Source organism: Festucalex cinctus, chromosome 1 (assembly GCF_051991245.1).
Source record: "Festucalex cinctus isolate MCC-2025b chromosome 1, RoL_Fcin_1.0, whole genome shotgun sequence".
Classification (NCBI taxonomy): Eukaryota; Metazoa; Chordata; class Actinopteri; order Syngnathiformes; family Syngnathidae; genus Festucalex; species Festucalex cinctus.
The window spans coordinates 27,241,793-27,357,205 of NC_135411.1; the positions used below are offsets into that span (position 1 = coordinate 27,241,793).

Here is a 115,413-nt window from a genome sequence, read left to right on the forward strand (position 1 = left end):
GTTTCATTAATGAAACAAAAATAAAAACGAATGTTTCCAAAAAAAAAAAAAAAACTAACTGAACCTTATATATGATCATAACAATAACTAAAATCAACTACAATCATACCAAAAATGTCCTTTGTTTTACTCTTTGTCAATTGTTTCTATACAAAAGTGTTAAAGCAGGGATGGGTTTGTCCAGGTATCAATATTTGTGAGGAGGCCAATACCAGCATCGGTCACCCTCTTGTGGCCGTTTTACAATCAGGTACTAGAAATTAGAATAATAATTTTTAAAAATCCTTTTCATTTCATGCAATTTTATGAGAAAATGATGTATTGGAAATTTCTTTAAAATTATCTTTCATTGGTTTTTTGGGGGGAAATTTTATGTATCAAAAGTACTAGTGGTATCAGTATCGGCTAACTGAGCGCTGATACAGATATCAGTCTGTAAAAGAAGTGATATTGAACTTCCATACTTTTAAGGTTCATATTAAATGTATTTTTTATGATATTACTGCATGGTCCATACAGAAGAAGGAAAGTCAAACAGTTATTTGGGAATTTCAGTTTACTTAAACTTCATTAGACAATACTTAGTGACATTTTTTTCATCTTGCACTTACCAAATACTTCATGTATGTAAATAAAAGGGGAAAAAATCTAAAACTAATACTAACACTAATAAAACTCATCCAAAACTAGGGATGGGTGAGCAGAGTATCGGTACTCGCAATAGTGACATAGACCAATATCGGCCGCCCTCTTGTGAGTGATGCCATTCATTTCATGCAATTTTAATTTTAATTTTAAAAATGCTATATTGGGATATACTGTATAGGTCTTTCTTTAAAATGATCTGTCATTGTTTTTTGCGGGAAAATTGTAACATATCAAAAGTACTAGTGGTACTGGTATTGGGGACTACCCAAGAGTTGAGTACTCATATTGGTATCAGTCTGAACAAAGTGGTATCGAGCATCTTTATCTAAAACAGTGGTGGGCAAACTCGGTCCTCGAGGGGCGGAGTCCTGCAGGTTTTGGATGTTTCCCTGCTCCAATGCACCTGTTCCAATGAACAGGATCGTTATCAAGCTTGTGCAGAGCTTGCTGATGAGCTGATCATATATCAGTTGTGTTGGAGAAGGGAAACATCCAAAACCTGCAAGACTCCTCCCCTCGAGGACCGAGTTTGCCCACCCTTGATCTAAAACCAATAATTTTTGAAAAACAATTATACCTAAATAAACTTTAACTAACCCAATTTAAAGCCAAGTGAATACCAAAAATAAAAACAAAATAAAATCCTAGTAATGAAAAACAAGGTCACCATCATATCAGAGCTCTTAACTGGCCCAAAGCTAGGAAAGGCAGGAGTAATGGTTTTATGATGTTTAGCCCCCATATGTACTGTTATGTTAGTTATGCACATTTGTTATGTTATGTTTGCACTGTTAGTTATGCACTTTTTAAAACGATATAACATTATCATTGATTCCATTTTTCTTTGACGGCCCCCCAAGCTCAGGCTCCGAAACCTCTTGGGATCTCGTTTGGAGTATAAACAATGGCTCTTGAAATAAAGCTGTGTTTAAAATAACAATTCTCTTGTTTGTGAGAGATCCCATCAGCGAGCACTTCCCAAAATGTCAAACCCTTAACGCAGACGCAGGGCGACGGGTATCGAGGGAAAGATGGCGGTGTTTATTTTCCCGTCTCTAAGTGAGCGGCGCTTGATCTGCAAAAAGGTGCGCTCGGAGATAGACGCCCTCCAAGTTTAGCAACTGACGCTGGCGGGCCCTCAAGGAAACGTGAGGCTATTGCTCACTCGACAATCGCAGGTTCTCATCAAGGGAGGCACGGTGCGGGGAGAGAGGTGAGATTGAGCCAGATAGAAGAAGACTGCAATCCGCTCTGACAAAGACAGATGGAGAGAGGAGACAAAGCCACAAAGGGGAGTAATGGAGAAGGGCTAGATGGCATATAAGGATATAAGGAAGACGGACTGGTGCCCATTTGGGCTGAGGCGGGAGGGGTGGGGGCCAGATTGTTGTCATTCCCCCGTGGGGGGAGGCGGCGCGTGGCGTCAAGAGAGATTAGCTGGCGTGAAGCTGGAGCAGCTTGGATTGGACAAGCGTCAAGGACTGGACATTCTTCAGGACTGCCAGGGATTGGAACTGACACGGCTCGGCAATATTCGGCTCTTAAGGGAAGCCAATCGCTCGCTGGCTGGATTATTTCGTCCACTTCTCTCTACGCTTCTATCCTGTGTGTGCTAATTGTGTAGACGGTGCCACCAAAAACATCACCTGCCCACAGGGTGCACCAAATATACCCTCGGAAGTCACTTGAGGCAAGGCAGCAGCTGCATGCCAAGGCCAAAATGGCAACCAGTCAGTATCCAAAAAGTGGTGCCTAGGAAAGCATTGGATAGAATGGACATGTCATTAAAATAGGTTATAGCCTCCCTAAAAAAAAATAACAAAAACTATGTCAAGTGTTTTAAATAAGTAAAATAACACTTGACAATATTGCATGCAAGCAAATGAAGCTGGACTACTTGAAGTACTCTGTCAACCGTATCTCAAGGAACCCACTGTATTTGATAGGCAGATATTACAAAATATTTATTTTCTAAAAAACAAAAAGCACATTCTTCAATTATTATATTATGCAATCGAGTAAATCTTTTGGTTAGCTGACTATTTACAAATAAACACACAATAGTGCCCCCATACCATTGTTTCCTTCCACTTTCCAAAAACATAAACATTAGATTTAAAAGACTTTTAATCTTTTATGGATGCAAATGTGTGTCCACGTGAATCCTCGCCCAGGCTTGGGATAGGCTCCTGCTCACCTGTCCCCCATGATGACAAGCACTAAACAAAATACAGGTGGATGTCGACAAACAAAATGTATCCACCCACAACTTTGCAGCTAGGCTTGGTGAAGATCTGCCATTTTCAAGTGATGGCTGGACAACACAAAAACAATATCATGTTAAAGACAAACATTAAGACATCTCCTAAAGCTGGTCCATCATTGGGTATTTTTGTCACAAACACGTCAGTAAGACTGGGAACTGTTTCAATTTGTGTTTTTCAATACAGCACCGGACTTCAGCGCAAAAAGGTAACAAAGCCAACGAGTTAATGATGCACACAATAGCAGCCAAGCAGAAGGAAGAGGATGAGTCAGAATGTGCCAATGGTAAAGTGGGAGTCTGGAGTTTGTGGACAGATGAGCTAAATGCAATTAAGAGTCTAACACTTGCTTTTTTTTTTTCTTCTTTTCACCAAGTAAAACACTTCCTGTGCTCAATGCGTGGAAAAAATTATCTTGGTACAGCTGCTCTGCGGTGAAATAAAACAGATAATCAGTCCCAGTGGAGGCATATCGTGGTGTGTTTAAATATAAACATTTAAAGGCTTTTCAATTGGCACCTTTTTTTTTCTTCTTACACATAAAGATGTTTTCATTTGACTTGTTGTAAAGCATAGCTCCTTGTCTCCACATTATGTTCCTTTAGGGAAGTTAGCAGGATTTTGTACAAAAGTCAATAAATAGCATAAAAAAATTAATTAAAAAAAAACTCTCTAAATTTGATCTGCCGTGTGACGAATACCGTAACGTAAACTTTTAGATATTGACCGCAGTCTGTTCCAGAAGATCTGTCAACTTTGAATTTGATTGGACTGACTGTAATTTCCCTTTTAATAATAATAGAAAAGAAACTTACCAATTCCAAGAGTGGGGCCGTCATAAAATGTTATGCAATATTACAGCCATGTTAGCATTTTAGCGTAGTTAGTGGTTATTACTGGTGAAAAAGAAGAAATTGTCATTCGTTTAAAAAAAAAAAATAAAAAATTCAAAACAAATTAGATGGGTTTTTTTAAGTAATAAGTAGTAGTACTAGTAGTAGTAGTAATTCTATCTAACGTCGTTAACATGTTTTTTTTTTTTTTTAAGTACGACTTTGAACGTACCCAACAACATGGAGAAAGCTTGGTTATGTTCTGGTGCTGCTTTGCTCCATCCAGCATTGGGCCCATCTTAAATCTACGCAGGTTACAATGAAATCCACGACTAACACAAAAGGTGGAGGCTCCAAATGCAAGTCCGCCATCTTGTAATACGGCCACAACACAGCACAACCGACTCACTCAGACACCTCGGACCTCCAACCTTTCAACTCTACATGTGTCTTTCCGACTCTGCCGCAATGACGCCAAGTATAACAAGCTGTGGACACAAACAGCATGAAATGCACTGAGTGTTTCTCACCTCCCACTTCCTGTCTTCCGCCCTCGCAAAAAAAACACGCCAACCACCACGCGATTCTCACATGTTGCAGCGCTGCATCTCTGGAGAAGAAAACTGTAAGGCGAGATAAAAACGCGCCAAACAAACATGCACTGCGCCTTTCTCCTTCAGCAGGCTGAGTGCATTAGTGACCTTTTTTTTTTTTTTTTTTTATAGCGTGTCCCCACAGAAAGAAGCTCCGAACTGGGCTAAAAGGTTTACACCTTTAACAAATATTAACCCTTTTGTTTGAGTGGGAGGCAGCACTATCGCCTATGTAGCACAGAAACGGAATGTACATGCTTATATTGCATCTTGAGGCCAAACATGTTGATGGTGACCAAATGTCCTCCTTTATGGATGATTAAAAAATAATAATAATAATCATCTAAGTCAACCTGCATTTTTTCCCACTGGGCTCTGACTAGCATTTCTCTTCAAGTCCAGTTTTTGTTTTGAATGGATGGATGGTAACATCTTGAAAAGAAAATGTCAATATGATTCTGTGGTTGTGTTGAACATGAGAATTCCACGTATTCAATACAGTATATTTATTTAGTCTTGGCTTAAAGGTTGTTGAGTAGGTCTCCAACTTGAAAGCAATGGAGGTTATTTGCTGTCTTCATCTGCAAATTGACCTCCTCGGTTTGAGCCGTGGGAGGTATTGAGCTGACGATGTCTAACTCTGACTGCAGCCAAGCGTATGCAAGTATACGCGTGAGGCGCGCACTGGCGTACGTGAAGGGGAGATGACCGAGAGCGGCATGGTGAGGCTCACAAAGAAAAAAAACCTGAAATGTTCAAGGGGGGGCTCCCACTCCAATAAAGGAGCTTGCTTCCCCGCAGAGCAGTGACAATATACCGTAGACCTGTTAATATTGTTCTACGCTCTGTTTGCATGTGTTGATGATCAATAAGTGTTAAAGTAGCAGCTGTTTGAATGTTTATAATTACATCTATGCTAATTTACATTAGCCTGATTCAAGCTAGCATCTCGCATAGTTTGCGTGAACGTTAAACACATGTATAAATTTCATTTGTTTTGTGTCAATATAGTAAAATTCAACTTCGACTCTTATTTTGAGAGCAGAGCAAGCGAGAACAGCTGCTAAGGAACACCTTTAAAAGTGTGACTTCAAGTATATTTTTATAAAAACGAATGTTTCCAAAAAAAAAAATAACTAACTGAACCTTATATATGATCATAACAATAACTAAAATCAACTACAATCATACCAAAAATGTCCTTTGTTTTACTCTTTGTCAATTGTTTCTATACAAAAGTGTTAAAGCAGGGATGGGTTTGTCCAGGTATCAATATTTGTGAGGAGGCCAATACCAGCATCGGTCACCCTCTTGTGGCCGTTTTACAATCAGGTACTAGAAATTAGAATAATAATTTTTAAAAATCCTTTTCATTTCATGCAATTTTATGAGAAAATGATGTATTGGAAATTTCTTTAAAATTATCTTTCATTGTTTTTTTGGGGGGAAATTTTATGTATCAAAAGTACTAGTGGTATCAGTATCGGCTAACTGAGCGCTCATACAGATATCAGTCTGTAAAAAAAGTGATATTGAACTTCCATACTTTTAAGGTTCATATTAAATGTATTTTTTATGATATTACTGCATGGTCCATACAGAAGAAGGAAAGTCAAACAGTTATTTGGGAATTTCAGTTTACTTAAACTTCATTAGACAATACTTAGTGACATTTTTTTCATCTTGCACTTACCAAATACTTCATGTATGTAAATAAAAGGAAAAAAAATCTAAAACTAATACTAACACTAATAAAACTCATCCAAAACTAGGGATGGGTGAGCAGAGTATCGGTACTCGCAATAGTGACATAGACCAATATCGGCCGCCCTCTTGTGAGTGATGCCATTCATTTCATGCAATTTTAATTTTAATTTTAAAAATGCTATATTGGGATATACTGTATAGGTCTTTCTTTAAAATGATCTGTCATTGTTTTTTGCGGGAAAATTGTAACATATCAAAAGTACTAGTGGTACTGGTATTGAGGACTACCCAAGAGTTGAGTACTCATATTGGTATCAGTCTGAACAAAGTGGTATCGAGCATCTTTATCTAAAACAGTGGTGGGCAAACTCGGTCCTCGAGGGGCGGAGTCCTGCAGGTTTTGGATGTTTCCCTGCTCCAATGCACCTGTTCCAATGAACAGAATCGTTATCAAGCTTGTGCAGAGCTTGCTGATGAGCTGATCATATATCAGTTGTGTTGGAGAAGGGAAACATCCAAAACCTGCAAGACTCCTCCCCTCGAGGACCGAGTTTGCCCACCCTTGATCTAAAACCAATAATTTTTGAAAAACAATTATACCTAAATAAACTTTAACTAACCCAATTTAAAGCCAAGTGAATACCAAAAATAAAAACAAAATAAAATCCTAGTAATGAAAAACAAGGTCACCATCATATCAGAGCTCTTAACTGGCCCAAAGCTAGGAAAGGCAGGAGTAATGGTTTTATGATGTTTAGCCCCCATATGTACTGTTATGTTAGTTATGCAGTTAATATGCAGTATTTAAAGCACATGAGAAAGGGAAACGTTTTTTTTTTTTTTATAGCCTATGTTATATTCTCACCTATCACAGGTGGGTCTGGAATGTATCACCTGCAATAACAGAAGAAGACCCCCCCCACCCCCCCACCCCCCACCCCACCCCACACACACACAAGATTTCAGATCAAAGTTTTAAATCAGAACTGGGCAAAAGGTCCGTCAGTGTTAATCCAGCCCAAGACACCAAAATCATTTTTTATGTGCGAATCAACAGATGAACAAAATCTAAATACAATTTTCGCACCAAAAAGAGCAGCCTGCATGCGTCACGTAGGAATTCTCCAAATTTAGCCAGCTCGCTCCCGCTGTTTCTCAGCGGTCGTGTGGCGGGGGCTCGTCATCACTGCCTCATCTCACCTGCTCCGGGCGGGAGAGCGCCACCATGGGAGGTGTGGAGGAGGCGGCACCAATGGGGCAATAGGCATGTATGATATACGCATGCAGGCACGTGTATTGCCATGCAGAATCGAGGAAATACAGTAGTCTCCCAAGACTCACCCGAGTCACCCGAATTTCACTGTAACAGCAGCACACAACAGATTGTTTAAAAAATGAAAATAACAACTAATAAAAAGAATGACGAATCATAGAAAGAAACTGTTACGTAGAACAGTTTTTTGTTTTGTTTTATGGGGTATATGCCACGGCGGGGCGTGATTTTGCACATCAGTTTATTTCCGGTCCGGGTTGCGAACGAGCAACCGAGGGGTACAAAGTCGGAAGCACAAGTATTTTTGACGCAGCCCACACGTCGCAAACCCAACCGGAAACAAACAAAAAACAGTCCCGCCTCTTCCGTGGCATATACCACATTATGAAGTGGCTTTTTTAATGTTAGATGCTGAAGATAAACGCACAGCAGCAGATAGCAGAGAAGCAATTCAGATGCAAGTCACAATTAGTCTCAAGTCATAACCTTCAAGTCTCAAGCACATCCCGAGTTACTGTGGAAAAAAAATATTATCGAGCAAGTCAAGCTGAATCACCACCAAATTTCAAGCAAGTCGAGTCAAGTCAAGTCAAGTCATTATCGTATGCTTAATGTGAGAGATTGGGAGTAAACATGTACAATCATCGGATTTAAAACTACATAGCACATATGCTGTTTTTGGTGCCAAACTGTTTCCAAAATCTACTTGCATGTGTAATGGGTAAATGAGACATATTAACTTTGTGTACTTTGTGGTGGGTTGCCACTTTTTGATGTTGAAGTGCAAGAGTTTACAGAGGCTTTGCCACGTCAAGTATGGCAACTCTCATGACAAGAGGACTACCCCAAATGGAATGTATAGATGTCTAGGGTTAAATAGCAATTGCTTTATTTAATTGAAAAGCTTTTAAGATTAAAGTTCAATTAAACGCATAACCAACATGAAGTTAAGTGCAATATTTGACCAGCAATTGGTGAGCTAAAGGCTCACAGTAATGCCTCAGACAGATGAAACATCATAGAGATTGTGTTGTATAGGTGTTAATATGAAAGTGCACATTGCTTCATCTCCACCCAGATGCCAACCAAACCACAACAGCCCAAATGAATGGTTCAGACAGTTTTCATAAACCATCCTTATTTTTATTACTTAGCTGGACGAATGTCTTCACAATCACATAGTTTTATTGTTCCGATACCATTCTTAATCAATTGCTAGCTAAACTGTGATGTTAGCTTACCTGTCTGTGGGTTTTATAGTGACAAATGAAGTTCGTTGTCATCGTTGTGTCTTCATCCTGTGAGTTGCAAACCATGTGTTATATCATCCTATTTTTGCCAACACCATCAACAAGATAGCCCATTAATTTAAATTCATGATCTTTATAGCAGATTCTATCACTGTTGGTGTTTACGTAGCCACTTGCCACCAACAAGCGACAACACCAACAAGTAATCACACAAAAAAAATGATGCAGACTGGGTTGCCAAGCTGGCATGAGTGAAACAAAAAACGATTTTCTTCTTTCTTTCATTCCAAAAAAGGCAGATTGTGTTAAAATGCAGTTTTCCAACTATAAACAAGATGACTTGTTGAGTTATGTTGTTCAAGTCTAAGTCAAGTAGAGTTTCTTGGAAACCTAGTTGAAGTCTGCCAATTTTTTTGCAAGCAAGTTGCAAGTCCTTAAATAAAGATTACTTGACTTGACTTAAAATGGCATCTGGAGTCTGACTCGAGTCAAGTCATATGACTCCGTCTCTGGCAGATAGAGAAGAATATTGGTACTGCACAAACACAACTTAATTAATATCAGTGGTGAAATATACATCCCGGTTGGGGGGAATTTCTGGAAAGTGAAAACCACAGAGAAAAGTGTTATTAACAAGTCAACCCTGCCAAATTTGATTGACTGAAAGAAAAAAAAATCACCAAGCATATAAAGTGAGGTTATAAAATTGCAAAAAAAAACAAACAAAATAAATATCAACCCTAAATGAAGCTCATGTGTGGATCTTCTCACTCCATTCTTGTTTTTTGCTGTAATACTTTTTTCAGGCGCTGTATTATTATTTTTTTAAACTGTGTATAAATGCACACAGCTGCAGATATTTATGTGAACACACATACGATTCGACGCACGCACGTGTGCACAGCCCATATGCTGTAGTGTCATACATGAACATCCACACGACCTCTGGAGACGTGCCAAGTGCAAGAAGACAACTTCATTATTCCCCTGTCGTGCCATATGTTCCCATGGCCTGTCACACACTTGTGCACACACCCCACACATACTGGCACACACACGTTGGATACTCCCATTAGGCCCTTTTACACAGAGGTTGACTACTATTATCATAAAAGTATGTCTATTATTGTATCGCATGTCTTGTTTACACATAACGGGCATGATGGCAACACCCACCAGCGGGGCAGTTTTAAGTGGCAGTTAACATACCAATTCTCCTTACATGTTGCCAGAAACATTCTGTTACACATGGAAGTAAAAGTAATGGAGTAGCATGATACATCCCACCAGGAATTTTTTTCCTCGGGATTTAAGGTCAACTATGAAGTTTCTTTTCTTTTCTTTTTTTTTTTAAAGCTGCATTAAGCAACTTTAAATGTTAAAATTACAGATTTTTACACATCTATATATGCAGAAGCAATGTCCTGATTTGTAGAGCATGCCCTAACATGTTTACAACAACTGTGGTGATAAGCCTATAAAGCTCTTCTAATCAGAGGTATTCGGGGCAAATACTCTAAGCATGTGATGTCATGTGCACTCCCGTCAATTCCTTTTTTTTTTCTTTCTTTCTTTAACTTCTACATTGCTGTTTTAATTTTTTTTGTGTGATTTGAATGTATTGCTGGAATGCTCAAAAAATAAAATGAAATAAAGTTAAAATAAAAGTTTCCACTTCTGCGCCATAATAAGTAGAAGAAGTTCTTACCCTGAGACACTTGGCTTAAACACACGACTGCAAGCTTTTACATGGATTGGTATGGAATCTTGACCTCGCAAGTTGAATTCTCGCAGTATTTGTGAGTTCACAAACTCCCACGAATACATTTTGTACCGAGCACGGTGGTTGCATGGTGGTCCGGACCAATCACAGAACGACATTGTGTTTGGGGGTGGGACATGCAGCTGTGACGAAACCAGGAACCCAGCGCCGACGCCAAGGTTAACAAACAAACCTAACACGGATGAATGGACGCTGCAATTAATTTTGTTCTTGCCGAATTACTCACCATTTCCTTGTTGAATGTTGAACAGCGAGAGGCCCTTCATGAATTTCTACTGGTAAGATGTTTGTGCTTCTTCGTCCCTTCGACGAGAACGAAAACAACATTTTCATCCGTGGCAGTGATTGGTCAAAAACAAATGTTCACAATGCCGCATTGTCCAATTTAAGTATTGTACAGAATGTCAAGCTTTTCCCGAGCAAATTACTGTGGAGCAGTCCCAGATGGATATTTTGGAGAACTCCCTTGAGTGATGTGCAATATCAATCTAGCTATTGCCAGGAATTTGCCGGGAGTTAGAAAAGGACACGTTCGAGCACAGATGGAACTCCGGCAAAAAAACAACAGCAAAAACGTGACAAACTGATGTTGGGTCACATAAACTCAACCGCGGCTCATTTTCTTTAAAAAGGAGGACAAACCAGCGTCCTGCTTAAGGTAGCGCAGGACGCAGGACACATCACTGAAAATTAGGACTGTCCTGCCTAAATCAGGACACCTGGCCACCCTACTTGCAAACCGTGACGCTCAAGCTGTCCTCCATTGCTATGCTACACGTTCTGCACACAACTGCTTCCTGTGTTTTGTCTGCTGTGTGACATATTTGGTCACGTGGACTATCTCAACACCGATTGGCTGTCGCTGATGCGATGACGCCAAAAGTTCAATTCAGCCAACGCCAACGAAATGGGCAAAGTAGCCAAATGCTCGGCAGAAACGTCCGCCATCTATAAAGGACTTTGTAAACCAGTAAGCAAATTATTTATTACAAAAACACACACACACATACACACACATAGCATATATACTGTTACCGTGAAGGGATACAATTTATAACGTGATCTGATTTTTTGGGGGCCATATTGCCCAGCCGCACTTGATCCTTAACCTCAACATGGTCTCAAAAAGTCAAGTAGACAAGACAAAGAAGAAGAAAAAAACAATTAGCCAGGGTGAAGTGTACAAAGTGAAATCATTAACCTGCTGACAGGCTAAGAAAAAGAAGTGCTGAGCGTGTGAAGGTGAAGTCATGCAAAGAGGTAAAAGAGGGCCTGAGAGGGACAAAAAAAAAAACAAAAAAAAAAACAAGAGGAACAAATATCAATAGATGACCCAACATGAGCTTCCTGTGCTGATCCTCATCTAACCACAAATCGTTAAGAGGACACTTGGAAGAGTCTTTGTCTTGATTTAAACACGCACGCACACGCGCGCACACACATTGTAGGAACTGGTTCCATGGAGACGTTCAGTGAGCCATCTGCCAAATTAGGCCATGAGCCCGCAACTTCACTCTTCTATTCAATTTTCAATTACTCGGCTGCAGGCGTAAACGTTTGTGTGTCTGCAACACATACACACACGTGAATTTTTACGCATGCACTCAATGTGGCATAAATATTGCTATGATTTATTCATTTTCATAGTTATACCCGTTATGCTTCCATAATGGATAACTCACCAGCACATGCTACTGTCCAACTGATGCAACACATGACCGATCTACATGTGCATAACAACATAACCTCGCTTCCTTATGCTTGTGTTCCATTGTGAACAAAATCAAAAAATAAACAAAGTGGCGCCAGGAGAGGCGCCTGAGCCAAAAGTGGCACCCGCCGCCAACTCCAACCCGTTTCCAAAATGTCAGAGGCAAACACAGCGGGGAGTGTGTGAGGTGATAAACGCCGCCGGCTGAAAATGTCACCGTGTCACGCGGTTGCCATGGTGCCCGGCAAATTTTGGCAACAGGGTGAGCGCCGCCGCCGTAGCCAAAAGGCCAGATGATTTGCTGAAGCTAATTGAGCTTGAAAGTTGCATTGGAAATAAGTTAGGGTAAGGTGGACGCAAGAAAGCAACCTGCAAGCTCTGCCGGGGGCAAAACTCTCACAAAACCATTTTTATTATATTGTTAGTCAGACAACAAATGGTCCACAAACATGTCAAAGAAACAATTCAATAAAAAGACAGAGATGGAAGGATAGGTGGGCATGATTTGAGTGGTTGCTTTGGTGTGCAAAGTTGGGGGGGCCGACAGGGCAGTTCCGACGGGCAAAATTATTTTATTTATATTAAATTATTTTCACATCAAGTACCACCTCAAAAAAATACATGGCTCAACAAGTACCATCCTATTGACCAATATTAAAATATACCAGGTTAAGTGTTCATGTGCAACATGACTAAAGCACTCCTGGATGTACTCAAATACTTTCTAAAAGTTATCTATACACTCCTACATGTACGAAATACTCATACAAGTAGCCTAAATCTTTTAAATCTACTGCATAAAAGTTAACAAAATATTCTTACATCTATGAAAATCTTGATAAAAGTTACCTAAATACTCTCAAATCTTCTAAAGTATTCAGTAAAGGTTATTTAAATACTCCTAGATGTACTCAAATATTGTTAAATTTTACTGACATAAAAAATAAAACAAAATAACGATTTAAAAAGTATTCCACATAAAGATTAATCAAAAATTGTATTCGAATAATTTTACCCAATTTTTTGGGGGGAAAAGGTTAATTAAAGATATATTGAACTTTAAAGTTAAATATAACTAAAATGTACTGCATTGGATGGAAATACATTGAAGCTACTTGTTCACGGTTTCACAATTTTATTACATTGATTTCTTTGTGTACCACTTTGATAATAATGGGGAACACAATTTTTGCTGCGTTAGGTCTGACAGCTCTTCTTTACTCATTTTTGTGTTCAGAATCCAAAACTGGCCTCAGTTTTTCTCTATCACATCAAGGTGTTTTTTTTTTTTTTACTTGTTTGCTTAAAGAATATGAATTAAATGTGTATCTATGTTAATAAAGTAAAGCACTGAGATGAATTAGTTGCAATCTTTGAAAACTTAAAAAACAGCACTTAAAACAGTTTCCCCAAAAGCCAGAAATATTCACTACTGACTTATTGGAAGCTGAACACACCTCTCAATTGTGACGGCACAAACAAGTCGCCATGAAACTGTAGATGAGTCCAAATCAGCTCTTCTTACTACAGTCTTACTACAGCTACTCAGTAGGATTTTGCTTACCTGGTGGGTAAAAAAAAAGAAGAAGAAGAAAATGATGTGTTAGGGGAAAAAAACCTGACTACAATAGCCTGGTTTACATGGAGCCATGTATTCCGATTCGAATTAATCCGAACGACCAAATGGAATGAAATTACTCTATATAAACAACTCAATCAAAATGAAAAGGCTGAATCCGAATGGAATTTCATTCGGAATCACAATCAATCTGAATGAGCGTCATGAACAGTATACACTTGAATGGCGAGGCGCCGTGTGGATGCTCTGTCTTGACGTAAATGTAGCATGACGTCGTTTCCACCCACTAAAATGGCGGCGTCTCCCCAGAACTTGTCTGCGAGGGGACAACTTGTTCTTAAGTGCTGTATTTTCCGCACTATAAGGCGCACCTAAGAGCCTTCAATTTTTTCAAAAGCTGACCATGCGCCTTATAATCCAGTGCGCCTTATATATGGATCAATATTGAGCCGCAACAGGTCTCGCTGTCAAGACGCTATCGGTGACCCTGCATGATCGGTGACGCGCAGGTGCAGAAGATCCCGCCATCTTGGATCGCTAGCTAATATAATACTTTACCTCAGAGAAAATAATAAAACAGCTGTTTATTCATTTTGGAGTTGTCAGAAAGCTGGTTTGTAATCTATTAATAAAGTTTGACTGACCTATCTGACTGTTTTGTTGACATTCCCTTTCGCGCAGCACCATCTAATGGATGCATAACGTAACCCCAGCCTCTACTGTAGCGCCTTATATATGGAAAAAGTTTTAAAATATGTAATTCATTGAAGGTGCGCCTTATAGTGCGGTTCGCCTTATAGTGCGGAAAATACGGTACACGAAACTTGATTTTATCAAGATGTCGCTTCAATAAAAGTGTTAACACTATCACAACTGCTGTGCTAAATGACGAATGAACTCAATTTTGATAAATCACTTGATCTATGTCCGTGCGTGATCCGATTCAAGAAGAGGAGTATTTAAACTGCAGATCAGAATGGATCACGTAACATGTAAACAAGTAACCAGAGATCTTCATTTGGAATGATTTCAATCGGAATGACTAAAAAGTCTCCATGTAAACCCGGTTATTTTTGGAATCAGTATGCCCATTTTAATTTTAATCAACAACAACAGATTTTTTTTTGTCAAATAGTTCCCCAGACAGTGGAATCACTGCTTTGCAGGATCAAGAAAGTAAGTTCAAAATTGTGCTTACAGTACATGTCAAGAAAGACAGTGGCATGTTAACCAAACTGCGGATTGAAGGAAAAAGAAGGGTGGAATAATTCATGTGGACTGAAAGTGAAGTCTTGCAACAGCACAACAACTGGAAATAAACAATAAAATCAGTTGATATAGAGGAGAGAACAGTTTGACAAGCCAAAACTTGGATAAACAAAACAAACGCATTGACATTTATGCCAACATGCAGGCGGAACGTTGACTTAAATGTCACTAAATATTTTGGAACCTTTTGGGAACATCATAAAAAAAAAGAAGTTTTTATCTGTGTATATTTAACAGCTCTTGGCACACCAACACTTCATTTTTCAAAAATATAACATACTCGTTTATCTAAATTTTTGTGAGTTGACTTTTTTCCCAATAAGTGTAAAATTAAACAACCAAGTAAACTAACATAACAGTGGAGCTAATATACAAAATAACTACCCATAACTTGCTCAGTTAAGCTGGACAAGATCCAGAGTCACTTTCAAGCAACAGCCAACTTGTCGGATTCATGTTGAAACATTTCCATGGGTGTGACACCAAGCCAAACGGTAAGCAGAGCTGCAAATGGTTGACTGCCCAGTTTCGCACAACTGCAATGTCTACTTTTTTCTCCATCATTTGTCTATTTCGACAAAAGCATGACACCGACATTCTACCCATTGACACAGACTACGAAGCTAAATTAAACTGTGAAAAAAAATGCTGTACTTTAGGATACGTGTTTGGAGAGTTTGTTTGGTCCTCTACAAAAAGCCCATCGTAGGTCACTAGCGTGTCTCCTTGTTGACTCATTATGTGAAAATGATGGGGACTCCAATGCAGTGGAAGGGATTTGTCGTCTTTGTTCTGGCCCGGAACGCTCACAGGAAGAACAAACACTCAAAGCTTTGCCTAATATGGGTCAGGCCATCTGCGCTAAATCCCCCAAAGCATTCCGCCGCACGTATTGTACACACCCCGTATGCGACGAGCGCAACACAATCACCTGCACCAATGCGAAAAGGTCGAGTGTTGACTTTGACAAAGGCCAGAGTCACTTTTCACTCTCCTCCAATTTACAATTCTGTCTTCATCGTTGCACTCAGAGCAACCCGTTTCATCGCCTCACCAAGTATTTCTTTGGTTCAAGTCTCACTTTCGGGATCCATGTTTTTTGTTTGTTTTGTTTTTTTGCCATATCACTGATTATTAAGCTCTGCTATCTGTGCTCACTTACACTTGAAAGTATTGTAAGTACTATTAATAGTGCAGGATATTGTACAAAAAAAAATGCTCAGGCAGTTAAAAAGAGACGTGTTTAGAGTTATTTGGAAAACAAAAACATATAATTGGTCTGATGGAAACAGTCTTGTTTGGGGATTTTTTTTCCTTATAAAATGGTACAATCTGATGTTGAATAACACTTCGACTTGGTATTAAAAAACATTTCACAAATTAGATGACAATGACATGCTTGGAGTTAGCTATGAGTAAAACAGTAACACATTTGTCGTTGTCGCACTATAAGGCGCACCACATTATAAGGTGCACCTTCAATGAATGATATATTTTAAAACTTTTTCCATAACTAAGGCGCTACAGTCGAGGCTGGGGTTACGTTATGCATCCATTAGATGGTGCTGCGCTAAAGGGAATGTCAACAAAACAGTCAGATAGGTCAGTCAAACTTTATTAATAGATTACAAACCAGCTTTCTGACAACTCCATTCACTCCCAAAATGAATAAATAGCAGTTTTATTATTTTCTCTGAGGTAAAGTATTAGTATTAGCTAGCGATCCAAGATGGCGGGATCTTCTGCGCATGCGCGTCACCGATCGTGCAGGGTCACCGATAGCGTCTTGACAGCGAGACCTGTTGCGGCTCAATAGTGATCCATATATAAGACGCACTGGATTATAAGGCGCATGGTCAGCTTTTGAAAAAATTGAAGGCTTTTAGGTGCGCCTTATAGTGCGGAAAATACGGGACATTAAAAAGATTAGAAATGGGAGGAATGTGACCGAATGGGCCAATCCGATATGCCTATTTGGATCTTAAAGAATTTTTTACGAAGATGATCAGAAGTTACGAGGACAGTCACATGCCAAATGTATTAGATAATCCTTTATTGGTCCAAAAATTGGACATTTGCATCATTTTAGCAACAATAATGATGACAATAAACAAAAAAGAAACAGCAAGCAAGAAAGACACGGATAATGACAAATGCGTAATTGTTTACCAAACAAAAACCTTGAACTTTTGAGTTCTACAGCAATTGCGATTTAAAAAAAAAATAAAAAAATACAGCAACCAGCAAAATCGACTTTGAAATGAACTTAGAGCTTTGTATAAAAACAAATGCTCAGAAAGTATTAACAAATACACCATTAATTTAGTTTTAAGTCAATGAGTCTTATGATGAATTTAGTAAAACTTTAAATAAAAATCTTAAATTAGTAGGAAAAGGACACACACGCAGTATGTCCCCCCCCCCCCCAAAAAAAAATAAAAATAAAATAAATAATAATAGCTTAGAGATGATTTAACTGGGCAAAAAAAACTAGGATACGACAAGAATTATGTGCTTTTAAACATAGTCATCTTTACTAGTAGAAAAGTGACATATTTTCACATTTTGAAAACAACTTCATATTTGACCAATATTTGTTAAGTAACCTAAAAACTTGCCGCATCACACAAGATGTCATGTCATCAATTCAGTCTGGAAAAACATTGATAGGATGTAAATGGACATTATAGTACAGCATCTGTGACCAAGCCACAGTTCAGAGATGATCATCAATGAATTGATACTGTATGTCTTGATGTTCAATAATCAATTTGTCGGAAAGCACGGACGCCACAAGAGTGCTGATAACAAAACATTGACTCTGCGCAGACACATGGCGCCGCATTATTTCCAGTCTATAAACCGCGGTGGCCAAAAGAGATGGAAACAGGTGTTGGCATGAAAAGTCTCCGGGGGAATGAACGTCCAGTGTACCTGGCTGCAGCTTCTGCACTGCCACCTCCCCTCTGCCTTTTACCAGCCAGTACTTGTGTCCGGGCCACTGGATTCCTTGCGGGATTAAAAAATAAAAAGAAGAAAAAAAAAAGATCTCTTCCCTCCGTCTGTCTCTCCTCCCGAGCTGTTGCCGTTGCGGCGCCACGGGGGAACAGCGAGACCAAGAGTGAGCCTTCCACAGCAAATTATGTACATTTAAATGAAGCGTTTCCTTGAGTCTGCTCGGCTCAGCGCTGAGAAAAGAGTTCAGACGGAACGGAGCTGGAACAGGAGGTTAAGAGGCTGCGTGTGTGTGCGTGCTCGTCTGTGTGTGTGCGAGGAATTCTCTGAGTAGGAGTGCAAAACTTGAGTGGACCCCAGGCCCTCGCTTACCCTTAATAGCTGGATGTCCACCTCCTCCTGCTGCATGAGAGCTACATTTCCACTGCTGTAAATGCTGACGGCGGAAACGTTCGGCCTTTTTTTTTGTTGCTTTAATCTATTTCTTCTGTTCTCTTCGTCAAATGCACCGACTGCAAGCAGGTGCAAGAGTAGTCGGGAGTTCGCCTCAAAGACCGTACACATGTTCACATGATGAACACATTACAGAGTTTCTCCGCAATATCGGTTTTCAGTGTTTTGAGGTTTGTTTCTAAATGCATTTTACATGTTTGAAGAGAAGTTCTGAAAACATGCAATAATTGAGAATTACACGGAACACAATTTTGGTGATATCGGGCTTTATTTTCGTGATTGTTATTCTGAGTTTTGGAAATTTTGCAGATAAGTGCAAGATGGCATACATTCTGTAGAGGTAATTTGACTCTATTTAGAGTAAATTTGACTCCATTTAGAGCGGGATCACATAGACTCAGTTTGAGAGTAATATTTACACTTGGAAGAGAGTAAAACAAGGAATTGAAAAACAAACAAAAGTCACCCAAGAGTTGAGGAACAAACTCACAACCTTCAGCTTGGTAAATTCCCACTCTACCACCCGAGCTATATGCATTGTTTTGGTCTCTTGCAGTTCGGAAGATTCCAGCTGACAAAAGCTATATACTAACATAGCAGGAGCTGCATGGCTCAGGGAGTAGATTGGCTGGCCCCCAAACTGAATATCGTGAGTTCGCTCCTCAACCCTTGAGTGACTTTTATTTTTTTCCAATTCTTTATTTTACTATCTTCCAAGTGTAAATATTACTCTCAAACTGAGTCTATTTTGTCCCACTCTAAATAGAGTCAAATTTACGCAAACATAGGTATGTGTAAGTATAAGAAAGTATAATAAAGACACTAGATTAAGTACCTTTTTCCATGTCAGGCTACTGGTATTTCATTGGCAGATGACAGATGAGTGGGGTGTGGTTTCATCTTATTGAGCAGAAACACTCAAAAGTATTTGAGAGTGGAGGCAATGGCTTGACTTATGACAAATTTGAAGCCTCATTTTACATATTATTATTTTTTTTTTTATTAAATCATTGAATCATTTGGAATGGTTTAACAAAACTCTTCTCTATTGTGTGTGAAATTTAGAAGACATACAGCATATTTAGTGTAAGTAAGCCGGTACCTGCAAAAATATCTTTAATACAAATATACTTTCGCGTCTGTATCTGGATGACATCAAATTAGGTGATAATTGCCAAATATTATCAGCAGATTTCTTTATTATCTGGTTTATCTGTTTGACGGGATATGGGTCGATAATTGCCAATAATGATCAGCCACCGATATTATCGTGCAATCCTAGATTCTATTGTATCGAATCGAACCTGATCGTTCCACTTTGAAATATAGCATACTCATTGAACCGTCTTTTATTGGAGAAATATATTTTCAGAGGAAATGGCACATCTACAGTACTGACAAGTGAATCGAATCCTAATCCCACTGAATCGAACCGAATCATTCCCTTTTCAAATGAAACCGTTCTTGAATCGTTTCACAACCCCACATATTTAAAACCAACCCTCTTTTGTGGAGAGATGCACACCCCGAGTTCCTATAAATTTTATGCTTGCAAATTGTTATATTTTTTTTCAAATGTTTTTACAATATGATTAAAAGTGAGCTTTAATACGTTTAAATGTGTTTAATGTGTGTGGGAGGTGTAAACGTGGAAAAAATGTTAAACGGCCTCTCTATGTTGCAAATTTAATGTGGTTAGTGACACGTCTCTTTTCACTTTTTCACATTTCCACACAGTTGATTTGCAGCTTCCTTCAGCTTGGATTTTCCAAAAAGACGACATAGCAGAAAGTTTTGGATTTATTCATTATACTTTCCAAGGCAAGGGTTAAATATAAATCTAAACAAAAATACAATTGCACAATCAACAACAATAACGTGCAAAGTGTCCCGCATTTTTATATTTCATGTAAACATACACAGGATCAGAAAAAGTTTGAGCAAACACCTGTTGCGCCGCATCAGATCGGCACAATGCATCATGGGGCCTGTTACATTATTTAGCCACAGAACCCGGCTTGGGTGTCCGCTCGCCATTCATCACCTGGGAGAAATCTCCGCCAAAGCTGATGAATAAGTAAGCCAGTTCCTGCACCGCCGCCACACACTTCCTGTCCTTTTCACTACAAGAGAGACAAAGAATGGCCGAGAGATGCGATCGTCTTGCCGACTGCACATAACTCAGAGGAAGCCCGCTCATAGCGCCCCTCAGAACCTTCTTCAGGTTGCCCTCGGAGCCCTTTAACGGCACTGCAAAGTGTTGTGCAAATCGTTAAAGGTGTGATAAGAAGAGCTGAGAAATGAAATGTGCCCCGTGAGAGATTACGTTGCATGTTCTTCAATTCACACATTCCTTCATACAAAAGGCTCCATCATCAATTATAAACCCAATGAGCTCAAGTCAGCCAAATAGTGATCACATTATGCTTATTCAATTACGGCAATGAGTGTTTCACCTAACTGGTTCAAATATAATCTATGACAGTGACATATAGCGACAGGCATAACGAGTAAATTCTCTTCCATTTGATGGCAGTGCATTCTGTACATAATTGACCTGTGAATTCACTTTTTGAGACATTTTTGTTGGTGGTGTGCCGGGAGATTTTTCTCATGTCAATTATGTGCCTCGGCTGAACAAAGGTTGGGAAACATCCATCCCCAGCCTTCCTTGTGAGGTGTTAGAATTCTATGTTGCGGCGGGTGTGTGTTGTGGGGAAGCGAGAACAGCCTTGTCTCTGCCTTTTGTGACTTAAAATAGAGTTAACTAATTAAACACACAAGCGGCAGATGCCGTTTGACTTCGTGAACCGACGCACACCTGTGTCCTTGTCGTCGCACTGCTTCCCAGAATAAAGAGCCAATTAAGTACAATTTCATATGAAAAGTAAAAAAGCCAGCTTTAGAAATGCCATCCACTTAGTAGTGGTTGCAAAATATGAGCAATTCGGTGGGACTATATTATTATTCTTTGTTGTTGTTAATGGTAACTCTAAATCTGCTTTTCATAGATTTCCAGGAAACTTACAAAGTATGATGGAGGCAGATTTGTCTATTATATATATATATATATATATATATATATATATATATATATATATATATATATATATATATATATATATATATATATATATAAGCAGTGCAATTGTCAAATTAATTTACAATTATGTTGATACTCCATAAATCATTTGAATATCTTGTTTAATTTAAAATGATCTAAACCTTGTAATTTAAAAAACACACTTGCAAACATCTGCTTTTATTTTGGAAAACACGGGAGCAACATTTTTGCATATGCTATCGAATTAGTAACTATCCATCTTTAAAATGCTGTTTTAACTAGTGTTGTTCCGATACTGTTTTTTTGGCTCCCGATACCGATACTCAGCTTTGCAGTATCGGCCGATACCGATACCATACTGATACTTAAGGTTTTTTTTCCTCAACATGAAAAAGCTGTCCTGCCATTGGTTCAGAGCATTCAAGGGCCAATAGAATATCTTAGATCGGCATGCAGTGAACATGTCCCATATCAGTGAATGTCGTGCACCAGCAAGACACAAGATGCTGCATCCAAAATCCTATATTAGCATTGGAATTAATAGTATCGGCATGTTACTTATGAGTTGTCACCGATACCGATACCACTGTTTTAATGCAGTATCGGCACCTCTGCCGATACCAGTATCGGTATCGGAACAACACTAGTTTTAACATGCATCTGCCATCTAACCTACAATCCATACATAAAATACTCCACACTCGTAAGTTGTAACTACTAATGAATATCTTTTTCAAAGTGCCATTTTATTAAATGTGAACTTAACATTGGACCTTTAAAAAAAAAAAAAAAAAAGCTCAGCAAATTTCCACTTATTGAAATGGATGTTATTGTATGAGTTTGGACCGTGATTTACTGAGGGACCTTCAGTGTGGTTCTAACCTTAATTTTGTGTTCGATTTCCTTCTATATACATGTGGGAATGCAAAGTGAAGGGGTAAAAAAGTCGCCAGCTTACTATTTGAAATATTCCCGCGGGGATTGTAAGCAAGTTTTTGGTGCACTAATACCAACAAGGTATAAGCCGCAGAAGTAGCCCGGATGAATTATTTGCTGCGCCCGACAGGAGACAAATCTATGCTCTGCTTTCAGAAAATAGTGTCTATGCGGCATTATCTTTTGTAGGCAGAGACCAGAGTCTCCCAGGGACCAATTGAGAAAGCGCCTTCCTTCCCAGGGCTTTGTGTGCTAATTACAAGGGTCAGAAAGACTGATGGCTTAACAGGAAAGGTTATAAGATGAGGTTATGACTGGCCGATGCCTTCCAACTCCGCCCGCCCGCATTTTCCGATCCCGACTCCGCTTCCCCATCGAGTGCTCTTGGATGAGCCTCAGCTGACGAGGAAATTCAAATCCATGGGCCGCCATAGGGATAACGGCTGGCGCGGGCGGGATTCGGGGGGGTTTGTACTCAAGGTAGCCCCCAGCAAACAGTACGCAGAGGTCATGTGAAGGGTGCCCTCTCACTGTATATGTTGACTCATGTGATAACATTCCCCCTTGTGCTGCTCCTCCCCAGGTTGGTAAAAAGGCGAGGACGACATGTGAGGGCACCCAAGTGTCATCGGATGCTCAATTAAAGCCCCGCACATTGATTCTGACATTCAGCCAGGAGGACTTTCTCCGTGGAATATCTTACTTCTCAAAGGGAAAAGACGCAGAGTTCTTCATGTGGCCACAAACCAGGAAGGGCACGCAAATGAGCAGCAGTTCACCAACTTGTGAGCTCATCTACAGGATAAACTCTACAAGAACAACAGTGACAGTGTTTTGTTAATGACTCAGAAGTGGTATGGGAAAATTATTTCTGATGATACATTGAGAAACACCAAAACAATTCTTTTTCATTTTGTTCCATGTGTGGAAGAGGTGAGGTTGGATAGCCTCCTGACTACCAGCAATTCAAATTTGTCCTCTGTAGTGGACCTTTTTAAACCTGAATATCTCCCACGCAGTGCATACGGTTGAATTAACTCCCTTTGTGCTCTATAGAGGACATTCAAAGCTTTCAAATGATACCAAATGTGTAGGGGTGGGGCTTTGCTAACCTTTGATTGCATCATAAAAGAAAATGGCTTCCCTCAATGCAAGCACTTTTTAGGGAAGAGGAAAAGTAAGTATAACACTGTTTATTGAACAAATTTAGGCTTAAAATGTTGTTTGCGTGTTTTCTGCAAGACGCTTAAGAACACATTAAAGTATTGTTTGAATTAGTTTAACTGTATTTGAGCCTAGCATTTAAGTTTTAAAAAATGTCCTCTGTAGTGGACACATCATAGCTTTCAAAAATTTCTTTTGCGGTATTCCAGTTACCTTACAAAGATTGGGGAATATCAAAATAAACATGATCGGACCATATTTGTTTTCCTGGTAGTCAGGAGGATAGAGCAGCTTGCCAGAAGTGCTACACATGCTCTTCTCATTGGCAGAGGGGCAGTGGGGGAGACTCGTCATCATGACATACTGTAAAGTTTTGCTTGTTTACAGTTACGGAGAAAGTTGTGTACACAAATGGCCTCTGGTGATGGGCGGCAAGCTACTTCACCATGTGTAAAGGCAAAAATATCTGTCTGTTTTGGTAGATTTCCAATATAATATCTAATTTCTATTCCAAGTGTATCAAAATGCATCGCAACACCAAGTTGTTCCTTGCTGTACAGATTAGCAAGTGATGAGCAAATAAAGCAAAAAAAAAAAAAGAGCAAATCTTCTAAATTTGACGGTCTATCTTTTTTCTAGCTCTCCGGGATGCATACGCACTCACGGCCAACAATGAGGCACTCAAAAGCAGCCACACCTGTTGATTATCCAAAGGTACATATATTTTGGGGGTGTAGGCGTAGCTAGCTAGCTAACTGCACTTTGCTCATTTAACCAGTGATGAAACCGAAGGCACTCAAGTTGTTGGACAGTGGGAGAGGAGGGACTCATGGCGGCACCCCCCAACTGCCCTCCACACCAAAAAAAACACCAATGGGGGAAACCAACAAAATATTGCATATATTAACACATCCATTCCTAACCTTTTCTCTGAGAAACAACTTTTTTCTTGCAGTCAAAAAGCATTTCCTATTTTTCTCATCATTGAGAAATAAATGTTGCTCAGCAAAAACAATGTGCACGCATCTTCTCTCTCCAATTACACTGTGAAATGTTCTCAGCTGTCTTATGCAAATTACCTCCACGAGGGTCTCCGTGGAACATTTCCCCACACAGACACACATATTCTGTCGATGTACAGTCACTCGTGCGTGACGTATAAATGGGACTCAGTATTCATCATCTCAAAGAGCACGTATTAAACCATTAACACGCTGCGCGACCTCTCGCGCCCGATGAATAAGCCAATTAGTCTTTAAATGAGACGGCGGAAAGTCTTTCATTTTGTATCGCTTGGTCGAAATCAGTTCGGTGGGTCGGATCATTCCACAAATTGGAAGCCTTTAACTAGACTTACTACATGTACAGACCCAACTAATAAATATTCTTGACAGCTTAGCTGTCATTTTAATGATGATCCGCTTATTTGATGTAGTGCTCAAACTTGAAGTAACTTGAAGTGAAGTTAACCAAACTGTGCTGAAAAAAAAAGTTTTAAGGTAAAATATTATTAATTTGTTGCCTGTAAAAACAATAAAAAGCATTTTCACTTGTGGAGGCAGCACTTCATACACTATGCAAATGCATACAAAGATAAATGGTGTTTACTATTTTAGTTATACTTTCTTTGGAAAAAAAAAATTATACTTTCTTTGCATACCTAAAAATAAAAAGTTCTACATAAAAATATTTTATTAGTGTCATGGTTCGGTTCTCAGCCTGTTGTGCTTGTGTGTGTGTGTGTGTGTGTGTGTGTGTTCCAGTGCCTGCAACGAGGGGGGCGTTCCCCAGCTCCGCACCGGCAGCGCATTGACAATCAAAGCTTTAAAAGGACTCCGAGGAACACAGCACGTCGTCGGATTATTATTTGCTCACCTCCGTGTCCAAGTGTTCTCCGCGTTTTCCTGTTGGTAAAGTTTTTTGAATCTGCCGTCGTCTTTAGTTTACTTGTATTCACGTGTGTGTTTCCGCGTCGCCTTTTGTTTGATATACTCGTGTTGATTGATTCTGTGTACATTTCGTGTCGTCCTTGCCGGTTGCAAGTGAGTTATGTTTTTCATGTCCTTGCTGTTAGCAAGTGTTTTTTGTTACGTTAGTTCTCCTTGCCGTTTGCAAGCGATTTTGGTTATGTTAGTTTTCCTTGCAGTTGCAAGCGCTTTTTGTTACATTCGTGTTCCTTGCCTTTTGCGGGAGATTTGTGTTTCCCAATTCCTCCTTGCCTTTTGCAAGTGTCTTTTGTTACTTACGTGTCCCTCGCCTGTGTGCAGGGGCATCGTTGCAAATTCCGTTGTCTTGCCTGCGAGCAAGCTTTGTGCCATCGGTTTGTCAAAAGCAATAAATCGAGATTGTTTTCCTCCTCTGAGCCTGCCTGTTTGGGATCAATTCTTTATCGACTCAATCGAGTCATTACAGAATAATCCGACCATGGATCCTGCAGACTCAGAGAAGGTGGGAAAGGCGTTGGCCAGCCAGGGGCAACGGGTCGGGCAAACCGAAGTTGCATTAGCCGGTCTCCAGGAGGTGGTGGGCAGGCTTGCTCACCGGTGTGAGGAGTTGTTTGCCAGGCTCCTGCAGTTCGGTGCTCGCGAGGTGCCAAACCCGGAACTTCCGCGAATAGACACAGCCATGTCGGCACTCCCGGTTACACCTAGGGAACCCGTTTTGCCCCACCCGTCACGTTATGATGGACAGCCTGGGGGTTGCGGTCAGTTTCTGCATCAGTGTTCTCTTGTTTTCGACCAGCAACCATATACCTATGCTCATGATCAGTCCAAGATAGCCTTCATTATGAGTCTCCTGTCTGGTCAAGCCGCTACGTGGGCGATGGTGGTGAGCAACTCTCGACCGGACCTTCGGTCCTCTTTCCCGAATTTTGTTTCTGAATTTCAACGTGTGTTTGACCATCCTGTCAAAGGGAGAGAGGCCGGAGGCCGGTTATTAGATTTAGTTCAAGGGGAAAGGTCGGTCGCTGATTACTCGATTGCATTTCGTATTTTGGCCGCTGAAAGCGGATTCGAGGACTGTGCGTTGCGAAGTGTTTTTCGTCGTGGACTGAATACGGTACTTAGAGATGAACTGGCGGTCCGTGACGATACGAACTCCCTTGAAGGACTTATCGAGCTAACCATCCGGTTGGATAACCGTTTACGAGAACGGCACCGAGAGCGTGCTTGTGAGCGGCAGGGGCCGGCCGCTGACCACCGCACGTCTGAGCCCATGCAGATCGGAGGTGGACGCCTGCACCACGAGGAGCGCCGCCGTCGGTGGGTCACAGGAGCCTGCCTCTACTGTGGGCAACCAGGGCATCGGGTGGCTGCATGCCCGACGAAGCCAGCACGCCGGACGCGACCGACCACCCGACTGGGAGGACGTGCCGACGAGACCCAGGGGCTCGGAACGGACTTGAACCAGGGTAAGCACCAACCGGGGAGAACCGAACCCAGCCCGCCGATTAGGTCTGGCCGAGATATTCGACGGTTAGAATTGTCGGGGGAGTTGTCCGACGGCGGCATGAAGCTTAAGATTAGGGCTCTCATAGACTCGGGCGCCGACGATTGCTTCGTCGATCCGTGTGTGGTAGAGGCGTTAGGGAGCCCGGTGGAACCATTAGAGAAGGTGAAGGAGGTTTTCGACCTCGATGGGCGGTTACTGGCGCAGGTTCGACATGTTACTGGTCCACTGACTTTGAGGCTTTCGGGGAATCATGTCGAGAAAAGGAGCTTTTTTGTTATGCCTTCCCGTGCTGCTCCCCTAGTATTGGGTCTCCCGTGGCTTAAGACCCATAATCCCGACATCGATTGGAATAAGCCCGCGTTGGAAAACTGGAGTCCCTTCTGTCACGCCCACTGTTTAAGGTCGGCAGAAGGGACAATCGCGGTGCCTGTACATCCGGCTCCCGAAGCGATTTGCCTCGATCAAGTACCGAAGGAGTATCATGACTTAGGAAAGGTGTTTAGTAAGGACCGTGCCCAGGCGTTGCCGCCCCATAGACCATACGATTGTGCGATTGAGCTGATTCCCAATGCGCCACTACCGAGTTCATGCCTATATCAAGTATCTCAGCCTGAACAAGAAGCCCTCCGGGAGTATATCTCGAGCTCGCTGACCAACGGTCAGATCCGTCCGTCTAAATCACCCGTGGGGGCGGGGTTTTTCTTTATTGAGAAGAAAGATAAGACCCTTCGTCCATGTGTTGACTATCGGGGATTGAACGACATCACGATAAAGAATAAGTACCCGCTTCCGCTGTTGGACTCTGCCTTCGCTCCGTTACAGTCCGCTCGAATCTTTTCTAAGTTAGATTTGCGAAGTGCGTACCACTTGGTTCGAATACGAGAAGGAGATGAATGGAAGACCGCGTTCAAGACGCCCCTAGGTCATTTCGAGTATTGCGTCATGCCTTTCGGGTTAACTAATGCTCCAGCGGTGTTCCAGTGCCTGATCAACGATGTCCTCCGGGACATGTTGAATGTTTTTTGCTTCGTTTATTTAGATGACATTCTAATCTTCTCGCGAGACGAGCATGAGCACCGACAACATGTTCGCCTGGTTCTCCAGCGCCTTTTGGAGAACCGACTTTACGTTAAGGCAGAGAAATGTGAATTTCACTCCACGTCGGTTCAATTTCTGGGCTTTATTATTGAGGGGGGGCAACTGCGAGCAGATCCGATTAAGACACGGGCCGTGGTCGAGTGGCCGAGCCCCAAGACTCGTAAACAGTTGCAGAGGTTTTTGGGCTTCGCCAACTTTTATCGTCGGTTCATTAGGAACTATAGTTTACGGGCCGCCCCACTCACAAAATTAACGTCGAGTAAAGTTCCGTTTAGGTGGTCACCTAGCGCCGAAAAGGCCTTCACCGAACTAAAGCAGTTGTTCATAAATCCACCTGTATTGATCCACTCTAATACTGATCTCCCCTTTGTGGTCGAGGTTGACGCGTCGGATTCAGGAGTGGGGGCGGTCCTGTCCCAGCGGTCGCCAGAAGATGGGAAGCTCCACCCCTGCGCCTTCTTCTCCAGGCGTCTAAGTCCAGCAGAGCGCAACTACGACGTGGGGAATCGGGAGTTATTGGCGATCGTCCTGGCGCTTCAAGAATGGAGACACTGGCTGGAGGGCGCAAAGGAACCTTTCCAAGTACTGACCGACCACAAGAACTTGGCGTACCTCCGGTCAGCTAGGAGACTCAACTCCAGACAGGCACGCTGGGCCCTACTCTTCACCCGATTCCACTTTGTCGTGGACTACCGCCAGGGTTCCCGGAACCAGAAGCCGGACGCTTTGTCCCGAATGCATGACGTGGCTTCTCCCGAGACGGGGACGGAACCTATTCTGCCAGGACGTTGTTTTGTGGGCGCGGTATGCTGGGAAGTGGAGAAGAGGGTCACGGAGGCACTGGAGGGAATCACCATCCCGGAGGACTGCCCAGCCGGGAGACTGTTTGTCCCGGACCCAGTGCGGGCGGAGGTCCTGCAATGGGGTCACAATTCGAGAGTCGCCTGTCATCCGGGTATTCATAGGACTCTCGCCCTAATCGGCCAACGGTTCTGGTGGCCGGAGATGAAAAAGGACATCACGGAGTTTATCAAGGCCTGCACCGCTTGTGCTTGCGGGAAATCCTCCCACCAGCCTCCGGTGGGACTACTGCGGCCTCTCCCCATCCCATCGCGGCCGTGGTCCCATATTTCACTGGACTTTATCACTGGTCTCCCTAGGTCACGGGGGAACACGGTGATTATGACTGTGATAGACCGATTCTCTAAGATGACTCACTTTGTCGCTCTCTCCAAACTGCCGTCCTCCTGGGAGACGGCGCAACTCCTCACCCGTCATGTTTTTAAGCTTCATGGAATACCCGTGGACTTGGTCTCAGACCGTGGACCGCAGTTCATCTCCCAGGTCTGGAAAAAGTTCTGTAAGCTGCTGGGAGCCACAGCGAGCTTGTCATCGGGATATCACCCACAGACCAACGGCCAAACAGAGAGGGCCAACCAGGACCTAGAAGCGGCCCTCCGATGTGTGTGCCTGAACAACCCCGAATCATGGTCCACACACCTACCTTGGATTGAGTACGCCACCAACACCTTGCCCTCATCGGCTACTGGACGCTCGCCATTTATGGCGGCCTACGGGTACCAACCACCCCTGTTCCCTTCACAGGAGGGCTCCATAGAACTTCCCACAGTCCAGCAGCACCTGCGTCGGGCCCACAAAGTGTGGCGGGAAACACGTGCTGCGTTGTCCCGCACGGCGGTCCGCAACAAGGAAATAGCGGACCGCCGGCGGCGGCCGGAGCCGGCCTACCGGCCGGGGGACGAGGTTTGTCTTTCCTCCCGGGACATGCGGCTGGCTGGAGGCGCCAAGAAGTTGGGTCCGCGCTTCATTGGTCCGTTCGAGATTCTTGCCATGATCAACCCTGTCACAGCGAAGCTCCGGCTACCCTCTTCCCTCAAAGTGCATCCTGTGTTCCACGTCTCCCTCCTTAAGCCTGTGACCACCAGCGCACTGAATCCTCCCGCGCCAGCTCCGCCTCCTCCCCGGTTGGTTGATGGGGACCCTGTCTACACGGTCAAGGAAATCTTGGACTCGAGGCCCAGGGGCCGGGGCTTCCAGTATCTGGTCGACTGGGAGGGCTATGGACCTGAAGAGCGCCAATGGATCCCCCGCTCCTGGATCCTTGACCCGTCTCTGCTCGACACGTTCTACGCTGCTCATCCTGATAAACCAGGTGGTCCGCCAAGGGGCGTCCGTTGAGGGGGGGGTACTGTCATGGTTCGGTTCTCAGCCTGTTGTGCTTGTGTGTGTGTGTGTGTGTGTGTGTTCCAGTGCCTGCAACGAGGGGGGCGTTCCCCAGCTCCGCACCTGCAGCGCATTGACAATCAAAGCTTTAAAAGGACTCCGAGGAACACAGCACGTCGTCGGATTATTATTTGCTCACCTCCGTGTCCAAGTGTTCTCCGCGTTTTCCTGTTGGTAAAAGTTTTTTGAATCTGCCGTCGTCTTTAGTTTACTTGTATTCACGTGTGTGTTTCCGCGTCGCCTTTTGTTTGATATACTCGTGTTGATTGATTCTGTGTACATTTCGTGTCGTCCTTGCCGGTTGCAAGTGAGTTATGTTTTTCATGTCCTTGCTGTTAGCAAGTGTTTTTTGTTACGTTAGTTCTCCTTGCCGTTTGCAAGCGATTTTGGTTATGTTAGTTTTCCTTGCAGTTGCAAGCGCTTTTTGTTACATTCGTGTTCCCTGCCTTTTGCGGGAGTTTTGTGTTTCCCAATTCCTCCTTGCCTTTTGCAAGTGTCTTTTGTTACTTACGTGTCCCTCGCCTGTGTGCAGGGGCATCGTTGCAAATTCCGTTGTCTTGCCTGCGAGCAAGCTTTGTGCCATCGGTTTGTCAAAAGCAATAAATCGAGATTGTTTTCCTCCTCTGAGCCTGCCTGTTTGGGATCAATTCTTTATCGACTCAATCGAGTCATTACAATTAGTAGTAGTATCAATTAGTGTTGTTCCGATACCGTCTTTTGGCCTCCGATACCGATACCGATACCCAACTTTGCAGTCTCGGCCGATACTGATACCATACCGATACTTAAGTTTTTTTTCCCTCAACATGAAAAAGCTGTCCTGCCATTGGTTCAGAGCATTTAAGGGCCAATAGGATATCTTAGATCGTCATGCAGTGAGCATGTCACCTACCAGTGAATGTCGTGCACCAGCAAGACACAAGATGCTTCATCCAAAATCCCATATTAGCTTTGGAATTAATGGTATCGGAATGTTACTTGTGAGTAGTCACCGATACCACTGTTTTAATGCAGTATCGGCACCTCTGCCGATACCAGTATCGGTATCGGAACAACAGTAGTATTAATTGTATTGTGCATCACAGATATGTGGGTGTCGCAACCCCCATATTAGTTGAACATATTGGGCCATGTGTAATATTTTTTTGGATATGCCGCAGGCAGCTAAAAATTGGACAGCAGGCCGAAAATGGCCCCCGGGGCCATAATTTGGACACCACTGATGTAGATAGTCAGTGCACTGGCTAATGGAAGTCTAAAAGCAGTGTCATCAGTGAATACATCAACAGAGCTGCTGGAGGATGGAGCACCACCATCACCTCACCGATGCGACTGAGCGTGTGCATCACCCCCACAACCAGACACCCCCCATCACCCAGTGGCCCTCTGGGTAACCTCGACCCACCTTGCTTCTCCGTGGACACATCAGCGGCTGTTGTGACGGCACGGCCACCGCTGGTACGTCTACTCCGAAGTGGACCTTGATCTCCCGCGACTTTATTTTCGGCCCTCGCTCGGTGATCGGATGTGGTCGCGCGCGGACCCCCTAAACCCCAAGTGTCAGCGTCGACGGGCGGGGGCAGAGCTGACGTGAAGTGCAAAGGTCATCTGAGTCTATGTGAGATTCAAGAGTGTGACTGTGTGACACTTGTTTCGCAAACAATAGTAAAGATAAGTGGGTTTTGGGGCCCCTGAAAAGGTGTTTCAAATATTTCAAGATCAAATTTGGTTTACCTGCAGGATGTAAACATATGACATATGGCTTAGGCATCAAAGTTATATTTACCATATAATGACCATGACTCCCTAGTGAGGATAATGTAACATATAATCTGAGCCAGGAAACATTTTGAACATCCTGAAGCTTTGTAACATTTCAGACCCCAAAATAGGTGAGTCACTTGTCAGAAGAAGAATAAATACCAGACTTTGCTATAGTTTGTTTACAACCCACATCTGATGTTTAGGCTATAAAGCAACTAAATTGATGGCTTTGCATTCAAGTGCCTTCCACTTCAAGAGGGAATGAAGACATCCTCATAAAAAGAGATATTAATCTTGTGCTACTGGTAGTGTTAATATAACATTTTCCTTCTAAATTAAAACTTTCCGTGATTATACTTTCACTTTTCTAAAATGTAATAACGTTGCCTGTTCTGCTCTGTGATATGATGCAATTTTGCACCACTGGGGGCAACAGTGAGTCACTGCCAAGGTGACAATCATAAATGAGATTTATGAAAAAAAACTGTGATTTTATTTGAAGGCCATATCACCCAGCCCAAGCATTGACACTACTGTTCTTTATATGAGCCTTGTGCCAAGGTATACCGTACGATACACACGCACGCACACGCAAAGAAACTTGAGTGTTATTGCAGAGCTCCCATCCTCCACAGGCAGATAATTACAGTGTTAGTGATGGGGTGAGGATGAGGGTGGAGAGTTGGACAGATCGAGGGAAGGCGGTGTTAGAAGGGGTTGAGAATCGCTATGATTCATCAACACACACAAACGCGCACGCACGCACACAATGGGCAACATGCCCGCTCCACTCAACACAGACCCCCTCCGGTAGTTTGGCAACTGGCCCGAGAGTGACAAGGTGACACCTGCTCTTATTTTTTTTTTTTCCCCTCACGTTCCGCAATCAAATGGTGAGCTTCCTCAGGCAGCGCGCACGAGCTGCCGACTGGCAGGAGGATGGGCCAAACAAGCGGCAACGTCGGACATAAATCACTCGCTTGTTGACAAGCGCTGACAAATGTTGATTGCTTTCCGCTTATCCTCAAACACCTCGTTTCATTGTCCGTGTCGGCGCTATAAACAAAGAGTGGCATGAATGCGTCGAAGTGTATGGAGACTTATGGGTATTGGGTATGTATAAATGCAGCTATGAAACACTGAGAGGTGTTCTCCAATGAGATTTTAGCCAGCAACATGTTTCATGTGTATTGATCTTTTCAAGTGTGACTGACTATTATGTAAAATATTTGATAAATGATCACAGGCTGTGATGATATGGGTATGCAGAATGTCATGGAAAAAGGCTTTTTCCATTTATTCATGACGCCTTATCATTCATTGCATAAATTAATCCTTTCATGGTTATGGTATATATATCGCGATATAAACCCCTCTTTTGTTGTTTTGAGCAGAAGGATTCCAGTAGACCCCACATTCACCCGGTCTCAGATTTTTTTTAATTAATATTTTAAGAAATATTTAGTAATGTTTTTTACATTTTACATGTAAAACACTATTTCTCTCCCTCCACTTCTCCAACAAAATGTTTACTCCATATGAAGATGAAGGGCTTCACTTCGCTGCTCTTTTGGACGTCGGCACAAGTTGATCCCCGTTCACATTTATGACTGAAATTTTGGCTTCGGGAAACAAATAAAGAATACATCTTTCATATGTGGACGGTTTTGGTGTCTGGAGTGGTTTCTGCAAGTTCCATAACAGCTGCGTTTACTGGGCATGTTGTTTTTCCGGAAATAAACGAGAACAAAACAAGCACTATTTTGCATAGCTCGTCAATGAGCGAGCTTCTTGCTGACCCACTTCCGGGTTCAAGCTGCTGAAGTCACGTGGCCTTGCAGTCTAAAAATAGCATTTGTGCGGTTCCCCATGACTGAAAAGTGTGCTGAATCTGTGTGCAACATCTCACCTTCACTTGAGCCACAAGCTTCCTTCATAACGAGACAGCTGCCCCCTCCGTTTCTGCAGCGCTGCCTCTCTCTCTTAAGCAATGTTATCAAGGAATCTACTCCATTTATATTGTTGGTTTGCTGTTACGTAGTCTTTTAAAAAACAATCTAGCTTATTGCGCCCATCTGCCAAAACAACAGTGTGCTGTTTTCAACACCGCCACCTAGCGGTTGGGAGGGACGAAATAGAACTGAGCGTGTGTTGATTGGGTCTTAACTTCACGTGACATCAGCCCTGTATTTTAATTGGATGACGGGCCCAGTTGTGGCCCCATGGCTGTCTATGGAGATCATCTTGAGACACATGTGCACTGTGATTTGAGTGGATCATCCACTTAAACTGACGATCATTAGTCCTGTATAATTATAAAGTTAGACCACTGAACTTTGGATTATACATATATAACATAATTACTTTCCAAACATAATTGGTATTTATTTGAATATTATTATTCTTGATAAGATCAATTTTATAAATTATCTACAAAGAAGACCAATTATGAGCCTGCATAATGCTGAGCAGCGCCATCTGGTGGCACGGTGGATGAGTGGTTAGCATGTCCGCCTCCAAGTACTGAGGACACAGGATCGAGTCCAGGCTTTGGCCTTCCTGGGTGGAGTTTGCATGTTCTCCTCGTGCCTGCGTGGGTCTTCTCCGGGTACTCCGGTCTCCTCCCACATTCCAAAGACATGCATGGCAGGTTAATTGGGTGCTCTGAATTGTCCCTAGGTGTGCTTGTGAGTGTGAGTGGTTGTTTTATATATATATATATATATATATATATATATATATATATATATATATATATATATATATATTAGAGCTGTCAAACGATAACATTTTTTAATCACATCTTAGAATTTTGATTAATCACGATTAATCGCTTAATTAAAAAGGTTTTTTATCAACATTTTTTGCCCGCCAAATTTAAATTCTTGTGTTATTTTGGCATTTAACGTTAAGAAGAGGACGTCGTCAATTTTTTTTTCATCCACTGCACATGCTCATCTTCCTCTTTTTCTAATCAGTTAATTACTTGCATAATTTAAAGTGGAAAAAAAATGACCCCAATAGTTTGACCTGAACAAATATTCTGAATGTCACAGGCAAACATTTATTAAATGCTTCACTTTAATGCATGTTACGTTTATTGTTCAAACGCAACCTGTGCTACCTTTAACGTAGCCATCCGCTGTCAAGCTAAAGGATCATCTGCAGTCAAAATTAATAGTGCGATTAACCTGCATTAATACATGATTAATACAATCATTTTGTGATTAATTCTTTTACTGCCACACGTAAATACTTTAATATGACAAAGGCTTTGATCATTTACGTCATACTTGAAAACATTCTATTTCATCAGATTTCGTCATGTTTCATTGTAATTTCATAGACATTGAGGCCATTGAAAAGAGACACAATGCTGCCATCTGCTGGCCATAGATAGTGAGTGTTTTTGATTCCACAACTCAATGAGCAGGCAGCGCGCTGCACTTAGACGGTGAACTGCCCATTGAAAAAAAATAAAAATAAATAAAAATAAAAAATGGTTGACATCATTTAACGTTTAAGGGCGGCATACATCATGATTTTACTAATCATTATTAAACGTTTTTGGCGGTCAAAGAGTTAATTAATTAGTTAATGCTTTAACTTTGAGAGCACTAATATATTGTATATAAACAAAGTCACTAAATAAGAGCTTTAATTCATTTATTGCCACCATGTATGTAAATATATATATATATATATATATATATATATATATATATATATATATATATATATATATATTAGGGGTGTGAATTGCCTAGTACTTGACGATTCGATCCGTATCACGATTCTTAGGTCACGATTCGATTCGATACCGATTAATCCCGATATGAATTTACAAGTTGATTGTTACGATTTCTTTTACTCAATTTAGAAAATACCATTCAGTGAACTTGTACATGTACATTGTAAGATTTGTATGAAAATGTATTATTTATTGATCTCAAACTTCAGTGTTATAACTGTGAGCCACTGTATTTAACAAACAGATTGTAACATTTTTCATGTTAGAACAGCATTGAAATAAAATGTTAAGGCTTAATGTTCCATTAATATAACATTCTTCCATGCTTAAGGTGTGAAAGTTAGACGTTTTGTTGAATATTTTTTCATCAAAAATGGATGTTAAAAAATCGATTCGGCTGCCTATTGAATCGATTCGAGAATTGTGTGCTGTAGTATCGCGATATATTGCCGAATCGATTTTTTTTAACACCCAGAGAGAGAGAGAGAGAGAGAGAGAGAGAGAGAGAGAGAGAGAGAGAGAGAGAGAGAGAGCCTTGTTAGTCATCCATCCAACCATTTTCCAACCACTTATCCTCATGAGGATCGCAGGCATGCTGGAGCCTATCCCAGCAGTCAATGGGTGGGAGGCGGGATACACCCTGAACTGGTTGCCAGCCAATTGCAGGGCACACACAGACAAACAACCATTCACACCCACAATCATACCTCTGGACAATTTGGAGTGGTAAATTGCCATGTGGGAGGAAACCTACACAGGTACGGGGAGAACATGCAAACTCTACACAGGAAGGCTGGAGCCAGAATCGAACTACACCTCAGAACTGTGAGGTAGGCATGCTAATCAGTTCTCCACCGTGCTGCCAAGCTTTTTAATGTTTTCAGTGCAAATGAATAGGAGCTAACAAGCTATGTGATGGCTGGCCCGGTCCATATCACTTTCAAATAGCGAGGGTCCACTGTGCTGTCATCCACATGGCTACCTAATGACATATACTAACGTAGTCACAGAAGCATCACTGCGGCTATGAATTGTTTCCAGCTTGACCTCTCACTGAACTCCAATTGGCCTTTTGACAGCCAATGCAAATTCATTCCATGACCGCGTCGCGAATGAAGAACGATCTAATCCTGCCGCTGTGAGACAATCATTCATATGACATATCGGTGCCTCGCTTATGTCGGAACATATACATATTTCCGCATCAATGAAGACAGGCGCCGAATGACATTAGAAGAAAATGTATTGTTGCCTGCATACATGATTTACATTCTGCTAAGATATACAGTACATGGATTCCAGCAAGCCTTAATTTTAATGTACAGAAAAAGGAGCACTATGCTACGCCACTATGGACTTCGTATCATCCTAACGTGTTCTTATGAAAATTGAGTTGAAAACTGTACAAAAAGTCAAGACTATTCATTACAACCCGTAAACACTCACTGCAAATGTTTTGCTATAAGTTGTCAAAGGGGTGATAACCGAACATGCATCGAAAGCAATTGAAGTTTCTTTTGTATGACAATTAAAATGCCTTTCCAATGCTTTCAAGTCTTCTAACTTGTATAATGGTAATACTAAACAGAAGCCTAGTCAACTGCGGTCATGTTCGTTGTTTTATTACCGAGGATAAAGAATATGTGCCTATTGTTACACTGCAAGAGTTGCCAATGTTTTTGAAGACGAGTTATCTCTTGGGTACCGATTAATGCCAAGTGATTCCAGATTGATAAAAGTTCTAAGATAACAAATTTGCTCAAATTATCTGGGGCTAGATCATCTCCTCGTCATTGTTTCGCCTGCTGGCTTGCATCCGTGAACGCTAAAGTTAGATCATGCGCTACAATAATGCCAGCATCCACCTCGAAACAAAACCCTCTGAGGCAGAAATCTAGTGTGATCAGACATTTTTTTTTTGCTTGCAACTCAGGACTAGCTGAACGACAGCTCATAGAAAAGATATGATTCACTTCTGAGACTTCAAACATAGCCTGTACAGTTTTTAAAGGCTTTATGAAAAAAATGCTGAAAATTTTTGGCTAATATACAGAAGAGCACGTTGCCTCACTTCAATGTATTCAAATAAGCGATGAAGTTATGCAATGAAATCTCTATGGGGCAGGGCATGTCAAACTGTGATATTTAATAGGCTAAATACCATGTAAGCGGTTGCCTGTCTCGAAATGTCAGGCCTCCAGTTCAACCGGCAATCTGTGTGCATGTGTGTGTGTTCTTATAATGGGGTAGATTCTATGGCTTTCACTACACACAAGACAGGTGGCAGAGCTAATGGACGGCTATACACCATTTGGATCTTTTACCTCGTGAATTCATCGCATCTGCTGCAAGATAGATGCAGTTATTGGCCTTACACAGCTCACCATGTGTGCGTGTGTATGTGTGTGTGAGTTCCTCAAAAGCTCAAACTGAGCCAACCACTTAATTCCCACTCAGACACGTACAGCAACAAAGGGTCAAAGCTTCTCTGAAGCTCAGATTCCGCAGCCCCACACAGTTATGCAGTGCAGATTTGAATCAGTGGGAGGTCGACATGGAGAAAACACACGAACCCCCCCCCCCCCCCCCCCCCCCCCCCCCACACACACACACACACACGCACACAACGCACAACAATCAATTTACATGTAACAAATCAGGCACGAGCCTGCTATGAAAGCTTTATGTTAACCTCTGTCCATGGAAAGGAAGAATTGCACAAAATGAAAGTGCAGATGGTAATTTTCCACACAATTAATAAACATTTCCTTGCAGTTTTTATAGTCCAAAAATGGCAGAAAGAGGCCAGATCTTGCATTGAGATCTGCCTGGAAGACAGACTTCATTCAGAGTGGACTTCTGTTTTCATGCCACGTGCAAGCCTGGTGCAAGGCACGGTATAAATCTGAGCAGGGGTGGTCTAGATTACGTTTTGGTATTTTCGCAGATTTCTGCAAGCTGGCACAGTGTGCCACATTCTAAAAATGTCATTCATAGTGCGGAAAATACGGTATATATATATATATATATATATATATATATATATATATATATATATACATCCATCCATTTTCTTGACCGCTTACTCCTCACAAGGGTCGTGGGGGTGCCGGAGCCTATCCCAGCCAGCTTCGGGCAGTAAGTGGGGTACACCCTAAACTGGTTCCCAGCCAATCGCAGGGCACACAGAGACGAACATCCATCCACACTCACAAGCACACCTAGGGACAATTCGGTGCGCCCAATTAACCTGCCATGCATGTCTTTGGAATGTGGGAGGAGACCGGAGTACCCGGAGAAGACCCACACTGGCATGGGGAGAACATGCAAACGCCACCCAGGAAGGCCGGAGACTTGCGTCCTCAGTACTGGGAGGCGGACATGCTAAGCACTCACGCCACTTGTGCCGCCTTTTTTATTTTTAAATGAGTGTTTATTAAAGTTTTTATTCACATTAAAATTTTGTTTGATAGTCACTGAACTCCTATAAAATGGCTGCTCCTCAAGAAAAGGCACAATGTGCATCCTCTTGTTGAGACAAAAATCAAATGTTCAGATGATAAATCTAGTTAAAAAATCTCAACAACTTGCTTTGTAATAAATTGTATTAATTGTAAAGAGTCTCTGTGGGCACCCTTTATATTATATAAGTCAGCTAGGAAAGCTGCAGCTCACCCTTGACCCTAATGAGGACCACTGCTTTCGAAAATGAATGAATATAATTTATATAATTTCAAAACCTTTAGTTTTAGTGTTAAATGTTAGATGTCACAATTGCATTATTATATCTAATTTGCTTTTTCAAGTCCAATGAAATACTTTTGGGCTAATTTGCAATACAAATATTCAAGCTTTGAGTAACTTCCGTGACAAAAACACAACTGTTTTCCTGTCCAAGTGCAAATATTCTTAAATCGTTAGGCAGATCATTAACAAAAGTTTTAATTGAACCCACACATCGAGGAGGAGGTGGTAAAGAGCATGAGAAGCTTGTTGCAATGCCAAAAATTAGTGTTCTTTAATAAAGCATGTTCCCTCAAGATTTGTTGTCTCATGGTCAGACCATATGAGTCATTCTGTCTTCTAATTACAGTGTACAAATTCCCACTAAGTTTCCATGATAGCATTGTAAATACTGGGCAGAGAGTATTAAGGACTTCATGTTTCCAACGCAGAACATTATCGACGAGAAAGGAACATGGGCGGCCATTGTTTTGGTGCCAAAAAAGAATAAAGTACAGATGGTAATTTTCTTTATAATTAATACACGTTCCCTGCAGTCATCCTGTCAAAAAGGCACGACACATGCTTTTGTGTGGGCTCGCTCACACGCACACAAAGCAAATGCGCACAGGCAGTGGGAGGTGCTGTAACAGTTTGCCAACAGGGGATGTTCACACCCGGGTGTATCTGTAAGGGTGCCATCTCACGCCTTATCTCATTTGAGGACTCTGGATGGCTGTGTTCGCCATTAGCCATTCGCACAGAGCGGCTTCTCAGCGTGCGAGCCGTCTCGCTGCCGCCGCCATCTCCACTTCCCGCTTCTGTGGAAAGCAGCACACCGTGACACAGCGTGCGACCGGGTAACATGTCATATGGCCGCACCCGCGCGGCTCCGTTGTCGCGGGGAGCAGGTGCTGATTACCAAGTATGCTCGCCCACCGCGCCCTGTCGTGTCACACTCAGGTGTGTGATGGTCATGACGGGAACACGTGCCGCAGCGTGTGCTCCGCCCCAAATGCGGTGAGAGAATCAGACGGCTAATTGCTAATACGGCTCAGAATTTTGTTTAGCTTCGGAAGAGTCACCAAATCCCAATTTTGACATTTTCTAGGCAGGAAAAGAGGAACGATTTGATAGTTGTTAGCCTGGGAGGGTCAATCATGCTAATGCTAATCCTAAAGTGGATCTAATGAGAATTTAGTCGGACTTTGTACAAAATATGCTTTAAAATATATTCGGTATTATATAACTGTATTTTGTTTTGCGCTCATTGTTCTTCTGTGGCTGTTACAAATGAGAATGTCTTCTTAATTGTCTATGTTTAGATGCCGTCCTTGGTTTTGTCTCCACCATATAAATGGAATTACGTCATAAACTGAGGACCCCGTTTATAACTTTGGAGTGGTATACCCTGTACAAAAGGACTTATGTGGACCTAACTAGGGGACATAATATGGAAAGATTTACTTTTGGATTGATCATTTTGCATACAAATAGTTGAGACAAATAGCCACATGACAAGCAACTCTGTAGCTTGGTGATAGAGTGAAAGTACAATTGATGCTTTTATCGTCTTTATGGCGTCTCGGGTGCACTTAATTTGCACACACTTTTTCCTAGGGCTGGGGCATAAGCAAAAGTAGCCACTAGCCACCTCTTAGCATTGCCCCTGGTCATCAAGAAGAGACAGGAAAATACCCTCAGAACGGACTGATTTCAACAGTGCTCTGAAGTTATGAAACACAGACTAATTCTTGAACTTTGGGGTGTTTTGACCAAAGCACATCACTGACATGTTATTAACACCCCTGGGGAGCTGTTTTAATTTAGGCAAAAGTTGCATACATGTATGTTTTAAGAGTGGGTTGCAGCATTGATTTAATGCTGCAGTATAAAAGCGCTTTTGGCACTACGGGGCAAGGTACAGGCAGCTTGTTGCAAGTGGCCCCAGTTGGGCTTTTGCTCAGCTCCACTGCACATTCAGCAGCCGGTAGCCGGGGTTATTGTTGCAGTTTAGTCAGCCGTGGCTGGAAGAGCTTCACTCTGCAGAGAGGCCAGATGAAGCTATCCATGGCAAGCCTGTCACAAAGCAGAACAGAGGTGGGCGGCCATTGTCCTTTAGGAGGGCAGCAACAGTAGCTTTGAAGAGTCTCAGTCTTGACGGAGTGAGAGTGTATGATGGAGATGAGTTAGAGTTAGTCACATTCTAGCTAAAAGAATTAAAATTTTTTCTTCCTCTGCTTTTCCGTTTAAACCTAAGTGAGCTTTTTTCAGATGACACCTTGTTGTATCCATGAGGTAAAACGTTACCTCCCCCCCCCACTAACATTTTTGGGGGACCAATTTTCATCTTCTTATTGTATCCACAATGTGGGTAAAAAGTTGAGTGCCAGATATAGTATGCTGATTTATACAACAGAGATGCGGGTGCATATATTTGGAATATAAGTGGAAATAGCTGTCTGTCTGCCTATCTACTGTATCTATGTCAAAGTAGGCTTTTAAGACAGGGTTAGGGTACAAGGTTAAGGTTTCAAGAGCAGAATAGGGTTTCAAAAAGGGTTAGAGTTTCAAATGACTGTTTCAAGACAAGGATAGTGTCAGGTCTCCTGACTCTGCCCCTTGAGCGTGTTAGTGTGGGTGTGTCCCTCAGCAGGATTGGAGCGGCGAGTGGAGCTGGGACCAGGTGCAAGCGATCATCTCCATCAAGTGCTGTGTATTTAAGCTGGTCCCCAACTCCACCTCGTCGCCAGATCAACACACTCCGTCAGAGTTCTTGGTTCTAGCTATCTAGTCATTTGTGCGTGCCTATTGCATTTGACTTACCTGATCTTTGCTCTCCCCAGTTGTGTACCCTGCCGCTTGCCTGCCTAGACTCCCTCCGCTTCTGGCCTTGCTCGTCAATCAACAACTCGTTCCTTGGACTGCTACCTTCTACAGCGCTTTCTGTTTAATAAACCCTCATCACTCCATCCACCTGTTGTCTCTCTCTGCATTTGGGCCCTCCACCAACCAGACCCTGACAGCTTGATCTGGCCACATGGACCCAGCAGAGACCGATCCTGTCCACCGGAGGCTAGCTGGGCAAGGAGCCCTCCTGGACCAGCACGACCAGGCAATTACCTTATTAATGAGCCAGGTACGGGAGTTCTCACAAGCCTTTTCTGCCCTACAGAAACAACTGGCCTCCTTGCAGATCCGAGAACAGAACCAGCCCACGCCGCCACCACCCACACTCCCGACGCAAACGCTAAAGGAACCTTTTGTACCTGCACCGGCCCCGTATGATGGCGACCTGGGCGCCTGCCGTGATTTTCTGGTGCAATGCTCGTTAGTTTTTGGCCAGCAACCCCTGTCTTATTCCACAGAGCAAGCAAAAATATCTTACCTCATTGGCTGCCTTCGGGGTCCCGCGCTATCGTGGGCCACCGCAGAGTGGGAGCGACAGTCCCCAGTTTGCGCGTCATATTCCTCCTTTACACAGGAGATGAGGAAGGTGTTCGATCACCCAGTCCGGGGAAGGGAGGCTGCTCGGCGGCTTATGTCAGTGCGGCAAGGATCTCGCAGCGTGGCCGAATTTTCAGTTACCTTTAGAACGCTTGCAGCCGAAAGCCACTTCAATGACGAGGCGCTCCAAGAGGTCTTCAGGGGTGCGCTAAACGAAACACTAAAAGACGAACTGGCCTCTAGAGATGAGCCCACGAGCCTCGATCAACTTATTAGCCTTGCCATCAGACTGGATTGCCGGCTTCGTGAACGCCAGAGGGAACGTTCGCGATATCGGTCCTCGCCTGCTGAACTTCCCCTCCCACGTCAACGCACGTCCTCCGCTTCCTCGTTTGACACACCGGTTCCAGCCCCCATATCGCCCCCGGCGGTTGACGGCGAGCCGATGCAGTTGGGGCGTGCTCGACTCACTGAAGAGGAGCGAATGCGTAGACGCGCTGCCAATTTATGCCTCTACTGTGGAGGAGACGGGCACTTTGTCGCAAAATGCAGCGCGCTACCCGCGAGACGATATGGTCCATCCACCAACAAGGAACGGAGGGTGAGTCTGACGTCTTCTGACTCCCCGTCCCCAGGTCGTTTCCAGCTCTCTGCTGCCCTCTGTTGGAAAAATCTCTCAATGCCTCTCTCTGCTCTTATTGATTCCGGTGCAGATGACAAACTAATAGACCGCAGTCTAGTGCAGCAGATGGGCATCGACCTCCTGCCACTATCGGCCCCCATCAAAGCCCGGGCCCTCAACGGACAGCTACTCTTTAACATAAACCAAGAGACAGTTCCAGTCTCCCTCACACTGTCAGGTAACCACCTCGAGGTCACCAGTTTTTATGTATTTGATCATTTACAAGTTCCCTTAGTGCTTGGTATGCCTTGGCTAAAGCTCCACAACCCCGACATTGATTGGCCAAGAGGCAAGATCACTTCCTGGAGTGACTTCTGCCACCAGAACTGTTTGGGGTCAGCTGCTGGAACCTCCAGTAGCCCAAATCAACAAGTGCAATCAGACCTAACTCGCGTCCCTACTTGTTATCATGACCTAGCGCCTGTGTTCAGTAAACATCGTGCCACTTCTTTGCCCCCACACAGACCATATGATTGCACCATTAACCTCAAGCCCGGTGCACCACTCCCCAGTGGTCGACTGTTCAATATCTCTCGGCAGGAACGACAAGTTATGGAGGACTACATATCCGAATCATTGGCTGCAGGAATCATCCGACCATCTTCTTCGCCTGTTGGAGCAGGCTTCTTTTTTGTAGACAAGAAGGACAAGACACTGCGTCCCTGTGTGGACTACAGAGGACTTAACAGTATTACAATAAAGAACCGATATCCGTTACCCCTTATTGACTCTGCTTTTACTCCACTCCATGGTGCTACTTTCTTCACTAAGCTGGACCTTCGCCAAGCCTACCACCTGGTCCGCATCAAGGAGGGGGACGAGTGGAAGACCGCCTTCAACACCCATCGCGGCCACTATGTGTATCTAGTCATGCCGTTTGGTCTCACAAATGCCCCTGCAGTCTTCCAGGCATTTGTTAATGATGTCCTGAGGGACATGATAGGTGTGTTTGTGTTCGTGTATCTAGATGACATTCTTGTATTTTCCAGTTCCCGGGCTGAACATGAGCAACATGTGCGACGAGTTCTTCAGAGGCTTCTTGAGAACAAACTATATGTCAAACCTGAGAAGTGTGAGTTTCACGTCCCCAAGACAACCTTTCTGGGGTACGTCATAGCCAAGGGGGAGCTTCAAATGGACCCAGCCAAGGTGACCGCAGTAGCCAATTGGCCCACACCCTGCTCCCGTAAGCAGCTGCAGCGTTTTCTTGGCTTTGCAAACTTTTATCGTAGATTCATAAGGAACTACAGCCGTGTGGCCGCCCCTCTCACGGCCCTCACATCCTCCCTAAAGTCCTTCCGGTGGTCCAGCGATGCTGACATGGCCTTCAAAGAACTGAAGAAGCGTTTTGTTTCGGCTCCCATCCTGGTCCACCCCGATCCCACCCGGCAATTCATTGTTGAGGTGGACGCCTCAGACGTGGGTGTGGGCGCTGTGTTATCGCAGCGAGCGGAATTGGACAGTAAGCTGCATCCCTGCGCATTCTTTTCTCGGAGGCTATCCCCGGCCGAACGCAATTACAGCATTGGAGACAAGGAACTCTTGGCGGTCAAGCTTGCCCTTGGGGAATGGCGACACCTTCTGGAGGGGGCGGACCAGCCATTCATTGTTTGGACGGGCCATCGAAACCTTGAATACATCCGATCAGCTAAACGCCTGAACTCAAGGCAGGCAAGGTGGGCATTATTCTTCGACCGATTTACATTTACATTGTCCTATCGCCCAGGTTCCCAAAATGTCAAGCCTGATGCACTGTCCCGCCAATTCACACCGGATAGCGGGGAGTCTGAGTCAGAACCCATCTTGTCTCCTACTTGCTTTGTGGCGTCACTCACCTGGGAGATTGAGTCGGTGGTGAAGAAGGCCCAACAGGGACAACCTGACCAAGATGGGGGGCCCAGTGACCGCATGTTTGTTCCTGCCTCTGTCCGTGCCCAGGTCCTTGAGTGAGGACATTCATCACGCCTAACCTGTCACCCTGGAATCCGCCGGACATTGGCATTCCTCCGACAGCGCTTCTGGTGGCCCTCAATGGATGAAGACACAAGAGCTTTTGTCTCGGCCTGTACGGTGTGTGCTCGGAGTAAGACTTCCTCGAAACCCACTTCCGGTTTACTCCATCCACTCCCCATCCCCAGCCGCCCTTGGTCGCACATCGCGGTAGACTTTGTCACCGGCCTCCCTCCCTCAGAAGGTAATACCGTTATCCTTACCATTGTGGACCGATTTTCCAAAGCTGCTCACTTCCTTGCCCTGCCAAAGCTTCCGTCAGCAAAAGAGACTGCTGTGCTTCTGATAAACAACGTATTTCGTTTGCATGGAATCCCCTCTGATATTGTGTCCGACAGGGGCCCCCAATTTACCTCTCAAGTCTGGAGAGCCTTCTGCACAGGTCTGGGCATCGGTGTGAGCTTATCCTCTGGGTACCATCCACAGACGAATGGGCAAGCAGAACGGGCCAACCAGCAATTGGGGTCTGCCCTTCGTTGTATGACCCAGGCGAACCCGGCTACTTGGAGCGCTCAGCTTGCATGGGTCGAGTATGCGCACAACACTCTGCCTAATTCCTCCCTGGGCATGTCTCCATTTCAGTGCTCCTTGGGCTATCAACCCCCATTGTTTCCCTCTCAGGAGGCGGATTGCGCCGTCCCGTCCATCACGAGCCATCTGCGCAGGTGCGCAAAGTCCTGGAGGTTGGCTCGTGCTGCGCTGCTCCGTGCTACAGCAAGGTCGCAGGTCCAAGCCAATCGCCGTCGCACTCCTGCGCCGGTCTACAGTGTTGGCCAGAAGGTTTGGCTCAGCTCTCGTACCCTTCCACTCAAGGTGGAGTCTAAGAAACTGGCGCCCCGCTTCATTGGCCCCTTTGAGATCGTTGCCCTGGTGAACCCTTGTTCGGTCCGTCTCAACCTACCTGCCTCTCTTCGGGTTCACCCTACCTTCCATGTGTCCCAGGTCAAGCCTGTATCTTCTTGTCCCCTGTCCCGCCCTATGCCGCCCCCTCCTCCACCCCTGGTGATCGACGGGCATCCCGCTTACTCTGTTCGGAGGCTTCTGGACGTGCGACGTCGGGGACGTGGCCTCCAGTACCTCGTGGACTGGGAGGGCTATGGGCCGGAGGAGCGGAGCTGGGTCCCCGCCCGGCAGGTGTTGTGCAAGTCGCTCATCCGCGACTTTCATCGTCGGCATCCTGGTCGCCTGGGTCGGGCGCCAGGGGGCGCCCGTCGGGGGGGGAATGCTGTCAGGTCTCCTGACTCTGCCCCTTGAGCGTGTTAGTGTGGGTGTGTCCCTCAGCAGGATTGGAGCGGCGAGTGGAGCTGGGACCAGGTGCAAGCGATCATCTCCATCAAGTGCTGTGTATTTAAGCTGGTCCCCAACTCCACCTCGTCGCCAGATCAACACACTCCGTCAGAGTTCGTGGTTCTAGCTATCTAGTCATTTGTGCGTGCCTATTGCATTTGACTTACCTGATCTTTGCTCTCCCCAGTTGTGTACCCTGCCGCTTGCCTGCCTAGACTCCCTCCGCTTCTGGCCTTGCTCGTCAATCAACAACTCGTTCCTTGGACTGCTACCTTCTACAGCGCTTTCTGTTTAATAAACCCTCATCACTCCATCCACCTGTTGTCTCTCTCTGCATTTGGGCCCTCCACCAACCGGACCCTGACAGATAGGATTTCATACAAGAGTTTGTTTCAAATTAGGCTTTTAATCCAGGGTTAGGATTTCAATATACATTTTCTAATTAGTTTTAGGGTTTCAAATGAGGTCTTTGAACCCAGGATTTGGGTTTTCAGTAGGGAAGGACGAGTGCTGATACCAGGTTTCAGTATTGGGCCGATACCATGATTTGTTTCAAGGTAGCAGTACTCATGACGCACCTCATATAGCCGTTTCACAACCAGGAATTACAAATTAGAAAATAGAATAGGAAATTTCCACTAACTTAATGCAATTTTAAGGAAAAATGCTATGTATCATTTCATGGATCAAAAGTAGTAGTTGTATTGGTAGTGGTGACTTAAGAGTTGAGTACTCACACTCAGTGGCGTCGTGGTCCCTGCAGAAGTGGGTACGCTAAATTTTACTTCCTTTTTTTTGCTTCTAGAAAATGGAGTTTTAGAAACGGTGACATGTGAGGGAAAAGCTGTCATTTGTATTTACGCACAATAATTAATTTATTATGAATGATTTTATTTTTTTTTACTGCTATATAGTGGGACTGTGTATTGGTCAAAGTTAAAACCAGTTCCCAAGTTAAAACCAGACAGTGACGGCACATCAGTTTTGATTTGTTTTGTTCATCGAAAATGCTTTGCGCTTCACTGAAAAAAGGTTGAGAACCACTGCTCTACTTGATCCTAATCTAGCTAGTTTTAGTTATCTTTCATAACGTTACCCTAGACAAAACGCACAGTTTAACTACAATATATTGGCGACAAAATCCTCCTCTGTACAGTCCTATTGCCAGTAGTTTAAAACAATAATTTATTTGGAAATGTTTCAGCCCTTTCTCAGGAGGAAGAGCCGGTCATCCAGTAACCAGAAGGTTGGCTGTTCAAGCCCCACTCTCCCCAAGTCATGTGTCATTGTGTTCTTGGGCAAGACACTTCACGCACAGTGCCACTCACACAGGTGTATGAAAGGTACGAATGTTTGTGGCGGTCAAAGGGGCCGTAGGCGCACACTGGCAGCCATGCTTCCGTCAGCGGGCAGCTGTGGCTACTTAAGTAGCTTACTGCCACCAGAGTGTGAATGTGTGAGTGCATGAATAACATATCCATTGTAAAGCGTCTTTGAGTATCTAGAAAAGCGCTATACAAATCTGACGCATTATAAACAACTTTAAAACTTACCTGTGAATGATGTTTTCATTGTATGTACAATATATCCTACATGCCGTCACTCACTGGAAAGATGTTTATTTATCTCTGCCTCGCTCACGTTTACGATCACCGCGCAGGAGACAGACCGACTTGTCAATCAGCTGGAGTGGCATTGGCACGTTAGCAATAAAGTCCTCGGCAAGCTACTCATTTTCTGATTGCCGCATCAGTCCTCATGCCTTTAATGAACCAATAAGACAGCGAGTGCAGGCCAGCCAGTTAGAGGCAATGGAGGGTGGGCCATGGCTAAATGGTGTGCATCAAGGAGGATTCAGAAGTGGGTAGATGTAAAACTGACTCAAAAAAAAAAAAAAAGTGGGTATAAGCCGTATAGCCGCGTATGCCCGCACCACCGCACCACTGCTCGCGCTGGCACCAGTCTGAAAAAGTGGTATAAAATATCCCTAGTTTTAAGTCATGGTTGGTGTTTTAAAGTGAGTTTTCAAGTCAGATCTGGGGCTTCAAGTTAGGGTTTCAGCATAAGGTGTCATGTGTTGGTCTCAAGGCTATGTTCTTGTGTCAAAATGATGGTTTCAAACAAGGGCGAGGTTAGATTCCTGGATCTCATCCTCAAGCACCACGCCCCAAAATACAGAATCCACTACACACATTGTTCATATGTTTTATGGTGTTTTGATGTCAGGTGGCATAACTGTAGATATGGAGGTTCATGGTCGTTATTCACAAGAGGAGGATTTATGTGGCACGACTCCCGGTAGCGGGCTGAGAGCGAGGGGATCCATTTTCATTTTAATCAGTCAGCTTGTTGGTTCAGTTGGCTCGGCGCGCTCCACAAACAAAACCAAATGGCACTTTCACTTTGCGGCTGGAGGCAGAAAATGAGACAAGGAACATATAGAGATGCAGTTTGGGAAATCACGGTTTCAATAAAGTGTCCAAACAATGAAAGTGATGAAATGAAAAAGGGTCGGAGAGGGAAGCTCCCTCAAAATGGGTCATTTCTTGCAACTCGTGCGACAGACACAACAGGAACAGAAGGGCGAGCAGAAGGAGCTGCACTTTGTTACACTGAATGAAGATCTCACGTCAGACTACTTTCTCCACGTCTTTTTCAATTAGTCGCCGCGGTTGATAACGGAGCCGCAACAGATGCGTGAATGACATGTTTCAAGTCATAATGAAGACAAACTGACTCTTCTAAAAATCAATGCTGCCTGAAAATGTCTAGAACTGATAAAGCTTCATCATAGCTCCGGTGAGAGTGACCAAGGCAACTCAGCTTGGAGTACCTGTGTCAACACGCAACATATTAAAACAGTTTGGCCCAAGGCGCCGTCACACCTTAATTTTAATTGGGAAAACATCAAGCCATCTCACGTGAAAGCGGTCTGACATTTTGGCCAGATTACTGTCTCACTTGAAGGCTTTCCCATTAGCTAACGCATGTCTCTCCATCGCTTCTCTGTCACTTAGAGATGCCTCTGCATGTCAGGAATGCCCTTTTGCCAGTAAACTGCATTGCGTACTCAAATAGGAATTTGAAGCAATGCATTATATGAATGTTAAATTAGCACAATAACTTGTAATTCTTTAATCTAGTTCTATACAATAGTTAAGGTCTTCTTATCTGTCCTGTAGCCTCATCTAGATCATCATCTAAACTGACCTGATTGATTTTTTTTTTTTTTATCCTGTACCATAATTTGGTTTCTTCAATTACGCTTCCGGCATTTTTCAAACCTATCCAGTATCCTATTGCCATTTAATCCATACCCTTCCTCAAACCTTGTTTTGTCCATATAATGTAACCTTGTTCAATTCTTCTAGACCTCCGTACGCCCTTGTTCACTTCTTCAAGTACTTTTGTCTTTACCATAATGTGCTTTACCCATCTTCCAACACGTACTGTACTGTGCACAGACCTTACAGGAGGGGCATTACATTTTTTTGGGAGGGGCACACTTCTTCAAACTGCCCAAAGCCGGTGAGATAGGCTCCAGCACCCCCTGCGACCCTTGTGAGGAATAAGCGGTCAAGAAAATGGATGGATGGATGGATGGACAATGGAATACTGGATAAAGTGTCGCCATGTACAAAGACTGTCAACCTGCACTCGTATACACCGCAAGGACAACAGATGTACGTATACGCTTGATGAGCCGGCATGGATCCGGTGTTCAACCCCTCGCTCTGACAGCGAGGACTTCTTCCAATTAAATCACCCACAACTTGACCAGAGGAAACCTAATAACGACCTTAATAACCTGGTTTATTGTTAAAGACTTAAGCAATACTGTGTTGTGGAGAATGAGGGCTTTCAGTACATGCTAAAAACATTAGCGCCCCCGATATAATGTGCAACTAGATTCCTGTCATGACAATGACGCCGTCGTGAGTTGTTTTAAAAACCAGGGTATTGAAAGAGTCACACACAGGCAAAAACATAAGCATGCGTTGCATGGAACACAGCAATAAAGTGCCAGCCCTCATTACTGGTAATGGAATATGACAGGCGACATGATCGTGATGATCAAGCTCAAGTAATTTTTCACAAGAACAACCTTGATAAGCATTAAGTCTATATCAACTTATTCACTACATTGTGTAGTACACAGGAACTGACACTGTCACAAAAGTAAACGCAATAGAAAGTAACTAAGATGTAATTGTTTTAAGTTAATTAGTTTACATTTAGTAAGGTGGCACATTGAAAAAAATATTCATTACTAGTTACAACTGAAGCCTGATTTATGCCTCTACATTTGCTCTCGCGTTAATGACCGGTGTAGATCACATGATCTACACGAGCTATGAATTTTAAGTGCCGCGTAGCTCGTGGCCGGGTGCGGCGAACATGTCGCCAATCCTTGCACGCCATAGATGGCGGGGCGTAGCTCGATCATGACTATTCCGTTCGATGGCGTACTCTGCTTTTTTTTTCTCTCTCTCACTCTCTCTCCCCGCCCCCCGCCCAGATAGTTTCCGCGAAGGCAACTGTGTTTGAAGGCGCAAATCCACTTCCTGCCCGGAGACCACAGCTGTACATGTGGGACAAGAAGTGGAAAAAACAAAACAAAACTGTTCGCTAAGCACGTGGCTGTTGTGTTTTGGCGAGTGTACAGCCGACGCCGGTGCAAATTGGCATTAAATAATTGCTACGGTGATGAGGCAACTCTTCCCCCAGCTTTGTTTCGTGTTCCTGATTGAATTGAACTTCCTGAATTCGTCATAAAATGCAGAGGAATCTCCACTCTGTGGCCTCCCAGCCGTAGCGACAGCCCGACTTGGAGTGAAACTACAGCAGACACAGATGTATATTGTGATGTGAGTTGCGCAAAAGTTTGAAGGCAAACGCACGAGCGGAGCTCCGCCGTAACATCTCTGCGTGAGTCTGAAGCACAAGTATGCTTAGGCCTTTAGGAGTGTTATTAGGCAGAAGCATGTTAAAACAGCATTTTAAAAGAATGATAGTTACCAATTTGGTCTGTAACATTACAGATGCAAAAGCGTTGATCACTGTTTTCCAAAATAAAAGCAGATGTTTGCAAATGTGCAAACTATGAGATTTATATTATTTTAAAATAAACAAAATATGACAAATAGAGTATCAAAACAACTGTAAATAATGTTGACAATTGACTAATTGTTGAGTAATCAAATAATCGTTGCACCACTACACCGAATCAAACCAAATCGAATTGTAATACTACTGAATTGAACCGAACCGAATCGTTCCATTTTAAAATCGAACCGTCCTTGTATCGGATCGCACCCCACGTATGGAGATGCGTATCGAATCGTCTTGATTGGAGCGATTTACACCCCTTGTACCCTTGTTTTGTTCTTAAAAACTGTCCTGAATCCTCATTTATTTTGTTCCATTCAACTTCCAACATGTTGTACTCTTCAGGTAACCTTGTTTTGTCCTTGCAAAGTATAACCTTCTTCAGTTCTTCTCATGCCTCAAGTCAAGCGCATCCTGTACCTTTGTTCAATTCATAAACCAATCCTGTACCCTTCTTCCAACCCATTTGGATACCTCATTCAGGTTTTGAAGCATGTCCTGTAACTTTGATCTGGTCCTTTGTCTTCATGTCCTGTACACTTAATTCTTCCAAACTGCCCTGTAACTGTGTCAGATACACCCTCTACCCCCAAAAGGTTTGTCCAACTATCCTGTTTCAGTTTGTCAAGCAGATCTTATTGAAGCTTTTTTAGGTGCTGTGAGTTTGCTTGTGTAACGCACATTGAGTTCCTCATGTATGAAATGTGCTATAGAAATAAAACCTTGCCTTGCCTGTAATTGTTTTTAACCCTCCCTTCAGTTCTGGCCTGTACGCTGACAAAGTTTTCACAACCATCCAGCATCCTATCAAGTCAGTCCTTGTTTAGTTTGTCTTCAAAGTGGGTTCATCAGTTTGCTGCTCTGCAGAGATTTGAGACTCGTGTAGTATTTGTGCTTTCCCTGAGGCTAACCAACAAGCAAGAGTCATTTCTACATCAACGGTCATGCTCAATTGGTCGGAAAAGTTGCTGACTTTTATGGTGTACAGCAAGGTTTATCAGGCCATTCTCAAGTAATTTGGCGCAACCGCAACATACTCTGAAAAGTTGTCATGTTTAAAAGTCTGAAGCTATCTAACACACAGTGAGGAGAGGTGCAAGGACACGTAGGCTCCATAAACACATGACAATAATAACACAGATGCACAGCAGTGCAACGTGAAGAAATCTATAAAGGATTCAAATAAAAGACACAGTGGCTGGAAGGACCTTGAGCCTATCAGTCGAGCTCGTTTGTCTCTTATCTAGCCAGCTGAATTAAAGGGACAAACATAGTTTGGACACATGGTTCAACCCCCAACATCAAAACTCATACAATTCAACATTTATTTGAACGCAATAAATCCAACCTCCACGCCATACTCATTGTGTCAACCATTTGTTGCCTGAAACAACCTGACTTGACACCTTGAACGGAGGCAGGCTGATGGATGAGGCTGACGGAGGTTGAGGACCAGCCGGACAGCTGACTGACACTTCTTGACCCCTCTGAGACTTCCTCTAGTTTTATACTTCAAGTTTGCTCCAATGAAGTTTAGATACTGCTATCCATAACACATCTCAAAGCACGCAGTGTAGAACCTAAGACCATACTCTAGATTTACCTCATTGTGACATATTGATGTATAATCACTCTCTATTGATACTAGCACGACTAGAATTCTTAAACAGACTATCTCTCCGAGAGCAGTCATTTTGACGGCTTGTGCTCTGGCACTCACGTAATCGCCTAATATGGTTATTATTCGCTGTTTTGAGTAGCTAATAAAGCCCCTCTCCTGCTTCTCTGTGGAAAACGGGTGTATTAATTTCGATTATCAGGCTTGTACTGCCAAAAAAGTCAGAACTCCATCACATTTAGAGCGCATTTTTTACTATAAGCTTTTACTCTACCTTGAGCTGCATCGCCAATTCCAGTGGAGCAGTATTGTATATATACAGAGTGGAAAAGTCAAAAGACCATTGTTGAAGAACATTGTTGATCTATGTAAACAGAGTAACGACAAATCCAATTTTGAGAACAGTCAAAATGACGGCTCTTGGAGATCTAGTGTGTTATTTCATGTGGGTGGTGTCGTCTGAGTTCGTGCTCTTGTGAGAGATGACCCCGTGCCAAATTTCTGTTCTCAACCATAATGTTTGCATTTCCTTTTTGATACTCCAAACAAAAGTTTAATTTATTGGAATTTCATTTGGATAAAAACATCACCTAAAAACATTACAAGAACCGCAGCAAAGGAATTGCATTGTGGATACCTTTTTTTCTGATGATCACTTGTCGAGGTATTCTTTACAGTCCTCAAACTATGATCTTATTTATCATCTATTAGGATAGCCTCCAGCACAACCACCACCCAAATGAGAAGAAGTGCTTTAGAAAATAGATCGATGAATGGACCTCCAATGAAAAAAATCCCTGAAATAGTTCAAATGAAAAGCTCCAAATGAATGTCAGACAGAACATTTCCTTGGCATTGTGCGCTGAACCGTGCAGAAGCGCCCCCAACCAGCCCCCTTCCCGCCAGACATTAGCCCATAATGTAGTGTTCATCTCCGTTCACCAGGGTGGGATAGTGAACATGCTGGAGTGAACATCACATTGCTTTTAGGGAGTTAAAAACCCTCCGATGGTCAGATAAAAGGTCTAGCCTCTTTTAAACGTCGAAGGGGAGGGGAGTGTAAAGGGAAAGTAAACCAGAAATACTCTAAAGCAAAAACTATTTGGAATGGTTTCATTTTGAAGCGCAGAGTGTGTCGTGCTAATGAGTTTAGCGCGGGTGTGAAAACGCGCATGCTCTTCCGTGGCGCAGAAAAGGACAGGAGCAGGACCTGGCGTCTGTTGAACGTGCCTGCGGATCCAAGCTGCGCCTCATGTCATTAGCCCGCCAATTAGGAACTCGTCTGGTAACAGGCAGCAAGCAAGCGCGTTACCTCAGCCGACTCGTCCTCTTCCCTTTAAGAGTGGCAGACTGCCACTATTACTACTACCAGCAAGTTGGAAGTTGAGGCAAAAGAGGGATTTGTGAGAGCACACGTTCCCCTCCAGCCAGTAACCTCTTTTTGCTCTGACAGCAAGCCAAGACGAGACACCGCACACAACACATGGATGTGCCTGACCTCGGCTTTTTAGCGCGCACACTAAAAACTGTGGAACCTCCAACGTCGAACAACTATTTAATCAACTTTACAATCAGTGTTTACCCCACAGGAAATTATGGAAACAAAGGCCAGCCTTTATAAAATATTAGCTGTTGTATCATTGACTATACAGCCACTGTACAATAAAACTTCTTTAGTTCTCTTTGTTTCTAGGCATTAGGGAATATATGTATGTGTATTCTCAGATGTTTTATTTGCATGTGTTATATAAGAAAATGTGTATACTTTACATCGGTGCAGAGACTAAGTATTAAATGCTAAGCAAATGTTTCAACTCAATCTCCAAGGCAACAGTGCTTCTTCCGTCTGCTGCCGATGACAACACAGAGGACAGAAATAGAGCTCAAAAAGTGCCTCGCTGATCTTTCATCGCGCGTTGACGACTGTTAGGATAGCGCACGTTGCTATTGAACGGCGTGGGTGAAATGATGGATACCCGCGGCATTTGCTCAGGGGCCAATAAAGCTAAGACAAGTGCAGTCAAACTAAACACTGACAATTGCTGTAAATAACAAATGTGTAGGAGGGACCCAACAGTAAATGCATAACAAGCATAGATTTGACCCAAGAGGAACATACTTCTCAATTGCCTCCCAGGGGGTCTTATGAGGACCCTCAAGTGACCCCTGAACAGTAGTAAAAACAACAACAAAAAAACTTTTATGGGCGGAGAGTGGGAAGGTTGGGGAGGTGATGGCGTCAGTCGACCCTTTAATTGGATGCGAGTGACATTTGCAGAGCAGCGTGTCGTAGCGCGAGTGTCAGCGCCGAGGCTGCCGCGCCGACGCGCCACCGACTCAGGAGACGCCGCGTTCCTCCTCGGTACACAGTCACACTCAAGCACACACAAACACGCACGACAACACATCAACAAGTTTCATTTAATGGGCAACTTGTGGATCCAAATCAACACGTGCGCTCGTCTCCCGAATCGCAAAGACATTTTCGTCTGTGACGCTGCTGTCACAAAGGCTAATGACTCAATTAAAAAGAGTGATATATGATCACAGAAAAGCACCGACTTAAACAAAACAAACAAAAGCTGCTTTTTGAAGATGAAAAGTTACATTTTAGCAGAAACTCCACAGTCGAACATGAAGGACTTGATTGGAAACACGTATAACACTTATACCCATAATAACCTTTATTAACTGTGCTTGTTTTAAAGGGCATATTTTATGGAAAATTTACTTTTTAATTGCTTGTATATAGGTGGGTCATTGGAATGCTTCTCCTCTAATCAAGTTGAAAATGAAAATAACTACAGTCAAATCTCGGTTTTCGAACACTTCTGTTCTCGACCAAATCGGTTACAGCTACAAAGCTGTCTATTCCTTAAGTCTGATATGTTCAACTTTAACTGCGTAACTGAGACAAATCCTAATTTGCATAATTTGTAGTCTGTTCATTGGAAAGCGAGTTCACGTGACACTGCTTACCCTCGCGTTTGTGCGTGTGGCCGCTTGAACAGAATCAGTCTTGCCAGCAGCGATAGCAGCAGGAAGTCTGGCGCTAGCGTGTGCGTCAATGACTGGTGGGTCCTGTTGTCCTTATTTCTTGTCTGTAACCTTCTTGCCAGAATCAGCTATAGCTTGTTCCTTCTAAAATGTTTGTTACGAATGTTTGGGTGGTGTTTCCTCAACCGCACGTTACCACATAGCACTCGTAAATTGATGTTGCGCTGCTAAGCCCGAAACCGGAAGTGTCACCATTTAGTTTCACAATAAGAGCGCATACCGGAAGTGATGTTCTAAATGACGCTTGCTTAACTGCGCTAATGAAATTTGTGTAAATTGTTTCGGGTTTCGAACAATTCGCTTTTGGAACAGCCTTCTGGAACGGATTATGTTCGAAAACTGAGGTATGACTGTATTTTGTTCTCTGCCTAAACTCTAAAAAGAGAAATGTTGAGCCAACTTAAGGTTATAAATTAAAAAATAAAAAACAAAAAAAATGCTTCAATTGGTAACACACAATTGATTTAAGTTCAAAGTAAATATATTGAGTTTAAGTGATTCATTTAACATTCATTTATATATTCACCTGAATTAAATTAATCCAAAGTGACTCCAATCCAAAGTATTAAGTTAATGAACTCATAATCACTTACACTTAATATATTAACTTTGGACTAACTTAATTCAAACGTGTGTTACCACTTGAAGTGATTTTTTTTTAAATTGGTCAACAATTCAATTTGTAATCTTAAATTGTTTCAACAATTCTTTTTAGAGTGTATTTCTGAAAATATGGCTGCGCAAGCCCAACTAACACCACTGTTATGTAACAGGCAAGCCAATTTACATAATACATGCCAATCATACCAAGCTTCTCCGCCCATGATTGGGTAGCTCGGCTCCCAGATCTGCCATTGTCATGTGACAGCCATAGTTCGACACCATTTATACACAGTCTGGACATGGAGGGGGCGAAGATCTCCTTCTTTAGAGGGAGTCTCAGAAACTCACGCATCCAACCATCCATCTTCCAAAACGCCTATCCTAACAAGAGTAGTCTCATTTCAATTAAAAAACAAAACAAATAAATAATCCAAAACAATGAAACATGAAACAATTAAAACAATAACACAAGTTCAAAACTGTTCCAGCTGGAGACGTTTGAGGTAGGACCAGCCAACTCCAGAAGTCTCCAGTAACACCACAAAAAGGTACTAGATTTGTTGCTAGTGACTTTTGTACTGTACATAGTTGTTAGAGGACAGAAATGTCATTAGATAAAGCAACAAAGTCGCTTGCATTTCTTAGCTCCGCCTCTAGTTGTCATGAAAGCCATTATGGGAATTTCCATGAAACTAGATGGATGGATGGATGGATGGATGGATGGATGGATGGATGGATGGATGGATGGATGGATGGATGGAAATCTCCAAAGACCAAGTGATTTCAACAGAGTGTTACAAGTGGGTATTAGGTGTTTTGCAATTCATCCTTTTTGTATTTTGATCCAAGAATCCATCCATCCATTTTCTGAACCGCTTGTTCCACACAAGGGTCGCGGGGGGGTGCTGGAACCTATCTCAGCTGGCTGTGGGCAGTAGGCGGGGGACACCCTGAACTGGTTGCCAGCCAATCGCAGGGCACACAGAGACGAACAACCGTCAACACTCACAAGCACACCTAGGGACAATTCGGAGCATCCAATTAACCTGCCATGCATGTCTTTGGAATGTGGGAGGAGACCGGAGTACCCGGAGACGACCCACGCGGGCACGGGAAGAACATGCAAACTCCACCCAGGAAGGCCGGAGCCTGGACTCGAACCCAAATTCTCAGTACTGGGAGGCGGATGTGCTAACCAGCCCTGATCCAAGAATGCCAGAGATAATTTATTTAGACAGCTGGGAACTGAAATGGAAAAAAAACATGTCTCCTATGAATATGGGATGTGAAGTTTACTGTTGTTTTTTTTTTTTTTTTTTTTTTTTTACCAATTACTTTGGTAATGCCTGACAGACACCAATAGAGAGGAATCAGGGAAATTATGCTGTCACCCACTGACTTGGTTTGTGTTTCTGAACAGAATAAAAGTAATAATAAAAAAAATAATAAAACAAAACTAATTTCCTCACTCTTCAGACTCATCATCTGTCGAACAATTCTGACATATGTAAACCGAGCATTTTTCATTGGCCCATTCTTTGCATATGTGACAACAAACCCCAAAATTACCGAGACAAGTTGTCCCAAACTACCGTGTTGGCTCATACTTGCTCTAGTTTAAAATTAGCTTTAAAACAGAGCAGTGACCGAGTCATGACAAGATGCATGAATCTCTCCTCTAACGAGTCCACATGAATTGTTGCGAGAATTTGTCTATGTATGACGTCAAAATATATGAAGTTGAAAATTTTGACTTTGGGTTGTGCAAAACAGATAACTGGCGCTCATCTCGGCTCACAATGTGCTATTCTCTTCTCAGACTCCTGACCATTTAGATGAAGAAAACTAGTATTGCACGTTTTCCTTGTGCCCTCTGGTGGAGAAGGAAAGTGACAAAGAAGGAAAGTGACAACTTACCTGTTATACAACTAGCCTCGGTCTCCCCTACACCTCTGTTAATTGTTTTTAATCACTTGCCATCCAAACATTATGAAATATATCATACCTATTGTGTGTAAATGTGCGTGTGTGCGTGCGTGCGTGTGTGTGCGTATGTGTGTACACGTGCGTGCACACCTAAGACCATATGATTAGATCAAGTCTGCACAGCAGCTGCAAGCGACACTTTGCTACACTTGGATCTAATAAAGCCCAGCACAGAGGATCAGTGTGTTTTCCTCTGGCATGCAGTGTAGCAGGGTGTGTATAATACCTTCTGTACCAGCGCCAAATGTTCGCGTGCTATGATCCCTCATCACCCCGACTAGCACTTGCGGGCAAAGCAAAAAGTAAGTGTGAGGACACAAAAGAGAACTGTCTAAGACGGCCATGTTTTGAAGCCAAGTGATTGTATTGGTATGTTAAGTTGTGGTCATGAGCATCTTTTTTTTTTGCATTGTTAAAGAAAGACCACACGAAACAATCAAATAATCAATAACCCAGTGACTATGGAGGTTAGTTTCTGAAAAGCTAAGATCTGAGGTACCTGATAGTAAGTGGTCACCAACCAACGGTCCGCAGCCGGGTACTAATCTGCAGATCACTTAGTTCAATCAGCAACTCACTTCACAACAAGCGTCTGTTTACTAGATATACCACATAGTCAAGATTATTCACAAAAGAGGCTTTAATCTGTTAATTAGGGATGGGTACCTTTCATGTTTGAACAAGTACTGTTCCAATTCTCTCTACTTGGAAATCGATACCAGTACTCAACGGTAACAATTTTCGGTATTTTTGTATTCGCTCTCTAGCTTTTTTTTTTTTTTTTTTTTTTTAGTTTATCTATCTATCTATCTATCTATCTATCTATCTATCTATCTATCTATCTATCTATTTGGGTGGTACTACATGTTCATCATTGTTTATTTAAAAGTAAAATCTTAAGTCAATTTAACAATTACTTTTCAACATAAAACTTTACAACTTAAGATTTACAAATTAAAACAAATCAAAACCAGAACAAATCAGAACCAAAGAGGAATAGCAAAAATAAAGGTACAGTGTTCCCTCGTTTTCCGCTGGGGTTAGGTTCCAAAAAATACTCGCAATAAATGAAATCCGCGAAGTAGTTAGCTTTATGTTTTACAACTCTTATAAATGTTTTAAGGCTCTAAAATCCCCGACCGCACAATTTATACACTTTTCTCATTGAGGCATTTACATGTTCTCACATTTCTCTCTTGTTCAAACATTGACAATGTTCAAACCTTCATAAATTTTATAAAATGGGTATATTACTGTAAAAAAATATGCAAAATTGCACTTAAAAAAAAATCCGCGATACAGCAAGACCGCGAAAAGTGAACCGCGTTATAGCGAGGGAAGACTGTACAACATTTTACAATTACTGAAGGATAATTAATACACATAAATAAATATTACAAAAAAACAAAAACAAAGTGTGAATCGAAGTTCTGTGCAATGAACAACACAATGAACAATGTTAAACAGTAAAATTTAATAATGTAAAAAAAAAAATAGCTATCTTCATTTCTTGTGCTGAATTAGAAGTTCGAACCCACGTTGGACTTATATCATAAATATCTATCTATCTATCTATCTATCTATCTATCTATCTATATATATATATATATATATATTAGGTGGGGGAAGACGGACCTCTTAGTTTCGCTGACATCTCCCTCTCGGTTTCAGCCGTGCACTCATTGCGTTGAACTGGACATTAGCAGCCCACACCACGCGGAGGCTGACATACTTCATAAACTGTATTTGTTTGTCTTGGTGCCGCAAAAATCTCGCTCGTTTGGAAACCCGGAAATGTATTATTCACATGTAAAGTCCTTAGAGTCTAATTTAGTCTTTTTTCCACCAAACTCCAGTTCTTGTCCAGCTTTTTCCTGCCTTGGTGTTCTCAAGGACGCTTTGACATTGCGAATAAAGACATCGTCATTCTCCTCATCGCATCCTCCCTCCTTCCTCGCTTCCCATTCTTTGTTGTTTTCCGCTACTGATTATCAATACAACGCCTCCAATACACTCCCCCCATATGTCCTCGGAGATACTTGCCTTTGACAGTCATAGACGGCGGCAAGTCATTTGGGATCAAAGCAAGACGGATGTGCCTGTGTGAAGAATATACACCAGAGCCACGATGCAGACTTGAGATGGAGAAAAGTGGACCTTTGACTTATATAAACTGCTTATAGGCTTGTTCCTCAGCTAGAAATCATACCTCTAAAGGCTGTGGTGTAGATTTTACTTGGTTGACTTATCAAGACTAATAATGGCAGTAACTGGAAATGGCAGAAAGTTCTGAAGAGGAGGAAAGGCAATAGAGAGGCATTCAGATGGATGCCTTGCAGATTGGTACTATCAGACACCGTGTTTAGTCACCAAACGAAAACAAACGAGTCGTCAACTGAAAATACAAATGAACAATGTTAGTTCCAAGATCAGGACAAAAAACAGTGAAGCATACAAGTGTCTTTTGTAATGAACGCAAAATGACGTCATTTAATAATGGCATGAAGTACACATTTACACCTGTGTTGTTGCATAATGTTATTCCTAAATTGTTTGCAAGGTGCCCGACGATTGGCTGGCAACCAGTCTAACGTGTGCCACGACGTACAAAATGGATTGACAGATTTGCTGGCATTGAGCAAAGCAGACAACACTGACAAACAGAATTTTTCTCATCCATAGACGGACAGACAGGAGGGTTCCTGACATTTTCTCAAGGCGGAGCTGATTCTGAAAATTGACATGTCACAACGGCTCATTGTCACTCGTCGCAGGACTATTTTTAAGTGACACACATCAAAGATAGTCTCGGAAACTGTTATCAACGCTCAAAAGTTGGTCTGAACCAGTCACAAATTATGCTTGACTGCTGACATGTTGGACTGTTGAAGCAAACACTGAGCAGAAACGTCATCATCATCATTACTGTTTTAACAGCAAAAACTTTACAAAAGTCAGCAATACTAGTATAGTTGGAAAACTATACTAATATACAAAAAAAAAAAAAAAAAAAAAAGATGCTTTTTGACTATTTGTGCAACATTAGTCCTGGATAAACTAACATTAAGATTTTGTGCAGCTGAAGTATCGGCTGTAATACAAAATATACTGTACATATCCGTGTTTATTTTGACATGAAATTTTAATTGTTGACTCAATTGAAATTGAAAGAGTAAATGAAATCAAATGTCTTGGTGTTATCATTGATGCAAAATTATGCTGGACATCTCACTTAGAAAATGTTATAAGAAAAATATCCAAAATCCTAGGTACCAAAGATCTTATGAATAAAAAGTTATCGTATTTATATATATTGCATTATATTGTACATTATTACTGCCATATCTGATTAATTGTGCCGAAATATGGAGAAATACATACAAAACTAACACGCAACCCGTCTTTAAACTACAAAAAAAGAGCCACACGAATAATTAGTCGCTCACATTATACAGAACCATTAAATCAGTTATTCATTAAATTCAATGCTATGACCTCATCGAATGTAAAACAGCTCAAATAATGTACAACGTGTACAGTAACTAACTTTGCCACAGTATTCAGAAGTTATTCGAAATCAAAGAGGGCTGTTGCTATAGGCTAAGAGGCACAAGTGACTTTAAAAAAAAAACAATGATAAAGAACAAACATAAAGCAAATGTGTGTTTCTGTTACAGCGGTTAATCTGTGGAACAATTATGAAACTGAACTGGAAAAAATGTGAATCAATTTACTGTATTTAAAAAGAGGTTTAATAAGATAATGTTATAAAAATATGGAAATCAGGTAAAATACTGAACATTGGTGTGGGCATGTACTGTAAGTGTACGTTTGTGTTTAGATATGTATGTGCATGTACTCGTGCATGTATGGGCATGTGAATGTGTGCCCACATATGTTCAATAACTAATGTTTTGGAAATTTATTGTATTGTATATGTAGGGTTTTACTTTCTTTCTCTCTCTTCCTTGCGTATATGTAATGGATAAGGGCTTACAACTCAATAGCAATATTATCTGTGCACTTAAGATAAGCGTGTTTCTGTTTATTTTCTATTGTTTAATTTTATTCATATGTTATTAAATAAGAACAACTTATTAGTATATTAACAATATAATAATAATGGGGAGTACGACTAGATAAGAAAATGGATGGATGGATGGATGGATGGATGGATGGATGGATGGATGGATATTTGTAACTGGAGTTCAACACCCAAGACACATTTAACACAACGGTGTCTTGAGTAAACCTTGTTTCAATGAAGCATGTTGAATTGACAATAATATGGTGTCTTAAAACTTAGCTTTCAACTAAATAAAAAAAAAAAAAGTGCATAGTTGCCTGCAATTAATCTTCCACTGTACAATGAATGTAAACATGTTTGAACATTTGTTGGATTGTTGTCAGGTGTCCTTAATTGACGTAATCTACTACTGGGTGTGGGCGGGGTTACACACCGGTGTTCATTCAAATAAATGGCTGTGCACTCAGTCACTATGTGAGTTGCATGCAGGCCGAACGCAAACTGCTGCTGTCTTGTGTTTTCCTCCGTCTGCCGGCATTTCCAAGTCCTGAGGCATGGCTGCGCCAACAGGTTATGGGCCCAGTAGTAGATACGGGAAAGATTTTGGAAGCCGATGGAATCGTTTATGTTTTGACGGAGATGAAAAGAATTATGAACTGTGGGAAACAAAGTTCCTGGCACATTTGCGTCTGCTCGATCTCAAGAACACGATCTTGAGTGAACCTCCCGATGCAGACATGGATGATGCAGATGAAGACACCAGTAAAAATGAAGAGGCGTACGCAGTTCTAATTCAGCTGTTGGACGACAAAAGTTTGTCACTTGTGATGAGGGACGCCGCGGATGATGGCAGGAAAGCGCTGCAGATCCTGCGCGACCATTACGCAGGTAAAGGAAAGCCGCGCGTAATTAGTTTGTACACTGAACTGACATCTCTTCAAAAAGGTGTGAACGAAAGTGTCACGGACTACATTATTCGCACAGAGACTGCCATTACAGCGTTGCGTAACGCAGGAGAGACACTGAGTGACAGCTTGCTGACCGCAATGGTTTTAAAGGGCCTGCCTGACACGTTTAAACCGTTCTCTGTTCATGTTACGCAGAGTGACGAAAAGATAACCTTCGCCGAATTTAAAACAAAATTGAGAAGCTATGAAAGCACCGAGAAGTTTGGAGCTTCGAGCTCAGGCGAGGATAGCGTGATGAAGGTTAAAGGAAGAGACAATTGGGCCGCAAAGATCACCTGCTTTAAATGTGGACAAAAAGGCCACAAAGCCGCGGAGAGCGCATCGACTGGAGAGCGTAGAGAGAAAAGACAATGGTGCAGTCTCTGCAAGAATGCTACGCATAAGGACGCACAATGTCGGCGGAGAAAGCGGGATGAAGCGAAGCAAGCGGTGGACGAGGAGGACCACACGTTCGCATTTAAGGTGCACGAGCCTGTCAGCACAGTGAATGCGAAGGGCCTCATGGTCGACTCAGGAGCGACGAAGCACATCATCGCCGACATCGAAAAATTTGAGGAGTTTGATCCAAGCTTCAAACCTCAGCGCCACATTCTTGAGTTGGCTGACGGAGCGCGGACAAGCGGGATTGCGCTGAAGAAAGGTACGGCCAAAGTGCGCATAAGGAACAGCGAAGGCCGCGATGTCAACGTGAACTTGATGGAGGCGCTCTACGTCCCGTCATTTTCCCAAGACGTTTTTTCGGTCACAGCGGCAACGGGGCAGGGAGCCACAGTCATCTTTAAGGAGGGACAAAATAGACTCATCCATAAAGATGGTATGATTTTTGACATAAATACAAAAGACAGACTATATTATTTGAGTACCATTCAAAATGATATTGATGAGTGCAATGTGTGTTATGATGTCCAGACATGGCATGAAATATTGGGTCACTGTAATTATGATGACGTGTTAAAGCTGGAAAGTGTCACAAAAGGTATGAAAATTGAAGGGAAAAGTCAGAAATGTAATTTGAAATGTGAAGTGTGCATCAAAGGTAAATTTGCACAGAGCAGAAACACAGCCTCTGATGAAAAAGCTAAAAACATTTTGGAACTTGTTCATGCAGACTTGGCTGGACCTATAGAACCAGCTGGAAAAGATGGTTTTCGATTTGCTTTAGCATTTACAGATGACTACTCAGGAGCTATGTTCACTTATTTCCTCAAAACCAAGAGTGACACAGTTAAAGCTACGGAAAAATTTATAGCAGATGTTGCTCCTTATGGGAAAATAAAATGTATGAGATCAGATAATGGAACCGAATTTACATCTTCTTTGTTTCAGTCTCTGCTCAGTCGAAACGCTATCAAACATGAAACCTCAGCTCCTTACTCACCCCATCAGAATGGGACTGCAGAAAGAGCATGGAGGACTCTGTTTGAAATGGCAAGATGTATGTTAATTGAGAGCGGACTACCAAAAGAGTTGTGGACATATGCAGTACAAACTGCAGCTATAATTAGAAATCGATGCTTGAATAGACGTCTTCAACAAACCCCATATTTCATATTAACTGGGAAGAAACCCGATTTGTCCAAAATGAGAGCATTTGGTACAGAGTGTTTTGCCTACAAATATGATAAGAAAAAGTTAGACACGCGCTGTGAAAAGGGAATATTTGTTGGCTATGATAAAAACAGTCCTGCATTTTTAATCTATTATCCAAATACGGGTAAAGTAATGAAAAACAGGCTAGTGAAGTTTGTCACAAAGAATACAAATGAATGTGATACTCAGACAGATGATTTGCACGACTATTTCCAACACAAAATGAGAGCTGACCTTCAGCAACCGAAACTTGATTTGTCCAATGTAATTCCACAAAAAGTAAAAAGCGAGTTGTGTGAGTCCAATAGTGATCTAAAAAGTGATGAGGGAAACCAAAGTCCTCGCTATCCAAAGAGAGAAAGAAGACCCCCGCAGTATTATACTGATTATGAATACGAAGTAAAAACTAAAGATGAAGGGTCAATAGATGTTGATTATTGTTATCGTGTAACTTGTGATGTTCCATTGACAGTACAGGAGGCTTTGAGCTCTTCAAAATCAGAGCAGTGGGTTAAAGCCATGAAAGAAGAAATTGATTCTTTAACAGAAAATGACACCTTTACATTAACATCTTTACCTGAAGGTAAACATGCAGTGGGGGGAAGATGGGTTTTTGCCATTAAAGATAACCCAGTTGAGACCATTTACAAGGCTAGATATGTGGCAAAAGGTTATAGTCAAGTGGCTGGTATTGATTATAATGAAACGTTCTCACCTACTCCTGATATGACCTCAGTCCGTGTGCTAATGCAACTTGCAGCTCAGTACGACTTAGAGCTCCATCAGATGGATGTTAAAACTGCATATTTGCATGCCCCTATAGATTGTGAAATTTATATGGAGCAGCCTGAAGGGTTTGAGGTGAAGTCGAAAACAGGAAAGAAATTGGTGTGTAGACTCAATAAGTCACTGTATGGTCTGAAACAGTCAGGACGGAATTGGAATAAAATGCTTCATGACTGTCTAATTGAAAATGCCTTTGTTCAAAATACAGCAGACTATTGTGTTTACAGTAAAGAATCGGACAATGAAAAGATCATCCTGATTATTTGGGTTGATGACATTATCCTTGCAGCGAGTGATTGTCAAATACTTCAAAGTGTGAAGGAAATGTTGAGAAAAAAATTCAAAATTAAAGATCTTGGGAAGTTGACACATTTCCTTGGCATAGATTTTACCCAGAAACAGGGGCAAGTAAAAATGGATCAGAAGAGATTCATAACCAAGATTTTGGAAAGATTTGACATGACTCACTGCAAAGCAAGATTAACACCATGTGAAATGAAAATGAAATTTGATAATGAGGGTGAACTTGCTGATTCAAAGAAATATCGTGAATTAATTGGCAGTTTAATCTATGTAATGACTTCTACTCGACCAGATTTGAGTTTCATCGTGAGTAAATTGTCACAATATCTTTCTGAACCAAAACAACAACATTGGGTAGCAGCTAAACATGTGTTAAGGTATTTAAAAGGCACAGTGGAAAAGGAATTGTGTTACAGGAAACATGTCAATCTTAAACTTGTGGCCTATGCTGATGCAGACTGGGCAGCTGATCAAAATGATAGGCGGAGTATGACTGGTTACTGTTTTAGCTTGTCTGAGAGTGGAGCTATTATTTCCTGGAAGTCTAAGAAACAACCCACTGTAGCTTTATCCACATGTGAAGCTGAATATATTGCTTTGTCAGTTACTACACAAGAAAGTCTTTACCTTGTACATTTACTTGCAGGAATGGACAATGGATTTGTGTATACACCTGTCACGATTTTTGAAGACAATCAAGGTGCTATTGCTCTTTCAAAGAACCCAGTATGTCGTCAACGGTGCAAGCACATTGACATTAAATATCATTTTGTCAGAGCTATACTTGGTGATGGGAAAATAATAATTTGTTACTGTCCTACAGATGGAATGGTGGCAGATATTTTTACTAAACCTGTTACTAAAGTGAGAATGGATGCATTTGTAATTTTTCTATTTGGTATTTAAATGTTTGTATTGATAGAAAACTGAATTGTGTGTTTAAGGATATGATGCACTGTTTTGTAATTATGTCAATTTAAGAACAAGTGGGGGTGTTGGATTGTTGTCAGGTGTCCTTAATTGACGTAATCTACTACTGGGTGTGGGCGGGGTTACACACCGGTGTTCATTCAAATAAATGGCTGTGCACTCAGTCACTATGTGAGTTGCATGCAGGCCGAACGCAAACTGCTGCTGTCTTGTGTTTTCCTCCGTCTGCCGGCATTTCCAAGTCCTGAGGCATGGCTGCGCCAACAACATTAAAGTTCAGTGAACAGTTTCTGAGTGGTTATTTTCTCCTACCATTGTTTCATTCCTTCTGATTGGATTTTGTGAATTTTCATCACTGTTCTTTTCGTTTTAGTCATTGACGAAATTGCCAGTCAATTTTAGCAATCATCATGGTCTCAATGAATGGCTTCTAGTTTTGTTTTTGTTTCATTTTCATCTGAAAAGAAAATTTGTGACAAAAAATATCCCGAAATTTTTTTGTCGAGGAAATTATGACTGGTACATATACAGTATAACTATTTGTCTCCTCTTCCACCAAAAGTTTAACCGAAATGTCATATTTCTTGCTCTGCTTGCCTAACGTCTGCACCTAAATGACCATAAAAGCATAAAAAATGGCTACTCACTGTATTACTAAGTATGCATTTGCAATATATATATATATATAAAACAACTATAAAAATGCTAAGCTACTAGGGATGTCACAATAAGGTCAATACCGTGATATTAAAACTCCCACAATATCGTCGTCATCATGTTCCCATATTTAAAAGGAACCCATCTGTTTAAAAAAAAAAAGTCAGGTTGATTTCCATTTGTGCAGTTCTAGCACCCTCTAGTGGCTAGTTTATTAGTGCAATGTAATTTTCATTAGGGATGTTTTGGCCTTCTATGTTTAAAATCTAGGCTAATTGTCAGATGAAGGGGAACCTAATTTGCTTGTGAAGCGATCAATGTGTGCTTGCATTACCAAGTAAGTGCCTCAATATTGTTATGTGAGATTGTAGGTGGTTTATATGCATTGTTGTTATGCACAAAAGCACAATATTGTGCTTTTTTTAAGTATGAGCTTTTTTTTTTTTTTACAATGTTGTGATCTTTTTTAAATATCGCCAACGCCCCAACAATATCGTGAAAATTATCGTATCGTGATGTTTGGATATCGTTACATCCCTATAAGCTACTAGTATTAGCTAATCATCAAATGGATACCTTAAGAGATGAAAATAATTATTTATGATAAGTGAGATACCGTAGCTCATCAGCATTGAAGATGCAGGGGTTGATCTGCACCGAGAGAAAAGTGCATCCTCCCCACAAGGCCCTGTGACATGGACAACTGCTGAAGGGCTGTCCCCAACAATCACGTCTTCCCGAAGAAGGCCCAGGCCAGGGAAGTGAACAAACACAAAGGGCAAGCGCCTAAAAATAATTATCAAGCCTGTGGAGAACCCCCCCGCCCCCACTAGTACAGTAGCCATGAGTGATCATCATCAAGGCGTCAGTAGGAGGAACTGGAATAAATATACCAGTGGGCTGATTTTAGAATGAAATAGACATCATGTTTCTCTGCAGCCATGGCTGCTCCCCGGGAGCATTGTTTTCAAGTCCTAACAACCAGAGGGAAGGAAAACTTGTGGGGAAAAAAATAACTCATCTCTTTCCTGTGACACAATCTCTATACCCGCCACCCGCCCCCAGTAGACACACATATCCCCTTCAATAACCTCCCGTCTCGTGTTTGCCAATGGACACTTATCATCGATGCACACAACATCTTTTCCTGCATCCCCATCGATCCCCTTATTGAAACAAGCCTCATTTGCAGTCTCCTCCTTGACATTTTTTCTCGCCTCTCCTGTCTCTTTCTTTTCCAAACTCTTGACAGGCTGTGCAGATTTTGGCACTTTGCTGTTCTCCCCCTAATCCTTCGCCAGACTTGCCTCCTTCACAAATATACAAGGACTTTTGAGAAAATGCAGTCAGGCGTCACCGAGCACAGACACATCGCCGGTGTATGATATGCAGTTTTCAAACTGTTAGTTAAAAACAAAGTTGCATAGTACACACGTACTCACTAATTATCATATCACATAATGTAGGAAGGGTATGATAGCTTAGTGTAGGTCGAGGATAGGTAGGTAGGTTGGGCAAGGGAGACACGCAGGAAAGTAGATTAGTGCAGGGTAGGTAGAGGTAGTTAGGTAGTAGGGGGAGGTGATATAGCTTTAAAATTATATCACGATATTTCAAAGACATTTGTGGTGAAAATATTTTTGACGGTATGGGTAATAATTACTGACCAATATATTCGTGATTGGTGCTTCGGAATAACAGCACTTTTATTGCAGCACAATATTTAAGCCACCTTTTTTTGACAATTGTGCGACACCCTCGCTTATTGGGCTTAACCCTCGTTAATAAAAATGTTCAACAATTGAAATGTAAACAAAATGCAAATATAGCAATGAAATGGAAATAAAAAGAGGCCACTTCGAGGTCTAATTGTAACATAACTGCTTAAGCACGTAAAGCACATTTACTTAGCAAATGCAAAGAAAACCTTCATAATTCAGTGGCAAATCGCATGAGCCAAGAATGTCCATTATTTTCTCCTGTGTGATTGATCCTCGTGTTGGAGATGCAAAAAACTTCACCAATGATGTAAGTAAAGATTGGTAGGTTGGACAGGTCTCAATTACTTCACAAGGGTTCAGAACATACAGCAGAAGACAAAATCTCATATCCCTTAAGTGACTTATTTCTCAAAAGGATTGCCAAAAAGTCAATTTAGCATTCAAATGTCAATGCTGGAAAACCAACAGCAAGGTTCACTAATGTGGTTTCTACGGGCACCAGTTGGCATCTAGGTTCACATGGGTAGTACACAGGCCTGTTCTAAAAATAGCTCACAAGTGATGGGGCAATGTGATTTTATCAGATTGTCATAGAAGCGATCATTTGAAAACGACAACACTGGAAGAAATTTATAGAAATATTATTCATCCTTTTCCTAATTATTGTGAGAAATCATTAACATGATCAGTATCTTCACATAAATTAGCATAATTAATTAATAATTAATGATGCTCGGTTATAACGTACAGAAATGCAGTAATAGCTACTATTAAAGGTCATTTGAGCAAACTTTTTCTTTCTCAAGTGCGTAACAAACTGGAATCCATTTGCATTAAGCATAAACCCTCTCAGTCTCCAAAAGGTTGGTGACCCCTGACCAACAGTGCAGTCTTCTCACCAACAGGAAATGTCTTAAATTTCGAGGCAGGGTCACACAGCACCTGATCAAGCCGGAGAGCTCCAAACTGCAGTGAGGCAAAGAAATAGTCAGCATCCTGGGCATTCAGATTCCGTCGAGCGGTGCACAATGATGCATGCTGGAATCCCGTCGTGAGTTCATTGCGGAGTGCGCTCATCTGTAAGCTGACACACATTGTGCAACATCCATGCGTCCCATTGAGACATGTCCTATGGGTAAACAGCGGCAAAGCCTTTTTTTTTTTAGGTGCACCAGCACAATTAAAATCAGACTTTGAACAAAATCGCCTCCACTTTGCCTTTATCGCATCCTGAATATGCATGTATGTAGGAAAACGTGCCAGAAAACAGCAGACAAGCCGAAGGGAGATGTGCGAGATCAATTGTATAAACTTCTACACGAGCGCGCTCCTCTGGACCCGCAACCGATCAATAAGGTGCCGCCGCATGCTTGCGTGCGCACGTGTTATTTAGACAGGAAGGGGAGCCACGGAACACAACACTGACGGTGGAAGAGAGGGAGTGGGGGGGGGGGGGGGTGAGAACAAAAGAAAATAAGAGGGAGTAAGAGAAACGGCAGTAAACGATAAGAACGCCCTTAGATCAGATATTCTTAAATGTCACAGAGCTGAAGTCTCTTGATAGTGCTGAGTGGAATCTAAAAAGGACCGCTCACACTGCATTCAGTGTGATGCACCGCCGGGTATTATTCCTTAAACATGCCACAAAAGAGACTGCCGTGTGTAAGCCCCACTTCCCGCTAGTCTTTGCATGTGTAACCCCTACTTTCCATTTTAGTTTTTGCATGCGTAGTCTTTGCATGTGTAACTCCCATTTCCATCATGTGCTAGAAGTTTCAGCCCAAAACACACCCAAATTAGTTTTTTGTTTTGTTTTTATCTTAATAAAAATTGCACTCACTAGTCACTATTATTGTACAGTGCAAAAACACACATGCAAACATGAAAATGTGAGCAAGCTAAAACAACTCTACCTAATGTTTTGACCTTCCTTGTCCTGTAGAATTTGTTGGCGGTTGGCCAACCATCATAATGGCGCATTAGCGCCACCAACTGTCCTCCCATTGCAAGGAAACCAATGGGTCGTTCCATGCAAACCACCGAAAATAAATAAATAAATTAAAAAAATTATTAAAAAAAAAAAACTGTACCTAATGTTTTGACCTTCCTTGTCCTGTAGAATTTGTTGGCGGTTGGCAATCCATCTTGATGGCGGTTGGCAAACCATCATAATGGCACATTAGCTGCCCAGAGCCAGCTGAGATAGGCTCCAGCACCCCCCGCGACCCTTGTGAGGAATAAGCAGTCAAGAAGATGGTTGGATGGATGGAAAATTTTGACCATACAGATTTTGATTTAGATGAAACTTGGTGTACTTGTTGATAGTGATGGCACAACACTAAATCTCAAATTTTAGGTAAATCAAAGTAGTGGTTTGGGAGCTATGGCCAGCTGAATTATGACATTTTCAGGCAATTTTCGGTGCATATTTTAGTAAACTTTTACTTTAAAATTTTAGTTGACCTTGAAATTGACCTCATGGACCACATGACCATAAAAAAAAAATGCTCATAAAATCTAATCTCTGATAGCATACAATAGCTTTAGAGATGTAAAAAAATAAAATAAAATTATTTAGCAGTGATAAGGAGTAAAAGTAATCACACCCTCAGATATTCACTGAATATATTCATTGAAAGTTTCAATCAATTTTGTTTGTTGAACTTCATCATTGCAGTTTCCAGTTTCCAACATCTTCTATTTAGGAGGCCCTATAGCTACATGAGGAAAAAGACCAAACACGGAAGCTTGAATGCGCCTACGGAGTCATGAACTCCATTAACTTTTTAAAACATCACACTGAACACGTCAAAGCGTTAGGGAGAAGACGCAACATTAAAGCACAATTGTCAAAGGGCTACGAATGCATCAGAACTTCTTTGTGTAAATGCTGATATAATATACAGTGAGAGAATGCATGCATTGCATACTCGTTTTGATTTTACAACTTTTTTTTCAAGAAAGAAGTAGACGAGAAGGCCGAGTGTCTCTTTTATTGAGGCCTCTCAACTGGGTCTTAGTAGGAGATTTTGGCTTCACGCCTCCCTGCCGCACTCTTGCTAAATCGGCTTTCTGTGGCCATGGCAGTCATTAGCCTTGCCCCCCGAGCGGTAATCCCCTACTTTTCTGACTCTAATGGAGGCAGGAAGGGTGAGCAGAAGTGCCTCCGTTACTGCTTCGGCCACTGAGCACCATGAGCAAAGCACGGACAGTCCAAAACAAAAAGCCAAACATGCGAACTGAACTCATTCATGTTTGTACAGATTAAGACACAATTCATATGCTACAATATGGTCGACAATTTAAAAATTATATGATATAACCGAACTAAAATGGGCAACTACACAAGATAGGACAGCCATGTATAGTTTTTGAGATCCACTAAAATGCTGAGAGTGGCAATAATCACCATCAGACGCTGATGCAATCTACAGTATTCTAATCCAATACATATGGTTGTGATTTTAATTGCTGCCTGGTCTCCAGCCTGTGAAACATCCAGCATAACAATGCAGGCAAAACACAAGGGAATGGTCAAGGTTCATGGCTTTTCTTGACTTGGTCTATCAAACCCACTTGCTTAAACTCAAGACTAGTCAGAGCAGAAAGGGAGCCATATGTTCTCGAGCTTCATGCCACCACACTGTTTCGCAGCACGTCGTTAGTGCATCTGTCTTAGCAGCAGGAACCCATATTTAGAAGGGATCAGTTAAGCACCGGCGTATGCCTGTTTGCATATGACTCCGAAAGAGCCACTTGGGCAGGCCACAGTAACTACGGAATTAAATTGTTTGGTCTTGTGTGCAACTGGCAACAGTTGACTAAAGCGCCAAGGCCAAACAATCCAAAATATTTCAATCCCACATGTGCTGATTGAACGGAATCATCAAGCGGTTGAGACAATGCAAAAAATGGATTTGACTCCATCAGCTGGAGCTGGTGGGTGAGTACCTACCACTTAATGTAGGGCTGTACGAGGTATCATTTTGGTATCGTAATCGTGATCTCAGACAATGCGATCTCATTCATGATCCTCAAAGCTTGTATTTTTTATTTATTTATTTATTTATTTTTTTTACCAGTCTCACATATCAGAAGCAACATGTTATTCGTGGACAGGTTATGGTAACCAATCAGCTCCAGCTGTTAACACACACACACACACACACACACACACATATATATATATATATATATATATATATATATATATATATATATATATATATATATATATAAATGAATTTATTGCCACTGGCCAGACACACGTAAGATGGCGGGTGGACCTACGTGCATCAGCAACAGGAAGGTCGTATCTACTACTGATAATTAAACAACATAGAGCAAGACTCTTCTGGATACGGTGACTTCAGTTGAGGATTTTTTTGTTTTTGTTTTTTTCCTGCAGGCAAGGCCATCAGCATTTGCCACAAGTAAGGACAAATGTGCAAAAACCAAGTTAAATTGACACAATGCACTTAACATCAGACGCAACGCAAGGGAGTTCACGGACGCTGGCAGTTGAAACAAACTCACTACGGACGTTTATGGATTTGAATGGGATGGAACCAGTGTGAAGACACGGGATCTTGGAGCATAACGTAAGTTATTTGAAAAACTTTTCTGTGCGCGTGTGCGGTACCGTCAGTATGCTGCATCAATCGCCATTGTAGGCTTCGACAACTCAGTATGTTTCAATGAGACAAGTGAATATATCAGGCTTAGTGAACATATCATGAAGATGAAGCGTTATTTAAGTTCATTAATATTGTGATCAAATTGGATATTTCATTATATTGGACTATGAAGTGATTTTCAGGAAAAGTACAAGAAGTAAGTGATTCGAGTTTATCAGGGCTAATGCTAATCGCGATTGTTAATCATTTAGCATAGGCTAATTTTGTTGGTGTTTGTGTAATACGTGCATATGTGTGCAGAAGATAAGGAACAGTGAGTATTTATATCAACTAGATTCAACTCCTTAGTGGACTTAAAACATTTTTAAAAAAAAACATTGAAAAAAAACTCTTTTGAAAAAAAAATTGTGGCAGTGGGCGGGGCTATTAGTCGATTAATAGGTGACTCGATTTTTTTTAAAAAGTCATTTGTGACAGCACTAATTGTATGATGTGCTTTTCTCTAATGTATGTGAATGTTACTGTAAGTAGTTAAAATTGCACTGATGCTTGATCTGAAGAAAATTGTGAATTGAATCGTAATTGTCACCAATTTAGTTTTTTCCTAAAATCATTCAGCCATACCCCAGGTTGTTTTACGGCCCATGCAACCACCCCTTTACAATCTATCTGTTAACTAACTTACCAGTTAACAACCAACTCAGCAAACAATCGTACAACCAAACAACGACAATTACACAACTGTCCAATAAGTGATAAAAATCATAGTATTCTCTAACCAACCAACCATCAATAAAACCTTAACCTTCTCTAACCAAACAATTCATCACAACCAGCCAAATAATCCACCTGCAGTAAAATCTTGACGTTTTCTAACTAACCAAGCAACCAATAAAAAAAGCATAACCGTTTTAACTAACTAATCGACCAGTTAACCAATGATAAAAGCATTGTTTTGTTACCAAAGAACCAGGAGTAAAAACATAACCTTTTGTAATAAACCAAACAACAATAAATTTAGCTTAACCTTTAACTAACCAACCAGGGATAAAAAACAATTGTTTCTAAGCAACCAGCCAGCAATAAAAGTATACTGTATAACATAAAACGTATTTTGGTGTTCCAATCTCGATTGAGCCGTGAGGTATTAGCATGTGCGGTGCGGATTGCACACTGTAAACACAATTGGGCCACAAACGTGTCGAGGCAAGTGCCCCCGAGTGAGAGTGTTTGTGTGAGGTTTTGATTTGTCTGTAGAATAATTTGATATACGACGGTGCCACTTTCATAACAGCGCGCGCCACATTTGGGAGAGTTGGGCTGATGGATGGCTGTGATATGCGGCCCAGTCGTATATTTCTCTGCGGACCGTCTCGGTGAAAAGCAGTTGACTAGACAACACAAGGACACGGAAGAAGGCGAGGGGGTCGCTGCGAAGACTCCAGTTCTCCGCTCAGTTTGGGGTCCTTGCCAAGTTCAGGGTTGCGCATAATAGGAAGTTTTCTTCATGGCAGTCAGTCTCTAAAGAAACATTGCATCTCCTCTGGAAGGTCACTTGAGTAACCAATTGTCACACTAGCACACAAGATAATTCAGTGGCAATAAATTGTACACTTCCAAGGCGTTTGGAAAGTCGGTGTACACTTTACTGTATTGTACTTTATCCATCCTGTATTCATCTGCCCAACAAGAAGGAAATAGGTATTGATCAGTGGTACTTAAATGGTTAACAGGGTAGACTGACAAATGATTGCATGTGACAAAAGAGGAACACATTGGACTAAGCACCATGCAGAATGGAAATGTTAGCTTGAGGGGTGTCCTGCCTGGTCTACAAACAACAAAGACTGTGGATGCAGGTGGGATCAAATGTGTCAGACATCGATTAATCTTAACCCAGGCTTATCTCATACTGTGTCGTACGCTAACACTAAACGTCTACGGTGACGAGCATGCCGTCACTCTCCAACACTCCACCCCTTCCACCCACAAGAAACTGTCTAATTTGATTAGTTTTTATTTAGTTCCTTAGAAAGAAAGAAAACAAAAAGAAAGACTTGACTTGATATTCTTGAGACTTGACTTTGACTTTAAACACATGCATTGGCAAGTCTTTCCTGTTTACATTACATACATTTTGGAAAGAAAAGTAATTGTCATGTAGTGTACTGTGTAATGCTAAGCAGAATCAGAAGCCACCTGATGAAGCATACAGGGGAGAGTGAGGTATTGTGAGACACTGGGTAATGTGAGACACCACCTGTATCTAAAAAAAGAGCACATCTGTGGTCATGTGACCAATTTGGTATCAAGCCCCTCCCATTTCAGCTTGGCCATGAAGAAGATGACTTGATTGTGCTGAGGTAAGCATGTGTTTTAGACAAAAATATATTTTTGGGATGTAAAAGTACTTTTTTTTGCTTTGAACTTAATCAACTGTTGCACCAAAGCTATTTGACTCAAGTGGAAAAACGTATATCCCACATATTGTTGAACTATCAACTTATAAAATGATGTGACAGTGCTAGCTAAAGATTAGTCTGTGTTGTCAAGAGAGGTTGTTCTTTATAAAATGGTGGTGGTGGGTTTAAGTGAGACAAATGCCATGGGGCAAAGTAAGACGGTGTCTCATTTTTCCCCTTTTCATACATGATTTCACTTTTCATTCATGTTTTGTTTTTCATGTCAGAAACAGTTTTTAAAAAAGCCATCATGCCAAGGAAATACAACAGGAAGACAACCTGGGGCAATACCTCCCTTGAAGAGATGAAAATTGCAGCCACAGAGGTCAAGGAGGGAAATAAGTCTTTAAGAGCAGTTTCAAGGGATCGAAATATTGACAAGTCAAGTCTCCTAAGATTCATAAAGAAAAAGGAGAAAGGGGATGTGAAATCAGTAGCTTGGGGTGCAGTGGCTCAGGCAAAGAGAATTTTCACTGATGAGATGGAGGAAGAACTTTCCAAACACCTGAAAGAACTTGCTGAACAGTTCCATGGCCTCTCTCCAGCTAAGTGTCGTCAACTTGCATTTGAATATGCAGAAAAAAAACAATGTTGTTATCCCTCCTAATTGGAAGGAGGTGCAGTGTGCAGGTAGGTCAGAGTGTGCAAAAGATCATATGATTTAGTACAATAAGTCAACTAAGCTGATCTTCCCAAAGAGGCTAACTCTTTAACTAATGGATTGTCTATAGGTCAAGAATGGTTTCGGAGCTTCCTAGCACGTCGCCATCTTTCTGTCCGAACTCCAGAAGCAACATCCCTTGGAAGGGCCACTGCGTTCAACAAAACAACCGTTGGGGAGTTCTTTGATAACCTGGCAGTAGTCATGGACAGGTAACATAATTATTTTTTAATTGCAAATATTTTATTAAGGCTTTATCTCTGAGATTAAGTTTGAATTCTTATCTATTTCTCTCTTTTCCTCCACTCTTTACAGGCATAAATTTGCCCCACACAAAATTTTTAATGTGGATGAAACAGGTGTCTATACAGTACAAAAGCCTCAGCAGGTAAGCCATACGATAAACACACACAAGACAGATGTGTAGCGTGTAATAATAAGCAGCTAGTTACTGAAACAATGCTTAAATTGCAATTTGTAATATGGTTGCCTGAATTGGATAAACTGGATAAAATGAATAAACTGAAACCAGACATTGTAAACCTTTTTTTTCCCAGTAGTAGCCTACAAATTGAAGATGCAACTGATTCTGAATTTTCTATTTGATTCAGGTTGTGACACAAAGAGGGAAAAAGCAAGTTGGCTCTGTCACATCGGCTGAGAGAGGGGAACTGGTGACTCTGGTGTGTGCAGTGAATGCTATTGGGAATGCTACACCTCCCATGTTTGTCTTTCCCAGAGTAAAGTTTAAGGAATGCTTCATGATCAATGCACCTCCTGGAGCCAAGGGTACCTCCACCAGGACAGGATGGATGAATGAAGATACCTGGACTGAGTTCCTTGATCACCTGATAAAGCACACTAACTGCACCCCTGACCAGCCCATGCTGCTAATCATGGATAATCTTAAAGCTCACATCTCACTCAAGGCAGTAGAAATGGCAAAGAGCAATGGTATTGTTCTGCTCACCCTCCCACCTCACACAAATGATGTTGCACATGTTCCTAAAAGCGATGTTGTGAGGAAGCTGCCACAACCTACAAGGCCTGGAGGAACCACACGAAGAGAGCAACTCTTCAGCTTTCCGTGCAACCTTCAGGGTTGGAATGTAGAATAGGTTTTGCAATAGTGTCAGATGTCCTCGTCTGAGTTCTACTCCTGTTTTCTGAGTCACAGGCTGCTTTACTTCTTTCAGTTTGTTCTTTTCCCTGATTTTCAGACCAGAGATAGCTCTAAGGGTCCCGAGTTCTGATCCCAACTGTAAAAATGGTTCTTCCTCTTGTTTGATTGTTAAATAAAACATTTTGAATATTTTTGTTACAGTATTTGTTTTTGTTCAGTTACCTTCAAATGTTTAGGGAATAATGGCTTAATTGACCAGTGTCCATGATTTTTAAATTATTCCAACATTAATTCCGGAATCAGTGGTTGTTTAACTAGTTATTAGGATTCTGACTTTTACAACAGGTGTTGTTAGGCTTGATTCAGAGTGAAAAAAGTAAGTGGATCATTTTACCCCAAGCAGGATCAATTTACCCCACTGAAATTTGGGTTTTGTCTTAGTTTACCCCGTAGCTGGGGTAAAATGAGACACTTTACCACTTTTTTTTAAACAATTATATTTTCACTGTCTTTAGTCCTACATGCATTCTGATAATTTCTATTCTTAGTAAACATCCTAAATTAATGGAAAATGTGTTAATTTTATTGATACATCACTTAAACCGGCTTAGATCGGTAGAAATGTAAAAAATGTCTCACATTACCTCACTCTCCCCCATATTAGTTTTCTGGAGGACCTCCAAACTTTGCCATTCAATTATTGTTTTGTTTTGTTTTGTTTTATGAAATGAGAGAAAAGAGCAGGGTAACATCAAACACTAGAAACACAACTAAGATATTTAACTTAATCCCTCACAACCACCCCCACAAAGACAGACAAAATAAGTTAATTTCACAACATTAAGTTGCAAGTCTGTTAGGCATTTACATAGACATCGATCATAAAGTAAGCAACAATAAGAAGATTATTAAAGATTGTACAGAGGACAACAAAAACATTTTTCTTCTGCCACAGAAAGGCTTGTGGTTGGACTGTATTTATGCATTAAATACGCCCAAGCAACTCCTAAAACGCTAGTTAGTTAGTTCCCGCGAGTGGGGTGGCCGATTTTGTGGCCCCATATCTCCGGCCTGGAGGGTCGTTGAGGGCCGGCACCGATGCCATTGGAAAGCCGAGGTCGAGACGGTTCCGGGGATGTGTTCATTTTCCCACGAGGACCTAGGCCTGATTTATGCCTGCATGTTTGCTCTCGCGTTGATGACCGGCGTAGGTCACATGATCTCCGCGAGCCATGAATTTTAATGGCCGGCTGCAGTGCACACGTCGCCAATCCTTGCACGCCGTAGATGGTGGGGCGTAGCTCGCTCGTGATCGGTCCGTTCGATGGCGTACTCGTCTTTTTTTTCTTTTTCTCTCTCCCCTCCCCCAGATAGTTTCCGTGAAGGCAACAGGCGACGCAAATCGACTTCCTGCCCGGAGACCACGGCTGTGCATGTGGATATGTGCGTGGGACGAGAGGCAGAAAAAAACAAAACAAAAAAATAAAACTATGTTCGCTAAGCGTGTGGCTATTGTGTTTTGGCGAGTTTACAAGCCGACACCGGTGCAAATTGGCATTAAATAATTGCTACGGTGATGAGGCGACTCTTCCCCCAGCTTTGTTTCGTGATTCTGAATTAAATTGAACTTCCTGAATGTGTCATAAAATGCAGAGGAATCTCCATTCTGTGGCGTCCCAGCCGTAGCAACAGCCCAACTTGGAGTGAAACCACAGCAGACATCGATGTGTATTGTGACGTGTATTGCGCACAAGTTGGAAGGCAAACGCACGAGCGGAGCTCCGCCATAATGTCTCCGCGTTACCCTCAAGCAGAAGTATACTGAGGCCTTTATGGTTCGACCAGTACGGGGGTGTCAATCCCAGTAGCTGTACCCGGAAAATGTGCAGCGTGAGGAGGCTTAGCAGCCCTGACAGTTTGTGGCAAACATTTAACTGACAACTGCTTCAGGAATTTGGGACAATACAAACGTGGATTAGCAGAACATCTTTCACTTACCCCGGGATCAGTACCAACTATTGAAGCCAATAAGCCAATATTACTTCAGGTGCAGACGTGAAGACTGTTTATAAACAGGAACACACGGAAAAGTTGAGACTTGGCCACGCCCACCAAAATCCGCTCGTTTGATGCTAGGCTAACAGTAGACCTTCCTCGTGGAGACTGCAACTCTACAACAAGGTACAATTTCATGAACATTTATTTGATACAGTATTAGGGCGGTCATAGGATGGTTGGTGTACTTGCTGCAAAGCTCATAACAGGGGATCTTTAAAACCTATTTGATTGTGGCCATAAGTACAGCACAACAACAAAATTACAGCTAGCCTTCAAGCTAAATTCTAATGCTGAGCGCAAAGCTAACATATGACTATCCTTTTCTTGCCACTGACCAGGGTGCCTACTGGAACGCTTACGAAAGTGGAAATAGTCATTTCTATGTTATGACGAGTTAAAAATATTTTTTGCCACTGCATGGTGCTTTGAAATTTGAGTTAATTCATTTGGTGACCATGTTTGCAATTCAAACACTCGAATCACAATTTACCTTTTACAATCAGTGAAGGTTACCAGACTCGGTAAGGTTCAGTAATACCGCTCATTCTTCATAAAGGATCAACTTTGTTCACTATCTGCCAAAGTGCTTGACATCATTCTTGCCACAGTAACTTGAGACCTGCTTGAAACTTGAAGAAAGGCTTGAGAATTGGCATGACTTGATGTGACTTAGTCACACTTCTGGAACCAAACAAGACACATGTGATTGTCACACGAAAGAGCAAGCATCGTGCAGAAGCTCACCTCTCACCCCAGTGGCTTTCGACTGCACAAACGCGACCCAACGTCGAATCAATCCCGTCGTGACCCCAGGGGCTCGCAATTAATCAATCAGTTAAATACCGACGCAAAGCCACACAACAAGAATCAATTACCCACACAATGGCGGGCCAAACATCTGATCAGAAAAGGCGCCCGGTCCCTTCGGTACTCCCGGGAGAAAATTGTCGCTCGGGTGGGATGTGTTTCCAATGTGCAGGAGAAGCTCTCAGCTCAGCGGGGCCTGAATATTCATGCCAAGGAGCCTGCTACGATGGAGGTGTTCAGTTATTCATTATGCTTCTGCAAAAAGAAACACACCCACTGAGATGGAATATTAATAGTTGCCATTAATAAAATATCCATCTTACCCCCACTGGATTAAGTCGACTTTCTTGACCATTAGGCTAACACAGGCATGTGACATCTGACCGGAAAAGAAAGTCAGAAAGCTGGTGTTTTAGGTTTGTGCATAAAAATAAAAAAATAAATAAAACTGTTCTTCATTTTGGGGAAAATGGAAAAGTAGTGGAATAGGTGGAATGGAATGACAAAGAACAACTATATAAGTGTGTACTCAGGAAGGTTGAATGTTTAATTTAGAGCTGGCTGAAAGTATACTGACATTTCGCCTATTGTTAGCCAAGATGAGTACATGGGACACTGTCTGCCGGGAAAAAATGGAAATGTGCGTCAGGGCTGTAAAAAATTTAGCCGCCTTCCCCGCAAACAGTCTGTTCACGCGGAACACAGGCTCAGTACAGTAGACGACCCTGACCGTGCTGGCTACTGTACGTTCGCCTTCAAATTCGCCCCGAGGATGTTGTTGTAATGCCATCATCTTCGTGATACATCTGCAAGACAGAGCGAGGGAGAGATGGAAAAAAAAACGAGCCATCGTCTTGACTTTTTCGCGACTGAGTGATCCCTTCACTCAGCCATATCTGTGACCTCCACATTAATATGCAACTGCCAGATAACAAGGCAATGTATTTTTAACTGCAGAGGACTCTGTGTCTGTTTTCTGTTCGGCACTCCAGATTTGCTTTTAAATATATTTCCCGTTGCCTTTGAAAGAGCCCTATCATGTTTAGTAATATTGGACACATTATGGACATGACACAACCCTATTATGGACATTGGAGTTCCTCTTATTTTTGGAAGTGCTACTCAATTTTACGCAGTGCTGACTGCAGCCATTTAGCTGAAAATGGACAGAAATGTTCATTTAATTGTTTTGACAGTCACGTGGAACTAAAAAAAACTGCAGTTAAAGTCAGGCTTTTATTTATTTATCTATCTATTTATTTATTTATTTATTTTATTTTATAGTATTTTTTTGCTGTTGCAGCAACATAACCATGCTGGACTGTCCATTCACTCTTTTTTTTTTTTTTTTCTAAATCTAAGTGGAATTTTATTTATATAATACTTTTCACCCATTAAAATTAGGAGTGTAATGATTTTTGTATTCGTCCCGTTTTCGTTTCGTTTTAGACGTCACAATTTGGTGCATACACTGAATAATAAATACAAGTTCATTTCAGCTATCCGTACTTCAAACAAGTGGCAGTAATGCACCTAAATCTGTTTGCCAACAGTTAAAAAAAAAAAAAAAAAAAAAGCGAAGAAAAAAACCCGTTGTTCTGTTGTTTCCATGACAACTAATGGACATGATAGTTTTTTTCCCCCCACACTCGATAATTTGCATGCACATTTGTTTACTATGTCAGCAATATGGATGGATGTTTTTGTGCTATTGGTATCACCAGGAGCTTAAAGAGACTGGCGACGGGCATGAGATACCCGTTTAGAGTTAGACCGGCGTACGGAGTCTCTCAAGATCTCCCGTGCAGCCCCAGTGATGAAGCTAACTGCTTGTGCATATTCAACTTTTTTTCTGTTCTTTAGTTCTTTTTTTAAGGAGGGGATTGATTAGATCACTTGGAAAACAACCTTTTTTGAACTCATTTTACCTATTTTACATTAGAAAACTGCAAAAAAAAAAAAAAAAAAAAAAACTCTGAGCATGCTTAGTGGACACAAACAGGCAGCCATTCTGCTTACTATACAGTGCTGGCCTGGCATAAAATTTATTTAAAAAAAAAAAAAGACACAACAATTACAATAATGATGAAGATGAGATGGATGAACCTACCAGATCAGCTATCTCTGACAATAAAGACAAGCTTTTTATTTTCTTTTTTATAAGGACAATTTTGAAAATAGTGCTTTTATGTGCATCTGTATCTTATGCCTTATGGGGTGATTGATTGACAGGGGCCAATTTTTTCATTTTTCTCTAATACCAGAGTAAAAAAAATAAATAATATGAAACACTTGACAGTAAAGTACAACTTTACAGCTCCCACTTTCTGTTATGAAGTGTAATTTACTTTTGAGTAGGGATGTTTGATGCTTTTTGGAATACGATTACTCAACTGTTGAGTAGTCACCGATATCACTAGTACTCTTTTGATACATAAATTTCACCAAAAAAATAAATAAAAAATGACAGATAGTAAAAAAAAACTATATATATATATATATACGCCTATATAGCATTTTTTTTAACTGCATGGAATTGATGGCAATTTTCTATTCTTCTAATTTGAGATCATAACCTCATAACCGACCTGTGGCAAGTACAGATGTGTACCTTGAAATACAGCCTGGTATCGGCCCAATACCACTACCTAGTATTGGTACTCTCCCATCCCCACTTTTAAGCCACCTGATGCACTGATAAAGGGATAGAATTGCATGTCTCTTTTCCATTAAGAAAAGACATTTTCTTCCCCAACCCTTTTATGGTGAGGTCAACGGTCATATTGCTACATCTGTTTTCTCTGACACAGTTTTATCTGACAGTTTTCAAGTTGAATAAATCCAAACAAACAGACTGGGACACGCGGCAGTGGCGACAGCGGTCGCCCGGGGTGCCGCAAAGGAGGCCGTTTGGAAGTAAGAGCGAGAGGAAAAAGCCAGCGAAGAAGGTCAAGTACCTGCCACTTCTGTCAAACACGTCTTAGGGCGTCTGAGTTGTGGCCGCATGCAGGGTGGCGGACTGCTTTCGAGGCCTTTTCATCTCACAGAGGTGATGGCTGACGAGGGCTCTTTTTTTCCTCATACAAGCATGCCACCGCTGAACGCACCATGCTAGTAACTTCGGGACACATCTTTGGTCATGAAAAGGCCACAAGTTCATATTTTTAATGTGGGAATGGTGGCTCATAGTGCAAAATCCGCATTTTGGGTTTATTAATGGTTTATTGAAAACTCTCAATCGTCTTTATAGAACTATGTACGTTACGTTAATTGCTCAATGTTTTTCAAGCCACTTGCAAAAAGTCCTTTCCAACAGCGCATGGTAATTGGCCAGGATAATCTTTCGAGACATCCAATAATCACGGATGATCTAACTTCTATCAGAAGGGATAAAACCGTTCCCATGTTGGCATGGTTATCGGTATGTGTGTATCCTGCTTTCTACTGCTTCTCAAACTCTGATGCAAGTCTTTCATTCTACCTGTGCACAAGCTTGACTATCAGCGGGCTCACAGGCCCCACCTGGGGGTAGCGTGACCGCGCTCGACACCAAATCGCATCCCTGGATCACAAACAGACAGAGAGGAGACTTCCTGACAGAGGGAGATGGGAACACAATGAACTCCAGCTCGACTGTAACCGAATGACAGACTTTCACCTCGCCACGCCGAGCCAACTGGCTTCCCGAAATAGGATCCGCCGTTTTCCGCCTCAAACCCTCAAACGGGAGCGTGGAGCGGAAGCCACCGAACCTTTGCACGGGGCTCGGGATGAGCTTCCTGTGGGTTTGCGTTGGGGCCTCGTGTTATTGGAGCACAATTTCACACAGGGTCGTTCTTAGAGGTAGCTCCAGATTTTGATCCCGGACCCCCTCCCTCTTTTCCTCCCTAGATGGTGTCAGAGGACATATGGTTGGAGCCAGCAGCACCTGGCAGCCCCTTCAAACCAGCATGCAGATTGAAATTGTCGGCAACAGGGGCCGGTAGTAAGAAGAAAGGCCACGGATATCTCCAAAGGATGGTTCGGAATTCACAGGCGTGTTGCCACTGAGGCAATGAAGGGTGGAGGCAACAACTGCTTAGATTATTTTTAGGCAACTTTTAAAAGAAACTGTACTGCATACAAGCACGTAACTGTAATATCAACCAAGTATGATTGACAAAACTACATGTTTGAGAACAACACAATTTGTGATAATATTTTTTTAATCGACAGTGAACCAGCCCAATTAATACCTTGAAACAGTATAAAATGGTGAACTCCCAGAGGTTAAAAAACAAAAAAAACAAAAACTGAATATATTTTTCAATACTTCAGTTAACTAACCCTTTCAAAGAGCTTCAAGATGAAATAAGAAGTCAGGTTTCGATCCAAATATTTCTAAATTTTTAAGCGAATTTTGTGAAAATGTGCAAAACGGACATGTGACTTATGCCCGTTTCCATCTGTTCTACCTTTGCGAATATGTGCCACGAGATGACGTTGCAGCGTTCCACGGAACGTTGGAACGATGGAGAGTTCCAGGTGGGAATGCTACTTTTGATAGACTGGACGGAAGTAGCTTGTCTTGTTGGCTTCCCTCACGCATGTACGTAAAGTGTGTCGTTACATTGAGAGCTAGTGTCAATAAGGCAATCTAAAATTGCATTAATGTTTTTTTTCTTTAATCAATTATAAAAAAAAACAAACTCATGTTTCTTCGTCTGCCCAAACATATCTTACTTTATCATGTGCTCTTTTTTGTGACTACAAACGTATTTGTGATAGTATCAGTCAAAACGTATATCCGGTCTTGTAGTCGCTTATTCGCAAAACCTGATTACATAGACAAAATGTGCATTTTCCTTTTTTCAATATGCTTCAAAATCCACCCCCTCCAAGCATAATTTTTTTTGTGCAAATTTTGGGCCTTTTTTCGAATGCATTTCCATTTAGCTTCTTTTTCGCAATCCTTGAGAATTTGAATAAAAAAACAACTAAAGACTCCATCCACACTTAAAATGTCCATCCATTTTCTGAATCGCTCATTCCTCACAAGGGTTGCTGGAGCCTATCCCAGCTGGCTTCGGACAGTAGGCGGTACACCCTGAACTGGTTTGTGACACGACGTGAGGAGGTAGGACTCAGACGCAGATGTAAAGTTGGCCAACAAGACTGCAGCTTTAATAACACGAAAACCAAAACGCCTCTTAAAGAGGGAAAAAAGGCTGAACAAAAAGAGCTCCACACGGGAGATACAAAAAAGGGCACTCAAAAACAGGGACAACAAAAGGCGCTCCACAAGGGAGGAAAACCAGGGCAAACTAAAGGCGCAAGACAAGGCAAGGCTAGATATCAAACAAGGACTGTGGTACGAGGACTGAGAGGACGCTTCCATGCACTGAGATATGTGACACTTCGGCCCAGAGGGGAGGAATCAGGTGGCTTTTATGTCCGGGTTGATTGGGAACAGGTGGTGCTGATCATGGGCGTGGACCGGTAATCATTGAGCTGCAGGAAGAGTAAGTGACCTGGGGTGAGAGTGGAGTCAGGACTATCAAAATAAAACAGGAACATGACTGTAAAAACAAAAGCATGAACCGCCACTCTGGTGGCGGCGTGACAGTTTGCCAGCCAATCCAGGGCACATACAGACAAACAACCAGTCACACTCACAATCACACCTCGGGACAATTCAGAGTGTTCACTTAAAATTAGTGCTGTCAAACGATTAAAATTTTTAATCTGATTAATCACACTTTTTCATTTTGATTAATCACGATTAATCAGCTAAATTACGAGCGTATTCGCGTAATATGAAATAAATACAAAATACTGTAATATTTTGACATTAACGCATTTTATTATCTGAGCGTCATTTGCAAACATTGATTTAAATGCATGTACGCAACTGCATGCATGCATGTATTGCTCAAAACGTAACAGCATCATATCAATTGGGTGCAATCCAGCAAATATTAATTAATTAAACGCAAATTACTTTTGTTTTATCTAAAGTCCTGTCGGGGTGTTTTTTTTTAAAGCGAAATTTACCAGCGAGCACACCAACTGGAGTCACCCCGCCCATTTTGGAACAACAGGCGTAGGAAATGCCGTGCATTGACCTAATCACTGACCTGCGCAGCCTTCAATGTAACCATCCGCGGTTACGTTCAACGCTCAAGTGCGGTCCAAAAAAATAGTGCGATTAATCTGCGTTAATACGTGATTAATGCGACATTTTTTTGTGATTAATTAATCTATTAACGCTTTAACTTTGACAGCCCGACTTAAAATATATAACTGGAAAATCCTTTTGGATAGGAAAAGCATATTTGACACACAAGTAGAGTCCAGTTGCCTTGATTCGACATTTGCGAATTACAATGACCTGGATGACAGGAAGGCTTGAGCAGAGACTCAAACCCCGAGCCTCAAACCTGCCAGGCAGACATGATTTCCACTTTTACAAATTCCAGTTTGGGAATTTGAGTGAATGTGCCCCAGTTGGAACCAGCTCAGATGACAAAAAAAGGGAAGCTTTTTTTTTTGTGTGGGGGTGCGTGGGGGTGTGTGGGGGTGTGTGTGTGCGTGTACATGTCATCTAATGTGAGCGGAAGAAGGATCCGCCACGTAAAAGGGGGTACAAGGCAGGGGCCCATTCATCCATTGTTGTACTATTATTTTGTATAAATGTGTTTTCCTGCTCTTGAAAAAGTTTCACAAGGATAAAATATCACACGCTTCCAGTGAATTCTCAGTGTCAAAGAGAATAATCGCAAAATTCCACACCTAATCCTTCTACACAACTTTGGAAAATCTATAATGATGTCATTAGAAGAAGTTTAGTGAGACCCAATGCGCAATGTGACTGCCACCCTAGTAAATGTTACCAATGTGTAGTCCTGCGTGGATGCCATCTGTCATATATATATATATATATATATATATATATATATATATATATATATATATATATATATATATATATATATATATATATATATATATATATAAATCTCTAACATACTTTTTACTCAATGTTGTGATCTGTTGCTTCATCTTTAAAGGTTAAACAAGACGGCTGCTATCATTTTACCCTCTGCTCAGTCTAGCAAACTGTCATGCCTTGCTACCGCGACGGATCAATAGCCACAAAGTTTCGGCGCGATTTACTCCTCTCCACTTGTGCTGCACTCAGTGGCCTTTATTAGAAGGGTCTCCATCATCATGTTTCAATTTAGCCCCCTTCCACTCTAACACGTTCCAGGATGTCAATACGCCGTAAAGCACAATACATATACGGCCTTGGAAAAACAGCGCAGCGGATAGGGAGGCAGGAGAAAATTGATGATCAATATACACACTCATAAATGTGCAGACAATATCCCCTCTTCTGCCATGCATCATCAGCATCATAGCCTGCTGTTTAAAATAGATTACAGTGTGTACGTGTCACAAGTGATGGATCGTCGTGGAATGGATCCATATTTGCACCAAGCGTTCAGTAATGAGCTGGGAGTACGAGAAGAAATAGATAAACAGTAAGCCTGACAGCCGAGGCCATTTGCGAGATGCTCTTAAGGTGGATCGCACTGAGGAAGAATGCAAACGTTCTTAAGGCGGAACACATATACTCGAGTGGAATTATTTAGATTTGGTTGTAGCAAAGGACTTGTGCGAAAAAGAGCCAAAATAATCAAAGACAATTAAAATAACTGCAACTTTACATGAATTCATTTCTACTGCTGTGATCAAAAATAGAGTCAAAGTACAGTTGTGATAGAATCATTTTAGAAGTTGAAATGGCTCAATATAAAAGTAAATACAGTATGAGAAAATGTAAGTTAAAAATATTTTGAATATGAAGTTGCAATGATTCAATTAAAAGGTTGTAATAGCCTATGAAAAAGTTGTATATTTACAACCAAGTCATAATAGTGTATGACTTAGAAATAACAATACATGTATTTTGTTGTAATTTTAGAATAGAGTTGTAATATTTACTTTTGGAGCACTTAAACCACAACAGAACAGAACATAATGCTACACATAAAACATGAAAGACAATAATTAAAAAAACAATAATAAAATAATAATAATAAAAAAAAAATTAAAAAAAACGCCAACTTTTAATGAAGAGTTTTATTTATTTTTTTTCAGGAAAACATACATGCAAATTTGATCAATCTCCACACTGATTGTGTAAGGACAAGCAACCACAAACAAGCCACAAATATTTGTCATTCCTACAAGGTGCATGTCTACTTGGTGGATTTCACATTATAACACACAATTATCATGCACACCAAGTGTGGCATTCTCCCAGCAACTGTCAGCATATGTTGGTGCATTCACCAATTGTCTTCACCCTAATCCCTTTAATTTTCTATGGGGGATCAACGCCTGAAAAGGTTGCTTTACAACGAATACAATGGGAAGACAGCCTGCATAAAGAACCCCTTCATCATACTGTCCTTATTCACCATCTAATGAGGAAGGAGTCCAAAAGCAAGATAGAATTTTGTAAATCACATGGATTAACAAAGTTACAGGAAGATAGACTGAACTCCTGCCTAAAAGGGACGGTCTCGATGTCAGAAAAGGAATTAAATAACAGGCGCAAAGCTGCAGGACCAATGGACTCGTCTGCCTAAGTGTGATGCAGTACATGTAACAGCAAGTAGGATATACCATAAGCGCAAAGAGCAGGACCATTGACTAGTGGTTCACCTAAATGAATGTCGTCGATGTCAAAGAGAAAGTAAACAGCAAGCAGGACTACTGATTAGTTTCTGGTATGTACTGTAGAACGTTGAAACAGGAAATAAACAGCAGGAGAAAAGTTTCCGGATCACTGACTAGTTTCTTGCATAAATAGGATACAGTGGACGTTGAAAGAGAAAGTAAACAGTAAGGGCAAGATGCAGTGCCATTGATAAGATTCCTCGCTAAACGGGATATGGTAGACGTTGAAAGAAGAACTAAACAGTAAGAGCAAACCTTCTGGACCAGTGACTTGTTTCCTGCCTTAACGGGATTTCGTAGATGTCAAAATGGGAAGTAAGCAGTAAGAATGTTAAACAGGAAGTAAACAATGACTACATACATGCAGGCAATCGCCCTTTAAAACCCGAAGATTGGTAATATTCGGGTTTTGTAAGGCCATATAACCACACGCAAAAACCCAAATATGCTCTTATTTGGGTTAAAAAAAAAAAAAAAGAAAGAAAGAAACGAAACACCCCTTTCACAACCCAAATTCTTGTGCATATAAACACATTCAGAATACCTCGATTGAACGGCACATTGTTGTTCGCTGTGCGCATGCTCTCTATTTGTTCTTCGTCTTCTTTTCTTCTTCTTCGCTTATTTTCATTCGCAAGGATTATTGGTCTTTGTAGTAACGACTTGTATATAGCTCTGTCCCACTCACTAAAGGAGCCTCGCTTGAATACACTGATTTCTACGCGGCATTTTCACATTATTTTGTGTCTCTACAGCAAAAACGCCACAGTTTGTGCCTATGATACATGTACATAAGTCCGTGCTTCTGACATGTAACCCACCGGAATACTCAAGCCGGTGTAAACAAATGTGATGCTAGCAGCATAGAACCGCACTTCTGGAGTGAGGAAGAAACTGGCTATTTCATTTAATGTGGTGAGTAGGGGTGTTAAAAAAAAAATCGATTCGGCGATATATCGCGATACTACATCGCGCGATTCTCGAATCGATTCAATAATCGGCAGAATCGTTTTTTTTTATTTTATTTTTTTTATTTTTTATTTTTATTATTTTTTTTTATTTTTTTTTATTTATTTTTTTTCAGGATTCACACCTTGAGCATGGAAGAATGTTATATGAACGGAACATTAAGCCTTAATATTTTATTTTAATGCTGTTCAAACATGAAACAGATTACAACCTCTATAAGTCTGAAATTTCAGATAAATAAATAATACATTTTCATATAAATCTTGCACTCTACAAGCTTACTGATTAGTATTTTCTAAATTTGAATGAAAAAAATCGCAACAATCGCCTTATAAATTCGTATCGGGATTAATCGGTATCGAATCGAATCGTGACCAGTGAATCGTGATACGAATCGAATCGTCAGGTACTAGGCAATTCACACCCCTAGTGGTGAGTGACATAAATATATTATCTTTTATCCAGCGTAGTAGTAAGTTAAAAGCGGAAATGACGTTATTTGCGGAATTACGTTGTTCGTGCATCACGGTTAGAACGGGATATTCAAACCGAGCCAGATGACCATGTAAACGAGATTAACTCGGTCTGCCACGCATGTAAACGTGTTACCTCGATTGTTTCACAAACTGGAATTCTGACCTTAACCCGAATATTGACTGCGTGTAAACGTAGTCAGTGGGACCATTTTGAACATGTACAGTAGGTAAAGAGAACGGCAGAAAGAGCTTGGAAAGTTAGCATGTCATTACACTTCTTGACTTTGTCACATTCACAGTGGCCATTAGCAGTTTGTAGACTGATTGTAATTCATTGGGGGTGCACTTCATTTTGTAACAGATTTGAAGGAGAGCGGGTTTAGCTAAGAGCCTCGGGCACCTGCTTGAATTGTTTAAAAACGGCAGTTAATGAAAAGAATGCTTGAAATACAATGAGCGTGTTTCTGGTGGTAAAGCACACATAGTTTCTACCATCATCATGATTGCCCCCCCCCATCATTGATAAGACGAAATGCATTTAAATACTGCTCCCTAATTGCATCCCTCAGGTTCCTTGTGTGCCGACTGTAAGCTTCTTTGTGAGCCTTTGTGGCATGCTGTATCCCTGAGCCACATTTGTGAATGTATTTCTAAACAGAGTGACATAAAGCTAGGAAACAAGCCTGGAACTTAAACCAAAAAAAAAAAAAAAAGGTGGGGGGAAGCTCCTCTGTATCCCCTCATTCCGGTGCTGCAAAACGCTTCACTTGTCACCGCGGAGCTCCTTTAATAAACGCCGCAAAGAAAAACGTCTGGCTTTGAGTGGCAGAGTGTGACTGTTTAAAACCATTGGGATTCCGGTGTAATCCTACGGAAAGAGCAAGCGTAACCCGACTTTAAAGTTGTCTTGTCGCTCCGCGTCGGCGAGGAGGAAACAAAGAGGGGAGAGGGGCTGAGTCCTGGGAAGCCATGCGGGCAATTGCATGAGAAGGAATGACACGAGGGCTTTCCAGGTTCTTTCTACTTTGAAACGAAGGACTGGTTGGAGAGACCACATGTTTTTGCCCAAGACCTTTGAAAATAGAGCAAAATGTGGGTTACATCTTCTGAGGAGGTGGAAGTTGAAACAGTAAGTAAAGAGTAAGAGTAAGCTGCCAGATCACTGGCAAGTCTGCTACCTCAAGGGGATGATATTGACATCGAAATAGAAAGTAAACCATAAAAGCCAAGTTGCAGTAACATTTCACTAGTTTCATGTCTTAGCAGGATGTGGGAGACGTTGAAATAGGAGGTGAACAGTTACATCACATTTTCAAGACCATCCATTAGTTTCCTGCCTCAACGGGGTGTGATCGGATGCTGAAACAGGAAGTAAACATAGTACTCCAAAGTTGCAGGACCACAGACTAGTTTCTCGCCTAAATGGGATGCAGCAGATGTGGCAAACAGAAGTAAGCACTATAATGATAATCGGAGTGCACATATAGGGAAAGCTGCAGGATCACAGACTAGCTTCCTGTCCAAATAGTAAGCAGTAGATTTAGTAAGAGCAAAATTCCAGGAACATTGACTAGTTTCCAGGCTAATGCGGTAGATGTCATAATAGCAATCAGTGGAATGTGGTAGACTTGACGGGTTTCTAACCTGATCAGGGTGACCTCAACGTTGAAACAGGATGTAGACAGTAAGATCCAAATTGTACAAATTATCCATCTAAACAAAATGTGTGTCCTGAAACCTAAAGTAAAACAGTGACAGAGATGTGACAGGACCACTGAGTAGTTTCAGAATACAGAAGACTTGACTAGTTTCCTGTCTCAAAAGGATACGGTAAACATAGAACCAGGATGCAAACAGTAAGAGCCAAGTTGCAGGAATGTTGACTAATTTTATAGTAGATGTGAAAATATGCCAAAAAAGGAGAGAAAGGTATTTTTTTTAGCCTAAAGAAAATAGAGCAAAATGTGGGCTCTATTTAGGAGCTCCCAGGGACACTTGCTATATTAACCAAATTGGGGTTTTCAAATCAGCAATTTAATTTTAGAATTTTCTCTTTTTTTTCTTTTCTTTTCTTTTTTTTTTTAAATACCAAAACGGAATCGCTTAACTTTACTTCTAACTTTCCCTTTTGACAGCAGCGGCAGCATTTCCGCTTCCACTGGAGACCTCTCGCCTGCTCACCGGATCCAAGTTGCCATGGAAAAGCCCCGAAAATGGGGCAAATAACATTCATCGGTTGGGGGTGGGAGGGGGTGGGAGGGGGTCTGGAGGGAGGCGGCGAGCTTCTAGGGCCCGTCCTGTCAAACCATCAAGATCTTTTGATGTCTGACTGAAAAGGCGCAGCACTGACTGCAAAAAAAAAAAAAAAAAGAAGAAGAAAGAAAGAAATACAGGGGAGGAGGAAACTAATCTGCTGAAGCCAAGATTTAAAAGTTGTGTATTTTGCCATAAAATATGACCAAGACACTGACTCGCTGATATATAATCGGAGAAAAATCAGCACGTCCTCCAGTGCGACAATCAACTGTCTATAATCGAGGTGTTAATTACCTCGGGAGCACCATTTGGATGATTAATGTCGGTCCGTGCTTGTGAGATTAAGACTGGCTGGCACCGAAAAGCTGATGTATTAACGCAACAAATCAAAGTGCAATCGTTACAATCACAAGTGGCCACAGTCTCCGACGAGTGATTGATGAAACAAAAAGATAATAGAAGGGGCCAACGAAAGAAACGCTCAACGTAATTATCATCTTGAGGCGGCTCATGTTATGTACAACTGTGCCAGCATTCTGACAAAGACTATTGTTTCCCAATGTTTAAAATAATAATGACATAAAACATACTGATTTGAATGAAAATACATTTATAGTCCTTCTTTTGCAAGTGTTGCTATTACAACAACAAACAAAAAGCATGTTTCAGGTGGCATGCATGATGACGCTTACAATTTGAAATTGTGAAGTAGCAACTACCATGTCAAGCAGGGTACACATATTGTTTTATATTTATGGCCCACAACCGTTTTCTGTACAAATAAATATAGTAACTCCCTGCATTTTTGTGGTTTGGCATTCACTTTTAGTGGCCTCTTTGCTGATTTTTGGGAGTGCAATTGTTTTTATTTTTACTACTGTTTTAACATAGGTTAGTGATAGACTGCAGTGTGTTTCGACTTACATAGACGCTGTTTTAAAATCGGAGTCATTTTTTCAGATTTTTCAGAAAACACAAAAAATTTAATCACTTGCATCATGAGGAGATGATTTAGGCAAAAAAAAATCATTTTTGCAAAAATTATTTGAAGAGGTTGACAATAAGTGCGTTTTTTTTAACCTCAGTTTTGCGCAAAAGGCATGTTTCGCAAAAGTAAGCTGGAAATGGAAACACCGGATTTGCGGGAAAAAAAACCCTCAAATATCGCAAAAAAAGTTTTTGCGCTCTCATGAGGTGGTTTTTGAGACGTATCGAAAAAGAAGTATTTCGCAAACACTTTTTGCGCATTAGTAGTCATGTGACACCCGCCCGGTTACGGAGGAAAGGAATGTAACACATTGTTTATGTGCATTTTTATTAAACTTGCAATTACTATTTGTTTTGAGAATTATTAATTTCGGTTTGGTATTTTAGTTCTACATGCTGAAGTGATTTGTATCGGCTACTGCACGTCATGAGCGGAAAAGAGAGAGAGGTGTAATCGAGCGAGCCCCCTTCGAAAAGTTGAAGGAGAGGAGAGCTTGAAATCCTGTCCTGCCATGTCTGGTTCATTTAGCAGAAAACATCAGAAACTTTTAACAATTTGTAACCCGCCTTTTACCAGCTTCTGCATGGGAACAACATTTTAGGATTACAGGAAGTAGGAAGTACGGTGCCACTCGCTTTTGTGTCGGAACTGCTTGCCGACTGCCGAGGGACACACACAACAACACCAACACTAAATGCCCGAAACCGCCCGATGAGGGGTGAGTGTTTTTAAAGTAATATAACTACACCGGGCGTCCATTTACCGTAAACATCATGAGCACCTCCTACAGAACAGCGAGGTCTCGCGAGACGGGACATTCCGGGAATTGCGCCTCAGAAGCGAAACTCTCTTCAATGGAAACACCGACAATTCGAAATTGTACTTTATCGAAATAGTACAATATCGCTTTTATTTTTCCGAAAAAGGGTAATGGGAACGCGCCTTATATGAATTCGGTTCACTCTAGGAATGACACGCCAACGTAAACAGATGACACCCTCAAACAATAATGTCATAAAACATACTGCATTGAATGTAGTTCGTATTACGGATTTTGAAAGGCGCCGTTTTCATAAGCTTTTGTCACTAATTCCGAATCATAACATCTCGCGGGCATTCAAATTTAGCGGTTCCACCAGATGTGAAGGTCACTGGTGGCCCATCCGCAAGTAAGAAGGCGCGCCATGTGAAATATGTAAAGACACTGCGATGAATAAGTCAATAGTTAAAAAAGTTTGAAGCTTAGTGACACACCAGCGGGGACGTGCTGCTGACAGTCACACCTCACATTTCCAGACACTTTTGAAGTGGAACTGTCAACCGAGGCCCCCGCTGAGGTTCTGGAGTAAAAACCACCTGTCTGGAATCAAACTTTATTTTACCCTATTTGAGATACCAACACAAGCAAAGCAATCTGCAAGATTCTTATTTTGCTTTGTTAGAACTGCGGCCATTGTTGTTTGGAAGATGTCACAAGCATCACTTCTGGCCGTAGATTCAGCCTTTTCGTTCCTTAGCCAGACAACTTGAATGTCTTGATCTCCATGATTACATCATGTCTTCTCCCCGCCCGCCAGTGTTCCGTCACTCATCTATTTGAGCCCGAGACGCAGCTGCCGCCTAAATCTCCTCGGCTTGGAAGCGACAGGGCGTCGGGCCAGTGCTGCCGGACAAGAAACGCTGCATGTGATCTGACAGCGGCTGTGACAAAGAGCCTCTGAAATATTTGGGATGTTGTCACTGAGAATTAACTATTCTAAACAAACTATTCCAAATTGGGGTGTCAAAATATCTCTGCGGGGGATCAGAATCAGAATCGTAAAAATATTCGTCCAACTTGGATCATCATTTCAGTGTCTGAACAACAAAACACCAAAAAACAGGCAGTGTAAACTATAATCTTGAAATGAATTCACATTGACACTTAAGAATTTAGTCAACTGCCTGGAGCTGCTTGTTGATCAATCATCCTTTGACGCAATTGATGAAAAATGTAATACACTGCTCAACAACATTCTCTCAACGTGTTGCTGTTTAAAGAAGACCAACATGACTTCAGCTATACGAAGTTAAACTTTATTCACGTAGATGTCATGTTGGTGACAAAAGAGGACTTTCAGGACATTCTTATAGCATCCCAAAACTAATGAACGACAAAACAAAGAACAATTTATCAATGAAATGGTCGTTAATCGTTAAACTTGCCGGCAGTTTTGCTAGTCAATGTTAGGCTTCACATTAGGTATTCAAGCCTTGGTTAAGCTTTAAGAGTAAGGTTCAAAGTAGGGTGCGTCATTAAACCAAAGTCTATTGACGATCACAATTTTGGCTGCCACGATTACCGTATTTTCCGGACTATAAGTCGCACCGGAGTATAAGTCGAATTAGCCAAAAAATGCATAATAAAGAATAAAAAACATACATAAGTTGCACTGGACTATAAGTCGCATTTATTTAATAAAAATCGGGACCAAGAACAAACATTACAGGCGTACGCTATGCTAACGTAACACATTGATGTAAACTGAATATGTGTTTAGTATGTTAACGTAACATATGAACAGTCATTTAGATAACTATAGCATAAAGAACATGCTAACAGGTTTACCAGACTCTCCATCTCACCCCATATCACTAAATCCATTGAACTCGTCATCCTCCGTGTCACTGAACAACTCTGCTAACTCCGGAGGTAGACGAAGCGCCACTTCCTCTTCTGCGTGGCTGGCGTCAGTCTCGGCATCAGTTTCAGTTATTACGCCTACAGTGACCTCTTGTGGTTGTCAGTGTGAAAATAACAAACATAAAATTATGTTTGTTGTTATTACAACAAACATGTGTAAAAAAAAAAAAAATCACATATAAGTCTATCTGGAGTATAAGTCGCCCCCCTGGCCAAACTATCAAAAAAGGTGTGACTTATAGTCTGGAAAATACGGTACTGGTCACATGATCATTGTCGATTTTTACATATAAAATGTAGACTGCTGCATATCTCTGGTGTCAGGCCAAAATATCTCACAATTTGGTAAATTTCAGATTTTTCGCAAAAACAGGAATGTCCCATTGTTTTCTAAGGGAGTCTTGGATCCAAGGGTATCTTTTTTATCAGTCTAAAGTGTTGCAAATGTTTGCCTTCTCAAACATGCCATTTTTAGGGTGATGATTTTGGAGGTATGATGATTCCGTCTGAAGCCAGCGATATCTAAAAATCACTTTTTCAAACAGTAGTCAGCAAATCACCAAGGGGCAAATTAAGGGCTTCATTACGATTCCCCAATAACAAGCGTATGCGCCCTGCATCAGGAACCTAAAGTCACTCAGAGCGCTCAGATCAAGAAAGATCAACATCCATTTTCTGGTTTTAGGTTGAAGGTTTGAGTCATGGGTTTCAAATAAAGGTTAGGGTTCAAAGCAGGCTCATGGTTACAAATTAGGGTCTCCAGCCAGGGTTAGGGTTTCAATGATGGTTTTACTGCAGGTCAGGTTTAGAGAGTTAAGCCTTGGACAGGGTTTAAAGGTAGGATTTCACTCCTGGATTAGGGTTCAAGTTAGGGTGTCTAGACTAAACTAGGGCTTGAAAGAAGGGAGTCAAACCTGGGTTAGGGTTTTTAAATGAGTATTCAAAGCCTGGCTCAGGGTTTCCAGTTAGGGCATGCAGTTAAGAAAAGGTTTTGTAGATTTCACAGCAGATTTCTGATCATTCTTCCTATATCTACACACAAACTAAAGCGGCCCAATCTAATATGCATCACTTACAAACATCTCTCAGTATGTTGCAATGCACACCATGGCAACACGGTAATTCCAGCTTCAGATCATGCAAACTTCGTAGTGGACTTTTAGTGGAAAGCTGTGAGAATTTGTTGAAAAAAATCCAGCAGAGAGGGAAAAAGCCTGGAAGAGCGAGCGTGACCGTAAGATGAAAGCCGAGCGGGATGTGTGTCCGGCAGGCTTGGCGATGCGCGCCGCACAATGGCGGCCAGGCCCCGAGGGCAACAACCACAACCAGGCGGCCAAATCTCGACGGAGCGGAGAACCGGCGCTCCTGCACGGAGGCCGCCTCTACCCGATACGTTGTATGACGCTCTCATGTGTTCACGTTATCTCTCCTGTACACGCGTGTGCGCATTCATGTGCGTGCTCATGGTGGAAAATGTGAGGAGTGAGCGTGTGAAGATTGCAATGTCAAGCCTGCAGGCTGCCTATGACATAATCGATAGCAACATCACTCTCGCTGATCTAAACTTGGCATGTTGTTATTATTACATGACAATGACAAAGGGGCATAAATTAATCAGTGCTGTTTGTTTTTTGATAGCCGTCAGATATCTCAGCTTCGGCATTCAGCTGAGGTGTGAACGTCAACTCGGTAGCAGTCCAAATGTTTCCTTATCAAGGACACCAAATGAGAAAAATGCCCATCCAGAGAATGGATCTCATATTTTAAAGATTAAAAAGCTAAAAGACACCTGGGTCCTAAAGTTTTCCTTCAGAGAAGTTAAGAAATAAAACTAGAGTTGCTCAGCCCTGAACCAAGGCCGTTTTTTTTTTTTTTTTGTTTATTGTTTGGATGAAGGGCGGCACGGTAGTCGAGTGGTTAGCACGTCCGCTTCCCAGTTCTGAGGTCTCCGGTTCGAGTCCAGGCTCGGACCTTCCTGGGTGGAGTTTGCATGTTCTCCCCGTGCCCGCGTGGGTCTTCTCCGGGTACTCCGGTCTCCTCCCACATTCCAAAGACATGCATGGCAGGTTAATTGGGCGCTCCGAATTGTCCCTAGGTGTGCGTGTGAGTGTGGATGGTTGTTCGTCTCTGTGTGCCCTGCGATTGGCTGGCAACCAGTCCAGGGTGTCCCCCGCCTACTGCCCAGAGCCAGCTGAGATAGGCGCCAGCAGCCCCCGCGACCCTTGTGAGGAATAAGCGGTCAAGAAAATGGATGGATGGATGTTTGGATGAACAGCAGTGCATACAAGCCTGGGTTAAGGGCTTCAAACTTGCATTGGGGTTAGCCAGGATTAAAGTTTCAAATTAGAGTTTTTGAATTAGGGTACAGGCCTGGAATACAGTTTCAAAGTAGGGTTCCAAGCCTCAGTTAACTTATTATTTCAAAAATAGTGATGCCTTGAGACAAGCGAATCACCATTTTTGTACACTAGATGATGCAGTGATGTGCAGTCAAGGGAGGCAGGTGAGGCACAGCCATCATGGAAATATCAAACTACAAAATATGTTAAATGGTTATATTTATTCAGTGTTAAAGTTCTTTCCCATTTAACTTCACAATGTTTGTATTTTCTTTTTCAAAATCGCTGAATTTTCACATTTACCGTTCAAATACTAAGAAGAGGTGAGCGCGTGGATTCACATCACTATGCCGAGAATCACTGGCCTCACTATCGCCCCCTGACATGAGGCACGCAGTTCTCCTGTCTCATGTCAAGGGGCGATAGTGAGGCCAGTGATTCTGATTTGGCGCACTCCTCGGCGCCAAACAATAGAAGAAGTAGTATAAGCAAGCTAACAGCAAGTCAAGTGTAGCAATCCAGTAATTTTTTTCTCGTTGCTTGGCCTTTACTCTAGATGTCATTTATAAGTAAAGGTAAGACGATAACATTTTAAAAGTTATTTTTTCTATGCTACAGTTTGTATGTTGTTATGGAAAAAATGTTGGTATGAAATTTTAAACAAAATATGTTAAATGTTGCCAATCAAATGATGAATAAGCTGCAGGTTCATTTATTTGTAAATCTGACAGAACCTCACCGCACGTCACTGAGATGATGTAATGTTCTTTTTCTACGAAGCAACTAGGAGGGGCAACCTTATGTGACGATGTAAATAAAATAAAATAAAATAAAATAAACATTGAGATTTTCGTTCTAGACTATGTCCACATAGATTTTGGTGAGATAAATTCTTGAAGGAAGAACATGAAAACTGAGAAGGTTAGGAGTGCCATCGAAATCATGGCAATATAGTAGATGACAACACCATACGGCATTATTATTGAACGTTGCCGTGTTAACGCATGCAACACGTGATGAGATCTCGTGGACTGTACAATAGCGTCCAATGCAGGGTACAGGTTATGTCATGATAATACTCAATTGGCTTGCACCTTTTTTTCAGGGAATCAGATGCAATCGATATTTGCGCTTTTCATGTCCATAAAATGCAACATACAATGACGGAAAACAAATTTGGAACCGTGCATTCCTTTAATTTCTTCCAAATTCCACCTCATGTTTTTTTTTAGTGTGGAAAATTATAATATTGTACTTAATAAATATTTAGAGTATTAAAGTAATTAAATAGAATGCAAATAATTAAACAGTTTGTGCATCATTATTTAATGGTTGAATTCAATTCATTGTGCTGTGTCTTCTGGCTTGCCCAACTTGGTTCCCGAGGTGCAGCAATAATACAGTCATATAGACACAAATGAATAGGAGTCACCATCACGCTTAGTGACTCAGGAATTTTGCAATTAAAAACACCTTTTTCTTTGCAGAGGATAAATAATATATGCTTGTCACTATTGTTATATTGTGTAACACTGCAACAAGAGGCGGATTTTTATTATTTTATTATGTGTTAGCATTAAGATAAGAGTATTCTTATAAGTTATTTGGTTGCTTAAAATATAAAAAGTGTCATTATCTTTGTTTTATGTTTAGTTTGACAGTAAACATTAACTGGTAGTGGATATAAACAGCTTGAAGCCTCCTTTCTATACTGGGTGAACTTGTATCGCAAGTATATCAAGTTTGTGCTCGCTAGTGAAAGCAAAATAAAAAAAAAAAGGGGGGGGGGGGGCATCTTGAAAAACATGTCAACCAGCAGGTCACTCTTATTTCAAGGCACCACTGTAAACATACAAGCCATTGTCTGTCCAGTTCTATTCTCAATTGAAAACTGTTTGTACACTTTAATGGAAACATCTTCATCATTAAGTTCCAAGCATTATTCATTGAAAAATGCTGAATATGTCCTATAAAGTGTTCCAAAAGAATTATTCTTCTGTGACCAGTGTCCTAGCGCTTCACAAAGTTAAGTGGAAATGGGCAGAATAGTAGCATGCACGCAGACGATTAAAAAGGGGCCAAATCAACAGGGTGTCTTTTAGATGGATTGCTTCATTGCTGCTGCTCCTTAAAGAGCCACGAGGCGGCTTCTTTAAAGTGTTTGCACATTAGGAGGACAGACACAAGAAAACAATTTCAACGCTCGAGAACAGACATGAAAAAAGTTTCAGGAGAAAAGAACAAGCGTTTTCTGTCCCATTTGACTTTGTACAGGACTTTCCCCTCGCTGCCGCAGTGGCGTTAAAACACGGAGGATGTCGCACATCTACTGAAATATGACTCATTTTCTTTTTTGGAAAAAACCATCTGGGTGTTCTTAAGTTAACGCCGACCATCTGTGTCGGCACGCAAGTTCCTAACTACAGATTTGACTTCCAGCGGCCGAGATGACAACGGCTAACATCTAGCTTGGAAAAATATTTGTAGAAAATGACGGTAAACAGCCAAATAAGAAATGAGCCAGTGAGGAGGCGAGGGGAGAGGAGCAGTGTGGCTGTAACGTGACAAAAAGTGATTAACTCACTAATTAATGGCTGGCTTTATTCCTGAATCAAGTCAGCAAGAAAGTCAATAAAACATCTACTGAGAACTAGTAGGGTTAATTTGAGCTTGTATTTGCCAGATAATTAGAATTCATAACAAAAAAAACGTTGAATTTATAGGAAAAGTGATATTTTATGCTGGCACATAAGTCAATGAAACCTTTACTGAGAGAAAAAAACAAACAAACAAACACTACGGTAACTCCATTGAGCTTGTTCTCGTCCATTTCGAGCAGGGGTGTCCAAACTACGGCCCGGGGGCCATTTGCGGCGCACCATACATTTTTTGGCGGCCCGCGGCAAATACTAAAAATATTTTTTCAATGCTGTTTTAAAAAATGTTTTTAAAAAGAGGGTGGATTAAACATATCTAGCTATCATTTGCAGCTAATAATTCAGTCTCAGAAATAAAAAGTTTCATCGACTTGTTGCTGAGTGTCAAGGTCCAATTTGTGAAAACATCACATTAGATTAATGGTTCTTAAGTGTGGTCAGTTGACTACCGATTGTTCTTGTTGTGGTTCAGAATGTCAAGTTGGGATCAGCTGCTGCTCAGTGGAGAGGCATATCTATTATCGTGGCACACAGGGGTCACTATTTGCCTTGTGACTGTTAGCAGTTTTCAATAAGTAACTGCACATTATATCAACAATTTATAATTGCTTCATTGATTTTTACCATATTTAACTCATTCACTGCCATTGATGGAAAAAGACGTCAAATGATGCATTTTTTGCTGGTCTGGCATTGAATGTGTTAATAAATAACTTTAAAAAAAAATAAAAATAAAAGTGGCCCTTGCAGCTTTCAATTTTTCTGTATGTGGCCCTCAGAGGAAAAGGTTTGGACACCCCTGATTTAGAGGGATGTGATACTATAAGTACAGTAAAATTAGTACAAAATGTAAAGCTTGAGGCTGTTTGACCGTTTTGCAACTTTAGCATCTGACAACTAAAAGGTTTCAGTGGATCTTTTTATCACAGGAATGTTGTACAATTTCATGCTAAAAGTACTGGAAAATTAGTAAAAGTGACATCGTTTTTAAGTTACATGTAAGTCCTGAAAACAAAAAGGCTTCAAAAGCTTTAATTAAAATCAAGAATCAACACAACTGTATTTATAGTAGAGCACTTTAAAAAGATACATCACTGAATGCAATGTGCTGTGCATTGAGTAACACACCATTTAAGCTTGTTCTTATCAATAATTGGAAGTTTTTCATACTAAAATGTAGCAAGTGACAATAAGTGACATAACTTGAATGAGTGATACATTGTGGGATTGCTTGAAAATGAATGTTATACAGTAATACACCAACACTGACTACTTTTAAATTATACCAACTATTATTGAAAAGTAATAAATAAAAGTAATAATGAAAAATGTTAATCTACTGTCAATTAATTGACAATACTATATTTTGAGGTTGCATGTAAATCGATGTTAGATTAGGCCTCTGGCAAATAAATAGATAGTTGACTTGAGCTAGGCTGTTGAGTTTTTGTCACCTTTTCTGCTTGCTCAGCATCTTCCTATCTATCTGCACCCTTGCACACATATCTAGTTGAAACCAGTTGAGACAAGTCACACATTGTCACATGGGTTAAGCGGAAACAGTAAGATTAGGAACCATTTTGGACAGTTTTAGACCTTCCATTTCTGGAAGAAAAAGGGTCCATCTGTTAAAGGGCTCCATGAAGAATATACAGTCTTCTGGAAGTTACTCTTAGTATAATATTGTGAGCATTAAAGATAAAAGGATTAATAGAAGTTCACTCACAACTTTTCATCAACAAAATCTTTACTAAAAACAAAACAAAAAAAGGATGCAAAGCAAATGAGCCTTTTCTCACAAAATTAATAGCATAAACCTAAAGCATTTTTTTTTAAAGATGGTTTTTGCTCACCTTAAATTTACTTAGTTTTTAATTGCTGATTTTTACAATGATTATTTTATGCATTTATGCTCAAGCATATTGTATCATTATCGTCTGTTGACATTCTGATTTCTGTCACCTCATCCTTAACTCCTCACCTTTTTTTTTTTTTTTTGTTTCTTTCTTATCACTACCCAAGTGCCGAATAGACAACGGCGGCTGGTGGACAGGATCTAAATCAAGATGCATCCCTGGCCTGATAGCTGCTGAATGGAGCAGATAGAGAACATGGTGCGAGGTCAGTGTCCATTAGCCACACCACACAGTCACCAACCGAGTGCGTGCAACTGTAACGGTTGAGGTGCGCTCCTTCCGCTGCTGTTTATGCCTCTGAGGCACGCCAGCATTTGTCCACAACGTCGGCTTCCAACTTTTTCGGTACCACCCTACAGTAAAAGGTACGATGCAGAGTAAAAGATATAGAATAGAGATACATCTCAGTAAATTACAATATCGTGGAAAACTTGATTTATTTCGGTGTTCAGAACTAAAAGTGAAACTCAGGTAATAAATATTCGCTATACAGAGTGAAATACTTGATGATTTTATTTTTGATTTTTCATTTTGAGGATTATAGCTCATAGCTAGCTAAAAACCCAAAGTCAGCATCTCAAGAAATTTGAAAAATTTGTGGTATGCAGCACAAAAATATACAGCAGAGTGTGAATTTGAATATCCCCTTAAGAAATTTTGAGTATAATACAGTTTAAAAAATAATGTAATTTTCAGTAAAGAAACAATTGCAATTTAAGATGCAATTAGGTGAAATTGGCCATTGTATTTTGATTTGTTTAATTAATCTGTATAATATCCATGTATCACTTTTTTTCAGCTTTGTGTACAAAAAAAATAATGACGATGGAGGAGAGCTTTTTTGGATCAATTGCTTCATGGCGCAAGAATTGTAAATTGATCATTTTATCGAATGGTATGCCTTTATGCACAATATGCTAATGCACAATACTCAAAATGGAGGTAAAACAACAGCATCAATAAAGCAAACAGCCTTTTCCTATTAAAAGTGTGTTATTTAAACCAGTCGTGTACATGTGGGACAACACTAATGAATCACTGCAATGTGTACACTTTGCCCAGACAAATCTCCTCACATCTGCCGCAAACAAACGGTCTAATAAAGCCGCATCTGCCCCCTTTCCATTCCCTGCCGTCACTTCCCACGTCCCGAAGCTGCGCGACGCCAATGACGGAGCCAATGTCACGCTGTCACCTGGGCCGAGCCATTATTGCACAGGCATTCTTAATAGCCCCATAGATTAAAGTCCGGCGGAACAAGACGCCGACAGATTAAAAAAAAAAAAAGAAAGATAGGAAAGAGGATGATGAATTGCCTCCGATTGAGAGGCAATCATGCATAAATTACTTGGATGTGCTTGGGTGTAATAGCCAGTTTTCACTCACTCTCAAGAAGATGTGGTTAAAGGAGAAGAAGGGGTTGGGGATAGAGAGGCGGGAGAAAAGGAACGTGGGGGCAGGCGTGGGGGGGGGGGGGGGGGGGTCATCTGGGTGGCGGGTAAAGAACGAAGCGGGTCGCAGCTGTCTACTCAATCACATCACCGTCAAGGGTATCGCCCTGACACCGTCTCCACTCTTTGCCCCGAGCCTCCGCCACAAATCTCCCAATAGACAGCCGCTACCGTCAGACAGCATCCGCCCCACACACCCCCCACCACCAGCAGCCTCCTTCGCCTCCCCCCGCGAGGCCCCCCAAGGCTCCACAGGCACGTCTCATAGGCCCGGCAGGATTGTGGCGGGAGCCCCGTGAGCGGCTGATTATTCCGGATCCCAGCTAACAAGAATCTGCCATGTTCCAAACGCCTCGTCTTCTTTGGTTCCGCTTACTGCTTGGCGCGAGCGATGGCCATTTGAACAGAAGGAATATTCTTTGCTTGACGGGGACAATACCAATCAATTAGAGATTGTTTATTTATTCTGTCGACTTCTTTGACAAACCTTAAAAAGACAATAAAAAAAAACTATTTTGCATTTCTACTCATCCATCAGAAAATTTTCTGTAACGTGTATCGTCATTAAAGTCAAAGGTCAGCCTATCCTAGCTGACTTTGGGTGAACTAACACCAGTGGCACAGCTCAGCAGAACATTGTTTAACCTATCCACTGTCGTCACTGTAGAGACCTAGCAATTTCAGGTCAGTAAACACCAAAGCACTAAGTGCTAGGGATGTAACGATATCCAAACATCACGATTCACAATACGATATCGTGATATGAAGGTCACAAAACGATAATTATCACGATATGGTGGGGAGGTTAGCGATACAAAAATGGTCACAATATTGTAAAAAAATAATGAGCTGAGCTCATATGGAAAAAAAAAAAAAGGCAATCTTGTTCTTTTCGACATTACAGCAATGCTTAGAAACAACCTACAGTCTCTAATAACTGTTATATTCTAGATTTGGATCCCAAAACGCAGACACAAATAAGAGTTTTAACACTTTATTTGCATAACATCAAGAGGCGTAGAACAAACTTGACTAGACGAGAAACAACAAGAGGGTTTCAAGAATCACGAGACGCTAAACTAACTTGGCCCGTGGAGTTGCACAGAGGAATAGAGGTAATAATCCGACCAAAACACACACTTCTCAGACAGGCTTATATAGACAGTGAATCCATCTGATTGGTTGTGGCTAGACATGTGGGTAACAGAAATGACAGAATTATCTGATTGGCTGTTGACCAGATAGAGATTAAAGATTCTTGACATCACATAGCTTCTGACATCATATAGCGTCTTACCAGTTGAAACTAGATGCTGGTTACATCAGTTCAAAACAGACACTTGACCACATGGTCATGACCCAAACATAACCCTTGCATGACCCAAACATAACCCTGGCATGATCCAAACATAACCCTGGCATGACCCAGTCAGGACAGTACCATGACCCAAACATAACCCTTGCATGACCCAAACATAACCCTTTCATGCCCTTGCATGACCCAAACTTAACCCTGGCATGACCCAGTCATGACAGTACCATGACCCACACATAACCCTTGCATGACCCAAACATAACCCTGGCATGATCCAAACATAACCCTGGCATGACCCAGTCATGACAGTACCATGACCCAAACATAACCCTTGCATGACCCAAACATAACCCTTTCATGCCCTTGCATGACCCAAACTTAACCCTGGCATGACCCAGTCATGACAGTACCATGACCCAAACATAACCCTTGCATGACCCAAACATAACCCCGTCATGCCCTTGCATGACCCAAACTTAACCCTGACATGACCCAGTCATGACAATAACACTTAATAATGAGGCACATACTTGCTAATGCAAGCACACATCGAGTTCCTCCACATATTGACTTGGTTCACAAGCATATTACGTCCCCCTTCAGCTGACGATTAGAGCGGATTTTAAACACAGAAAGGCCAAAACATGCTTTGTGAAAATTAAACTGCACTAAAAAAAATAAATAAAAAATAGCCACCAGGGGGTGCTAGAACTGAACAAATGTAACGCAACCTGACTTTTTCAAAAGATGTGCTGCTTTTAATATCGTGACATCACTACAACAATATATTGTGGCAGTTTAAATATCGCAATATCACGATATTGCTGTTATCGTTACATCCCTACTAAGTGCCATGTCATCCCAGCAAGGTTATGATGCGGAAAACCTTCCTACCAGCACATGCTGACCAAACCGCTTCGACTAGCGTTGTAACTCTCGAGACTGGTCTCCAGGCCACGATTAGAGGGTCTTTGTCTTGCCTCAGTCCTGAACTGGCCAGATTATGGCTTTTCCCTCAAGGCTGGTAGAAACCAGTGCTCATCTGCTATACTATGGAGTTGACTTCATTAATTCGATAATAAGGAGAAGCATTTAGTAAAACTGCAAATGCCTTCAATTGATGCGAGCCCGTTGCAAGACATGTCCACTAACAACTTCCTTATTAACTGCAAGATATAAAACAACATGCATCAGACAAAACATTCTGCTGTTTTCAACTCACTGAAACGTCAGCAACGTCGATCTCTAGCTGACATCTTGAAAGAAAACAAACAAGTTGCAACTCCTAAGGCATAAATGGTTACAGGGCTGCCTTTTTGACATCAACTTTATTTTCATCGTCAAAAGATGCAACAACAAGCTCTTTTTTTCCTCACCGCAGCGCATGTAGAATTGAGTTGCGTTCAAAGCAGTGAAACAGTGTCTCAAATACGCCTGCACGATATTGAAAAAACACGCAATATAGTACCTAAGAAATAACATTTTTATTATCTAATGAAAGAATTACATTTATGTCATGTGGCAAAATGCAAACTAAATGTATTCTTAGTTCATTTATTGTAATTATCCTAGATAATGTTCAATTATTGGATGGTGATGCATATTTAAGTTGTCATCTGACTGGTCAAATTCAGATAAAAGCATACAATTGTATATGAAACATATTGCATGTCTTGTCATTATGCATATTTTTTCAATATATTGCCCAGCCCTACATGTTTTCAGAACAGAACACAAAACATAGTAAAAAAAAAAAGTACATGGTGGTGTTAGTGGGCCAACAGCAACACAATTACTTCCAAACAGTCACGTCTCCCATACACACATAAGATAACATTAACTAAGTAATACCAGAGAATCTCTTTTTTTCTTTCTGAGACAAATATTTTCTGAATTTAGCAGTGTTATTTGATATACTATATGTGATTTATTTATTTTTTTGTCATAATTCAAATTGGGCAGTGTTTTTAAACTCTTCTCTATGGTGCGTCAAATTTAGTATCGTTTATTTTCACTTTACATGTTATTTTTTTCAGGAATATTTGCTTGACATTTTTGTAACAAAAGACATTTTTACTATTGTCTACTAAAATTAAAGCAAATCATAAGAATAGAATTGGGCTTAAATAGATACTACAAAGAAGCAAAAGGGGAGGTTATACCAGGAAATAATGTGCAACAATACAGATAGAAGCCAATGTGAATGTTTGCTAAGCTACAGATGAGCCCACAAAAGGGGCCATGCTCGCTTTTGTTTTAAAGTTGAGAACGGTTGACATAATAAATGTTGACGTGCCAGCATGAGGCACCGAGGGGGTTTAAAACAATAAATAAATAAATAAATCCACCCATTTATTGACTCCATTCCATAGAACTTCATTTGGAGGACGCGTTAAGGATGAATACTACAGTACAGTATATCAGTTTCTCGGTGATTAAACCGAGCGCCATCTGCAGAAACGCAAACAGCCAGTAAGCTTGGCTGCTGTTCAGGCGAGCTACAGTTTGTCTCACCGCCGCGGGTGCGGGGCGGGGTGGTGGGCCTCGGGGCCGTCACAACACTTGAGGGCCCGGGCATTCGTCTCCCTTCACCACATCCCTCTTCATCAGCATCAGTTGGTGTGCTGCTGCTTTCAAACCTGCCACTGAAAACTCCCCCCTACTCTGCTCTTCCTCTTTTTATAGCCCAAATGGTGTATTAATGCCAGCACAGCAGGGAGCCAGGGAGCAAAACAAACCCAGGCCACTTAACTCGATAGTATTCACAATGGCAAATTAGGCAGAAAAAAAAAAAAGACAGAAGCAGTCGCCGCACATCCCTATGAAGGAGAATGAACGAGGGGGTTTTCCTTAGTGACTCATTACAGCGGCAGTAATAAGCAGAGAAGCTCGTGCAATGGGCAAAATTGCGAGGGGATACACTGGTTAATATTTACACTGCACTTTGTCACCTTCATATTCTATACTGCGCATCGGCAAGCCAGGGAGGAGGATTAATAGCGCCGCGCCGTGCACCATTAATCCTTAAAGATGCTTCGGACAGACTCCCGCCTTCCGCTGGCGGGCTTTTTCTTTCTTCTACGTCAACCTATGAACCTGATGAGCTCGCAGCCACTTTGCGCACACGGACACTCTCTCGGGCTGAGTTTCAAGTCAGAGTTCAAGTCCAGGAGGTCCTTTCTGAAAGTGGCACTGAAGAAAAAAGTAGTGGAAGTTAGAGAAGAATCATATTTGTTGGCGTTGGAGCCTATTGGATTCTGTAGAAGTTTAAGGCAGTTAAAAAATAAATGTCCACTGTAAGATTGTAAGTTCTTGTATAAGTGCACCGCTTTGGAAATACAAATCGAATTTTCTTATTAGAACTAGCAGGGGGCATTATTTTTGTGGCAAAATGTGGCCTTATTGGGCAAGTATGTTGGGAACGCACTTATTGTTTTGCAAAGATGACGCTAGGAATCCCCCGCATAGTAGCAGCTAGTACACAGCAAATTCTGTGGTGTCAAATTGAGTTCAAAATCTAGAGCTAATTGTTTTGAGTTACTGAGTGTTTGAACACAGTGCAGAAAAATCTCTCGAAGTGGTGCTATTCCAGCGAGTCATGCTCGTTGGCTCCAGGCTGAGTTACCTTTATAGTGTACATATGGGCTTTATTCTACTACAAGGCAGCTGTGTTTTTTCTAGTATTGTTCCGATACCGATACTGGTATCGGCAGAGGTGCCGATACTGCATTAAAACAGTGGTATCGGTATCGGTGACTACTCACAAGTAACATGCCGAAACCATTCATTCCAATGCTAATATAGGATTTTGGATGCAGCATCTTGTGTCTTGCTCGTGCACGACATTCACTAATATGTGACATGTTCACTGCATGCCGATCTAAGATATCCTATTGGCCCTTGAATGCTCCGAACCAATGGCAGGACAGCTTTTTCTTGTTGAGCAAAAAAAACCTTAAGTATCGGTATGGTATTGTTATCGGCCGATACTGCAAAGCTGGTTATCGGTATCGGGAGCCAAAAAACGGTATCGGAACAACACTATTTTTTTCCTGGAATTTAAGGACAACACTGGGTCTGGAGTATTTGGTTTTATAAGGTAAGGATGAAATTATACAGTTCTTGAATTATTTTGTTCAAGAGTTAAGGCAGAAAAAGCATGTGAGACATAAAGTAAGATTAGTGTAATCTATGTTCATTATTTTTCTTTCTAAACAACAAAGTGGATATTTTGCCACATCTGCAATTCATATTTGCCATGAGTCGTGCTTGAACTAGGCCTCCAAGAAAGAATTTTGCAGCAATGAACATGTACTGTCTCGTGGCATACTTGTTTGTGTTGTTGCCCCCCAAGTACTAGATTCAAGTCCTACTGTATATTTGGTTTTGAAAATAAAAACGTGTCAAGAAATAACATTAAAGCTGTGAGAAATTAACACTGCGTGGTTAAAAGTAACAACAAAACTGAGAAATTAACACCAAAAAAATGAAAGCAAACAACACAAAGTGAGAAATAACACTGATATGTTAAAGTAAATAACACTTTAAAGTGTAAAAAGTAAAAAAAAAAAAAAAAAGTTCATGTGTCAAATAATAACACTATGGGTGTTGTAATTTCACTCTATCAGAGTTAAATGTTAATGCACTTTTCTAAGTGTAAATTTAACTCGGAACTGGTGAGAACTATAAACTCAGGTAAAGTGTTAAATGTAACACTATGGGAGTTAAATTTGCACTTCTGATTTTACTGTGTAGGTGGCCCTGAAAGATGGCTGATACTGGTACATATCGACACAATGTGGAACATCCTCGTCATGCCATTAGCATGTCTGGATTCAGGAATCGCTGTGATGGAGCCCCCTACTAGCTGGCTTGTTTAGTTTACCTTTTTTTCTGTCAATTATTTACCGTATTTTCCGCACTATAAGGCGCACCTTCAATGAATGACATTTTAAAACTTTTTCCATATATAAGGCGCTACAGTAGAGGCTGGGGTTGCGTTCTGCATCCATTAGATGGTGCTGCGCTAAAGGGAATGTCAACAAAACAGTCATATAGGTCAGTCAAACTTTATTAATAGATTACAAACCAGTTTTCTGACAACTCCATTCACGCCCAAAATGAATAAACAGCTGTTTTATTATTTTCTCTGAGGTAAAGTATTAGTACTAGCTAGCGATCCAAGATGCCGGGATCTTCCGCGCATGCACGTCACCGATCGTGCAGGGTCAACGATCGCGTCTTGACAGCGAGACCTGTTGCGGCTCAATATTGATCCATATATAAGGTGCACTGGTATATAAGACGTATGGTCAGCTTTTGAAAAAATTGAAGGCTTTTAGGTGCGCCTTATAGTGCGGAAAATACGGTAACAAAAGCGAGAGGGTCTTCACAGTATTTCTTTCCTGGAGCTCCCACAGGGGCTTAAAAACATTTATGCCTAAGACCACCGTGTACTCTTGTTATGCTCTGTCTCAGTTGGTCTCCTCTTTTCAGTTTGCTTCTTGAATTCTGTGGCAAACTTTGAGTTTCACTTTCAAATGGAGTGTTTTATTTTTCCCTACAAAACTCTTGTGCAATCACATGTTCACAGGCTCACTAAACCAAGCAAAAAGGAAATTGGCACTGCTAAACTTGATGCTTATGCTGCAGCCAAGAATAAGAATCCATCCACTGGACTATCCTTCAATACTAGAATTTAACGACAGAAGAGCTTGTCGCCAACGTAGCCTAAAGCGCCAAGGCTGAGCATCCCAGCTTGGCAGCGCGGGCATGTGACACAGTCGCAACATGAGGAGGGCCTGAGAGCTTTTAGCGTACACGCCGGGTCAAAGCTGACACCCTTGAGTACTTGTAAAGCACAGAGCACGCTCAGTGACCCGTAGAGGACAAACTGGATCTATGTCAGCGACAACAGTTCACTACTACGCCATTAACCTTGGTGAAAGCAGCTAATAGAAGTGTTCTCTGCTACCTTTATAAATGAATTTCTCTGGAGTGTGTGTGGAGGTGATATAATACGCCGGCTGTTTTGTGTAACATTTACAAAAATCAAGTCACGCTTACAGGATGCAGAGGAAAACAAATTGTCGCTGTCAGAAAACACTGGTTTGGAAATCAATTCAATTCACGGAGAGATACAGTGGTCCTGGAGAAAACTATAAAACGCATTTCACATACAGTATTTGGGAAGAAAAGGTGTTGCACAGTTCCAAAACACTCCAATTATATTGCTATTTGTCATAGATCAAATGTCTAAATTGAAAAAAAAAATGTACTTAAAACATTAGAGGTATCAGGGATTTCAAAGTCAAATCAATACTCCCCCTCCGACCCAAAAAAAAAAGCAGAAATTGCAGCAATTAATACTAAATAAATGAACAATAAGAGGTGTCCCAACTTTGCGCGGAAATGACAAATCGATCTCGTTTGTATTCCATTTCGACCTTCGCGATCACAAGGGGCTCCGTGATTGTCCCGGTATTGTTTTTCTCTGGCGGGACCGTATGGAGAGAAATAAGACTCATCACTCATCAAACTCATTAAGACTCGCAGTGTGAGCCCCAACGTGTCCGGGGCCACAAAGACGTCCCGGCACTATCCTCATCATCCATAACAATATTCAACGCTAGATTTCACTAAATGCAAACAGACACATTTGTACTGAAACATGTAAATACAATTATAGTGTAAATACTAATAATTCATCCATCTATTTTCTATAGCACTTTTCCTGATTTGGGTTGCAGGTGAGCTACAACTTTGGGCAACAGCCATTATACTGGTTGCCAGTTTATTGCAGAATAAATAATCATAATCAATGTTGCAAATTCACCAATAAAGAGTATTTTGATATCACTAACAATAATTATGACAATGATGATAATGGTAACACTGTACTATTGTTTTTGTCTTCTATTTTATATTTTTATAATATTGTATTTTTTTTTATATCAAAGCTGCATGCAGAAGGAAATGTTCAACTTATATTATTATATACAGTATTTCATTAATAAAACTGTTATTGGATTTTCCAAATACTTTAGTAATTAGATTTTTTTTTCCGGTTTATTTAAGATTAATACAGAGTTACATTAATACTCCTCCTACTACTGCTACTACTACTGCTACCAGGGCACAAACAGACAAACAATCATTTACACTCAAAGTGACACCTAGGGTCAATTCAGAATGTTCAATTAACCTGCCATGCATGTCTTTAGAATGTGGGAGGAGATCGGAGTACCCAGAGAAGACCCACGCAGGCACGGGGAGAACATGCAAACTGCACCCTGGAAGGCCGAAGCCTGGACTCTATTTCACGTCCTCCGCACGAGGAGGCGGACGTGCTAACCAGTCAGCCGCCGTGCCGTAATGATTTGCTATATTATTAATATATGACAACCCACCTATAATTTGGTGGTGGGTCAAGTAAACCGACACCAAATGCCAACATCAGCAGCAAGAGATTGATATACATCTTTCAGTAGCAATTCCATTCAGCTAAATGAGGCACATCAATAAAAGCACGTACAGCGAGCTCCTCATCGGCCAGAACAACAAACAAGACAAGATGGAGTAGGACGAGAGCA

The 115,413-nt window shown here is 41.6% G+C and overlaps 1 protein-coding gene and 3 long non-coding RNA genes across 7 annotated transcripts; all 4 read left to right on the forward strand.

Moving 5' to 3' along the window:
- The first annotated feature begins 42,151 nt into the window (after window positions 1-42,151).
- LOC144020614 (uncharacterized) lies at window positions 42,152-42,487 on the forward strand. The gene is made up of 2 exons (XR_013283935.1): window positions 42,152-42,287; window positions 42,362-42,487. It is a non-coding gene; the product is annotated as an uncharacterized LOC144020614 (long non-coding RNA).
- Window positions 42,488-46,629: 4,142 nt separating this feature from the next.
- On the forward strand, window positions 46,630-47,254 carry LOC144020656 (uncharacterized). Its single transcript, XR_013283940.1, has 2 exons — window positions 46,630-47,054; window positions 47,129-47,254. It is a non-coding gene; the product is annotated as an uncharacterized LOC144020656 (long non-coding RNA).
- Window positions 47,255-56,705: 9,451 nt separating this feature from the next.
- LOC144022231 (uncharacterized) lies at window positions 56,706-105,275 on the forward strand. Of its 4 annotated transcripts, none has more exons than XM_077526899.1 (3): window positions 63,718-65,123; window positions 74,705-74,897; window positions 105,162-105,275. In XM_077526899.1, the coding sequence occupies exons 1-2, from the start codon at window positions 63,896-63,898 to the stop codon at window positions 74,731-74,733; spliced, it is 1,257 nt and encodes a 418-aa protein (XP_077383025.1). In that variant the 5' UTR covers window positions 63,718-63,895; the 3' UTR covers window positions 74,734-74,897; window positions 105,162-105,275. The 4 variants fall into 4 exon arrangements, 3 of the variants coding, with proteins under 3 accessions (XP_077383025.1, XP_077383015.1, XP_077383006.1); XM_077526889.1 differs by lacking the exon at window positions 105,162-105,275 and adding an exon at window positions 94,352-94,448; XR_013284291.1 differs by lacking the exons at window positions 63,718-65,123; window positions 105,162-105,275 and adding an exon at window positions 56,706-56,742 and having other exon boundaries at window positions 74,705-74,883.
- LOC144020698 (uncharacterized) lies at window positions 77,981-78,415 on the forward strand. Its single transcript, XR_013283952.1, has 3 exons — window positions 77,981-78,025; window positions 78,127-78,268; window positions 78,372-78,415. It is a non-coding gene; the product is annotated as an uncharacterized LOC144020698 (long non-coding RNA).
- Window positions 105,276-115,413: the final 10,138 nt, after the last annotated feature.

Coding starts and splice junctions, on each gene's coding strand:
- LOC144022231 (XM_077526880.1), top strand. CDS start 63,896: ATGGCTGCGCCAACAGGTTATGGGCCCAGTAGTAGATACGGGAAAGAT. Junction 65,124..67,634: donor TAGACTCATCCATAAAGATG/GTATGATTTTTG, acceptor ATTTACTTGCAG/GAATGGACAATGGATTTGTG.